The following is a 116,455-nucleotide window of genomic DNA, read 5'->3' on the forward strand; positions in this document are numbered from 1 at the left end:
CCATTCCGACTGCCTGATGCATTTTACACAGTTCAGTTCAGAGTCCAACTCAGTCACTGCTCAGGGTTGCCAAGCTCGCTCTGATTTTCCCTCCCCACACACGCAATCGTCTGACGAGATCCTTCTCGTTCACTGACACTCGGCCTTCCACATAAGCACGTGCCAGGCGTGCAGAGGCCAGGGAATGCAGAGGAATTAACCATTTTTGGAACTCGATTGCTTCCAAGCCGCTTCACACACTCCGGTCACTTTTGGTCATACAGAGTATGTCGTGACGTAGAGAATCTGCCTTTTTAACCTTAAGAAGCTTTCCTCTTACCTGAAATCCAGGTTACGTGGGAAATTTTTTGGCTGAAGCAGCATTAGTCACTGCTCATTAAACAAAGCCGCTACGGGGCTCGGCAGCAGAGCTGCGTTAGTCACCTCACCCCTAAGGGCAGTCTGAACCGAGGGTCATCCCCGGGCACGCTCCTGCAGTGGCAAGCACCAGAGGAGTGGGAAGGCGCCAGGTCGCCGCTCCCCCCTCCCGCTTTCCCCCTCGTCGCCGCTCTCTTCTCCGACACGACCCTGCCCTGTCTAGCGAGAATTTATTCCCCTTTCGTGATCCCAGTCTCACGGTGCTGTGTGCTCCAGCCAGCGGGCAGGAAGAGAAGCCTTTCACTAACTGAATTAAGTTAATTAAGTGTAGACTGCTCTCACTCAGTGTCTCAAGCCAGCCGGATAGCGGTGTTAGGCACACCTCTACGGTACGCCCCGGCCGAGCCGCCGGCAGACCCCTGCGGCGGGATGCCCGCCGGCCGCGGGAGTACGGCTGGCTGACGGATGGAGAAGGCCAGACACCCGCGCTCCTCAGCGCGGTGCCAAGGACAGTGCGAGGGAGCGGCCGGGGCCGCTGGAGGGCAGGGCTGAGGCGGCGGGGAACGGGTGCCAGGCGCGACTCTGCCGGTTCGGGCAACGAGGGCCGCCGGCGGCAAGGCGGCGGGAGCCGGCGGCGTCGCGCTCGGCGGGGGCTGCAGGACAAGCCCTGTGCGAGCTCGCGTGGCGCCCCCAAGCGGCAAGGCTGGGCGCTGCACCGCCCGTTCCCGGCCAGCGGGGCGCACCGGTCGAGCGTGCCGGCAGCGGCAGCAGCTTACCCCGCCCGCCCCTGGCCCTGAGGAAAGTTGTCTGCGGGCTCGGAGCCGCCCGGCCCCCGCCCCCAGCTTCCTGCCCCGCCGCCGCTGATTGGGCAGCCGCGTGCCGAGGAATGCGAGCCACTCTTTAAAGCGGCGTGCGGCGATCCTTCGGCAGTGTCCCGGCAGCGCCGTTACCCGTTCCTGCTCGCCCGCCTTGCCTCCGTCGCCGGGTGCCCGAGGATACTAGCTGCCGGTACCCGGAGGTGCGGGAGGCCGGCGCTGCCACCCGGATCGCTCTCCCCGGATCGCTCTCCCCGGAGGTAAGTGCTGAAGCGGCTCCCGCCGCCCTCGCTCTTCCCTGCGAAGGCAGCAGGGTATTTGTCCCGTCCCGGCTGCCTCCCGCCTCCGGAGAGCCTCGGGAGCAGCCGGTGCGCCCTGCGATAGGCGCCGGTGTCGGGGCAGCACGGTGACCTTCTTCTTGTGGCTGTCCCCAGGCTGTTTAGAGGGAGCCCTGTGCCATGGGGCCAACAGCTGCGCTCTGCTTCCTCCTTCTACTCTGCGGCTCGGAGGCCAAACGTACTGCAGGTAAGACCAGACCCATGCCGGCGCTCAGAGCAGACAGGGAAGGAAAGTGGGGTGGGGGAAAGAAAACACTTCTTGGTGTCTGTGTACGCGGCTGAAATGGTGTTCCGTGGTGAAGAGTGACAAAGCTGTCAATGAACAAAACCTTTTAACCTTAGCATCAGCTGGTTGCGGGTAGGAACCTTTCTCTAGCGTGGAGTTTGTGTAACCTTCAGAAATAGGAATGCAATCTCCAGGAGTGAAGCACATAGCTTGTACCCCTCTGCGCTGGGCAGAGGAAAGGGGGAACTTGATGTAGGAACTGGCTGAAGAAGGGATGAGGCTGTAGATTGCTGTCATGGTGCCATAGAGGGTCTGCTGCTGTGCTTGCCATCGCCCAGCTGGGCTAGGCAAGCGCCTTTTCAAGCCCCAGTGCAGCAACATTGCAGCCTGGGCTTCTGCTGTCACCTCTCCACCAGAGCCTACTGAGGTGCCAGAACAGTTGCTACCTTTGTGTGTCGATCAGCAGGTACTTGGCACTCCTGTGCCGACTGGCTCCTGTACAAGAATTTGCATGAACTGCCACACAGCAGCTCCTGGTGGGACTGCTGTATCGCTGGGGCTATGTCTGTACTCTGATGTGAGGTGCTGTATCTCACACCATATGCACTATGTATGCTAACAGTATGTTAAGCAGTCCTGAGCATCTGCTCTGCTTCTTCTTGTCCCTTGCTCATGTATCTTGTTCTGATCTCTGCAGAGTCCAGGAGCGATGACAACAGCGTCTTTGATTTCTTTGAGCTCATTGGCTTAATTCGGAAGGGAGCTGGGCGCCGGGCACCCGGGGTGCACCTGGTGAAGGGACCGGAATCCTCCAGCCCTGCTTACCGCATTGAAGATGCCAGTCGCATCCCTCCTGTCCCTGACTCAAAGTTCCAAGACTTATTAGATGCCATCCACACTGAGAAGGGCTTCATCCTCCTGGCCACTCTCCGGCAAGCTAAGAAGAGTAGAGGCACACTGCTGTCTGTGGAACAGAAAGATGGCTCTGGTCATGTCTTCAGTCTAGTATCAAATGGCAAGGCAGGCACTCTGGACCTGAGCCTTTCTGGTGATGGCAAGCAGCAGATAGTGTCAGTAGAGGATGCCTTGCTAGCTACAGGACACTGGAAGAATATCACCCTGTTTGTGCAGGAGGACCGAGCTCAGCTCTATGTTGGGTGTGAGAAAATGGAGAATGCTGAACTGGACATCCCCATCCAGAACATCTTCACTAGGGACCTGGCCAGCAGTGCCAGGCTCCGCATTGCCAAAGGGGGAGTCAATGACAACTTCCAGGTAAGGCTTTCACTGATGTTTTGCCTTGTCTTTTCAAACATCTGCCCAGAGGTGTGTTAGCTATTCAACAATCCTAAATAGCTGCAAAGACAGGGAGAAAGGGTTCTGACTGGTTTGTGCTCATCTGATATGGACCACCTCTAAATCTACTAAACTTTAGTATTGGAGTTTGAAGGATGAAGCATTAGATTTGCAGGGGTAGAACTTTCTGCAGGAATAAGAAGGCACTGAAGCTTCCAAACAGGTAGTTGTAGTTTTCATGGCTCAGCTTCTGAATCTTCTTATACGAGATTCAGAAATTCCTGGGGGTTTTCCTTCCTGCCTGGAGAGCTGCCAGATCCTTGTGGTCAAGGATAAGAATGTTAGGAAGCAGGGCTTGTTATCATTAAGGAGAATAAAGCAACGTGTTTCACTTTGCCATCTGTCTGTCATGAAATTACTCCTAATAAACTCATGTGACCATAAGTGCCTCCAAGCTCTCTCCATGCAAGCTGTACTTCTTCACCTTGCAGTTGCTGCAAGTGGTTGTAATTCTTCCTCTGTCCACAGGGACTGCTGCAGAATGTGCGGTTTGTGTTTGGAACAACCCTGGAAACTATCTTGAGGAACAAAGGCTGCTCCAGCTGTAAGTTTGCAATCTTTCAAATCCAGTGACCTATTAAAAATAAGATTCCTCATTGCATTAGAAAGACAAGTTGAAACAGAACTCAGAAATATGCTGATGCGCAAATCCACGTTGCATAAGAAATATGATTATATTTCTGCAGGCAACCTAGTGAATCTGATGGCAGCTGTTTAGCAGGTATTACCCTAGAATGATAAATGCACATGGTAAAAAATGCATATTTTTTTTTGTGTGCATTTGTGTCTCTTAGCCACTAGTGCTATCATTACTTTGGACAACCCTATCAATGGTTCAAGCCCAGCTATCCGCACTAATTACATTGGCCATAAAACAAAGGACATTCAAGCAGTCTGTGGTTTTTCCTGTGACGAGCTAACAAATATGTTTGTGGAACTGCAAGGGCTCCGGTCCATGGTTACAACGCTTCAAGACAGAGTTCGCAAAGTGGTGAGTGTTGGTTAAATTCATGGTACCTTTCGTTAACTGGCACTTAGTGAATGAATTAATCTGTCCTTGGAGAGCCAGGGTAAACAGTAGTAACTTTACTGTGACTTTTGTGCAAAAGGGTGTTTTCTGCATTAACTTCTAAATATCTTCTCTCTGCTTTTCTTCCTGCTTTCTCTCCCTCCCTCTCCAAGACTGAAGAAAATGAACTCATTGCCAAAGTAGTCCAGATCACGCCCGGAGTGTGCATTCATAATGGAATCTTGCACAAAAATAAAGAAGAGTGGACTATTGACAGCTGCACTGAATGTACCTGCCAGGTGAGATTCCTCACATTCATAAATCCTCTGTATATAAATTCATGCATTGGAATTAACAGATATTTCTAAATGACACTCTTTATGAGTGAATCCTGCACGGAAATGGGTATACTGCAGTAGCCAAAGAATTATTCGGTTTATTTCACCCTACTAGATCTCTCGTATAAAAGCAGCTTTCATGCAGTGTTACAACAGCAGTATTTTAGAAAGTTACACATAACATCACTCTGATACAGCTTTTAAATCACTTTTAGTTCCTTAATTTGGGGAATGCCTGTATCCTTTATATAAGTCCATAAGTAAACTAAAAGTCATCATCAGTAGAACACATTCATAGTACTATTAGCTTTGCTCCCTGGAATACTTTAGGGTATTCTGTACTTACTGAACCTCTTGCTGGCTTAATAGGAAAAGACATTCTAGTACTTAGTAAATACTCTGAAACTTAAGAGGTTGTTTTTCTTTATCTAACAAATGCTTCTAGTTGTGTTCTGTTAGCAGTCACAGATTATATGGAGCAGCAGATTTCAGGTTAGCTATTTAAATCCCAGGATTGCCTGGCAATGTACTTATGTTTTGTGTTCCACTACTGTAGAGTGTTGTACAGGTACACCAAAAAGTACAATTTTTGAGTTTCTTTAAACTCTTTGCTTGCTCCCGCTGTGGAGTACCAGTCTACTGAGGAGTGTGTTAACTAGCCTGCTGCTGTTGAGAAACTAAAGCCTGAATATTTGTACATATGCAGTCCAAGGCATCTTGCCAAGTTCTGCGTCTGCTTCTATAGATCTCTACATCATTTGTCTTGTAATCAGAAAATGATACTGTGATTTCTGCATTTGCCTTTTTCCTACCAACCCAGTTACTCAGTGTTAGCTGTAATTGCCTTAGTGTGGTCATTTGCTTGAGGAGATTAAAATAGTAACCATGAGAGAATTCTCCTGACCAAGCTGGTACCTTCTGGGAGCAAAACTACAGGCTGCCCTTTAGCTCTTACTGAGATTGGAGGTGTATGTTCTTACCCGGCCTGTTTGGCTTAAATATCAAAGACGTCTAAGTATAAGTTACAGATTTCATGGCTCTTGAGCAGAGTCCACCAAACTCATTTTATCTTCACTGTATAATCAGCTTAAATTCATATTAACCGAAAAGAAAGTTGGCTTCTCATTTGTGTTTCATTCCCTTGAAGTCTGAGCTTATACTTGAGGTATCACGTGATAGTTTTTACTCTAGCCAGCATCTGGTAGCTAGTCTTGATCAACTTCTGCAAAACCAAAATACTTGTGCTCTTGGTGGACAAATAATGAGTGAGAATGGGAGTGAGATGAAGTTGGACTGAAAATACCTGAGACTACCCTGTTGTATTAGCTCTAAATACAAGGGTCTCTACTTTAGAGGTGCTACTGAGTCTTGAAGTGCTGCAAAAAAGATCTCTGATCACTTAACCAGGCTCCAGACAGCATTTATATTCCACTTATTTCAATTCTCACAATTCATTGTAGAACTCAGCAACTATATGCCGGAAAGTGTCCTGTCCTCTCATGCCTTGTTCCAATGCCACTGTGCCCGACGGGGAGTGCTGCCCTCGATGCTGGCGTAAGTACTTAATGCCTTCACACTTGTATTGCAGTTGGCTTCATCTAGCTAGAGACATGCTGCTCTAAAGTATACCACAACTGGTTATAACCTTGCACCACTGGAGTAAGGCTAACCTGATGCCTCTTTGAGGTTAATCATTAGGTAATGCATGTGAGCACTGAAATGTTTGAGTTCTTGGCCTTTATCTTTTACAAGGAAGGAAGATGCCTGTGGCTTTTCAGGACAGCTGTGTCTCCTTTTTTTGTGAAGAGTGAGAGAAAAGGCTATAGAAAAATATACAGCTGCAGGTTTATTCAGAGCTGTATCTCCTTGCAGCTAGCGACTATGCAGATGATGGGTGGTCTCCTTGGTCTGAATGGACTTCGTGTTCTGTGACCTGTGGGAATGGGATTCAGCAGAGAGGACGATCCTGTGACAGTCTCAATAACCGCTGCGAAGGGTCTTCTGTACAGACTCGGACTTGCCACCTTCAGGAGTGTGATAAGAGATGTAAGTACTTGATCTACTCGCACAGGTAATAAAATGCAGGCTGCTTTTATTGGCTTAATGTTAACAGCAAAGATTCCCATGTAAGCTCTGTCACTAGGAAGGAGCAATGACTTTAAGGACCTAGATAAATTGGGTAAAGGATTCCAGATACCTAATGTAGTAAACAGGTATGTTTGGGCATTGCTCTCAGGGCAAAATTTGAGGCAGTTTAGGTATACGGTTTTTCTAGTGACAAAACAACTTGATCAGTGACAGTGCTGAGGCTATCCAATACCTATGGAGTCTGGTACAGTTCTGGTACTGGCTATGTCAGAGGTGTTGGGCAGCTGAAGTGTGTTCTTCAGAAACTCTATTAATAACAGACATCTCTCTCTTGCAGTTAAACAGGATGGTGGCTGGAGTCACTGGTCCCCATGGTCATCATGTTCTGTCACCTGTGGCACGGGCATCATCACTAGAATTCGTCTGTGTAACTCACCGGTACCACAGCTGAATGGCAAACCTTGTGACGGTGAGGCACGAGAAAACAAACCCTGCCAGAAAGATCCTTGCCCAAGTAAGTGCACCCATGTGGTAACCTTTGGTAGCTTAAATGGTGAACTTCCTGAGTAGTTGCTAGATAGTCTAGCTGTAGTAATATTCTCCTTTTAAACTTGGGGGTGGGCTAGCTAAAACCTCACAGGTTATTTTCAGGTGAAACTGATCTGTTTACATGAGACTGTCTTCTATGGCTTCTCAGTAGAGTCCATTAATTCTGTCACTTATGTCTGAACAATGTCTGAAGTGCTCTCACAACAAAAGTAATAGTCCTTAGTCAGGAAGAAACTAGTTGTACCACTGAATTTAAAGCTATACATGACTTTTAACTTTTCCTTTAGTTAATGGCAACTGGGGACCATGGTCTCCATGGGATGCTTGCACAGTGACATGTGGAGGAGGACTTCAGAAACGTAGCCGTCTCTGCAATAATCCTGAGCCTCAGTATGGTGGGAAGACTTGTGTTGGTGAAGCTAGAGGGACTCAGGTTTGCAACAAACAGGACTGTCCAATTGGTGAGTATTCATTTTCCCAGAAACATCTGAAGGTTGTGTACAATCTTGGAAATACTGATTAAAAACTTTGACATAAGTCTAAAACACAAGTGCTAGAATTCTAAACCAGCATATGAGCCAAATACAGCACTGTAGCAGCATGGCAAATGTCCCTCATTTTAACAATCTCTTACTTGTTTCTCAGATGGGTGTTTGTCTAATCCCTGCTTTGCGGGGACTACATGTACCAGCTCCCCTGATGGTTCCTGGAAGTGTGGTGCCTGTCCTCCTGGTTACCATGGTGATGGTATCCACTGCCAAGATATTGATGAGGTAAGAAGACTAGGGTTTTCCCCTTGAAAGGGAGTGAAAGAAGATGGGAAGAGAGAATAAAATCACAGTGGTTTATAATGTTAACCATTGTTTTCCTCTATTTCAAACTTGTATTTCAGTGCAAAGAGGTTCCTGATGCCTGCTTTGTCTTTAATGGAGTGCACAGGTGTGAGAATACTGAACCTGGTTACAACTGTCTTCCTTGTCCGCCACGTTTCACTGGGACACAGCCATTTGGTCGCAGTGCTGAGGATGCCATGGCTAACAAACAGGTATTGTCAACTTGTTATTCTGGGTTATGAAATCTCAGAAACTTTCTGAACCACAGAAAGCACCTATGCATTTTAGGGAAGAAGGACTTGGCACATCTAATAAAATACCGTCCTATGTGATTCAGAACAGGAGAAGCATTAAGCAGTTTGAGTTCAAAATGAGTTTTAAGTGGCTTAGAGATTTTTATAGTGCTTGGCTCCATTTGAAAATGAATAGGGTTTGAACAAGAAAAAGAATCATTAGTGCTAAGACTGCTACTGGATTTGGGGAGTGGAAGAATGTAATGTATGAGGCCTTTTCCTTCCTGATTGAAGGATCTCTGATCAAAATAAGCATGTACTGTCCATGTTTTATTTGAATCTCTGGGGTAAAAAAAAAGGGATAAAAAGATGTTTCCAGTGGATTTAATTTCTGTGTGGTCTTCTAGGTCTGCAAGCCACGTAATCCATGCACAGACGGAACACATGACTGCAACAAGAATGCCAAATGCAATTACCTCGGCCACTTCAGTGACCCCATGTATCGCTGTGAATGTAAACCAGGCTATGCTGGCAATGGTATAATCTGTGGAGAAGATACTGACTTGGATGGATGGCCAAATGAGAACCTTGTTTGTGTTGCCAATGCCACTTACCACTGTAAAAAAGTATGTTTATCCTGTTTTCCCATCTACTGTTACAACAGCTTGTCTATCTAATAAATGAACAAAACTTACTAGGTTTGAGGTGTGAAGCAAGTCTCTGTCTAGTTCAAGCTATTAAGCTATCTTCTCTGTCAAGAATACTGCTAGGAGACTCATGCTGTTGCTTTAGATGCCCATGCAATATGGGGAAAAAAATGAAGCCTGAGAAAGCTATAAATGTTTGTTATAAATGTTCTAGGAAGATTCTAGCTTAGCCTATGCCTATATCAGCTGTGCTCTGACACATACCTTCAGAGGAAGAAAAGAGGGTAAGATTCTGAAAAGCAGCCAAATCTTTGCTTTAAAAATGGTTTGAACTATGGCCCTCTAAATTTTAGCTAGTCCTTACTGTGAGGATAAGTCTGAGACCGTTACAGTAAGATAACAGTTACTTGACAGAGGCATTATGACTTTGCTGAATGATTAGATATTACCTGCTAAAATCACTGTTGTAATCATGCCAGGAGTAACCTCATCTGTATTCTTCCTCCTTCTAGGATAACTGCCCTAATCTGCCCAACTCCGGGCAGGAAGACTATGATAAGGATGGGATTGGTGATGCCTGTGACAATGATGATGATGACGATGGCATCCCTGATGACCGGGTAAGACAACACAAAAGATGAGCCTTGAGAATGTAGCTTTCCTATTCCCCCTCCTTCTAAGCTGGGGTCTAGATTCTAACCTTATTCTTGAAAGGACCATAGGAAATAGCTGGCATTGACTGTTGATATGTCCGACTACGCAAATGAACTTTCTGCAGCTGGTTAAGCTTTGAAAGTGAATGTACATCTTTTTTTATTTAGTGGGGTTTTTCTGGTGGGTTTTTTTGTGGTGGGGATTTTTCATTATTATTTTATTTTATTGGGGGGGGTTGGTTGGTTTTTGGTTTTTGTTTTTTTTTTAACTTGGCCATTTCTATGCTCAGGGAAGTAATGGTGTGTTTTGAGATAGAAGCATTCCAGATTTAACTGTTTCTCTGCCTTTCATTTCTCCTTTCATATAGCGGTACAAGCATAAGCAGAATCTGGTTAAAGCTTTAATCTGAGTCTCTTTTAACAGCTGACTTTTTTTTCATGCTTTTGCAGGACAACTGTCCATTCATCTACAACCCACAGCAGTATGACTATGATAGGGATGATGTTGGTGACCGCTGTGATAACTGCCCCTACAATCACAACCCTGATCAAACTGACACTGACAACAATGGAGAAGGAGATGCATGTGCAGTGGATATTGATGGAGATGGTAGGTGGTTTCTAAATCACCACTTTAGATGATTTTCTAATCACAGATTGATGAAATGTACTCATTTTCATGTTTCATCTATGAACACATGAAATTTCTCCTCTGGTGGTTTCAGGACATAAGATTACTGAAATAACAGTTATAGTTAACAGAATTTGACTTTGAAATGTACACATTTTGGCACAGTTGAATTCTGGCTCTGCTCTTGCAGACAGTAGGGACAGAAGTGTGTGACAGAGCTAGTGATGAGTTAAGTTTCAAAGCTTTCAAATGCTGCTCACAATGCTTTCAAAAAAATATGAAGAGTGTGATGGTTTTATGCAGTCCTCTGCAGCATGTAGCCATCTGACTTTCATTCATGAGCTCTTCTTCATTTTACAGGGGTCCTTAATGAAATGGACAACTGCCAATACGTCTACAACGTAGATCAGAGGGATACAGACTTGGATGGTGTTGGAGATCAGTGTGATAACTGTCCACTGGAACACAATCCTGACCAGGTAGGGGATTTGCATTATATGAACAGAAGGCTGGCAGTATTAAAAAGATAGTAAGTTATGTATTGTAGAAAATACCTGAACAACTTAAATTTGACGTGTTCCAAATCATTCTTATTAATTTGCTAAATGGTGCATTTATCAAAAAACATGCCTTCACCATTCAAACACTTGCTAGGTATTTCCTGAAAAGTAATTCTAGTGAAGATCTGTGAGACTCTTGCAGGTGCTTGTCTCCTAAATCTCTCTTAGGCCTGTCAGTTGTGGTGATTCTCATAGTGAGGATATGAAATTCCTGGGAACGCTGTATGAAAAATGGGTAGGTAGGAACTACCTGCTTCATAGCCTGAAGAGCTGTTTTCATGTGGACACAAAGTTGCTCTTTAATCTTTGTTTTAAGTTTGAAATGGCTGCATTTCAGAAGTACACCTTTCCTACCAGTAAGTTAAAGGCAGCACAGGTGCTCTTCTCTAAGGAAAAAGCACACTGTAAATTAAAATTCCTCTTCATAAAAGTCTGGGGGGATGCAGCCTCTCACACGATTCGCTGGTTCAAAAACGTCTGAAGCAGTAGATAAAGCCTGTGCCATCCTGTCATTTACAAGGCTGTAGTTTAATAGCTTCAGGGACATATATGGAATGTTTGTAGGGTTAGAGAAGATGTTGCAAATCAGAGGAAAGTGCAGCCTAAAAGCAGAGTTACTTGAAATATTTAAATATATAACATAAAATTTCTTCATCTTGCTTGTTTTACTACTTCCCTTCCTAAGGGTAGAAAGTGCCTGAAGGTCCTTTCAGATAATGTTTCTCCTGACATTTTGAAATCTTAATATGACTCCAGTGGGGTTGGTTTGTTGGTTTGCTTGGCTTTTTTTTTGAACACTTTTCTAATCAAGTTCTAGAAGCAGAAATAGTAGGTTTCAAGCAGCAGAATTAGTAGCTATTCAAACTGTGTGGTATGCCTTCTGTCTACACCAGCACCCAGGTAACTCACCATTGTTGACAAGACTACTAGACTAAACCTTGAGGCAGCCTCAGGGATGACTGGATTGGGTTTGTTGGCTTCTTTTTTTTTTGCTTAGTCATCTTCTGAAATAAGAAGTGACTGGCTAAAATACATGATCAGCATGCACAGCAGTTCATGCAGTCCTTGATCACTAAGGGAATAATTGTCTTGACTGATGAGTCATGGGGCATGAAGAGCATTTTAAGATTTTATGATATGGTATGGAGGCTGTAAAATAAAGACATGGTGGCTATGTTTTACTGTCTTTACTGGCTAGGTACAGAGTAGTCTGACCCTACCTGGTCTTTGGAACCAGGGAGCTGCCAGAGATGGTAGGAGATGAGGTACCCAGTGTTCAGTATGGTAGACTATTGATAGTCATGTGGCAGAAGGGAGAAGAGAATCAGATGACTATGCTGCTTTCTGCTGCTGTGGATTCAAATTAAAACTAGGACAATGCCAAAGCAGCCTGAAAGCAGCTAGCACAGGAAGCTTGAAGTAGGCATGTATTAATCCTAACACCTCACTACACCCATCTTAGTTGTTGCTAAAGCAAGCAGAAATCTCAATTAATTCTAGCTGTTAAGACTCCTATTTCAGCCTTTTTAAAGTGGATTTTTTTGAGTGTATTTTATCTTTTTCCATTCTTAGGAAGATGCTGATTCTGACCTCATAGGTGATCAGTGTGACAACAACCAAGACATAGATGAAGATGGCCATCAAAATAATCTTGATAACTGCCCCTATGTGCCCAATGCCAATCAAGCTGACCATGACAAGGATGGAAAGGGTGATGCCTGTGACCATGATGATGACAATGACGGTATCCCCGATGACAAAGATAACTGCAGATTGGTTGCCAACCCAGATCAAGCTGACTCTGATGGTAAGATGGCCAGTTATCATAGTAACACTTTAAAAGTATCTTCCAATAGTTTTGATGCGTGGGTTTTTGGTTGGTTGGTTTTGGGGGTTTTTTGTTTGTGTGTGGCTTTTGTAACAATTTGGGGGTTTTTTTGTTTTGTTTTTGTTTGTTTCTACACTAGCTAGGGTTGGACAGAACTTGCAAGTAACAAAAAGATAGTGTCTGTATTCTTCTAGTACTCCTCAGGAGTAAGGAGCAGTGTAAAAATGATTACATACCCAAATTATTCCTAAAGCACTACCAGGCTGGAGTGAAAGGGCATTTATACAGCAGCTGTTGTGGCTTCTGTACTGTGGCTGCCAGTAGTACCTGGACAGTCAGAGATCTGCAATTAAGATTACAACTCCAAGTTGTATGATTCGGAAGTGAACAACAATGGTGAATTACTTGTGTCCTGCAGGTGATGGACGTGGAGATGCTTGCAAAGATGACTTTGATCAAGACAGTGTACCAGACATTGATGATATCTGCCCTGAAAATGTGGACATTAGTGAAACTGATTTCCGAAAATTTCAGATGATTCCCCTGGATCCCAAAGGAACATCCCAAAATGATCCAAACTGGGTTGTTCGTCACCAGGGTAAAGAGCTGGTTCAGACAGTCAACTGTGACCCTGGCCTTGCAGTTGGTAAGGGGAAAACTTGTGTTATACACAGACCTTACTTTGGTTTTGGGTTCTGGGTGGGGAGAGGAAGAGAACCTGGGATATTAATGAGTTGTATAAGAATCACAAATGAGTGGCACCTAAAAATTTCTCCTTTAATGCTTCATAGGTTTTGATGAATTCAATGCTGTGGACTTCAGTGGCACCTTCTTCATCAATACAGAAAGGGATGATGATTATGCTGGCTTTGTATTTGGCTACCAATCTAGCAGTCGTTTCTATGTTGTCATGTGGAAGCAGATAACGCAGTCTTACTGGGACTCCACACCAACCAAAGCTCAAGGCTACTCTGGCCTCTCCATCAAAGTTGTGAATTCCACCACTGGTCCAGGAGAACACCTTCGTAATGCTCTGTGGCACACAGGAAACACTCCTGGACAGGTAAAAGTGGCATTTGATAACCTATCCTCTGCACTGTAAGAAAGGCTGTTCTTCCAACAGGGTAGCCACTGTACATGCTGATCGGAACAGCATGGTGGTCTTGGTGCAGACTGATTAACTAAGTATCAGAAATCTTGCAAAATACTGTATAAAATTAACAGGACTGCATGCTGCAGACAGTCTCTTCAGCACAGTGGATCATTGTTTCTGGAACTAGGGAGTAGTTTCCTATTTACATATTTAAAAGTAAATTCAAATGCAGTCAATTTCAAAAGAATGCCTATGTTATCTCAGGTCTCTGGTTAATAAAGAAATATTCTTTCATAGGTGAGAACTTTGTGGCATGACCCTCGTCACATAGGCTGGAAAGACTTCACTGCATACAGATGGCGTCTTAGCCATAGACCAAAGACTGGTTACATCAGGTGAGCATCATCCTTTTATCTGAAGTCATTCTCACAAGGAGAGTAGATGTCTGTAAAGATGAACTTAACAGAAGCTTATCAAAGATGGTTGACCTATTATCTCTTTGTAGGGTTGTAATGTATGAAGGGAAGAAAATCATGGCAGACTCAGGACCAATTTATGATAAAACTTATGCTGGTGGTCGGCTAGGATTATTTGTCTTTTCTCAAGAAATGGTGTTCTTCTCAGATCTTAAATATGAATGCAGAGGTAAGAAAGGCATTGCATTTAAGAGGTCTGTATAAATGGTTCAATAAAAATAAATTGGATCAAAAAATAAGAGCTAAGAGGGAAGGTTCACCCATGATCTTTCATGGGTAAATCTCAAGTAAGTTCTGCAGGCACCTTCCTGAAACTCTTCACAGTTAAAAGTTTAAATGTAAAAAATCTAAATATATTTCTATTGTTATTTTGATGTATCAGAAATCCATGTTGAGCTCCAGATATAAAATACATCTTGAATATCGTTCAAAATGGCTCTAAAATGAATCAGCTCAGCTGATGTTCCAAAGTGAAAATGCAGAATACCAGCTTTAGCAAACAAGAGGGTAGTGTCTGACATGCAAAACACTGATGTACTTAGAAGTAAGCAAAGTAGAAGGTTGTCCATGAACTGCAGGAATGCAATATCGTGGAGGTATATGACTACTTCCAGGTGCTCTAGTCTTCTTAAATTATGACTTTATGTCATGGTTACATGGTTACATAGACTAGATTCTGAAGTTTGTCACGAGAAAGTACCTCAACGCTTTCATAGAATCATAGAATAGTTAGGGCTGGAAAGGACCTTAAGATCATCAAGTTCCAACCCCCCTGCCATGGGCAGGGACACCTCGCTCTAAACCATATCACCCAAGGCCTCATTCAACCTGGCCTTGAACACTGCCAGGGATGGAGCATTCACAACCTCCTTGGGCAACCTATTCCAGTGCCTCACCACCCTGACAGGAAAGAATTTCCTCCTTCTATCCAATCTAAACTTCCCCTGTTTAAGTTTTAACCCGTTTCCCCTTGTCCTATCACTACAGTCCCTAATGAAGAGTCCATCCCCAGCATCCCTACAGGCCCCCTTCAGTTGTCTTTACTAATACATTCTTTACAAATGTCTGCAGGGATGGATGTCTTGGACATAACTGTGCATAATACACAGAAATATTTAAATACTTTAATTTTTTCTTTTTTTTTTTTTTTCACAGATCCATAATCACAAAGTTATTGGATCCAGAGACTATTTAAAAATGCTGGTATTGCACCTTCTGAAATGTTTAGCCTTACGAATCCTGGGACCATTATATTATTCCTTCCTTTCTTCTTTCTGTGTAAATGCGGACTCGAAACACATGACCTGCCTCAAGAGAATGCTTCTGAGAGTATGAAAGTGAGAACATACTTGGTATCTGACCTCTGCTGAAGTGGAAGGAAACAAATGTGTCTTGCAAATGAGAATTGTCTTCACTGAACAAGCACACTTTCAGTAGGAAAGACATTTGTTTGCTGTTTATTACAGTGCAGTGTCACTGCCTCTAACTGGAGGTCCCATGGAGTAGCATTTTGTAAAAAGAACATCCTTGGATGTGCTGTGGACTACTTAAACTGAAGACCTTTCATTGTGTGGGGAAAAGGGATTTTGGGTGGGAGGGAGAACTCCAAGTATTTTTATTCTTTATGGGGGAGAGGAATTTTTGTAATGAGGGCTGCACTGCTTTGGTTTACATCCCTTTAACTTGGAGGAATTATAGTTTTATATGTCGTATCTTTCAGATGAAAATACAGCCTTTCACTCCATTTGTGGTGAGCTAGATCACTGCTCTATTACACAGGACAAAGCAGATATCCTAAAACTGATTCCTGTTGTGGGAGGGGAGAAAAGAGGATAAAAACTGGCACACTGGATCACATCAGCTTTGGGAGAACTGGGATATACAATTAGATTCTTTTTTTTTTTTTCTGATTTAGATGCAGATCTTTCTTACTTTTAAATATTTTCTTTCATATACGGTGCCAAGAAGCACCACCATCTCAGCTAGCACTTTGCTGTCCTTCAGGAAACCAGCAGGTGCTTCACTTTTTATGGTTAAGAAGGCACAAATGTAATAGTAAACTTTCCTTTTCTACATGCTCTAGATGCTTTAAACCCCTCACTTTGGAGGGGAGGGGAAGGAGCCTATAGATAAAATACTGAAATTGTAAAATATTTATTTTTACCTATCCTTGATGTTATAATGACTGAGGGATTATTGATTAAAGCAACAAGAAATGCGTCAAGACTATCCACCTAATCATTGTTACAAGTCGTCATGACTGTTGGATTGTAAATACAGATTATTTATTAACTCTGTTCTATAGGAAACTAGAGAGGGTTTAGATGAGGAAAAAAAAAAACATCTTGTCTGGAGCAGATAGCGCTGATGTATTTGTTACAAAGACCAGTTTTCCTATAAAGGCTTTGAGGCACAGGGAGAAGTGATGAGGTGGGGAATGGGATGTTTGTTTTTCTCAGTCTGAGCTCAGTGCTGGCTTTTCCTTCCTTTATGCAAGGCAGTTGGTAGCCTGGCAGGCAACTGCTGTGCAGGGCTAAAACTGAAGTCCCTTGGGATGATAGCAGTTCTTGTCTCATCCCTAGCGCTAGAGATAAGGGAATGACATTTACAATCTTAGCGGTTATTTAGTGCTGGGAAATGTCTGCAGTGCTTTACCACTGGTCAGTGGGCCTGATACAAAACCAGAATACCCGTCCTGAGGAGATTGCAGAGAGGCACAATGACCACACCCTGTAACCATTCAAACCAGCTGTTCGTGCCACTACACACTCATTCATGTAACTAGTCATGTGTGGCAACAAAAGAAGGAATTCTTCACAGACTAGCCAGAATTTCAGGCGCTCCCTGCAAAAGAGGGAGGGGGCTTGATTTTCCTTAGCAGAAGACTCTTCCCCAACAGAAGGGGCAACATCTTTATACCTATTATATTTCCTTGTCTTTTCAAAAAAAGGAAAATAACAGTGAAAGTTTTACGTACAAATATTACCTCATTGTTGTGTGACTGAGAAAAACCTTTGGATAAAGCAGAGTTCAACTGTCTAACAAACTTTAAAGCTACTGTAGTACTAAAACGTTAATGCTGTACATAGTCAAAATTTCTTTGCAGAAAATGTATTCCCAGTAAGGAAATGGCATTGGAAAAAAAAAAAAGTCAGATACAATTTCTAATGTTGTGTTATATTTTTTCCTGTCATCTTGTATACCATTGCTTGTATTTTTATAAATTATTTTTCTCATTGCCATTGTAATAGTTAATCATGTAATTGTGTAGATAGGCTATTTAAATAATTTATCATGAAATGCTACCTGTAGAGTTAGTATTTCTATTTTTATAAAATGTTTGCACACTGAAGATTTTTTTTTGCTTCCCTCCTCCAGATGTTTTTGCTAGCATAATTTTCTAAGAACATGCTTTTTTGTAAACATTTTTAACCATTTTCCATTTTAAAGTTCTGTAAGTAAGTTGTACAAAAAAGCTTCTTACATCCAAAGAACAATAAACCAAAAAAGGACATTTATATTTACACCTTTGAGCCATAGTTTTATTCATGTTTTGTAGTATCAGTGATTCACCAGAGGTATGTTATTTGTCAAATTTGGCTTCAAAGCATGCTGTCTCTACCCTCTTTACATTAAAAATGATGAGGGGATGCACCTCAGCTTTGACCTGAAGACTTTCCTGCCATTAGGGGGCATGGACAGCTGGCAAATTGGATTCTGAAGGCTTCATTGAAGACTTCTGTAATTGCAGACACAGCAATGCTGCCCATGATTCAGCCACAAGTCAAAATACTCTTTGAGGGATTTCAATCATCTCCAGCCAGGCATATCTCCTATTTCCCTTTCATGGGAAAAGAGGCAGCATGATAGCTGCGTGAAGGGACACATGAATAGCTGTTAACATCTCTTCTAGACTGACTGCTAGTGTGATCAAAAAGCTGATGGCGTAGCACTATGGCAACTTGCTAAAACTAAGAGCAGTTAATAGTAGTTGTTCAGTCTTTACTTGCAGCAGCAGTTTGTCCCATAAGCCTTTCACCAAAGCCAGGTGCTATATTAGAAGTGCTAGACACCCACACAGAAAGTGTATTTAGGGGGTCCTGCAGATATACCAAAAAATCTTTACATCTACTTTTCCTGATGTTGAAGAGCCCTCCTCTATGACATTTTCCCTATTTTTATGTCACTAAACTTTTGAGAATGGCCCCAAATATTTGATTTTATCTTATTAGGAACAAAGAGAAAAAAGACAAAAATCTTGACCTTTTGCTTCCTGCAGTTCTGATCTCAAACTCTCTTCTTGCTTCCCAGGAGCACCAAGACTGAGAAATACAAGCAAAGAACTTTTCCACTTGGAGAAGTCTCTTTGCTGTGCTTGCAGGAAAAATGTGTTACTCTGGATTTAGAAAGCCAATAAGTCATATGAACAGATGTATCCATGTATAGATATATGTAGTTCTGACCCAAAGTTTAAAGTGGCTGATGTGGGAGAAGATCATCTAGGCAGCCGATTCCAACAACCTTGCCTGAGCCCAAGCCAAACTTACTTTCATGGTAATTTGTTGCATGCATTTAAGTAGCTAATATTAGTGTAGTATCTGAATTGGGATGATACATGCCTTAGAATAAAAAAGGCAAGCCATGTGGCTTGTGTTAAGCCATAGGTTAAGTCCACCCACTTGTTTCTTGGGAAGTGCAAACCAGTAAGACAACAAGAGCGAGCTGTAGTTGAGATAATTAGGCCTGTACTTGATGAAAGCAACAACTGTCAAAAACCAAACAGGAAGAGCAGGGAAAATATCCACACTTCACCAGGCAAAAAATCCATAGGTGAAGCCTGTGGGAAATAGGCTGTTCTCAGCTCCCTTCAGACTCATCAGTGGGACACATAAGTGTACCAACTAATACATGCTGCTTCTAGTGTTATTGGGTACTTGGCTAATTTTTTTTTGCATAAATAATCTTTGAGCTTCAAGCTATTGTAGAGTGCAATGTTTTCTTACTATAGTATGGTCTTCTCAGAGTCCATGTAACTACAGTAGCTGAAATTTTCAAGTAGTCACCTGCATCAAAGCTATGTTCAGGAGATGCAGTAGTTTAACCTGCAGATTTCAATAACCTGTAGATTTCAATTTCAATAAATATGGAGATAAAGGGTGAAATAATTGTAGCGAGATCTGCATCTTAATGACAACAGTGCACTTTTTACTGATCTTGTCATGATTTTGTAGTGAAGTCCATAGTATGGTAATTGACTGATTTTTCAACATAAATTAATTTTGGAAAGCATTGCCAAGGTAATAGAAGAGAGCATCTCCCATGTATCCACAAAGGGAGTTCTAGCTGTTACTTCTCAACTTTTCCAAGAGAAAAAGAACAGGTGCCTAAAGTTGTACAAATATTTAAACAGAGTTCTGACAAGAGGAAGAGAAGCCGTTAGAGAAAAGTGTTTGGCAAGAAAAAGTCTTCAAGATAAAATCTTCCACAGGAAATCCATAGATAAGTATCATAGAGAAACTTGGATTTTCAAATTTAGACAAACCCTAGAAAGCCCAGCCATCTTTTTTTGTCTTTAATCTTTCAACTGCTTTCTGCTGCTAGCCTAGGCAATACACACAAGGACTAAACTGGGTGCTGCTTAGATATTGTGCCAGCCTCCCTTGATGACTCCACTCACAAAATGTGTACGGAGAGACCATTTCAATGTTATTGTAAAATCAGAGTAGAATGCCTCTGGAAAAACCCTTCCCACCAAAACTATGCATACCAAATACACTAAAGAAACAATAGGAAAATAATGCCACAGAACAGAGTTTCCATAAGAAAATTGTAAATTTTAAGTGTGGTTGGGGGGAAGTTCCAAATACAAAATAACTGCCTATAAATCAAAACTATTCACGCACTTCAGCACTCTAAAGATTAATACAAACTTGTGAGTATTCTAGTTTGCTGGGGGGTTGTAAAGCATAGTAGATAGGATACCACAGATGCAACTGCAAGCAGTGAACTATTTCACACAGCCTTAAATGACAGGGAGCCTTTTATTCTAACTACTGCACCTGGATTGCAGCCAATCCCCCAGTGAAACGTATAATTGGATAACTGTAGGTTATAGCATTAGTAGCGTTCAAGTGCCTCTATTCTATTTAAAAAGGAAACAGTTTCATGACCTTTAAATCTCACTACAAATAAAAGAGTAATTATTTCTCAATAAATACATGTTGAAAATTATTTAAAAAATCAGTTATTATTTTTCCTTGATTTCAGAAACCTTCCTAATTTAACAACTTTAGAAGTGTCTGCCAAACAACCTTGTCATCTTTGTCTACCCTTCAAACTGTGAGACGCCCAGACATGAGGCTCTTTTTTGGCTGGTGGGATCACTCTTAAAGCCTTAACAGTGTACAGTGCACCTAAAAAGCAAGAGAGAAAGACCTAGGCTAAAGCCTTTCTAAGAGACATAACAAAAGGAAGAGGTGCACTCATACTATTTGCTGACATTTTATCTAGAAAACAGGAGTCTTTAATAAAATTTCAAAATTCTTATCAATACTGAAATTACAGAACTGTAGTGGCAAATAATAGCCTCTCACCTACACTCTCTGATTTGGAGGTAAAATTGCACCCTTTCTAGCACATGAACTACTGGCATTCTTTTTCGTACTTCCAAACTAGTCTTTGCTACTCTGATGACATGTTTAAGCAGTCCTTTCCTCTATGATCTATGCAGCAGTTGATTTCTGCACAGCCTGTTTTCACTCTCTGCTCAGCATGTCCACTGACTCTGCAGGAGTTCTGCTCGGGAAGTGAGGGAAAGCATGCACTGCAGCACTACAGCCCCAGTGGATGCCAGCCGTCGGCTGGCTTTAAAAAGCATTTGGCTGAAAATTTCTGTGGGGCATTTTACCCTTCTCTTTCTCATTTTTTTTAGGATGAAGCTGGAAGTTTTTCACCCCTTGATAGAATTACTTCAATTTAAACTTGAATTCTGAACATATAAGAATAACTTATCTCCTTTTATCACTGTTATCGATAGTCAACAAGCTTTTTTTTTTAATATCAGGATATTTAGTCTATCACTTTCCTTTGAAATGAAAAAGACCCTTAACTGCTCTATATCTGCATAATAACTATAAAGCTGGACTGAAATCCTTCTACCATTACAGTATACTGAAATCAACACTTTTAATCATCTGACTCAAATCTATGTTTTATAGTATCCATTTTATGTGATATGTATTATATTAATACATATAAGTTATATATACTTTTATATATATAAACAGACATGAGGTTCATGAAAATGATTGAATCACCCTTACTTTCTACTTTCAAAGGAAAACATTATAGAGTTTGTAATTTTAAAGGGCAATTCATGCAGCATCAAAACACGCCCCCTAAAGTAAATCAGTATCACAGCTGAGCACTGTCCACCAAGAACACCAGCACTATATGTATACTATTATGGAGTCTCAGTGACAGTGGCAGAATGGTTTGGTCATATATTGCTCAGCAAATAGATGCAAGCACACCAAAATATCCTCTTCATGGGTATGTTGCTTTTATTATTATTAAATTTTTGGAACAAAATTATCTATCATGGGCTGTAAGATAACAAGATAAGGAAGAAAAGGAAGTTAAGATAAGGAGCACAAAAGAGCATTTAAAGTGTGCAAAAGTGCACACTTTAAATTTCTTATTCCTCAAGTTATCCTCAGGATAACTTTAAAAATCAGCCTCCTGTTCTTGCTGTATTTTGGGATGAACGAAGCTAGGGAAGACTGTAAAGAAGCTAGTTATCAGAATCTTTCACGAAATACAACTTACATTGAATAAAGTTATATATTTTGGGAAACCTGGTTCCAAATCCTCAGGCTGCAAGTGAAAATTCGTTTAAATATCTTAATCATCACTGCTGCATTATTCCCCGAGGAGAAGCTGCCGCATTCCAGTGCAGCTGGAATTCAAGTGGCAAGCCGATGGAGGGGTTATTGCAGGTCACAACAGTGAGACACTGAAAAAACAAAGAAAAATCCATGAAACCTCCTGGGCTCAACTTTCATTTTACCCTGACATTGCGGATGCTTCAGCAAATGACCTTGTCATTATATTTTCTATAATATCTCTGTTATTCTGTACCTCATAACAGTAACCATGTTTTACCATATATTTTTATCTATCTCCTACACTTTTGCTTAAAACTGATAATTAAAAGAAGGGATTGAACTTTTATTTCACCTGCAACAACAAGCAAGAAATAAAATCTTCTCACATATCCTGTTATTTTATATAATGGAATACAAAACAAGGACAGATAAATATTAGACCACTAGTTTTTGACAGTCTCTGAGACCCTCTGTGCCTTTGGAATAGCGTTTCATGAGCACTAGGCCCCTGCGGTTTACCGTGCAGGATGCTCGGCACTTTCCAAGACCTGAAGTGAAGTAACAAGAGTTCCCATTGGAATATACCATTTAAGTCAATAATGATTCAAATTTACTGCTTATCCCTGAAATGCCAGATGTGAATAAAGGGTTGTATTCATGGCTCCGGGAATGTTATAAGGCTTAGTCAGTGAACGGTGCTAGAAAAATCTTTCTCATAACAGTGAGATATATAAGAAAAAAAAATTCACCAGGAAAGTAAGAATTAATTAGTGTTTCTCTTCGTATATGTTGTAGATATTTTACATGTAATCTTGAAACAGAAGTTAGTTTTCTTCCAAAACTACCCAAGCACTTGAACACTGTTTTTGAGAAGGACTCTGTAAAACACAGATTACATATGAAAGTTATTGGACTGTGGAAAGTTCACAGTGTAGCCAGTGGACAGTCCTGCAGAAGTATCACACAGGCACACACACAGAAAAGTCTTGAAAAAACTTGTCGGTATTGCTTTGATTATATTTATGGTAAAGAGATTATGACACAGGCTTAAAATGTTTAAGGAAGGTAAGAAATACATCTAGGTGAGATCTGCAAAGCTCCATGGAATGTGCTTACAGCAATTCTGTGCAGAGCAACAGGACTACGAAGAACGCCCAGTATCCAGGGGTGGGTTACTGCTGTTGCAGAACAAGTTAAAATATCAGAAAATGAAACAACATACAGCAGTTGCTTGTTACAAATGTAACATTTCAGTTTTTCTTAATTCAAAGAAAGTAGGTTAGATCTGATCTCTATTACATCCACACAATTAAACTTCCTACAAGAGTGGACATCCGCTCAGACTGGAAACTCTCTGAGATTAAAATCTCAAAATGTTCATTATTTTAAACACTCAATAATTTAAGTTAACCCTATGTTGTAACGCAGCCATTGTATCATTAATGTTCTATCCATTCCTCTTTTCTCATTGAATGTTAAATGGCTGCTAGTAAAATATCAAAGAATTTGTCTTTTCAGTTTGTGTCAAATGAGAGCATGTCAATGGAAAATCTATTGCTATCTTTGCTAGAGTATCTCTTCTGCCTCAAAAAACACCAACCAAACAACCAGCTTAAAAAAGATCCATTTTTTTTTTGTCTTCTTACTCTGACACTACAATGCATGAAACAAAAAACTAACCATCAGCTCAGTAAATAAGTAGAAAAATCAGGAGAAACAGTAGCTAAAGAGTAGACAAGCAGAAACTTGTAGTGCATTTGTATTATAACCTCAAACACAAACCAGCTGTATTACCTTCCCTCCAGCCAGTCATTACTGTAAGTTTTCATAATCCAATAACTGCGAGAGCAATCTTCTGAACTCGTTCACCTTTACCCACACCAAGCCTTCATAAGGGACTGCGACCTGTCATAGCTCAGTTTTATTTCCTAGAGAGTAAGTCTGTTTGCTACATGGTTACACTGCAGGATGAAGAATAGGACACAGCTGAGCAGAGGGGTGTTGATGTTGTGGTCCAGCAGAGGACTTGTGCAAACTTTTACTCTCAATCAAACCAACAACCCAGCAGAAAGCCCCAGGGCAGAAAACTGGGTACATGACCAGGTTCTTCACTGAGTCAGGGCTCAGCAGTCAGATAGGTTCTGAGCTCCAGCAAACTATACTGAGATAACAGAGGCCAGGCTTTGCCTAACTTCATGAAAAAAAAGCAGATTGTATGTAAAGGAAGAAAAATGAAATTACTATATACATTTCACATCCTCTCTAACAAAATCTCATCTCTAGAAACTGAACTTTGCATGTCTTTGTTCATGAAAAATGTAAAATAAGACATGCATTGCTTTGAAAGACTGAGGGAGCTGGGTCTCTATAGTTTGGAGGAGAGGAGATTGAGGGGTGACCTTATTAGTGTATATAAATATATAAAGGGGGAGTGTCACGAGGATGGAGCCAGGCTCTTCTCAGTGGCAAACAATGATAGGACAAGGGGAAATGGGTGCAAACTGGAACACAAGAGGTTCCACTTAAACTTGAGAAGAAACTTCTTCTCAGTGAGGGTGACAGAACACTGGAACAGGCTGCCCAGGGAGGTTGTGGAATCTCCTTCTTTGGAGACATTCAAAACCCGCCTGGACACGTTCCTGTGTAACCTTATCTAGGTGTTCCTGCTCCGGCAGGGGGATTGGACTAGATGATCTTTTGAGGTCCCTTCCAATCTCTAACATACTGTGATACTGTGATACTGTGATGCATGCTAAACGAATGTGTACACACATTTATTTGGTAGAACACTTTTGAGAAATTTAATGAAATGCAAGAATTTATTTTGAAATTAAACTGCAACAACAATTACCTCTTAAGAATAAGCTCACTGAACAGTTTTCAAAGATGATAATTCATTCACTTCAAGTTGTCTGAAATGATACTGTATCAGGATAATATCACTGATGGAGGCTTAACCAGACTTTCAAAAACACAGTTGTGCAAAGAAGTGTCTAGTCACTCTCCCCACATCTTTTCCATCTTCATATCATCTGTAAAAAAAGAAAAGTACATGCTGAACTACTGCAAGCACAATATTATTTGCAAGAGGAAAAAGCAACAACAGTTTGTGATAACTTCTACTTAAAACTTAATACAATCCCCCCCCCAAAAAAAAAAAAGCTGGAAACAATTACCAATTGGCTCATACAACTGAGAAATAATAGCCTTTTCATATCTGTATATGGGTAAGTCTGGTTTCTGTTTATCTAAGTAAACATCACCCATATTGACATGCATATCACCCTGATGTGGATAACTGCTTCTTTCAACAAACAGGAATTACTTATCTCTGATGTAATGAGTTTCCTTCAGATACAGATCCACAGGTATATACATTAACTATATTAATAATTATGCTTGCCTTAAAAAATATAATGTATCACAATAAATCTATATCACAGACTACAGTACCATAATGAGTGCAAAACCAAACTTCTGCTAAATCATTTTCACACACAGTTTTGTCTGCTTACTCAGCAAAGAGTTTAAACCATGTGTAGCAGGCCAGAAAATCAAACTATTTACACATCATGCATATGTGTTTAAATGCCCTTTAGAATTAAGGCCATAACAAAACTCAGCTATGTAAATGTCTTATATAACAAAGCTCAACTAAGTAAATGTCTCTTAAAAATTAAGATAAACCTTACGCTTCTCACAACTTCATCTGCAGATATATTTGCCTTAAATGGGACTCCACTGGGACCTAACGTAATTAGCACATCTAATAATGTCTGAACAACCAGCTTACCTATAGAATATTTTAGGCAGCTTTATAAATTTGATAAATGAATTCCATGGAAAGGTGTTGGCTCTTCTGTTTTATGCTGTATACTTTGCTGTAAGAACTACATTGACAAAAATTGTAAGAATGGGCTGCTGTCTATTTAAATGCTAATTTTAACATACGCTTTAGCATTAGAGCAATATTAGTGGATTACAATAAATCTGAATATAATTAATTTAAATTTAAATTTAAACTTAGCAATAACTTCAAAATATTTAGCACTAATGTAAAAACCACAAGCCTCTGAAGCAGGTTTTATTTTGCACTTCTTTCTAAAGATTACCTTTCATACCATTTTTAAAAATCAGATACTGACACAAAGACTCAAAGACTGATGAGATGATGATATCTGTAATTATATACTTAGTTTTGGTTTTAGGTTTTTAGGAAAAATGAAAAGATTTAGAGACTTGAAAATTCAGAAGAATTATACCATCATCCCTAAAAAAAATATTTTTGGTAAGCAAAATAACTGTAAACTTAAGATGCTTATTAACACTACAGATTTGATGTGTGTATGGCTGAACATTATTCAGCATCTACTGAAAATAGCTAATTGAAATACCCCATTGCATTGCTGTGACACAACACATGATTACGACTCAAAGATATTTAAATTATTACATGATTAACATTAATATATTCACTTTAAAGACTTTTACCATGGGATGTTGTCATGATTTCCCACATGGAAATTTACTTAATAGCTGAAATCTCCTTTCTCTCTTTACAATAAAATTCCCCATAGCTATAAATGGTTACGTATTCCCTTCACTACATCGTGGCTACAGTGCATGGTGTTTTGCTTGATTTATCACATCCCATCTTAAAATTTATTAATAAACAGCAATGGCAGTTGGGTCTAAGTCACACTTTGACTGTGACTTGACTACATCTGCTCAGACTAAAGAAGTACTTTAATTCCTGTGAAGCCAGCAAGTTAAACTTTTTGAGTTGACAAAGAACACTAGCAATGTAGTATGCAGTCAGTTACTCCTGCATGAGACCAGGTTGCCTCGGCAGAGGTGGTTCTCTGTGGTGTTCCCCATCACCACCACTGACACCCCACTCTGCCCTGGGGAAGACCACTTCCCCCTTCCCTTGCTCCGCTCTTCTGATACTTGAATTTACTTGAAGAGCAAAGCTAGCATGTGAAGGTAGCTGAAAACTAACCTACCAGAAAAAAGAAACCTGAGCAACCCCAACCTCTTCTACAGGAATTGTATTTCTATTTTACTTCTATTACAGCATTGGCCTGAATCTCATACTGAGTAACTACAGCAGGTAAGTATGGATACCAAGTTTGTGTGGCAGTGTAAAACCAGCAATAAGCCTTCTTGCTTTCTAGTAAGTGGAACTGCTTTGAAAATATATTAACATTCCCTTCACTGTAGAAAGGTTAAGTGCAAGCAAACAAAGAAACAGTTGTGATCATAATCAAGAAATTATAACATAGTAAAGAGGTAGTAGGATGTCCTTCTAAATTACAGATGAATGTAAAAAAATGTTTCTTCAAATTCAGAATAGATTACCAGATAACAAAGCCCTGTCTTGAAAAGCTGAACAAAATTAATTGATTTCTAGCACAATTAAACTATTTAACCAAAAAAAAACTTCACACTGTCACAACTTTCCTGAGAGAAATGAAAGCTGTAGAGGCACGTGCCTAAAATCTGCTTATTTGAATGGTCTGGTTTTCAGAAAGAGAATTGGTCTTAGGCTAAAAATCTAAATGTAGTTTTAAATTACACTATCACTATATAATTACATTAAGTAAAGGACATAAAAAATAGAGACATTTCCAAAATATTTTTATAATACTAGAGTGATTTTTTTTATTATTATTATTATCCCCCCTCGTTACAGCTGTTTATTTTACTGAACTAAAAGTATTTTATAGAAATTTTGCAGTATTTATTCATTTTGGTATCTTTTATGTGTAATTTTGAACTACTGAAAGCAATTTACTATTTTTAATATAACTAGGTCAAGTTTGTTTCTACACTACCGAGTTTACCTTAGTAAAAACATTCAAGAAATACTTGAATTTATGTGTGAAATGTTATACAAACTACTGGGAGAATATTCGCTTTCCATAGAACAGTGAACATGACCATCTAGTATCAAAAAGATAATCCGTATGTGTTGTCAACACTGTTTTCCAGTTGACAGAATTAATCAACATCAATGTTATATTTCATAAGAGTCCTAGTCCTATAGTCACTTATGTCAGGGCAAGAATTGTATTAATTATTCTGTTATTTTGTGTGTATTACTTTTGGCACAGCTTTATGTTTTGTAAAAGTACGTCCTTGCCCCACCATAATAATCAGTGTGTATTGGTGCATACCTTTGGTGAGAACCTGCTTGGGTTTTTCCATCATAATCAAAAGCCTATTCTAAAGGGTCATTAAGAATCTCACCTCCTTTGGTTTGCAGTGGTATGCAGAGAATGTCAGCCTCTGTGGATGGCTCATTGTTTGTGCTGATGCAATATAATGGTTCATCCAAGAAAGAAGGTTTCTTCAACCTTTTTGTGTTGAATGCTCTTGACATAAAGTAACCTTTAGTAATGCTCTTATCTTCCATCTTCTGTAAACCTTCTAGGTCAGCAGGTTCCTCTGTTTGGGCCAGTGAATCCTTTGATAAGTGTCTATCAACCAGTGCTTTGCTGATATAGCAGCCAGGGATTTCACTCTCTGCATTAACACACAAGCTTTTGTCTTCCAGTCCAGTCTTTTCCTGAGCTGTTAACATCCCTACAATATGGTCTTCAACTAACATTTTGGAAAGAGTAGATGTGGAGTGAAGAGTGGAGTTTTGACTTGTGTAACAAGGGGGACTTAATCCAAAAGAAAGAGATTCCTGAGACTTTGGCATGGTAACGTTGCTTATTGTTCTCTGAGCCTGTATACATTCTTCCAGAAGGGTCTTAAGCTGCTCTTCAGAGAGGCCCATTTGTTCTTCAGTCTGAAAAAAAAAAAAGAGAGGGCAAGAATTTCTTCTTTCAAAATATAATTAATGAAAAGCAGTGCCATAAAACAGTTTGAAAGATACAAAAGCACTGGCAGACCTCTTAAACTGATATAATTTTTTTTCATTTCAAACTGAATTTAAATATGTATTTATATATTTATATAATTTATGTAACAACTTCAGTAGGTTCTAGATAGACTAGGTGCTGAAACTTAGGAAAGAAGTCTGATGTCCACAAGGCGCTGAGAAGGCCTTTGATTTTGCTTAGTCTTCCACTGGATATCGCTTGTCTTAATTACCAAACCATGTACTTTTTCATATAACTTGGTTTCCAGTGTATACAGACACACACACGCTTTAAGATTTTAGATACTGAAAGCAAACCAGCACGTAGCTAAAAGACTTTCAGCTGTTTGGGCAATACAGCTGGGGTCAAAAAAACAGACGATAGGATTGTCACATAGTGACTGAAGTATTCCCTGCCACCCACTGTAAAAATGCAACAAACCGTTGAGCCTTGCTCAGCCATTGACAGAAAGCCCATCAGTTGCTCAGGACCTACGATGTCATGTATGTCCCAAGGCATGTGACAGAAGAAAGCCCCATCTTCTGTACACCAGTTTTACTGCTTTCAAGAAGTTGTCACTCTTTGGACAGCTCACAGATGTATCTCTTCCAGTCAATTTCTCATTCAGACAGTGGTACACTCCCATCATTTTTATCATGCAGGTTTCCTTTACTGGCCATTTTTTTAAATTTGATATTAAAGATAATGGCTAATATTAGCTGATAGTGGTGAAGAATGGCAAAGGATGCCTTGCCTGGAGAGGTTTGCAATGGCCATTACTTATAGCCTGTATAGTCCTTAATGCTCCCTAGTAATAGAGAAGCACAATACTGTCTGACAATTTAAAGACTGCAATGAAAGGTACAAGACATATTTTAGATATTCATAATACATTTGCCTATGAAATATGAGATAAAATATAATTATGTGTATTACAAATGTTACAGACATATTAAATGGGAAAAGATGCTTTCTACAATCAAAACCTCAGTTTTACCAAACATTCAAGAGACAAAAGATCAGCTGACAAGCTGATGAACTCTAAGGCTGCAGTGATTTATGTCAAACAATGATTTATTCACTGTGTAATGACTGTTACACAGACGTGACTTTACATTGTGCTAGAGCATGGAGCTACTATCATTTCAGAAAAAAAAGATCAATATCAGATCTAGCTATTTTTTTTTTACCCCGATCCAATTACATGAGTGATATGACACTATTTCATGTATATGACATGACGAGATTGCAGCCAACTTAGCACAGCATGTATGATTTATGCTTAAAAACTGATTATTCATGTTCATGAATAGGGACAGCTCTCGGTGAGGAAAAAAACAGTATTTCTTTGTAAACTTGCTGTGGCTATTAAAAATTACAAGGTGACACTACAAAGTGAACAAGAAAGACATTTTCGGTTACTTTCAGCCACTATTCTGTACTTACATGCTCAAACATTAAGAATAGCTAAAAACTGTTACTATAGACTGATTACAGTTCAGGCACTAGCTGATGTTCTTAAACTCTGTTTTATAGATTTATTGAACCCACAAGCCTTTTTCTGCACACACTTTTCCTTCCCAAAGACACTCTGAATTCACTTCCTACACATATAAAAGAAGACAACTGCATTAAAGAAAATGAGATGTTTAGGCTTTTAAACAAACAAACCGAAACAAACCAAAGCCATCATCAACTATCATTATATGTAGAGAGCTGTATTTAGATGAAAATTAAATGAGGTAATTATATTGAGATTCAGCTAATATTGGTATCAATCAATGTAGTTTTGATAATATAACTGAAATCAAACCACAGCCTTAAGCACTTATTTAAATAATGAAGAAAACAATATGATCTAATTTTTCTTTTGCTTTTAAATTCCAATCCTAGTGCAGAAAATACAGATCAAAAATCAGTCAGAGAGGGAAAAACAACTCGTAGTAAAACACATGACAAAGTAAAAATGAAACATGGAATTTTTCAAATTTTCACTCTCAATCTGATTTACAAGACCCTGCTGAATTTCTTACATTTCTTGAAGAAGTATTTTAACTTGTGGGACAATGTCTGTCTATAGTCACTCATAGAATGAACTAACTATAAGAAACAAGATGCATTCGCTCAGGCAGAGCACCACAGTAACATAGGACAGACCACTTCTGAAAGCACAGCTGCATCTAGAGCATATCCACAGAGCAGAATATCATGCTACATAAACATAACTAAATTTGTATCACAGAAGATTTTCACATCTGGAAACCCACATGGATTCACACATGGTTTTGAGTGTGTGGTTGTATAATGACATATTTCAAAGCTCTTGGCCAAGATCAGTTAGAGTTAAGTTTATGTTAATGACAGGGCAATTCACTCACAGCAGAAAATAATCCTGCATCTGGAGTAAATGAATGAGTACAAAATGAAAACAGTGAGAAGATCATCTTTGTCCTGCCTTTCTTCTGTCATTTTATTTTCCCCATCCCCATTTATCTGCAGTCTACGTTTTCTTGTCCAAATTTATTTTTTTCTTTTTTTCCTGTCAGGAAAATCATATGGCTCATATTGACAATTAGTCCATATATTACTTTGATTACTACCAGAGAGCTAAGTAGGGAGATTTGGAGCCTAAGGCATACGGAGAGGGAAAGGAGTATAACATCTATAGAGTGAAAAGTTTTGGTAACTTGTGGGCTTGTTTTCCTTTGGAGTGGCAGGCCTGCAGGCAAAGCAGGCAGTGTAAAACATTACTTACTTTTCTTCTTTGTTTATCTCTTCCTCCCTTTGGTTTGTTTTGTAAGACAAGATTGCAAGGATGCAAAGATACGGAAATAGAAATTATTTAACACAGCTCTCAAAAGTTACATTTTAAAATACTAAATGCTCACTGTTCGCAATTTTTTTGTGCCACAGTCATTTTAGGGTTAAGGAAAAATATACAGTAGGGAAGATGACAGCTCTTAAATAGCCATCAGTCATCCACTCAGCAGCAAGAAATCTACATTGAAATGAAAGAAGAAAGGCTGCTGTTGAAATCAGAATACTGAATTTAGGGAAACAGGTAATACCCTAAGGAGAGACACCTCACACCTAAATGAGCATTTGAACTCATGGGATTGCATAATGCAGCAACTGTATGAGGAGTTTGCAAAGTACACTTTTGCACACACCAAAATAAATCTTTTCACAGCTAACTGTACTAGTTTAGAGTCACAAGACTTGGAATCAGTAACACAGTCTTAGGGAGACACTAGATTCTACCTCTCCCAAGCTATCACTGCCCTTACTGTAAATAATTTACAACTCCTATACAGAAAAAAACCCGGCAAGATTGTTCTTTAAAAATACAAGGACATAAAAGTAATGTAAATCAAAATGAAAAAACAGCCCACTAGACAAGGGAAAATGAGCTACCAGGTCTGGTTCCCATTAGAAATTGGAAAACCTTTTAATACTTCTGGCTAATTTTTAATAGGACACTGAGTCCTATTCATTTTCTAGGCTTTTTACCGTTAATGATCCAAAAAACTAATTCCTAGCCAGGAGTTTAGGAGCCTGCTAATGACCTTTACTGTTTATGTGTGGCTAGCTTTCCACACACTTGTGGCCCTTCTCTGACTGAAGATTTCTTGTTCCTTGCTGAATTCCTCAGTGACATGGGTCTATAGAGAAAACCTTACTGCATGTGGTAGGAATGCAAACTTGTAGTACACTGCAGACAGACCTGCTGTGACTACAGGCTTGCAAGTTCAAAGCTTTAGTCTTGTTTTCCACATCTACACAGTAACAGAAATCAACTTAACACTGAAAGGCCTTATCAGATTTTAGCATGGGGAGAAAGCTAATATGTCAGTATTATTTCTATTATAGTAAATAATCATAAAATCACACACAGAAACTGAATAAGCACTAGAAAGCCAAAACTATTTAAGGACTCATGTAGCTGGCATGCCTATAAACACCTATATTTTGGTGCTTAATCTGAAAGTATTACAATCAACACTTCTCAAGATACTTTATTTGCTTGAAACAATTTACTTTGATACTCAAATTTACTTAGATTTTTACTGATGTGTAGGACTACAACAGTCAATTCTAAAGTAACTGATCTCTTCTGGATTAAGACTATTTTAAGTGTATACTAATTTATTGAGACAACATGAGATTTTTTACGTAGCAGCACAGGGAGATTTTGGAAGTTTTATTTTTTTCATGACTTACTAATAGTTTCTCAAACAGCTCTATTCTGCTTTGAAAAGGCAATCCTTGCCATGTATTTCCACACTACTCAACTCAACATGCACTATTAGTTCCAAGGTCTCACCTTTATGCATCACACCAAAGCAACATGAACTTCCCTATGAGAGGTACTATTATGGAACATAATTCATACGCTGCATACAAAAACAGTCACATCATGTTGTTGTGGAAGAGCTTTTTACAATTCCCATAAGTGCTAGCAGCCCAAAGCTCTTTTGTACCACAGAAGTCAGGACTGGTGTCCATAACATTTAAATTGTGGTAATATGTCCTTAGGATACTGTTGTGATACAGTAGACAGCTAAGCAATATACAGTTGCTTGCTCACTGCCCACCCCCCCTGCCCCAGCGGGACAGGAGAAGCAAACAGGAAGACTAAAAGCAGTAAAACTTGTGTAGCTAGATCAAAATTGTTTAATAAGCAAAGGAGAAGGGAAAGAAAATAAAACAAATTACGCAAAGGCAACCACTGACCATCTCCTGTATGTAGACCAATGCCCAGCCAATTCCTCAGGAAAAGATGGGAATTTTAGAGAACCCCTTCTTTTCCCTTTTGATTGCTGTGCATAGTGTTATATGGCATGGAATATCTCTTTGGTTAGTTTGGGTCACCTGCCTCATTGTGCCCCCTCCCAGCCTATTCCTCACTCCTGATCTATTCACTGGGAGGGCAGAGCAAGAAACAGAGAAGGCCCTGACACTACAAATGCTGTTTAGCAACAGCTAAAACATGGGTGTGTTATCACTGTTGCTCTGGTCACAAATACAAAACCATACCAGCTGCTAGGAAGAAAATTAATTCCATCCCAGGCAGACCCAGTACAGAGAACCACACATCCACTTTTACAAGGAAATTCTTTAGTGTTCAGCACATCGTGTTATGGCTTTCAGTGCTTGCTTTTTTGTTTTAAAAACACTACATTATGAGAAAGGGCTTAACAAATCTAGAAGAAAAAAGTTAATCTTTCCTGTGTAAGGCTATTTCAGAATGTAATGAGAGGAAATGTAAGTAGAGTAAATCAAAAAAAAGCTTACCACTCAGAGAGCATGTTTCTGGATAGAGCAATAACATGTATCAATCTGATGGTGTTAAAAATTTAGACTGGAAGCTGAATAACGGATTCCAAAATGAAGAGCTCCTTGTGCTATAATCAAGATTCACCATCTGATGGTCCAGTCCTGTGCTTATACCTAGCTTGGGTATGTTTGGGGACTTCAGCACTATTTCAGGAGACTTAGATCTTTAACAAGAATGGGATTGCTGAACGGTAGGAGAAAATCTCCTGCCATTGCTCTTTTCCACCTTCTATTCTTCTATTTCTTTTCTTCTGTTGGTGACATTTTCCCTTTTCTCATTTGTTTCCACTGTTTCTGCTTCTCTATGGGCAGAATAAAAAGGTCTGGTAGGCAATTTTCTGTAGCTGCTGCTGCTAAGAGCCAGAAAGCAGGAACAACAGAAAAAAAAAAGGGGAGATTTGTGGGACTCTGGTAATATCACTGTCTGAAAAGAAAATTTAGCTTGTAACATCATGAGACACCAGAATCACAACATCAAAGCCATTATCAGCCTCATGGAATCATAAAAACTCCATTTAAAAAAAAAAGTAAATGTAAAAACTGTATACGATTTCAGAAGATAAAATGAACTTCATTAATAAATTGGAAATAAAAACCCTAAAGTTTTTTTCCCCTTTCTCTGAGAAAGATAAATTTTAGACAGAAATCAAAAGGGGACATAAATTTATAAAATTTTGCTGTTATTTAGAGGAGCAAAGTAGGTGAAAATTGTGAAGAAGAGACACGGTAATTGCAATAGCCCATTTCTTTTTTAAGAGCACCTACAGGTTATAAAAAAAAACAACCCAATAACAAACAAGCTCTTGCAGGCAAAACTAATTCAAACACACATATTTTAGTCATTGCAAACAGGCATAACACTTGTTTTTATTTTATCTTTCTCAAAAATATCCACTTAATTGCATGCGGTTTGAACATGCAAATATAATGAAAATTGCTTCGTCAGATATGACACACTGAAAACCAGAAAGAGAAAGCAACTGCTTGACAAACAACAAACAAAGGAAGCTAAAATATCTTTTGCAATCGTTTTCTTTTCATTTGGTACCACAGACACTGAGACACTAAGCTGCATTACTCTCAGCTGCAAAATTTGCATGGCACTACTCTAGGATATAATGAAGCGATTCAGTGACTGTGTGAATTTCTTCTTGGAAGCATACTGAAATAATTTCATACATTTTAAAGATCCAAACCCCTTTATTTCTGAACTGCTACAAGTCGTACTTTTTACCCTTCATTTTCTGAAGCTAACTTCAATTTTAGCTTAATTTCATGGTAGCAGCAGGGCACAAATTTCTAATAAGCAGGAATCAACAAAGAAAGACATTTTATTCAGTATCTTTGATAAAACAAAAGGTAAGAACTACAATTCTGAGTAAAAATACATTAAACTGTGTAATTATATGTGCATAGAGTATATTTTTCTGGGTAAGGCAAAGAGGTACTGACTTGATGTACTGGGCGTATTTAATTGAATATAATCATATCCTAGTAGTCACTAAACAATAAGTCAACCGTTCTTTAGAAAAATAATTAACAAGAATTTTAAAAGCTGCATAAATCATGATGGAAACCCGTCTTTATTTAATACTGAACTGTGATAAAAATGTCTGATTTAAATAACTCTGAATTTAAAAATCCATCTACCCTAAGGTTGTCAACAGATGTTTTGCAAGAATTCAGCTCTCCTGACTTGAGATTAGTTCAATGTTTAGCTCATCTATTGCATTTGTAGCAAGGAAAAAAAAGGCATTTTTCTATATATGAGTCACTACAATTGTTTCTGTCATTTCTAAAATTTTTCTCAACAAATAGATAGCTCCCTAGTTTTACAGCACTTGATTTCATACACTTTCAAGTATTCTGAGGTTAGAAAGCAAGCTGTTTTTAATTGAGCACACTGAATGTGTGAGAAAACATAAGACACAAATTCCTGAGCTGGTATTTATAATCCATCTTTCTGAATAAGATTTTCATTTTCTAGCCTCTCCTGAAGAAGCAGAATTTCTGCAATCTAGGCTATTTAGCATTCAGAAACATTTTCCTAAACATCCCTTTTTGTGTTTTTAACAGTTTGATATCACGCACTTAACAGATTTAATTCCATAGGAATCTCTTCCTTGAATATTATTAAGTTGTGGCTTTAATTTTCAGCAAAGCCAGTAGAGTAGACAAAAATGCCTTGATGTGGTTGCAGCTGTTTTCTGTTACAAAACCCCACTTTTTTTTTTTTTTTTCTGTCACGTTGGCTTATATTTTTCCAAGAAATAGATACAGTGTACCATACGGGTACACTAAGGGTACATAAGTATCTTCTCATAGCAATTTTAAAACTCTAAGTATCTTGAGATTTTAAGAATACTTGCAGGTCTATAATCCATTCAGGGGACAGAAAACATAAATAGCAATAAAAGTAAGGGCATAGAGATTTGTTTCTTCATAATGTAAGAAACGTCACTAAGTGCTAAAACACCAATAAAACTGACAAAATGCCTCCATCAAATAAGAAGGAAAACAGACAAGCTGCAGACACATGATCTACATGACCTATGTAGTTTAGTCTCACTGACATCAAGGACTGGCCCAAGGAGCAATAAGACACAAAGACTCAAAAGTGACTATGAATGAAGGCTTAAAAAAAGAACAAAATAATAGTTTTATGAATTCTAGGAGTTTAGACCATATTCCTGATATTTTTAGGGATATCTTTTAAAGTAATTCTTCTTGATTAGCCCTGTGTATCAATAGCAACAGGCAGCTCTGATTCTGATTCTATATACCGTATATATGCATATGGTAAAACTGACCTGTGATAAATATTTTGGAAACAGAAATATTCTCTCCCAATAGCAGAAGTGTGATATGAAAGAAGTCCTGCTATATGTAGAAGAAAATGCAGAAACCCACAGTGTTCTCTAGTGCAGTAACATAGGTAGTGCAAAATCTCAATTATCCAAGGAAGAAAGCACACAGTTTCTTTTAGAAATGGGGTTTTCTCACAGAGCTTTTGACTCTGCATTAAACAAAGATCATAGTATTCCTTCTTTATTTCACATTCATAACACCTAAATCAAGAGCCTCAGCCAAGTGCTAATAATGCTGACTAGTTCACAAGGTCCTCACACGTGGCAAAGACAGCAGCACCTCAGACTGTAATTCAACCCAGCTAATATCTAAACACAGAAAATTTAGAATTTTGCTTATAAATTACTGTTTTTAAAACTGAAGCCTTTATGACAATACAATTTGCATTCTAAGCAAAAAGAGGATAAATAGGAAGAAGTAGAGATCAACAACAGAAATTTGGTAAATCACACAGGATTAGAAAAAGGTGTATGACTCTTTTTCAGAAACTCATTTCCAAGAAATATGTTGAAGTACAGAATTGTAAAGACACCTAGTTTCAAATAACAAGCGTATCACACTGGCTTAGCTTTCTCTGTCTTGTTACTCTGAGTTTATCCCACAAACTCAACAAAAGAGCATGTACAATATTGCCCTGTATTGGCAAATGCAAGCACTCAAACACAGAGACCCACGACATCTCTCCAAAAATACGTGGTCTAGTAGATCCAAAACTGTAATTTTTTTCTTGTTTTGATCTTTCAATTGTTACAGTTTTAAATAAAGGCTTAGGTTTGTCTCCTTCTTAATAGGAGCAAAGATTCCAGTGGAGTTGTGGCACTAAAAAAATCTAGAGCTTTAACAGTACCAAAATTTACACAACTTACAGGAAAAAAGAGACATTGGCAATAACTTTAATTATGTGGATTGCAAATAAGGAGTCCTACCTCACAACGGCAGGACTAGTAAGTCTCTTGAAGGAAAAAAATCAAGTTCCGGTTTAATTCTCATAAAATATTTCTGACCTTTTTGATTCATGTCATGAATAATTACACTTAACTAAGGAACATACCATCTAAAATCTATGAAATTGTCATTGCCTTTTAAGAGAAAAATTACCATACATGAGTATAGATAAATGCTTAAGGGCAGGGATAATTTTGCCACATCTCTGTCTCTGCTAATGAGAAGTCAGAGAGAGAACTGATACAGAATTTTATTTTCTTTTTGAGTTTGGTGGGCTTGTTGCCACAGGGCAAGTGCAAAGTTTTTATAGGGAACATCAAGTTGCAGCTGTGCTTGTCAATGTGGCATCTTTTTATGGAGTACTAAAAAAACATTTTTAAAACTGAGAATAAATTTTTCATTTCTAAAGAATGGAAGGGTATTCTGAAATCGAATACCTGCCTATGGCTCTTCTATTTCCATTCTAAAGGAAAACCCAACAGCCTTTAGGAAAAACGTGATGAACAATATGCTCCAAAGAAAACATTTTATTTAGGTTCAAGCCTGCCTGCACCCATTCTTGACTAGGGGTGGTGGTGGGTTGGGGGACATGGATCCTTTCAGTAAGTACAAGAACACGAATTAAACCTTGAAACATTCAAATCTACATTACCAGAAAGTTTAAATTTACCACATAATAATAAAGAAACCCTAAGACTGAGATAAAACAAGTGCTAATCTATTTTACTTGATGTTTGACAGTGTTGGAGTTTTTTTAAATAGAAATGCAAAATAATACATTTTTTTCCTCTAACTACAAAGATCCCTTCAGAAAGTCTAACAGACCTTGGTTTTGATCACTTATTAAAACCTTTATAGCTTTTCCTCAGGCTTGTTTTAAACATACAGTAAGTATGCAACAGTATCAATGACCATATTCCTGCTGGCATGCTAATTTTTTTATACTATTATAAAAAAAAATAAAAATCCATGTATTTTATGTCCTTGGAAAACTAGAAACAGCATAAATATTGTAAGACCAGGTAGGAATGCCAACCCCCTTTTTTTTTTTTTTTTCCTGGCGTGATGAGGAAAAATCTCACAGTTACTTTCTGCCACTAAGTTTGTAATAGTTTTTAGCTCTCTAGGCCTTGGAAATGAAAACCCCTTTTAGCATCTTGTGTTGTTCTTTTTTTGGTCACAGATTCTCATGTCCCAGAACAAAATAATCTCAAAAAGTACGTGTTCTAATTGTTGAAGTTCCTTATTGTTATTATCCTGGTTCATGTGCCTACAGGTATCTGTGGCACACAGATAAAAAGTGAGAAAACTTTTACTCACTTTACAAGGACAGTAGGTTGATTTGACTGTGAAAGCTATAAACTTATAGGTACATAACGCAGTGTTGCAGTACATAGGTTTCCTTCCCTCCCACTTACTCATTTCCTGGTAAACCCATGCCTGGTAAATAAGAGATGGCTACATGTCTGTAACTATAAGCAAAGATGGTTTTCAACAGGTCACACAGACACACTGGGTAAGCTCCTGTACTTACTCCTCATGACCAAAGAGAATGCCACAAGCCACATGACAGATGTGCAGGAAACCAGGTAGCCCAAATACTAAGCATAAGCATACCAGCTTTCCAGCACCAGGGACAAAAAAGAATTATGCTCATGTAGAAATCTATGGGCTTTATAGTAAAGACTCAAAATTTTAAATAATTATGCCTTGACGACATCAGAATATTTCAGTGCTTGAATTTTTCACCTGTTTTTGGCAGAACATGCTCATATATAAAATGTATTTTGGAATAATGGCTGTGTAAACACCAATTATAAGAAATTTTGATTTTAGGGAAATTAACACAATTCTAGAAACAATGAACAAATTACCAGAATGTAAAAGGTCCAGTTGCATGTACCTCACAGAAAACTTCATGTTTCACAATTTGAAACATATCATTGCTACAGGAATAGCAAAAATATATTCTTAAATAAAGTTTGGGACAACCACATTTACACTCAATGATGTACATCACTGCACAAAAAATTAAAAAGTCTAATATTCTTCCTAGTAAAAGACATGGAAGTACCAAAAGACTACTTTTTTTCAAAAGAAAGTTATGTGAATTTATCATGCATTTGGAGTCTGTCTTTTGCCAAGAAAGTCAAAGTTCACATGTCACTCATAAGATCTGAAAGATTAATTTACTAAAAGTCTGTGTGATCACATTACAAGGTCAATAGCTTAAACACAAAGCACTGTGCACCCCAGTTGCTTAGAACTTTCTCTACTGCACATTGGAATGTTTTTTGCCCGGTTGGTTTGGTATAATAAAAAGCACCCAAGGTTCACAGCTGTGTTTCTGACGAATTAATGATGACATTGTTGGTTTTAGAAGACACTAAACTCCTCTCAGTTATGTGGAATCACAGCTACTGAATCAGTAGGCAATGACACAGTCAAGTGTTTTGTGTGTTTCTTCCAGGCAGTTAGCAGAAAGCTGCTTATTCATGAGACTAATATTCAGATAGAGAATTCCTGTTGAAACACACTGAGAAAAGATCACATTTTTTGAAACAAAAAGTAGAAGCTATGGGGGCGATGATAAATGTTTGAAAGTCATACATTCTTTAACTAAGCACATTCACTGCTTAGGTTAACATACTCTCTCATTAAGCTTATTACTATTTCAAACTTCTACAGGAGTTTGAGGATAGACTATCAAATTACTCAAATTACTTAAATGTAAGGAGGATCTGATGAAACACAGCTCATTAAGCTAAGACAAGTGTAGATGATGTTCATAGAAAGATATACACCCCTGAAAAAAAAACTTTAGCAGCAGTTTCTAGCATCATTGTACTGAATAAGATGCAGTAAGAGCATACTAGAAGAGATGGGAGTTCTAAGGATATGACCTTTTTAATGGCAATGACAATAATAAAAACATACATAAATATCTAACCTGGTGTTGTTAGATACAAAAATCTATATAAATACCAAGACTGGACACAGCTGTAACCTGGAAGGATGGTGCTATGTAGTAGTACAGCCTCTGTGTTGTGATTGCATCTGTGTTTTCCAGCCTGGCTGGCACAATTTGAGAGCTATATCTAACTGCTAAAATTGTTTTAACTAAGAAAGATGCACCATGGTTCTGAGCCACAAAATGATATTTAATCCTATTCAGAGACATCAGAAATCCATTCCTTCTGGAATTTTAAGACTGAACTGTGGATCCCTCTGGTCTGCCGGGCAGGAGAGACAAGCAACTTGTTCTTGTCTCGTGGAATCTGTTCATACATGTATCCCCTCAGAGTACTAAGCTCCAGGAATTCTTTTAATGCATCTGATGCAGTCTGTGTTTTACTTTATGAATTACTGGAACTGTATTTCTTATATGGGTCATTCGATTGTAATTTTATGTGAAACAGTTTAATATTGGCTAGTGGGAACAATGGGTTTTAAGTCCCCATATTAAAAAGTCAAAGAGAATAACAAGGGGAAGGACATGACACAGCTATTTTTGTATTTTGTCCTCAAGTCACTCTTGTGAAAGGGGATTAAGGCACTTCAGGCTCTCTATTCAGAGCTGGATGTGCTAAGCACTAGGTCATAACATCTTGCACCTTTTCAGACATGGTCTCTTTGGCTTGGCTTTCCTCATAGAGTAGAGCCCCATTTCAATGACAGCCATAAATAGTAACTGCACTGAATCTATTCTACAGCTTATTGAGGATATATGGTTTTCTTTTAGAAGATAACAGATGTAGTTTGAAACAGCAGACTTACAGAGAACTAAATTTAATTCTACTATTGCTAGACAAATGTTTGAACCATCAGCTATATGGAGTAATTAGAAGAGCTTCTCCTTGTTTGAAAGATGTTTTAAATGTACCTAGCTTTACAAAGTTCCTCCAGGTTTTAGATCTTAAGAAGACAAAGGCAACTACTGGACCCCACGCAAAATACCTAAGCTCCAGAAAGGGTAGAAGCCCAGACATGTTTGGGTTTTGGTTTGCTTTGGGGCTTTTTCCACTTATAAATTAGCCTTAGGCTGTTCACAGCTCAGTAAACTGGCTGCTCCGAGTATTATTCTAAACCCACATAATCCTCACTCTGAACTGCATAGAAAGCCCAGGAATTAACACACATTCACTACATACATCTTTAACTGACTTGCCCAAGGTGGGAGGGCAAAGAGTTGGCTGAGCCACTGTACCCACCTTTCTCTCCTGATGTTCTTAGGACCTACTTCGTAGAAATTCACATCTCATTTAAAAAACAAACAAAAAGGCTCACTAACACAAAGGAAACAGTGATTTAAGTCTCCCTTGCACACTTGATTTATATCTAGATTTATATCTTGATTTATGTGGAGCGAGATGAGGGTCTGCAAGTATGTATGCATCTACCCACCACGCACCCTAATGAATTAATTTAATCATTTACTGGCTACAGAAATAGCAAGGTGAGCATAGGAAGAGGCTGCAAATAAAAACAATAAAGAAAAATAAAGTGTTAAGAATAAGTTAGTAACTGAAATGGATGCATATAATGCAAATTCCTATTCTGTAGTGTTAGTTATTCAATTGTATAATTAAAAAAAAAAAACTTGCAGGATTTGACTGTAGGACATGCAGGGAAAATCTGGATCATTGTACCTCCCAAAACCACAAAACAGACCCATATATTCATAAAATAAACCATATAAAAAAGAAAAAAGTCCACCTTTTTTAAAACATCCAGGAATAATAGCAAGACAAAGAATTCTATTAAGTTCTATAATGAGGAACTTCAGATTTCTTTTTTCATGACACAGGAAAAAAGTTCATGCTGAAAACTTTAAAAGGTTACTCTGGGAGAAAAAAAAAAAAAGGAAAAATCAAAAAGGGAGCGGTGGATATTTGTTAATATGAGAAATATAATAAGAAATAAAAGGACAGATTCACTTTTCCAAACGAAGCCTCTCTACTTCTCATGAGCAGTGCATGGTTGAGAACTGTATCAGGAGGGAATCTTCTGGCTTTTAGACAGCCCCAAGCTCCAAGTACTCTACTGCCTATGCAAAAAGAGGGACACTGTAACAAATAGGGGAAAGTCTTGCCCTACTCCAAGCATTTACATCTACAGTATAAACCCATGCCTGTCTGAAGTTAGAGCACTGCATGAAAGGTGTCAACAGATTTTGTGACAAGAACTGTTTGAGAGTCAGAGAACTAATGAACCATCTTATTCAACCTCTTCTCCTAACACAAAAGTGAAGCTGACCCTAAATTTAAAAAACATCTGTGCATATACTGAAGTTGCTGCATATTAAACATGAGGCATTTAACCTGCTAAATTTCAACTGCCACTAAAAGTTCTAAATACAGTTTTTATCATGTATGCAATAAAGACCAAAGATACTGTATGCATAAAACAGTAAATTGTTTACCATCCAATTTCTATTCCTGCTTTTTCTGTTTAGCCATTTATTGCACTTCAGTTTACTTATCTGAAAAAAAAGTACTTTAAGTGACAATTTAAAAAAATTGTCCTAAATTATGTTGTTATTATGTCCTTAAAATGCTCATATTAAAAAAGTGACAAAATTGTTCAACAAGTTTGACTGAAGAGATTTGAGTATTCTTTCTTGCCATCACATAACATGGACAAGCTATGCAAAATTACACATGCCCAGAATATGAATTCAGACCTAGAAATCACTTCACAAAATGTTATGCTTTTATGCATACAAGTGATTAAAAAATTGAGATTACAGAAAAAAAATAGTTTGACAAAAGTAAGCACAAAAGTCAAACAATTAAGAGAAAACTTCATTATGTATTTCTTCTGAAAACAGAAATTAGAATAGTAGGACACCACAAGTGATTAAATTTTACATTATTTGAACATTGAAGCAAATATTTTATTGAAAGCCATATAATGTTAAGATTAGTAAAAAATAACAGAAAGAGAAAAACATACTGATGAACAACAGCTAAAAATAAGAGGTCACATACATCATAAAAATGAAAGAATGTTTAATTCAACTTCCTTAATTATTACTGCTTTCATAAAATATTTCCTATAATTTAGGACCATGTACCTATACTATTATTTTATCTTCACTTACATCACACACAGAAAAATAACATAAGTGAATGGACTACAGCCTATTCACCAGCACACATATTCTAAACTCTGCATAGGCATCGACACAGATTATAATCATGTCTGATTTGTTAGTGCAGTTCAGTGAATCCTTTATATCTATTTAATCATGACTGCTGTATATCCTATGATTGCCAACTATCCACATAGCCCCTACTGCACGAATGTCTGATACCATAAAAGTACAGAACTGTAGTGAAAATCACAGCATTACTAAACACACTAAAACCATTCCTCAAGACGAGTGTCAAAGGTAGCTTTCCGAATGTAATTAGCCTGCATATTTCACAGTACTATCTGAAAAGAAAATTACATTTTGAACATATGAACAATTCATGTGATAGAAAATATCATGAGGTAATGCCATGGCATATTGATATGCTCTTTGCACCTGCATATTTCAGTATTCCTGTTATATAACTACAAGGAGCTTGAGTAGAGCTACAGAAAATATCCAGATGTGAGACTGGCCACCATAGTTTGATCCGCTCATCACGTCCCTTAACATCTACACATAAAAGAATTTCTTGTAAAGCAGTATTAAATACCTACTTATATTTCTCTGCTGGAGAGGATTTTTTCCTTGTTAAACACAAACCTTTAGGGTTCATATACGTATATATATATACACACATACATATATATCCTTTAGCACTTTCACCTAAGGTATTTAAAAAAAAAAGAAAAAAATAAAAGATAAACATATTTAGACAAAATTCCACTCTTACAGTTTTCTGACATGCACCTTATCCCAGGCCTGCCGTAAGTCAACGATTACTATCATTAGACACTACCATGACATAACTGTAGAAACAAGATATGAAGGGTGCTGTTCATATGCATAGTAATCAAAAGCCTCATATTCATGCTTTTAAAACATTTCTTCCCTTTTAATAAACATTAATACTGGGGTTTTCTGTTTTTATTCAGCATGAAAAATCCAAACAATATATTATGCCAAATAAAATAATTCAAAAGTATAAAAACTAGAGAACTACAGAAGTCACTTGTTTCAAATAAGCTAATTTAAGTAGGTATCAAATATTTAGTCAGATTTCTTCAATGATATGAACACATTTTATCAGATGTATTACAGAATCACAGAATTGTATCATAGTCGAGGTTGGAAAGGAGCTCTGGAGATTGCCTAGTCCAAACAGCCTTCTCAAAGCAGAGTCAGCTAGAGTAGGTTGCTCATGGCTGTGTCCAGACAGGTTCTGACTCTTTGAGGATTGAGACTCCACAACCTCTTGGCAACCTGTTCCAGTGTTCAATCACTTCTTAGAATGGGCCAGGTACAGCTACAGGTTGGGCAGAGAAGAGATTCAGAGCAGCCCTAAGAAGAAGGACTTGGGGGTGTTGGTCGATAAGAAACTTAACATGAGCCAACAGTATGCGCTTGCACCTCAGAAAGCCAACCGTATCCTGGGCTGCATCAAAAGGAGCGTGACCAGCAGGTCGAGGAAGGTGACCCTACCCCTCTACTCTGCTCTTGTGAGACCTCACTTGGAGTATTGTGTGCATTTCTGGTGTCCTCAACATAAAAAGGACATGGAACTGTTGGAACAAGTCCAGGGGAGGGCCACAAGGATGATCAGGAGACTGGAGCATCTCCTGTATGAAGACAGGCTGAGAAAGTTGGGGCTTTTCACCCTAGAGAAGAGAAGGCTGCATGGAGACCTCATAGCAGCCTTCCAGTATCTGAAGGGGGCCTATAAGGATGCTGGGGAGGGACTCTTCATTAGGGACTGTAGTGATAGGAGAAGGGGTAACGGGTTCAAACTTAAACAGGGAAGTTTAGACTGGATATAAGGAAGAAGTTCTTTACTGTTAGGGTGGTGAGGCACTGGAATGGGTTGCCCAGGGAAGTTGTGAATGCTTCATCTCTGGCTGTGTTCAAGGCCAGGCTGGACAGAGCCTTGGGTGACATGGTTTAGTGTGAGGTGTCCCTGCCCATGGCAGGGGGTTGGAACTGTATGATCTTAAGGTCCTTTCCAACCCTAGCTATTCTATGATTCTTCGATCTCTTCTATTCTGCAGGAAAAGATCTGAAAATAAAGCTTCTGAAGCATGATTTGTGAGCTAGTTTCCACCAATTGCATTCTGATTCTAGTTAAACTACAATAAACTTGAAATACATACAAAGGAGTGTCTGAAAAAAAAAATCACACAATGCCAGGAATTTAACACTCTTAACCAACACAAGATTTTAAAGATCTTTCTTAAAAAAAAACACCCGCAAACAGTATGTGCCAGCATCAGTAAGAAAAAGGAAGACTCTAGCTCAAATTTCATCTTCTAACACCAAGTTAATTAATTTTCCTTTAACAGTCTTGGTAAATCATCATAACAGTTTAACAACACATTGTTCATTTACATCTTTTTCTGGGCTAATGTTGCTATTTGCTTGAGTACTCCAGGAAAAAAAAATCAAAAAAACCCCAACAAAATTACCAGCCAATTGTTGGCTTACAGAAAAAAGCTAGCAAAACAATGCTTCAAAAAATGCAGACAGACATCTTAAATTCTAAGTACATGAAAGAATGGATGAAATTCATCTGAGTTTTACTTAAATTCTAAGCACATGAAAGAATGGATGAAATTCATCTGAGTTTTACACTGTAATTTGCTGTCAAGTCAAGCATTTACTAAGAACTTTTTAGTATAAAACTGCTCTATGTCAAATACACCAAATGCATATGCAAGTTTAAAATTGTGTCTAGGCTGACATCCAATGGGGTGGCTGCTGTTTGTCTAGCCATACAAAAACTATCTTGAAAACAACTGTTAGGAAAACCACAGCAAAAGAGAATCCAACCTGGGCCAGGTTTCACAGAATTTACTCAGGATCTCCTGAAGAGCATTTGCAGCCCACAGTGAATCTATTCTAATGACAACTCCATTACAAGCACTAGTACCACTGCTGCAGTCATGGAGTCATCTAGAGTTAGAGATAGCACAGAAGAATACAATACTCCTATTCTTAATGTTGCACTAATCCATACAGAAATTGTATTCTGCTTTACCTCCAGCCCTCTCAGAACAGTAAGTCCTCTCCACCAGTCTGATTGCTACCCTCAAATACACTTTTTTTCCCCCCTGCATATGGTTTTTAAGGGCAGCTGATTTACCAAGCACTTACTGGATTTGTGCTAAATATCATGCCTGTACCCACAGTGTACGGGCAAGTGACTTAAGAGCTGCAACCTCTTCCAGTTCAGCATTTCTTTCTTCAACCACAAAGAACAAGCCCCAGACTGCGAGTTAGGAAAAACTCCAGAGGCTTCTAGTATAAGAGTCTAGACATATGACATCTGTGCAGTAAAACTAAATTGATGCTTGTTATATCACATCATGAAGTTGAAGTGAATCATATAGCTCAAAGATTACTTTAAGACTCTTAGCCTTGGCTGAAAGCTCTTAGTTTATTCACAAAACTATAAATTTATACTTAAAGTCGATCAAAGTCATTGCCCCTGTTGCTTTTCGCCCTATCTCCTTTTTAAAAAATAATGCAAAATGAGAGGTTTGACTCACTGATTCTGTGAGTTTTCTTTGACAATGAGAAATTGACAAGATGTGTCTTAGTAAACCAATAATTCTATTTAATGAGTTGGGAAATACTGTTCAGTACCAGGGTGCGGAAATGCTGTTATGTAGCAGGGTTAAATTTTTTTTCCTAAGTGATTCATTAGATAACAATAAGGCGTTCACATTATGAAACCAGGTCTTGGTTTAAGTTAATACTGCAAATCCCGAGATGCAAAGCATTTTTAACTTTTATTGAGGCTTCATGACTGCTCAAGGAATTAAATATATGCATAATGCATTCAAATGCAACAGAATTGGAAATGGAAGAAATGATAAAATACATGAAAGGAAACATTTACTTGGCAATGGTATATATACCGTTAAATTGCTTTACACAGTACATGTTGATGATCTTTTAGTGAAATAATGCTTAATTCTCTTCTTTACTACCTGAGGCTGTTTACACACACTTCACAGATGACTGCTGTCGGATTGCCTTTAGATAATACAGCAGTTTGCATTCAGCATTTTACAGGTACAGACATACTGACAATCTAAGGAAACTAGCCTTTCCATAATGCAGCATATCCACTCCAGATCTTACAATAACTAATTCCTCTGAGGACTGCAGTTTCCCTATTACTACTGTCTGCCATGATGTGCATACATCTAGGCTTCCAGAAATATTTAATTATCCTCATGCCATTTCCAGTGAAACTTTTGACTAATCTCTTTTCAAGCCTGTAGTAGATGGAGGTCACATAAAAATGCTAGCTATTTATCGTTTTCTTAATATCTAATCTGGATTTTTTCTTCCTCAAGTCAAGCACAATTGCTCTTTTGTCTTTTCAGTATGGAAACAATTTCTTTCCTTCCACATTGCCGAAATACACACTTGAAGACTGTTAGCACATCATCCCAAGAGGATCATTCATCTGTCTCACCCCAGTTCTTCCCATACTGATTTCAGTATTTTCTAGGTCTGTGATCTAGGAATCTAGCCATTGTTTGAGGCTCTCTTTTACACTCTTGCCAAACAGTCCACAGCTCTTTTAATAAGGTTTACATAGCAAATGTGGATTCTGAGACCTAATAAACCTGCACAGAGCAGAAATATATCTTAGTTTTTATACACTGCAGTATGACTTTTCAAATTTTTATAACATGATATGACTCATGCAGCTCATGATTTGCTGTAAACCTGAGAAACTTTCCATCTACACGGTTGTTCTCCTTTGTATTTCTGCTGTTATTTCTAATCATAGCACCTTGCTGAACTGCATCTTAACATCTTCAAGACCACTTCTATAAAATTCCCATTTTTTAAAGATATGGACATGACTGTCAACTTCATGCTCTCAGAAATTAATAAGCATGTTGCTCATTTCAATTTCCAGGTCATAAATGAAAATTCAGAATAAACCTGAGACAATAACAAGTCCCTCCAGAGCCACATTTCACTGACATTTTGACAGTGAACCATTAATATTTCTAGCCTGCTTGTGTAAACATATTTGAACCCAACTTCAATTTGTTGTTTCTGTCTAAATCGCTTCTGTCTGCTACCCTGTCACAAGTAGTTCTTTCCTTTGATCCTATTCTTCTTGACAAATCTGTTTGCTGTTAGTTTTTCCTTATTTTTAAAAAATAAGCATTAATTTCACCATTTGCAGTCTCTCAGTAACCACTCATATGGCCATCTTTAATTGTGAGTACTAGTATTTATGAGGTTTCCTCATGCAATAATTTAAGTTTGATGAGGTCCACCAAACAGAATTTTAAACCACCCAGATATGTGCAGAACCTGCCCTGTCTTTTAGTTATGGATAGAAATGCTAGTCCATTGACACTAGACATAGTAAGGCAAGCACTTGTAGGCAATTTTTTAAGTATTACAAACTTTTAAGTACAAATACCTAAAAGAGAACTTTAGCGAATGGTGGAGTTTAGTCCTCCTTTTAGTACAAAGAATTTTTAACATACATGTTGCTTTCCTTGATATATCTTGCTTATTTTAGCTCACATTAGCCTTAGCCTTTTTTAAATTATCTCTCTAAAATGATGTTTTTCTTCTATATTCACCCTTATTACCTTATTAAGGCAACACTATTAGCCCTTTTTATATGTTATCTTCATGTGTTTGAAATCAACAACTGAGTCCCAATCCTCCCTTTGCAATTAGATTACCTTCACTTGTGACCTTTCCATTTTCAAATGAGTTTGAAAGTTATTGGGGGGTGAAAGGGTGGTTGTTTTATAAAAAGCTTCCCTTTCAATCCTTATTCCCTTGAGGTCTTTAGTTCTATTAGTTCTCAGAGTCTGCTTCTTGACATTCACTGTTTCTATTTTGTTTTCTTTGCTAAACACTGTGAGTACCATCATTTCACTGGCACATCAATCAAGTTGCCTTTCACTTACCCATTCCTAGTTGGTTTCTCACTATTTAAAATTATGTCTATAGAAACTTTCCAGAAAGTTGTTTTCTTTACCCTTATTAAAAAAAAAAAAAAAAAAAGAGCCAAAAGGCACTACTATACTATTACTAAAAAAATAATAAGAAAAAAACAACCCCACACCAAAACTCACCAGTGAATGCTTGAAACTTTAAAGTCTATTATACCTTTCTCAACAAATGTCTGGGTAATTAAAAATTTATTCATACCACCAAATTCTAGTTTGTTTTGCTAGGTGCTAACAAAATGGTGCATCCATTTATTCATTTTCTGTGGTGGTCTGCTCATTTTATTTTCCCTTCAGGCTTTACTAGATCATTCAATAACTAGGCTCTTCTAAATTTTCATTAGATGTGCTTTTTCCTTCTGATTCTTTGACCTGTTTTTGAAAAGGCCACACCCTATTATGGTATAATTCCACTCATATGAGTTTTCACTAAATTACATCAATTGTGTCATAGTCCTATATCAAGACTTCCAATTGCATGCTTTATTCAGCATAATTCTTGCAACAGTACATTTATTTAGCATCCATGTACCTATGTATTGCTCCTGCACCCCTCTACTCCAATTCTCAAGATACATATCCACTCTAGTTTCTAGACCAATCCTCAGGTTGCCATTTCCGTTTACCTCTGGCCTTCCATCACTCTTTCTGCCCTTTATTACTTTATGTATAGCATGTGAAACGTCATCCTATGGTCAAAAACTAAAAACACTCTTGGCAATAACGAACTATAGAATAAGCACAGAGCAGGGGGCATCTGATAGCTCTCAAAAGCCTTTCAGCAATACCTCACATTAAGAATACCAGAAAGAAGCAGCTCATTTGCCCGAGAATTATTTTAGGCTGGTGAGTCTCCTAGCTGCCTACAGGATGGAACCATGAACCACCATGGTAGTGCAGATCCAGCATTCTCACAGTGTTTGCCAAGGTGTAATCCCCCTTTCTCAAATGCTGGGTTTTCATCTTCACTTCCTGCCTGGACAGTGTACCTATTCTTACTCTCAACAGATTATTAATTAGAGGTGGAATATAATCTGCCTCCTGACGACATCAGAAATTGCAGTGGCTAGCTTCTCCTGTTAATGCTGGTATTATATACTTTTCCAACCAGCTGGAATCTTTGTTCTTTGAGTGTACTGAACCAGTGAATGTAGTCATGAATATAGTGTAACCTGCCTAACTCTCCTTGTAACTCTCTCACCAATTAGTAGGAATACAGAAGAATAAATCAGAGTTAATATTTTAACAAATGTACCGCTTTGTCATGTTTTAAGATGGCTTAAAATTTGGTCTTTTTTTTTAACTTTTCTTCAAAACATCAGCCATACCTTGACTTCTTCTGCACTAACACTGACATTTGCTTCACATGGATGAGAAAGATACCTAAATGGTCAGAAAGATTAACAGTTGTAGTGATAGTAAATTATACTGGAATTTTTTTCTCAATGGGAGTTAAAGAAGGATATCACAAACCTGAGGATACAATCAGAGGGACTATTCAAATTCAAAGATTTAATAACATTTGACATAAATACCTCAGAGAGGAAACCTTCCATCTGTGTGATCTTGAATATTATAAGCAGAATTAGAACCAGCTCAGAATGTGTACAAGAGAGATCTGATTAACTCCTAGTTCATTACTCAGCTGACTTTCTGAATAAATAATAGACCTTTGTGCTACAGAGACATAGGGAGGTTCTATAATATGACCAGCCTTGTCTAGAATGAGATTTAAAATTGGAAGGGGTTAGTAACTGTGCTAGAGAGATCCCTTGGTACTTTAAGCATACACCTTTTAGATCTACCATCTAGAAAACTAAATTCTAGTTTGAGTAATATTCTTTCTATTTAAATTCTTCCCATAGTTTCCACTGGCAGAGATATTTGCCCTCATTTCCTGCAACAAAGCTGTTGCTATGCTCTATTAAAACAACTGTGCTGTAACCCTGCTAACATCTGTGAAGGGTTATGTTCAGTGGTTCGTTTGTTTTTTTGTTAAACATTGTAAGAGACAGTAAAAGTGATTTAAAAGTGCCAGGCATTAAGCCTAAGCAAAACAGAGGTCAGTAGGGCTTAGAAGTATTATAAATTGGAGGGAGGGGGCAAATCTTTATATATAAAACATGTTGATAAACATGTGAATGCAGAAATGTGAGGAAAGCCATTCCTATCCAACTTGGATCCCATGCTAAGTATGTTTTTTCCTTTATAAAGCCTCAGGCTGACAGTCATCAGCAAGGCAATGACTTGAGTTTAAGTAAGGCAATAGTTGATTATAATTGGAGAAAACATAATACAGGTTTTAAACACCTGTACAATATTTTATTTTTTGAAAAAGCACCTGCAGGGCCTTGCAGCATTCCTCAACAACTACTTATGGACAGACAAAAAGGCAAGCATTCAAACATGACACTTTCTGGTATTTTGCAAAACACAAAACAAAGTACCATGGTGGATTGACACCTTGTAAATCCATGTTACCATAATTTCCGGTGTAGAAATTTACTATAGGAATTATTTCTGGGAGAAAGGCAATAATCTCATGTGAAGTTTCCCCATCTTCCAGTGAACATGCTGAAATGCAGCAATGTATTTCATATGTATACAAGTTTGCCCTCAAACAGGAAGGAAATTTGCCAAAAATTGGAGAAGCAAAAAATCTATAAAGTGGACTAACATGATAGAGACAATGTTCTCAGTGTTTATAAATATATATATAAAAAAATATATATTTTTAAACAGGGAAATATTAAGTAACCTTATGTAGAAAATGTAACAATTATTGTAAATTAACCTGATGTTTAAATTATTTTCATATCAAATTAAACCTCCAAATAAGTAGAAAAAGAAATTAATTTTCATTTCAGAAAAAAGTTGAAGAACATCAAATGTTTCGCTATTCAATTAATTTTAAGACTACCCATTAAATAATACTCAGATAATGTGAACACATTGAGAACTGAATACTCCAAAAGACAAACACAAGACAATTATAGAAGTGATTGTTCAGTTCCTCAGTTGTTATTTAACATATACTCAGAGTCCTAACCTCTTACTTCTGATTTTAGCTTTGTCATATTAGAGGAGTGCTCAGTTTGATTTCACCTAGCTAGCAGAGGTGGTCTGTTAGCCCTTAGTTACTCCTCAGGATATCCAGAAGCATTTTTCTTCTTCACTCTTGTTAAAATTAAAATTATGACCAGGTTACTCAGGGTTTTTGTCCAGTTGGGTCCTGAAAACCTCCATGGTTTGGATGGAACACGGATGGAGATGGAACAACCCCTCTGGGCAACCTGTTCCATTGCCTGACTGATCTCATCATGAAAAACCACTTTCTTTCATCCTGTCCAAATCACATTTCACATTATGCACAGGGTCTCTTGTCCTACCACCACGAAAAGAGTCTGGATTCTCAAAACTGTTGGAAGATTGCTATCAGTAGCCACCTCTCCTCCAGGCTAAACAAGGACAGTTACCTCAGCCTCTCCTTAAAAACCAAGTACTCTAACCCCCAAATTTCTCTCTGTTGGAGCTTAGTGATGTCTTTCCTTAACTGAGGCATTCAGAACTGTATAGATAATCTAGATGTGGTCTAACACTAAGAAGCCTAAACTAAGTAAAATCTAGAGTTTCAAGAAAGTGTCCATTATCCCCTCCCACCCCCAGTTAGTAGCTAAACCATATTTAATTTTCTAAAGTGATGGAATTTTATGCACTAATCAGAGCTTTATATTCAGCTTAAACCAACCCTATTACAATAAAAGAACCTGAAGTAACACGCCTGCTCTGACTGGCTGAATTTCTGCCATTCATGCTTACTATACACCACAATAGCATTAATTGATGTCACAGTAGAGGAATTTTCCTCCCCTGGAGTCACATATTCTAGAGAGGCAAACACTCAGGACAAATACCAAATGTAGTACCCAATTGCAGGTTCATGCCAATAAAGACTGAAGAGAAGCAAGAAAAAATACAGCTGTATTAATAATCACAGTAGTTGTCCAAATTAAAAAGAATATCTCTGTAGTTAATACTTACAATACTTCCCCACAACATGAAGTTAGAAGTGACAATGGACCAAGCCTTTCTCATTGAAGGGAACTTGGGCAGAAATAACAATGTGTGGTGCATTGAGAGCAATAATGTGACAAAAAACAGGGGTTGAAGGATTAAAAATATTTTTAATTTAAACAACAAAAGAATCAGGCAAAGATACTGAAATAATAACTTCACATTATTTTTTGTATTTCTTAAAGTATTATTCAGTGATCCACTGTGCACTATTTAATTCTTATTTCAGTATGAAAAAAAGAATCTCATCAGGGTAGGTATTGTGATGTGGAATTCAACAAAGCATTGTTCACAGACATTGTCTATTCATCTCTGCCACCTGGTTTTGAATCCAGTCTCACTAGTGGCAACTAAAAGCTTTTTGAATTTAAAAGCTTTACAGACTACAAGCTTCAGTGGAGTTTTAACCAACCAGGGATTTGTGATGCATTTTAAAGACACATGGTAAATGGCATGCTTGGATTATCTGAAGTGAGGATTTTAAATTTAAAGAATTGCAGGAAGAGTATTCTACTATTCTCAGATATCTAACAGCAAACTAATTATATAAAATATGTTTGTAATAGACAATTGCTCTGATTAGATATGAATGCTTTTATACTTTGAAGGAATCAGTAATTATAACTTCTATTTTAAAATGTTTCTTTTATTTCAAGCCTTCAGTTAACTCTCTTCCCCTTTTACCACACCCACAAATATGTTGTCAGTTACAATTTCAAATAAATGTAAAGATCTCCAATGTAAATGACAATTAATAAACTTATCCAATTGAATGGCAGTAAGAAATTTTGAGCAGTATTTATAAAAATCATAGTACAAAACAAGTCTTTTCATAAAATAGACTATGATCTTTTATTCCTGATTTATATGTAATCTGGATGCTGATTTGAAGATCAATTCTGAAAAAGAATTATAACTTTTTTTAAAAAAAAAGGTTTGGAAAAGATATTCAGGCCTGCATATTTTGTCTGGATACAGGTTATCAATCTGTTTCCTACTAGGGAAAGAGTACTTCTAAGAAGGTACTGAGAACAGGGAAAGGATTTCCCATTCTTATTCAACCTAAATCTCTGCAACAAGGGGAGAAAAGGAGCGCAAAGGAGTTTCTATACTTTGCTCATGTATTCTTACACTCCCCTATCTTCTCTATAAAGACTAGTTTCTACAATGACTAAAAATCAGAAATTTCTTTCAGGAGACATGGAAGAGAAGCATCCAGGGATCAAGAAGGGAAGCTACATAAGACAAAGGAGACAACAGAAAACATGAGACAGTGCTGCTGATGGAAACATATTGTAAGAAATGAAGGGATGAGTGGGCTGCAGCCATCATAACAGTTTTATAACAACTCAAAAGAGACTGTCACTATTGTGGGGTGACTTTCTCTGTTTCTCCCACAAAGGGATGTCAAAAGAATATGACAGAATAGGCAAAAAGAAATTGATGTGGGAAATACTGAGAGTTCTAACACAACTCAAATTTGAGAAAGAGAGGAAAAAAAAACCCAGTCAAAACCCCACCAATTATTTTCCACTTCACCAAAACAGTTGATTTCCCTCAGAATTGTATCAAGTGCCATGAATCAGACAGAAGTCACAGCCCTGCTACTTTACCACCTAAAAACATCACCTGCAGAAAAAAAAAGGAAAACAAAAGAGGCAACCCTACATTTAAACAAACAAACAAAAAAAAAAAAACAAGCATGCAAAAAACAAGCAGCAAACCCCCAAACATTCAGAAAACAGTAATATTGCTGAATCTTCCCTCTAACAGTGTCATCTACACCAAATGAATGCTTTGAGCCTCTTCTTACTGGTGTGATCTCCCTAAGAAAAATAATATATGACAAATGGATAGAGAGGCATTTGCATCCCCTTTCACTTTGGCAAGATTACAATGCTTTAAACATGACAATGTTATATTTAATAATCAGAGTCAGTAGTATAACTTAAATGACTTCCAATCACAGACTTCTCATAGATATTTCATACCTAGAATGCACATATACAGTACTCCTCCTGGACTTAACTACATTAATTTATTGAGCATGATTTACTGACATGGTAATATACTCATGATTTAAAGACAGAAATAAAGTAGTAAAACAAACTTACTTCCCTGAAATAATCTAAAAAGACAAAACCCAAAATCAAAGGAGGATAAATCAAATGACAAAAAGGAGGCAAACTGCTAACCAATTAAGTACTCACGTTCGATCCTGAGTATAGGGGGTCTAGATGACTCAGTCAGTCCTCATGGAATCGTTGTTACCAATTACACAAACAGGTTTAGTAACAAAGTATTTTAACCCTCTACAATGAGATTTATAAAAACAAATTAGGCAACCAAATTCCAGTGACTTCAATGTGAATTGAAGTCAATGTGAAGTGAATTCAATGTGAATTGCTTTAATTCTCAAAAAAAATCTCCAGCCCCAGAAATCGTATTTCCCTGATTTTAAACAGTGCATACATCTCATTGCTACTTCTTCAGTCATGAAGTGTTTGACTAGACATGTAATTGGCACTAGTTAAACACTGTTCTCCCACTTTTACTCCTGATGTTAGTAATAATTCCAGACATTTTTAAAAGAATTCCCAAAATTATAAAGGATAATAGAAGACAGAGTTTTTATGTACTCAAATGTTCTGAGAAATTTGATACACCATGCGTTGCAGTGTATCATGATCCTGTACTAGCACTTTGTACCCAGAGTTTGCAAGTAAAAAGGGTGTAAATTTGAAAAGTTTTCTCAACTGAAAAAAAATGTGTTTGCTCACCCTATTTCCTGGAGACCTAAGATTTTTCCAACTGACAGATATCATTAACAGATTAGCACTGCGATTTCTACAACCAGACGGCGGTAGAAAAAAAAATGAGTGTGAGTATTCTGTGCTTATCCAAAACCTAAACAACTTCTGAAGATTTCCCTCTAAATTTAAAAAACATCTTAACACACTATGTATTTATATGGTGTACTTCTGAACGTAATCAATATCTCAATTTGTCTGTCTTATTTTTTGTCTCTATTTGTCATTAATATTAAAAATAAAAACCCCAAACCAAGCAAGTGCTCAAAAGTTTTTTGTATAGGACATCAAACTTAAAATCGGGAATCTGCCAACTTAAAAATTCTGTTCAATTAAATATTTTTAATGCTAGTAATATTAAAACTGGTCACATCTCTGCACCTGCCAACCCAAGTATTTTATTTAAGAAGAAAATTAAGAGGTAAATGCATTATAAAAATAATAATGGTTTGCTAAAATTTTCAAATCCAGGGGATGCAGTCATAGAGTTCATATTAATTTTGTTCAAAATCCACTGACTTTGAAAACATGAGCAACTATTAACCACAGGGTAATTGCTGTTTCCCTACAACATATCTGCTTCACACTAAGTAATGGCTTGAAGTTCTTTTAATGCATTATTACATAATAAAGAAGGCTATAAACCAGGAAATAATACCAACAAAATGCTATCAATAAGCAAGATATTGGGGATTTTTCTGGGTAAATATAAACTACCATCTCCTTAAAATAATTCATTAGAAGAGGTTATATAAGCACTGCCTATTTATATTACAGTTAGTGATGCAAGTGTACCTACATTTTTTGGCTTATTGCTGTTTTCATATATACCAGATAATTAAGTCTTGTATTTAAATTTCTTAATAACATAAATCTACATCTTTCAACAAGTTTCATAGCATCTCCAGTTTCTGCTGCCATCATCAAAAGACATTCAGCAGTTTGTTGCAATTTTATTTGCACTATGCACCTAAACCTGGTAAAGACATAGGAAGTACATATGCACGTAACAAACATAAAAAGCGACAAGTATAAAAAAAATCAAAAATACTAATAATATAAGCAATTGAAAGATTTCAGTTTATTACTTTTATTTCTTCTTTTTAGGAGTAACTTTCTCCAAGAGAAGATTAAGCTACATATCTTGAAATTAATCCTCCATCCAGACATACTCCTTACAGCTATGTAGTTTAAGAAATAATATTGAATCTTAGCAGTAAATCACCTTCAATATTTTGCATGCCTTTGGTATTGAATTTTACATCTGCAGTTAGGGAGGGGAAAGAAAAAAAAAGACAACCATCTTGCTATTACTCAGCAGGATACAGATTCCTTTTTGTAAGTGGAATTCCAGACATTCCATCTGTTTCCCATAAAAGTAGAAAAGTAGAAAATAGTCGATCTTAAAGTAGATCAGCAATAGCACATGTAAAAAGTGTAGGTAAAAACACATCCAGCCAAACAGTGTACCTACACTGAAAAAAGTTTTTATTCCTTTATACAAGTTTCATGCAAATGAACCATTGATTAAGCAATGATACAATTTACATATCAGAAGGCTGATATTTCTTGACTAGTAAAGAAATAAAACTTTTTAAAGTCAGATTTATAAAATGGCTGAATAGGACAACTACCAAAACAGAAACAAAGGAATATCTGTCCCTGTTTTCACAGTCTTTTTCACTGTTTTCACTGGCTGTTTTCACAGCCAGCCATCTCAATGGGCTATAGCTACCCTACAATGTCTCATCTGGTCATGCAAAGAACTCTTTTCACATAAGAGTTACGCATCTGATTTCTCATGTATATAGAATGGACACTTTCCTATTGTGAAAGCAAATGTCCACATTACTATGTTAAAAGCAGTAACTATATATGCAAACACTAATTTGCATGAGAAAATCAGTCTCCACACAGCATATGTGCACTATGCAGTTTAGTGATACCATAATGTTTTGAAAGTTTAGCCCTAGCTTCTATTGCCTGAGTAGGCATGACAGTATTATTGTAAGTAAGCAGACATCTAAATATACAGGGATATCCAGAAAGCTCATCTCATGATAATCTACAAATCACACAAAACTCAAGCTTCACACATAGGACCATTAAAATAGTTCTGTCCAGGTTTTAGTGTAACAGGAGCAATCTCATCATTAAGTTACTGTCATAAGGAAAATGCAAAAAATCAAAGTATTCCACTTACAATATGCAACCAGAAAATTGTACTTTTCTCCTAGAAGTACACATTTTTGCTATGTTAGGAAATATCTAAAATGGTCTAAACTTTTTGTTGAATTGTTTTTTTAATTTTCTTCTAGGCATAGGCCACAATAATGAATTATGCTATTTTTCTGCCACTTTCATGATTTTTAGTAATGCAAATAACAGGCCTACTCCTAAATACACACAGGAAAAATATTCAATCAGAAATATTTCTTTGAATTCATGCTACAAGCATGGACCTGGAGCATCAGGCTTTATAATATCAATTGAAGTAGTGAAGACAGAGTGACAAATCCTTAAAATATGAAATAAATAAAACTTTATGTACTTGAACAATCTTAAGCATGTGCACATAATTATGACAAGCAATATCATTCATTTTATAGCTTCACAGTAAATGCAAATGTAGCATGGAAACACCTATGAAACTCAATCTACACCACAGAAGCATCAAATACACCACTACTAGCCACATATTTTAAACAGAGCTATTATGTTTGTTCTGGAGAAGGAAAACAATTGACCACAAAAGTGAGAAAAAAGTTTTGTCTAGAAATATTATTGTATCTTATTATATAATGTCTTTCATATAGGACATGAAAGGGAACTCAATAACATTTCTCTGTAGTAACCACTTTGAAATCAAATATGAATTCTTAACACTTAATCACCTTCACTGTTTAGTCTACTTCTCACACTAACAAAACCCCACTTATAGTATGGTCTTCCATTTTATTAGACTGTTGTGCAAATATATGTCAACAAAACATAGTCATAATTAAAGAATACCAAAAGCTAGGGGTGAACTATTGACATTTGAGACACCAAACTATCATCCTGCTTTCATAAACCATAACGTAAGAGTAACACCTCTGTGACTTGTACACTTTGTTCTCCATTCCACAGAAAATAAGCCTAGGACATTTCCTATTACTTTATTTTTTTATATAAATGGCCCTAATACGTCTGTCAGAATGAAAAGAGAATCATGGTAATTCAAGAGGAAAATTATTTCTAACATCTATATGATAATAGCTTTAATAATTTTGCGACCAAAACTTCCTTTTTTCAAGAAAAGCAGTAACCCAAGCATTAACTTGGAAAAAGGTACAAAACAGATTTTGTATTGAGCTAAATATACCTCATTCATTGTGTTCTGTATTGTAGCACTGTTTCAGCCTAAGTATCATATTTTGGCTAGCTCTTTTTCCTTATTGCTTTGCACAATTGAAGTACTACCTCCATTCAAACAGTACGTATGCCATTTGACTTATCGTAATATTTTATTTTCTTGATTATTTATTATGAGAAGCCATCCAGAGTCAAAGAAGGGCAATGAAGCTGGTGAAGTGTGTGGAGCACAAGTCTTATGAGGAGCAGCTGAGGGAACTGGGGTTGTTTACCACTAAGAAAAGGAGGCACCGGGGAGACCTTATCACTCACTACAGCTACCTGAAAGGAGGTTGTAGCAAGGTGGGTATCAGTCTCTTCTCCCAAGTAGCATGTGATAGAAAAGGTAACAGCCTTAAGTTGCATCAGGGGAGGTTTAGAATGGATATTAGGGAAAAAAAAATCACTGAAAGTGTTGTCAAGGCATTGGAACAGCCTGCCCAAGGAAGCGGTTGGGTCACCATCCCTGGAGGTACTTAAAAGACGTGTAGATGTGGTGCTTAGGGACATGGTTTAGTGGTGAACAAGGCAGTGCTTGGTTAACTGTTGGACTTGATCTTAAAGGTCATTTCTAAGATAATACAGGTGAATATCATATAAATAAAAATGAAACCTTGGTCAAAACCACACTACATAGAAGAACCATTTTTAACTTACTTCAATTTGTTTCAACTCTATGTATCTGATACTTTTGACGTTGAACTAAAATATTAATGATATTTAGATAAATGTTTTGAACAACCTGTACATTAGCAGCTCACTAGGGAAGTCCAAGATACAACACCTCTATTATTTATTTTCTATTATTTCTATTATCACTACTTTTCTATTCCAGAATTGATTGTGAAGACTACTGCACTCAAACATAAAATACCTTCAAAAAGGAATATGATGTTTTCAAGAAAATTAATTTGGTTTGTAATTTTCTTTTTCAGATAGATATTCTGCTTTTCCTCTGTCACAATAACAAAAACATAACAAAGAATAAGGCTCTTGATTATCCATCTTGAACATTTTGATAACATGTTCCAAAATCATAAAGATTACAGCTCATTAAACAATTAGCTAGTCTGCCTGTCAAAATTATTATGCACGTCTCTTTATGTCTAAAACTCTTGGTGTTCAGAAGAAGTAGTGATTCAGAATGACTAACTTACAAAGACTTAAGAAAGCATAAGAAGGCAGCACAGTATGAGGCCATCTCCCCCTCTACCCCCAAGAGATATTCAAGAGGATCTTATTTTAAAATCTATGCCACAGGTAATATATTCCATCTGATCCATTCACGATTTAGACAGGCAATAAATGCTGAAGGAAATTACCACATAAATGACATTCCTTGAAACTAGATGGGTTGGAGAATGAAAGAGTTGTTATTTTATCCAAGCAATAATACTCATCCTGTACTCAAAATATAGAATACCAGTGTTCTGCTCAAAATGAAAGGATAGCTCTCTACTTCTCTACTTTCTAGTTATTTGAAGGTAAATTGGTAAATATCAGTCTAACAGACTTTTTAATGTTACCAATGGCAGTCATAAGCATAGATTATGACTATTTTAATCTTATGACTTTGAAGTGACTCAGATTTTAGCAGGTTCATTAAGCATTTCGAGTACAAACTATGAAACTGCATGAGGTTGGGTTTTGCGGTTTTTATGACTTTGGGGCAACTTTGTGCCCAAGCGCAAACAGATTCACAGAAGACACATGAATGCACATGCAGGATTATGGATTGCTACATTAAGCTAAATGAATTCTACTTTCTTGCATTGTGTACTTGTTTATGTAACATAAATATTTCACTATAGTGATCATTCTTGTAATGATTCAAGCACTTATATCCATGTTATCTGAAACAGATGTAGTGTTTTAGTAGAATATGAAATACCAGATTATTCAGGAAGAAAATCTTCATTACCTCTGGAAAAATGATTCTGTGGTCTTATAATTGATCTTACGCAAGGAATCTCCTCCACTGAATTTATCTGACACCTGCGTAACTCTCTGCTTCTACAGTTAAAACCTTAAGAACACAGCAATATGCATAAGCCACTTTGCTTTCTATACTTCATCATGCTGTGTATCAGTCTGGCAGCACAGAGATCTTTGGGAAGACTTCTTTTTCCTTTACAAAAAGAAACAAAAGGCTGAGAGAACATCAGCTTTCAAAAGCATGATCTCTGTACTAAAACAAACCTAGTTTGTTCTTGTTTTAATTATTGTTTAATTATTTGCAGACTGCATTTTTCTGTGCCAGTGTAATGCTAGTTCACCAAGTTGAAATATGCATGTTAACTACTTTAAAGCATTTTACACAAGGCAGCTATGCAAGAATTATTCAAAGAACAGTTCTGAAATTTCAGACCAAATTAATATTTAAGTTTGATTTTAAGAAGTTTTTTCTCTTTTTTTCTCGCAATAATAAGTAACCCAGAATTTAATATTTTGCAATAAAAGAAACTACCTACAATTTTCAGCTGTGGCTGACAAAGGCTGCTGTGTAGATGAAGCAAACTCATTGCAGGGGGCATTCATTTTACAAAGTTATGTTAATGATTAACAAGCCTGAACTTGAAAAGCTGTCCTATAGACAATGCTTAGCTAGCTTAGCCAGAAAAATTGCTAAAAATCGCTAAATTGAAAATTCAGCTTGCTATACAATAACACCAACAGAACAAGCATTTTCAATCTTGCATATTATTTTATTCTTATATTGTTTTGCTTGCTTCCACCCTCTATTAAAACTTCGACTGAAGACATTAGCAGTTTCATTGTCTTAAGGAGATCAAAGTCATTCCCATTTTCACTCTGTATAGTTTGTTTCCTTTTGTCTACACCACATTTGGTCACATTTAGGAGTGTCGGCTTTAAAGCAACAATTTTTCTGTTTTAGCACAAAATGACTTAGTAAGGCCTAAAGACATGGAGACAACACACAACTTGACTGTTCTCTGTACATACACATAAATAAACTTACTGTATTCCTGTATAAAGTTCTGCTACCCCATAGAAAAAGTGTATATCGACACAATTTAATTTAACCCTAAAGTTTATAGTTAGTGAATTCACACATCACCTGACAGCTTATAGTTTCAAATAAGTTATTACTAGGTAAACCACAGAAACACTTAAAATTGAGAAGAACAAATTTAGTTAGAACGCACTGCTGCACACTGTGTTTAGAAACAAAATGAGGGGAAATCATAATATCCAGTTAAAATTACACATTAAAATCTGTTGTCCTCACAGTGAAATCTGTTTTCAGTTATTTGAATGCTCAGTGGAATTTATAAAAGTAAACAATATTACTGCATATTCAAAACCGACTAAACGTAAGAAAAACTGTAGAGAACCATAGGTGGTAGCATCCTAACTCTACAACTAGCAGCTGAGATTACTATTGCCCTGTTTAGTATGCTTTGTCCACTTGTACATTATGAAATGCAAAGAGAAGCATTGGAAATAACAAAAACAGAATATAAGCAGCCTGACAGTAGAGACAGGAAAAGCAACACCTAAGCTGTTAAGAGCACTTTCCAAATAATAAGGTCTAGGGACTTATTGCAATAGCTACTACAACTGTCTTGGATACCCACGTGAAATAGCGCCACAGTGTCATGTGTAACAAGTATTTTGCTTGTATTTACAAGTATTTTTGGTAAAGCAATGACAAGTAAAGTTGTGAACTGTGGGTGATATAGTTTAGTGCGAGGTGTCCCTGCCCACTGCGGGGGGGTTGGAACTTGATGATCTTAAGGTCCTTTCCAACCCTAACTATTCTATGATTCAATGATTCTATGAATTAATAGCATGTAGGAGTAAAGGATGGTGGTGGAATGCAGAATATTGTTTACCAATACTCAAACACATTTCTCCCCACACAGTATATTATTTCCCATGTTTTTTTTGGTTGTAGTTTGAGTTTGGTTTTTTGTTGGGTTTTGGGTGGGGTTTTTTCTGATCCATGGGATTACAGGGAAGTCAAGTGTGAAAGTACAAGTAAGATTTCGCCTAATAATTTTCTACCTGGCAAAAATCCAGATAATAGGTCAGGTAGTGTAATATAATTAGTAGCTTAGAATTGGTTTGTTTCATGTATTTGCTTGTGAAGCAAGCTTGGTGTATCAGACTTTAACCATAACACATTCCTAATGGTTAACCAAGGTCTTGCCATATTTACAGAACCGGTTCATAGGTTTTATCCACCATTAGCTGTGCTCTCAGGTGATTTCTGCCAAGCACAGAAAATACTTCCATGAAGGTCTTACCAGACCAGATATTCCAAGGATGGTTTCTAAACTAAGCATTTACTGAAAGGTTTGAGTATCACAACCAAGTAGTAACTTCAGCATTAAATTTTAAGACTACTCCATCTCAGCAGATCTCTACGACCACTCATACTCCTCCGTACCCTCTGAATCCTTTAAAGATTCTGTGGGATTACAGCATGTTTTAATTGACTTAACCTCTGAGAAAATTCAAACACAGAAGAGCTCTAATGAATATAACTATATATGAAAAAATAATAACAATGTATAGAGCAGATACACATACAGAATGTAATTAAACATTTTATCTAATATTCTCCTCAGTAAAGACAAAAAAAATGAGAAAAATATAGGATTCTCAAACAGAAAAAGGTATTTAATGCCATATACCATCTGTCTAGTAGATTGGAGGTGCCTTTTCTCCTTGTTTAACGCTCACATAAAGATTACCCTAATACTTAATGATTCAAATATTTAGCAATTCAAAATCAAGCTAGTCAAATAAGAACTTCCTTTTGTATATCACCTGTGCTTCTAAAGGTCGTGGAAGTGTTGCATGAAACTACCTAAATTGTCAGTTAGAAAAATAAGCCAATCAACTGCTGTGCAATGTATATTAGAAAGAAAATAAAAACAAACAATATACAACTGGTAAAAAAAGAAATACCTGACACCAAAGAGGAGTTTAAGCAGGAATAATAAAATTAGTTGAGCTGAAATTAGTCTCACATTTGTTTATTTCTACTACAGTTAAATACAATTCTGATATTTACAGATTATAAATCCTATCATTTCAATGCTGTTTCACTGTTTACATTGCCAGTTCCATGTCAAGAATGTTAATTGAAATCCAAATGCTCTACTTAATCACCAAAACAGGGAAAATGGGTTTAATTCCAAAAATATCTTGAAAATTTAAATTTTAAATTTAATAACTATAAATAATACCTTGAAACTTATCCCTAAGAGCTGAAAAGTATCCAGAATCAAGATCCCTAATTTTACTTTCCATCTCATTAAAAGATGAGAAGTTTTGTCAGGCAGCAAACAGTTTTGCAAATTCACATTTTATCTACAGAGAAACTAGTCTAGTAAAGCAATTAACTTCAGCCTAGCAATGATGGCACAAGCTTGTTCTAGATCTTTCCATTACATTAAATTTAAAAACAGAATTTAAATCAAAATATTGCATTTACATCATCAGCTTTGTCACCAGTACATCGAGACCCTGGCCATGTCTCTTTGCATCCACTACACCTTTCCATAACATATCCAGTTCTCTAAAATACTTTTTACTTCTGCAATGCAATACCAGGAGGGGGTGGGAGTGGGAAGAAATAGAAATAAGGTAATACACTTCTTTTGAGGCTTTTTATTTTCCAATAAAATTTCTCTGATTCTGAGCATCAGTTGCTCACATCATGTTTTCTTTGCCCACTCTTGCAGTTACTTATCACAAGCAGGAATATGTCTGCTTTGTCACTAAGGAATTTCCATTTGTACTCTTGATTTTAAAAATTCCAAAGCTTCCAAAAAGAGAAGAATTAACAGAACACAGAAAAAATGCAAAGCAAAAGAAAACAAATCCACTCATTTCAGCTTACTTTCCTAGACTTTTCATAATAGTTAAATCCCATAAAATACAAAGTAAAGCCTGCTAGATATAAAAGTGCAAAGCTCCCAATTTAAGGACTAGTTACACCTCATTAAAGTAAGGACACATATAATTTGAAGCATTAGAATGTATGCTGAAATATAATTAGTGGCTATGAATCAAACCTGGATGGATTAAACTAATTCCTGGAATGCTATTATGGAGAGTACCTTGCGGAGAAAGAATGATCCTTCTGTTTGCACAGCAACTAAACAGCTTCAATTTACTTTAAAAATTGACTTGAATGGAGATAAAGGCCCGGCATTTCAAAATGTGGCCTTCTAAATATAATCAGCCTGAATTATGCCTGTTTCACACTGTGGTACTTGCAACCTGGTTACAGGCAGCAGGGATAAGGCTGCACTCTGCTTATTTCACTGCTTAATTTATATGGTAATTACCATACCACAGCCAGAATGGAGAGCATCTGCCAAAACTGAAGGCCCAGAATAATAAAACTGACATGTGCAGTGATATTGTTGAAGTGCTGACTAAGAAACTTCTTTTATCTCCTCTTGAAGCTATAAAATGGTATTCGTGTTATTACTAGCAGGGAATTTTAACAGCCTTGCATTGACAGCAATTATGTAACACATGCACAAAACAACAGAGTTTCACATCACTTAATAAATCCTTGAGCTCTCTTAGCTCCCGCTCTCTCACTGGCTGGATTTTATGGTCTGGTAGTTCTATCCGACCTCCAGAACACTAAGGTATACAACCACAAAAGCACTAGAAAATTATTAGAAACAACTGGCTATTCTCCCTGTTAGATCTATTTAATGAAGAGGGCATGATGGATAATCACAGAGGTTAATTAAAAGATTTGCTCACTTACATAAAGAATGTGAATTTGCAGTGCCTTTTTTTTTTTTTGTGCTGATATTATCAATTCACTTTCCAATACTGTGCATTATTTTTTTCACTTTTTCACAATATACTGCACCTGAAACTCCTACCTTCAGTATCAAAGCTTCCTAAACAAATTAGAAACATTCTATTATAAGGGTTTAAAAACCAAACTGACAAATAAGGAACTATGGGTAATTGAAAATTAAAAAATACAAAGAAAAGTTAAAAGGTCATTTCTGTAACAGAACTTTTTAAAAGATCAATTCACATGGCACAAATCCTCTAACCAAACCAAGCAATACTGTTCCACAGAGAATAAACGACATATCAATATTGTTCATACGATAACTTCAAACACCAAGAATTCAGGTTTTTTTACTATTTACAACTGGAAGGACGTTTGAACAGTAGTTGTTTGCACAAATCCATTATGCACCACTTATTTCTCTCCACACTTTATATCTATACTCCTGATCTACCCACACATTACACTCTATGTGCATCATTCATGAAGAGTTTGATTAATATATGCATATTATTTCTAATCTTTCGCCACAAATCCATCCATATTCTCTATATTCTACATAAGACTTTTGTAATTTCTTGAATTCACATAATTCCAGTTTATTTTTATTATATAAGCTCAAGTTAAAGACATGCCTTTGAAAAAATGCTGAGTCCATTACCACATCATACTTGAAAATACTCTTACAAACACAGGACACAAGGCCTTCCTTTGTATAAATACCAAATAGGTCACTGTTCTTTTACTGTTTTATCACTCTAATAATTGTTAGCTGCTTACTGCTATCACCTTGAGTCACTTTCCTCATAACTGCTTTCTAGCTTTGTCTCTAAAAATTTGAGTAAGAAAAACATTTGTCATTATTTACATGGGATTCCATTTCCCCAATTATCTTAAATGAAAAATTAGCACAAGATATTGCGTGAGTGACAGTTCTAGCAGTAAACAACTCTGCTTTCACCGTCATACAGGTATGCCTGTTAAATATATGATAAATCAAAAAATGTTTAGTGTGCTACATTTATATGCAAATCTTCTTATCCTAATATAGGAATCTTTGGGTTTGGGTTCTTTGAGTTTTGTTGATTTTTTTTTAATAGAAACAGCACTAACTGAAAAAGCCTGCACTGGCAAAAGCTTCTTCAAGAAGAAGATTCTATGAATTTGAGAAGGTAATACACACGGTTTCAACAAGAAGGGTGAAGTCCTTTATGCTCCTCCTCACAAACCGGGAGCTTTAGGCTTCCATTACACTTAAGCCAATAGCAGAGGACAGGCACAAAATGTTTGTTTCCTGTAGAATAAAGACTCCCTGCTGTTAGACACCACTTTTCCTTGAGATGCCTTTGAAGGAAAGCTTTGATTTACAGAAAGAAAAGCAGCTAGAAAGAAAAAAGGTCTGCTACAACCACATGTTCATGTTTGTATAAGCAGTTATCCAGTTTCAATCTTCTTTCCCATGAACATCCGAGAAAGTGAAACTATTCAGATTATTTAGTTGAATATTCTTCTTAGCAACAAATATCGTTTAGTGTTCGATACATATATATACACACCACAGTATTATTACACTACTTTACAATAAGGCATTAGAGAACATAAATTCACTCAGAAGACCATCAATAGTGAGGCACAATATATGACCAAAATTAGGTAGTGACAAGATCCCACCTGAAAGGGATGGGGGGTCACATCCTGCTAGAATATTTAAGATGCTTTTGGCATAGGAGCCTGATGTGAATGTCAAAGGGTTTGATGTACTTTACAAGAATATTACCACCCTGCACATCTGCTATGTGGTTTTTGTCCTTTGCTTTTAGAGATGCTGTTTGATTACCCATCCATCCTAGCCTAACAAGTTAAGGTGTCTCAAGAAGAGATTAAAGATCTACCACACAATCTGTACATGCAGACATACATGTATAAGATAAATTTACAGAAAATTTCTATGCTGACACGTATCGCAGACTCTAAATTACACAGCTGTCAAGCCTAAAAAGGAAAGACACACTTGTATGTTACTTATTAAAAGATCAAGATATTAATACCCCACAAAGGATAAACTACACTTAAGCACATGTTGCAGAAGGCTTCTTCCACAGCAGCCCTGTTGTTTTCCTTCTCCCATTTTGAATGAGATATCTGAGGTCAAAGTAAAAACACAGACTTCCACTACAACTCTTGCAGAGAAACAGGCTTTTTTCCTGACTACTTCTGTTTAGTGCATAGAGTGCAAGCAGGCCAACAAAAACAAGGCTTCCTTCCTACAGAGATTAAAGTGTTAACTGGCAGCAAGGAATAAGGAGCTCCTAAATTTGCCAACAGAGATGTGTAACAACAAATGAACACTTTCTCCTTGCTTCAAAAGGACATGCACGCTTCAATGATGAAAATCTTATGCTGTGGACACCTGTACTAACCAGAGAAATTGTTAGTTATTTTAATACCACTGCAGCTATAAATCATAGTCATTGCATTGAAATGTGATGCTAGGTTGTGTACAGAAACAGTGAGAGAACGGAGAAAAGAAAATCCCAACAAACCTGTAAGATTATCCACACAAAAGCCACATACATGGAGGTAGTCAAGTATCAAAACACCACTGAAACTCCATTGACCAATATTCTTGACATTCTTAAACTAGAAATATGATCCTCATCAATTCACTAAAAAGTGTTCTGAAAAGGCTTTAGACATGAGGGAAGCAGAGCAATATGCTATTTTTTGAAAATGCAACTAGGTGATGAAGGGCACTGTCCTGCTTTGAAGGCACATATTTATCTCAACAATGAACTGAAGATGACAGCTTGAAAGGGGAGTTAAGAAGGGATGAAAAACGGACTTGCAAGTGGATACATGTAACCTAGTTTAGACACGATTGTGGGAGAGGTCAGGAGGCAAATAAACTGATCAGGTGCTAAAAAATGCACAGTGTTATATTTGTTGAGGTCAGAGAGTTCACAGGGTGTGATAAAGTATATACTGAAGGAGTAATATAAGCGTAGAAGCATATTAATTTTCATGAATTCTGTTATCATCTAAGTCAAAATATACTTCCTATAAGGATCTGTTCAATGGTGTCAAATGTCATTTACGAAAAAAGCCAATTAAGAAAGTGCAGTTACAATGACATTCAAATCATGTTAGAGACACAAGATGGAAGGAGATTGACCAATGACTTTAAAAAACACTATATGAATTTAGAGATAGGTGGATAGTCAAAGATAGTTTATTATTTTAAGATAAACCACCATAATATATTGGAGAAAAAAGGATGAGAACGCTCAACTCTGCAGAAGAAAATGAGATCATATGCAAGATATTGGGAAAGAGAACGGGAACAACTACTACAGTGGTTAGAAAAATACACACACAAACAAAAAAAAAGACAAAAGGTTTCCTTTGTTCAAAATCATCAGAGACAAGTACAAGAGGGGAGAAGCTTCTCAATTTTCTCCTACACATTCTGGGGCAAATGACTGGCAGTCATCATCTTAACTGGAAACTGCATTCTGGGAGAAGGCGGATAGGTACATTGAATTGTCAGAGAATTCATTATGTTTAAAATGGGTCTCACTGCAGGTATCACATTCTAGCAAATGACTTCTCATACACAGTATCAATGCACAATTAATTCTTGAGATGCAAGTTAGCAATGTTTCTTACCATCATACGGATGTAGTGCAGTTTAACTGGCTCCAGCATATATGCAAATATCATCTTAATAATTTTTATATAAACTAGAAGCATCATTAAAACTTTAACTGATTCATATTTTAATATAATTTAGTACAAAAAATTAACAGTTATACAAAATTTATATTAAGTCTTACTACAGTTTTTAGTTTTCAAGTTATTTATTATAAATACTTATAGCAGCTATTTCATTCTTGTCCACAGTCCTGTGAAAAGCAATCAACAGGAAATATATTTTAATCATATGAGAGCAATATTTAAACTATCAATCTGCTATTTATCTTATTTCTCTCCTTATGTGTGTAGTAGCTTAAAAGATTCTAAATAGCTTCTTAAAAAGAAAATAAGGTTTTCACACTAATATTTTCTCCCAGGTAGAAACGATACCCATTTCATTCTGAAACACCTTTGTACAATCACATAATGAGAACAAATTCTTGTAGAACTTGAATAAACAAGATCTGCTTGAAGCTTGGTAACAGTTTGGCAAGTGAATTTAGGAACTTGTCAATATCTTCTGAAGGAAAAAAGTGGTACACCTCAACCTTATTTAGATGAGTTGTCCTTTTTCGCTCTATTTGGTGCAATTAAATATGTGTTACAAAAATGTTTAATTAAACAAGTTCTACCATTATGGAAATATAAACATATGCTTATTCAGAAACAGACCACTACATGATATTGCGTGAATTGATATAAAGATATTTGCTATTTATATGTTACCACACAGCATATCAGAAGAACCTAGAAAGACTAACAGTGAACAAAATCAAAAAATATGGCTATGTTCCTGTGTTCAGAAGTATTAGTAATTAATTTCTGCAGACACTGTAATTTAAAACTATGCTAAATGTTCAAATATTACCCTCTAAATATATAGTAGGATTTTATTTTGCCCTTTTCTTCTCTTTAAAGGGAAAAAAGAACTGTAGCAGAAGTCAAGAACAAATTCTTCTCCTTTTCTGAAAGTTGCCCAATAGAGACTCAGGATCAGGTGCATTGAATTCAGTCGGTTTCAAGGGAAAAGCTGTTAGTTTGTTGCTGTATAACAACAAATCCCCTCATTATTCTGATGTAGGGTAAACCATGAAATGGTTGCAAGACTTCCTGCAGCACTAATAAATAATGAATTTAATCCTGATTGGTTCTTCCCCCACAGACAGACATTATTCTGTATCAAGAAGAAACATGCCTTTTGCTCCTGCAGGTAATCAAAGTTCTTGACAGCATCAATATATTTACTATTTTAGTTCTGCATCATCCACAGCAATTGGTCACCTTCCTGCAAATTTCAGATATTCAGATAACGGAATATGTGTATTTTCGTATTATTTGATATTTAAAAAGATCTCAATAATTGACAATCACATACTGCATTTGGCAGCTACATCGCATAAACTTCTGAAAAAATAATTCCTAGAGATGTATGGACATTTGAAGATCAATTTAAGACTAGGCAAACTAGATTTAGCTTGTGTTTTAAAAGTACTTAGTGCAAGTAAGCAGACTTTTTTTTTAAAGTAGATATCAGTGACTCAGTTGTGCTAAGAGATAACGCTATTTATACATATGTATACATACAATCAAATGTGTACATGTTCAATGTGTGTTTTCAATATATTTTATATATATATATTTATACATTTAACCAAAACGCCAAAAGAGGCACTTGTGACTAGGCAGGAAAAATTAGTTTCCAGTGTAAGACATTTGAAATAGACAAACATATCTAGCAAAGGTGAAACTATCTTACTTAACAGCTTGCTTTGATGTGCTTTTGAACCTACTGTCTGCCACGAAGCAATACAACACATCATCAAGCATGCAACTGGATTATCACAAATGGTCAACTAGTAGAAGCCACAATTGAAAAATAACTACGTTTACCATACTTTCTATACAAAATTCTTTTCATTAATGCTCAGCAACACGCATTTGGCAGCTCAACTTTTTTTTTTTTTTTGAAGCAGCAGTTAACAATGCAATTCACAAAACAAAGATAAGCTCAATGGTTTCCAGGAAACTGAAAGATGAAAGAATGTGCAGAGAGTCAGCCATGGCTTCAAGTGAAGAACAAGTGAACTAAGGTCAAGCTAAAACCTAAAAGAAATTCAGCAAGAGCCCAGAAACCATGGTACAGACACATTTCAGTTGGACTGAAATTTCACAATGTGTTTCAACAATGCATACAATACGTTCTTTGGTATATTAATTCACTGCAGACAATTTTTACACCCCTAAACCCCCCTCTGCCCTTCTCCCCCCCCCCAGAAAAAAAAAAAGGGGGCGGGGGGGGATTCAGATTCTAAAGCCCTTAGATCCATTACTTCAAGCATAATATTTAGCAACTTTCTTGGGTTTATATCAATTTTAAAGTATGTTAGAGTCTTCCCTTCCAGCCTTGTTTTGTGTGCTTAGCCCCAGACTTAGCTGAAACCATGAAGCCTTACAGCATATATAAGGTAAAGTGTAGTGCAAGAACCCATAAATTTTACAATTTCAAAAGCCAGCACCTACTAAGTAGCCTGCTCCAGAAGTATGATTAATGTATTCTTCCTGCTTAGAGAGAAGGTCAGAGTAAAGCTGACATTATACAAATCCATTCCAAAAAATCATTTAGCAGAAGAAATACAACATTCTATTGTTCAAAAAATAATTATTAATAAAGTTACCTTTGTACCTACTGCAAGTTACTCCCTAACACACAGAGCTAAATTCTTAGTTAAACTATCCATAGTTTCCATCCAGGAAACAAAACCAAGCAAACAAATGAAACAACAGAAAGAAAATATTTCATCACAGGATTTTTTTTTAAATATATTTTTAAAATAAGTCTACACTGAGACATTAAACTTGTAAAATATTTAATTTTAAAATTATAAAGCCCATTATAACCATGCATTCAGAAATAACATTCCTAACTCCTGACAAATCCTCCTCTACTCACAGCAAAGAGTTTATTTCCAATTTTACATAGTGAATTACAGTGGTCTAGGAAAAAGTAAAGGAGAAATTTAGATGCAATGTGAATTTTAAAATCCTTAATTTTAAATAGAGAATTTAAGTAACTAAGCTAGAAAAATAACTGAACATGAAAAGCTGTAAAACTGGAATCTTGCCAAAACCAAGAGGCAATCTCTTACAACTTGTATTTTATATCACAGAAATTACATTTTCACCAGTAATAACAGCCCCTAAAAGCATGCCAGGGCTTTCTTCCTCTTTACATCCAGTGAACAGTGCCACCTATTGAATAAGGGAGAGTATTTCCAGAAATCATCACATTATTCAGGAAGCATGGAATATGCATCCTCCCCCTTCAACCCAAGCCTTCAGTTTTTTATCACAGTTGCCTGACAGAAAGCAGTTTTGCTGCTAACATTGTTACAGAATTGATGGCCAAAATATTACTTTGTTATATAAACAAGGCACCCAATCCACAGTGCATGTCTTTTCATTTTTAGACATCCCCACACCAAATAAGAAAAACTTTATTCAATTATGTAGGTCACACACATGTATAAGAAAGGAGATACCATACTGTTTTGTCTGAACTTCTCTAGTAATTACTGTATTTTCCAGAAATAAAATTAGAGGGTATCAAGGCAAAAAAAAACCAAAACAAAACAAAACAACAAAATAAACAAAAACAAAACAAAACAACTTAAAACCAACCAACCAACCAAAAAAAAAAAAAAGTGGTATTTTCTGAAGGCTATTCTTTGTTCACGCAAAAGAAGTGCATGTTTTCTGTATATTTTACTCTACTGTTAGAAGGAAAAGCCTACTTTCATTCAGAGTTGAATACTTCATTATTTACACTGGCAACCAAAGTATCTCACAGAGAACCTAATAAACAAATATCTCACCTCTATATGCTGTGATCTCTGAGTCATGCTACAGAGCAGCAGCTGTTAAGAAGACAGTATGTTCCCCGGAAGAAGCCTTACCAGGTGCTGCATAGCACACAGCAATGCTAGTTTGGCCATTTAGAGTTCTAAATATTCACAGTCTAGCCAAGGAAAAACTGTGTGTTATGTTGCAAGAGTAATGTAATACCAAACAATACTGCTATAATGCAAGTGAGACTTGGAACTGACCCATTTATATACAAAATATTTGAATGAGTCAGCAGCCCACTGCATTTCCCAGGCCTGCTACAGACTATCATACAGTTCCCAGACGCACTTCCTCAGATTGTGTTTGCCTCATTGACAAGATCAGTAGCGACAAAAAGTGATATAAAGGTCAATGACTACAATATGCAGGCTTATTTTATCTGTTTACCCATTAACCCATTCAATACATTGAAGTCACACAGAATTCCTATATTTATTTTACTCCTATCTTTTAAGTGCTTAGTATAATAAAGCACTGTATTAAAATGAATTTCTAAGATTGTTTTAGTACTGCAAACAGGTATGAGCTAAATATGCCTTATTGTAGTCACACACACACATGAACAGCCTCTAAAGCAAGCACTGTCCCCTTGTCTGAAACCTTTTTACCCGTACTCCATAAATACTCCATAACAGCTGTGCATTTCCAGCACTGCCAGCATAAATGTTACATAAGTAGACAGTGGCTGAAGTTTTCACAACTGCAGCAGCAGTGTTATCTGTAATTGAGATTATGCTACTGCAGTTATGCTGCTATCTGAACCACAAAGCTTTTGATTTGCACTGGAGATGCCCGTTTCAGGGCAATAAAAGAGAACAGGAACACTATTTGTCCTAACATTGATTACTGCAGAAGGTAAACATACTCCTAAATAAAGACATTCACAAGCCAAAGGTAGACTACATGGCTTTTTGGTCTGGCATAACAAACTCATGATGACCACTAGATGGACCGATCGGTGGATAAAGAACTGGCTACACGCAGAGTTGTGGTCAATGGCTCAATATCCAGCTGGAGACCAGTAATGAGGGATGTCCCTCAGGGATCAGTGTTGGGACCAGTCTTGTTTAACAATCTTGTCGGTGACATGGACAGCAGAATTCAGTGAGCCCTCAGCAAGTTTGCTGATGACACCAAGCTGTGTGGTTCAGTTGATACAATAGAGGGAAGGAACGACATCCAGAGGGACCTTAACACGCTTGTGAGGTGGGCTTGATGCCAACCTTATGAAATTTAACCATGACAAGTGCAAGGTCCTACACCTGGGTCAGAGCAATCCCAGGCACAGGTTGGGCAGAGAAGAGATTTGGCGCAGCCCTGTGGAGAAGGACTTGGGGATGTTGGTTGATGAGAAAATGAACACGAGCCAGTAGCGTGCACTCGCAGCCCAGAAAGCCAACCGTATCCTGGGCGCATCAAAAGGAGTGTGACCAGCAGGTAAAGGAGGTGATCCTGCCCCTCTACTCTTGTGAGACCTCACTTGGAGTATTGTGTGCAGTTCTGGTGTTCTCAGCATAAAAAGGACATGGAACTGTTGGAACAAGTCCAGAGGAGGGCCACGAGGAGGATCAGGGGGCTGGAGCATCTCCTGTATGAAGACAGGCTGAGAAAGTTGGGGCTTTTCAGCCTAGAGAAGAGAAGGCTGCATGGAGACCTCATAGCAGCCTTCCAGTATCTGAAGGGGGCCTATAAGGATGCTGGGGAGGGACTCTTCATTAGGGACTGTAGTGATAGGAGAAGGGGTAACGGGTTCAAACTTAAACAGGGGAAGTTTCGATTGGATATAAGGAAGAAGTTCTTTACTGTAAGGGTGGTGAGGCACTGGAACAAGTTGCCCAAAGAAGTGGTAAATGCTCCATCCTTGGCAGTGTTTAAGGCCAGGCTGTACAGAGCCTTGGGTGATGTGGTTTAGTGTGAGGCATCCCTGCCCGTGGCAGGGTGGCTGGAAGTAGATGACCTTAAGGTCATTTCCAGCCCTAACTATTCTGATTCTATGATTTCTTTTCTGTGCTCTTAAGAGGATCTGTGAGAGATCCAACATAAAAATGAATACCAACATTGGCTTTCAGGCCCATCAAATGACAACTGTATCATCTTAGGACTCTCCTTCCAAATTCATCTGTTTTTTTAATGTTTTATATATTTTCTCTCCTGCATACACTGCTTTGTAGCTCTTTCAGCACATACCAAACTGCATGTTTACAACGTATATGTAAAAAACAGTAAAGTTTTCTGAAGTCCTTGAGGTTCACCTGTCAAAAGTTTTTAGTTAAATTTCCTTATCACAACATGAGAGCAATGTAATAAATTATACTCACTGAGAGAGAAAATAATAGAATATCACTTGAGAGAGGTACATCTGTTTTGTTTTGTCACTACTGGCTCTGTGACTTAGAAATGAACATAATTTCTGCCTACTAGGTTAACAGTAGGATGCTCTTGGATTTGAAATTGTCTTTCCCCTACCCACTTTCACTGAAGTTGTAATAAGGATGAGATGTGACATACTTCTTCTAAAATGGTAATGATTTTTACTACTATTTCACTTCCATGCTCCTATTTTAAAGGCCCTTGCACCTATGAAATTCATGTATAAAATTAAATGTAAGTTACAAAAATACACGAAATCAATTTAGCCAAACTAAATCACACAATAACTTAGTGTATACAACATTACCACCGGATCAGCTCCTTCAAAAAACTCCGAGTTATGTAAGCCATTTTAAAAAAACCCACCAACCTTTTAGGATGTATTTATTTATAATTGTTTATGCTATCCCCCTCTGGAGAGAAGAGAGGATCATTTTCTTCACTTTGAAAAACACTATGTTAATGAGAAACATGCATTACAACTGAAAAATGTGTTTCCCAGGTTGGCAAAAATTGAGACTTTGCTTCCCCAGGGATTCCTCCCCAGGGAAGGCTACAGAATTCAGTTGTATTTTAAGACACACGCAATTATAGACTCCAAACTTTTCAAACTGAGGGGGAAAAAATACAACAAAAATAGAAAACTTACATGATTTCTCTTTACGGATTTCAGCTGAAGATCTATTTCTTTCAGACGATTTTGTTGATCACGTTGTTCCTTGTTGTCTCGCAGAACCTTTTCACCTGGAACTGCTTCTAGGCTTCTGTTTGCACAAACCAGAGACTCCTGACAAGAAGTGGCAGAAATCAGACATATGACTTTATATTCCTTCAAATCCAAGTAAGTGTTCTTTTCATTCCTATTAGGAAAACATTCAAATGTTTAGAATAACGTGTCAATTTCAAATTTAGCAAATGCATAATGTTATTATGCATGTTTTTAAATGGAATAGCTAAATAACAGGCTGGACTTATTTAAACAAAAAGTGTTCTTCCCCTTCACATTTTAAGAGGAATTTCTTGATGCTTAAATTCAGCAACAATAAAAATGCACTGAGAATAAGGGAGACTGAATGAGGGGTTCAAAACTTGTTCCTATTAAACATACAGGGATCAGAATGAGGCCAGAAGGGAAAGGAAGAACTGAAGTCTCGGTAGGTTTTGTTTACTAGATATCATGATAAATAAGAAAGAATCCTCTTGCTGCAGGTTGGCGTTAGATGCACAACCATTATTAAAGATTTCGGTTACACATTGTCAGATCCTTCAGGAGCTTTGGATAGGATTCCAAAGTTTCTTTCAGTCCTGAATGCATTCATTACATTTAATTTAAATTATTAAGAAAGACAAGTATTGGCAAAACAGAAAAGTTATGTTGTAATTGAGAAACACTAGGGCATTGTCTTGCAAACCAAACATCCTATAGAAGAACCAAAGGAATCCAAATAATGGCAGAGGATTAAAAAAAAAAAAAAAATCAAAAAACCCACCCCAAACCATTAGTCAATTCAACCCAAAGGAACATGAGCAACCATTTAATGAAAACATATTCTATTCATTCTTATTTTTAGAAGCAGCTCAAGCAATCTTAATAAACACACACAAGGGAAAGAATTTCAAGTAGCATGTCTAAGAGAAACAACCTTTGCAATTTAACGCTCAACAGAAAATTTCCCAACTACATTATATAAAAAAAAGCAAGCACCTGTAAACAACTTTTTCTAAACATCAAACCAATCCATGAGTTCTGACTTTTAAACCAAACTAGCAGTTGCCTGAAAATAGACTTATTTTAACACAGTACAAATCTTTGGATATATACAATCAGCAATAGTTGGCAGTACCATAGTGCCAGTAAATTTTCCTGTAACAGAGATATGAACAGCACCATCTGTTAATGACTAGACTCTCCCCAAACTGGGCTGAAGTTTAGTGTGGGATGCCTAAAGCCAAATTCTTGATATTGAGTGTCTAAATGTAGGCTTCTAAATACAAAGAGAGAGGGTTTTAATTAAATATGATACCCAATGGCAAGAAATCTGCATGACTGACATCTGTACAGAACATAAAAAAACCAAAGGACTTAAATTTGTTTATTAATACACGAAAGAAGGATATGATCTTTACATCTACAATACGAATAGAGCTAGCAGGGCAGCTCAAACTATAACTGAAGCTCCTTCTAATATGAGGAAATGGTTTTATATGGCTTTGTTCTCCCAGCGATTTTAATACAAATGAAATTGTTCGTAGAAAGGTGGGAAGGAAGATGATGGCATCATATTCCTTTTTCTTCTTTTTTTTTTTTTTTTTGTTTTTTTGGGGTTTTTTAAGTTATAGCTGTTTCTGCAATTACATTTCTAAATTTACTATTTTGATCTTTGTATATATAGATATATTACCATGTGAGCAGCTAGTGCTCAGCATGGATCAGAGCTGTAGTTCTGATTTATTTTAAAAATCAATGTTATAAATACACCTATAAGAATATGCTGCAGCTCGTGGTACTGAGAAGCCACTAAATGCTATACTATACTTCCCAGTATTTTCTTCTGGGGCTTGTATGCATGGACTACTGGTTGGGATTTTTTGTATGAACTGAGCCTTCAAAGCACAGCTCAAACTTCAAACAGCATCTCTGAAAATGATGTTGCTGCAGTACCAGCTGGATTCAAAAGGTGACAGTGAGAGGAGTTAAAAAGAGTTACTACTTTTCGCATACATTTTTTTAAAAAAGCTGTATGCAGATCTCTGCCTTTCAAATACTTTCAGGCATACATTGTTTCATTTTGCAGACAGCTCAGCTACTGCCAGCACTTACGAGCAACACCTTCAAACTTTGGGAAAACTGTGTATCCTGACTTATTCTTTCTTTTATTATAGTACCATTTTAAGCCTGGTTGCTTCTCTGGTAAGACATTATTGTTCTGTCAAAGAAAACTCTTAACTGGGATAAACACAATGACTTTATTCTCCATAAACTTCTCTTGAATATTGATTTCTGCCATATCACCTAAAGAATTCCTATCAGTGTGCTGGATAAAACCTGGACTGTAAGCATTTACAAGAAATCAGAAGTAAAAAGTATTTGTCTCGACATTTCTCCAACATCAATATCCACAACAGCCATAATTCTAGTTAGATGATAAGGTAAGAAATAAAAATAAAAATTCTTATTTATTCTCTCTCTTTCCTCTCTGATCAGAATGGTTTTGCACACTTCAAATACATTCCTTTTTACTCCTTTTTTCTAAACTCTGTGTAAGTCAATCTTTGCATAGAAGCCATTCTACACTTCTGAACATTCTGGTAACCAGTTTTCTATTTTTTTTTTTTTGTACTCCTTATGACATCCAGGGAGGACAACTGCACAATGGTCCAGCTATATGGTGCACTACAGACGCATACAGCAGCACACTGATATTTTCTGTTTCATTCTGTATTCCTTTCATAATTGTTCCTAATTATCTATTTGACATCTGATCACTACAAAGCATTAAGTTGCTGCTTTCATGGAAGTAGTTCTTACAGTCTCATTTCTCTCAGGCATGGATAGTAATGGATCAGAACTCACAACATATCACAGTATCACAGTATCACAGTATGTTAGGGATTGGAAGGGACCTCAAAAGATCATCTAGTCCAATCCCCCTGCCAGAGCAGGAACACCTAGATAAGGTTACACAGGAACGTGTCCAGGCGGGTTTTGAATGTCTCCAAAGAAGGAGATTCCACAACCTCCCTGGGCAGCCTGTTCCAGTGTTGAGCAAAGTTGAAACTTTTCCCCACTTACTATTTTTTTAATAGTTTTCTCAAGATGCCAGAAATAAACATAGGAAGTATTATATCACAAAAAAAAAAAAAAAAAAAACAACCTTATTCTCAGCATTTCAGATTCTTCAAAACATTTTATGTTTCAATTATACGGCATGTGTACATAGGGGAACTCAGTTTGAGATTAAAGATCTAAGTATCCTAAAGATAAAGTAGAAAATAAAACTGTTACACAAGGGAATACATAAGTACTTAGCAACAGCCAAAGCTGTAACAATTCTAGTGCAAAACAGAAATATCCAGTATTTGAAATGGCTACACTTATTTGTTGCACTCCCTTTTTTCCAAAATTCTAATGTCTGTTCTACAGACATTATTAATTCTATATATATGTCTATTGCATAGACATTTATAATTCTATAAAAACAAAATCCCAGCTAATGAAAGGTATTAGTGTCATACAATCTTCTTGAGCCACAAAAACGCCTAATCAGCCTATTAACCTGCTTCTAACCATGCCCTGAAATAGATATCTATCAAAACCATCTTTTTGCTGAAGTACTAGCACAGGGTATAGACCACCAAAGAGTTCATTAATTGAAAAATTAGTTTTAATTATACTCGTCCAAATATCTTCAGAATTTTTATTATTTTGAGTATTTATTTAGTTTTAAACTATCAACTGTAGTCTACTGCTATAACTGAAAAATGAACACTTTTCTGATAAAAGAAACCAAATCAAGTATGAAAGAACTCATAAGGGTAATACACAACATTAGTCATCTTCACAGACAATCAAACAGATAGATATTATGTTTTTCTAAACACCATCTCCATTTCTTTTTATTTTCAGGTAGTTTTCCAGCTTTTCAAGCTGGTAACTTGACTCATCACACACAATCTTACATCTCATATTGTTCATCCTACCATTTTCCTGTCTCTTCCAGGATTACATTCAACTTCATATTTTTAGGAAGGAACAAATTAAACAAGACAGAAGCATTTTTAAATATGTAATTAAGTTGGCACCAGAACAAAGAAATGCTTCAAAAAAGAAATGCAGGTCTGGTGAGAAGCATTTCCATGTAAAAGAGAACATTAATCATGGAAAAGCATTCTGAATTCATCTGAGCTCATTGCACAAAAAGACAAATCTGTATGCTTCTCTGTAACAGCTCAGTGATGGTACTGCAGGATAATTAAAACCAGTTGTTAAAGATTTCAGAGTCAGATTTCCTATACCCTGCCAAAGTATGTATCAGTGGCAAAAGTAGCTCTCCATTGAGCCAGTGGTGTTTGTGTTTTGAAAGTTGTACCTAATGCAATTCTTGGCTGAAAAAAGAAGGAAAAAAAAAGTACCACTTTATGATATGCAACTTTAACCTAATTTTATTTTAATTATGTCTAAAGCTCTAAATTAAAATCCAAGCAAATTATGTACATACTAACAATTGTTCCAAATGCTCCTCATCACTAATACATGATATCCTACTCAGACGAAACCCACATCTCATGGAAATCAGAAATAATTTCACCACTAATTTTTTGAAGAAAGATTAATGTCACTGAAATCAGTCTCTGATTGGAACTGAAAGTCATGTTCCAAATTAGACTGGTGTCCTCCAACAACTAGACTCATTCTAAATAAATTCTGTATGCTCCAGATTATTTTTTTTTTTTTCAAGCTTGGCACCTTAATTTGAAAAATGAAACATAAAAAAAAAAAAAAAAGCTCCTAACAAAGAAATATTGCAGAGCATTCTAATTTGCATTCCATAGCATCTGTGCCAACATCTTTATCTAGCAATTAAGTTTACAGAATTTACCTCACTTATAGGAGAAGCAGCAATAAAATATAAACTGAAACCCTGAATAAAAGAAATTAACAGAAACCTTCCTGAGACTTCAGTAATATCAGATTATCGCTATCAGTTTTGAATACCACAGATCCCCAGTCTCACGAGGATTTTTATCTCTCACAGCATTTAGAGAGTATGTGCGAGGATGAACAAATAGGGTAATTCCTGCCTATTTAATTTGCTGTTACTAAATGTGTCCCAATTCTAACTGGTTTTACAGAGAATAACAGCCTTGCAGTGCTGATAGCTAGTTTACTTCCTCATTTAGTTGCTATCATCAGCTGAAGAAGCAATTGAAAATTTTGTCATTGAACACTTGAAATCAAACACAACAAGGGGCAGACAACCAGAACTCTTACTGCTTTTGTATTGCATGTGACATTCACATTAACATATGACAAAGCAAGATCTTCTTCTGGCAAAAATATCATTCAATTAAATTTCTTCAGACCTATTCTGGGTAGGGAGCAGTTGCTTTTGATCGGGTTCCAAAGACATCCAGTACAAAGAAATCTGGTATTACTCTGTGACCCACCTATTATTTGAAATCAGAACTGATGTCTCAAGAATACAAAGTTTTGTTAAAAGCAGTTCATTAAAACTTCCCATTTATAACAGTATTAGGGAATATTGATAGTGATAAACACCACTGTCCTAAGAAGACCACAAGCAGCAACAAACTGTCATTTTTCATGCCTTTTGCCAGGAAGCTCTCTATAAACTCAAAGTAGCCACTAATTTTTCAGCTACTGTTGCTTCCTGCTTTTTTAAAAAAGCAATTATTAATTTAATTTGAAACAGAAGGTGTGGGGAATAAACTCGCATAAATAAATTCAGAACTTGACTTGTTATTGCTGTGTATGAAGAGTGACATTTTACCTACCAAAACAAAAATAACCATAACCAAGAACACAGGACTAATAGAACTAAAGGCGAGACCTGGCAGGAACCTTCCACAGTAAGCAGTCAAGTGATAAGGTGATAAGGTGCACTGAACGTCTCAGACCCAACCCTGCATGCAGGCGGTTCAGGACATTGGTTGCTTGAGATTGACTCAGGAGATGACAGTCTTGTTTGGAAACATCGTGAAGGACTACCCTTTTTTCCAACCAGATTTGCCCATCCCACATTGCCCTTTTAGTCGTCATCGCACTTGTAGTAAGCATGGGTAAAGCCCTTCCCAAATCCTCGTTCGCAAAGCCAGGCCATCAATCAATCAAGCAGCCAAGTGCCTGAACGTTAAGACAACTATTTTCCCCTCCACTTACCATTAAAAAAAAAAATAAAAAATAAAAAGATTTAAAAAAAGCAGCTTAAATTCTAGGTAAATATAAACAAATCCATTCATGTCACAGTGCCAGATGCAGATTGCTCTGACCAAATCAGGCTTCAGGACGATCTCAAAATTTACTTGCCTGAAGTCTGGATCCCAGTGAAACTAAGGCAACCCTCTCCTCTGCTGAGGAGAGCAGCTCTGGACATGCAGAGAAATGGAAATTAAAGCACCTACAGGATTTTGTAGTCAACTAGGTAGGCACCTGACAACCAAGACACTTCTGGAAGTGGATAGCTGCAGAGTCAGAAGGTTTGCTTTTGGATTTTGTTTTGTTGCGTTTTTTTTAATTAGTTTTGCATTTATACAGTTAGTGTCCTTGTAAACCCAGTTTTAAATAACTAAAGCCTTTTACTCACTTCACCTTACATTTTGCCTGTTTGGTTCTCTCTCTGAATTTATAAAACCACCTTTAAATACTCCTGTTATTTGGTAGCTTTTATTAAAACGACTCATATGCTTATCTGAACAAAACAAACAAAAATGAAAAAGCAAAGACAAATGGAATCCTGTGTTTTCCAGAACTACAGTGTCTGAGAGCCTTTTATGTCCTGCAAAACAAAGTTGAAGGGCAGCTGCTTGTAACTAATGAAGGGTAATTTATGCAATTGATTCTCTTTTCAGTTGTTAAGTTTAGTATTATTAAACAAGGTAATGCATTATTCTTCAGTAAGCATACACATAAATTCCATTCAAATACTTCTGAGCTTTTACCTGAAAAGGAAGCAACAGCCACTTGCACAAACATTCCCAGAGTATTCATTATCATAGGCAGTCGAACTAACTTCAAGCAAGCAATCATTGGCAAGCTCAGGTCCATGAACCTGAAGTTACTTTGTGACAACAGCATTTGCGTGATTACCAACTCTAGGGAGTCACTATTTCACACATTAAATCCCAGTTCAGCATGATTGGCATCAAAATGTGACTTCTCTGGAACTGTTAGAGCAACAGAAAACACTGCTACAGGTAAAACAAAACCTGAAGGTCACAGAGAAGTCAATAAAAAAAAATGACATTAAAAAAGTGTCTTTATTAAAATTAAAAAAAAAAAAAACAACAGGTATTTTAGCCATTCAAAGAGATATATCCCTTATACACTTGCAACCGAAAACACGGTTTTGACAACATACTCTGTTTACAGAGCCTCTGATATACCTGTTCTGGTTATAAACTGTAAATTTTACAGAAGTAAATGAGATTTATGCAAATTAGTGCAAAATAGGAATTATAGTATTTTATTATATGCTCCATTATAACAATACCAGGGCAGAGGATAAATTGGAGTTTTCTATGTACAGAATTCAAACAATCATTTCCCAAGGCTAAGATCCCAAAGGTTCTTACTACTGCTGGTAATGGAAAAAGACAAAGGTCATTACAAATAAGGGAAACAAATTTCAACACATTTTCTAGTCTTTAATATTATCAGCAATTGCTTCATCTTTCAGATCATAAGTTAAGAAGCACATTTGGAACCCTGAGGTAAGAAGAAACCTAATTCTAATTCCCAAAGATTAATTATCATGGGTAACATGTCACCATGCTGACAAAATCACTGAGGCCCTTGTATAGGTAAAACCACCTGAGTTACCAATTCCTGCATATGAACTGTTTTCTTGAAAGTGTGGACTCAGCAAATGTAAAAAAAAAAAAAAAAAAAAGAGAGTCTTCGAATTACATACCAACTAAAAATACTAACATATCATTTTTTGGTATGATTTCTATAGGCAAAGATTTCACTTCATTCTTTCACACTTATTTTGACAACAAATAGAAGACACTAAAGAAAAATGCAAAAAATACAAATACAGACACATGCTATATTTTCACTTACATCAGATCTCAACACACACTTCAAACAAGAAATCTGAAATTCTGTAATATACCTGATAACTCTGGCTTGGAAGTTTTGACTGAGAGCTGGAAATAGCTGAAAAATCCCTATGAGATAATAGCGCTTGAAGTTTAATGTCTATCTCCTTTAGGTGATGAAGTTCCATCAGGTCAGGTATATACCCTTCTCCGGGTTCTTGCCAGCCACATACATCCTCCTATCGAAAGATACAGAAAACATTTAATCATCATTCCCAAAGACCTGAAAGGCGGTTACACATCAAGTGTATTTATTTTTCAAATCAACCATACTAAGAATAAAACATAAGTTTTCATCCATTTTAGTATATAGCTGAAACCTACCAAATATTCATGTACTTAGCACTCAAAAGCAGATATAGGCAGAACAATTAGAGCCATACATTTTCTCACCTTTAGATATAACCAAGCAGCAAATTAAAATGGACTTAAAAAATTAAATATATTTAATTTTTAGAAAGCATATGCATTTACATGCATCGCCCAAATGTAATAGCAAAACAGATTTCTGCTGTTTAGGTTTACACAAGCTTATTTACTTATTTCTGTGAAAGTCCAAAGCCTACATCTTCACTAAATAGCCACTCTAAAAGCCCTGAAATAAAACTGCTTAAAACCAAATGTTTTCCCTCCATGACAGCTGGCCACAAAGCAATTAGACAGCTCCCAATTTCCCCATCTGTTCTTCTGAAGGTTATATGACTCCCTTGATCAAGTTCTTGCACAGTCAAGAAAAGCATTTGGACAGTGAACCCCTTTTTCTGAAGGACACACCTCACTTTATAGCCTCTTAGCCAAGTTAGTTGAACCTTTAAAATAGTCTCACATCATGTCATTCCTATCATAGCTCCCTTCCATGGATGCAAACTCTTCCCTTGTTGCAGTTTCTGTATTTGTTAAACATAGAAGTCTCAGCTGCTCTTTGAAGGAATAATTGCTTGACATGGTCTAACTTGCATATAGATCATGTTGTCCACTGCTGCACAGCAAGCATCACTGTCTGATGCCCACATAAAAATCAACTTAGGAGTGCTGTGCTTCTTTGCAAAATAGTGCACAGGACAGAGATGAAGACAAAAGCATCTGGCAGATGTGGTTCCACCAGTCCTAAGATAGAAAACACAAAGAACATGCTGCTATAAGCTCACAATTGGAGCTAATATTGGAGAAGCACAGCCCTCAAACTGCACCAGGACTGGCTTCAACATCATTCTGGATTACTTTTGTTACACCTTGCATCTCAGCACTCCTTGTCTGCACACTTATTCTTGAAACACCATATTACAACTTAAATCCAAGGAACTGTACAGAGTTGACCATACAGCCAGCTTGAGACATCAACTATTTTTTGCTTCTGAAGAAGACAAATCCAAGTCAAAACCAGGCTTGGAATGAAACTGCAGACATTGATGCCACGGCAGAAACCACCTGGAGCCAAATCTCAAAATGAGGGTGTGAGATCCAATGCAAAACTTGCAGTGTATCACCAAAGAAGAAAATAGGCCATCCACAGGAAAGCAAAGGCACTGCTCTGAGGTGAGTAGCTACCACCTTTCTAGAGCCCCAGTATGTTATCACAAGAAACAGTGGGAGAGACAAAAACCAGAGAGTTATTTTACTCTTTGTGATTTACATGGCTTTTTCCTCTTGATCACAGTTAACAGCTGACTAACAAATATGTATATGTGCTCCTAGTACAGACAGTTGCATATTATGAATAAGCTTGGCCCTCTTAACTCAAACAAATGAGCTCATGTTCATGAACAGGTGCAGGCTCCCCACAGCAACCTGGCATTCCAGTCTCATACTCAGGGAAGCAAGTCTGCACAACCATCATTCAGTGGGAAGGACATTAGCGGATTATGTCTCTGTCCTGAGCACAAAGGAACACCAGGTAAGACCTTAGAAGGGGCAAGCAGGGATGCACGATAGTACTGCTGGCTTTGTTTTCCTAACAGAAGAGGGCCACCTTCCCCTAAGACTTCAAATTCTGTCTTGCAAAGGATTCATGTCCACCACTCCTTTACACCTTTCAGATTAGTCCTCTGGCTATTCAAGCAGTAGTGTCCACAGACAAGGAGGAAATACCAGTTTCCAATTATGATACCACTACTATGAGGTCATCTCTGGTTCATCCCCATTATCGTAAAGTGTATTAGTTATGAAAAGAAAAAAAGAATACCCCAACACCTGTCACAAGTTATCTCCATGCCAAGTAAAACTTAAAAGATAATTAAAAAGAAGACAGAGTCATCTCTTCCATGAAACAAAGTCAGTTCTTCTAATGCTTTCTCATACAAATATGACAACACAAGTAGTAAGCCTAACTGGAAATGACCTGACTCCAGAAGAGCCATGCAGAAATATCTCTAGAAGCTTTCCTGCTTTGTTGAAGCATCTGTTCAGGTGAGACAGTGACCATCATAGGTAACCAATGTGGTACTACACTGATGTCATGCTAACCACCCCTAATCTGACATTGAAGGGCACAGTGCAAACACACTGAAATGACTCTACAGGAGTCAGTCAAGCTGCAGCTGGGCTCAACTAGGTACAGCTCACTGTTTGCATCCCATGCCATCATATCCTAGTGCTCCAGGTAACCAAATTACTCTAGTAGTCACTTTACTCCAGAGTTAAATGGACTCAACACACTCTCTTCTGTATTTGCAAGATAGCTTTGCTTGGAAAATAAGCTGCTGTCCTGCCAATGTTTCCTGTGTTTTAACTCAGAACAATACTTTTATAGCAGCACAGTCAGTGCTTATTACTGTGGAACATCTGAAACAAATTATACCCCTGCAGCTTTGAAAATTAGATTAGCATGAATACATACTTCTAAAGTATTTTAAATACTCATAAAACACTTTATTTAAAAAGTGAGAAATACTGCTTGGATATTTGACATATTTAGTAGTCCAAGTCAAATTAAGTTGATTTAACCTGATCCACATTACGCTATACAGAGGAATTCATACAGCATAGCCAGATCTGCCTTGATTGATAACCTCCAAAACACTATTTTAGCCAGTGTGGTTGCATCAGTTTTTTAAAAGTTAGTAAGAAGTAAGATGAAAGTAGCCATCAGCTGGACAGTTACCTGGACCTGCTTGAAGCAGTCTAGATTACTCATTACCTGATAATTTCCTCATGATCTTTGTTATAGAGCAGCCACAGGAAATGCCTCACCCATAATAAAATTCAAATGTGAGACACAACAAATTCATCTCCAGACTAGACACGTTTAAGTAACTAAACCTTTCTTTTATTGTACTTTGGTTTTAGATTTAGGAGCTGTTTTCTTTGAAGAGATGATCTAGTACAGACGACTAACTCACAAATTACCTTTCCCATTCTTGTCCATTGGTCAAGAAGATAGAGCAACACACATCCTGTGATCTATTTAATACCCGATATAAATAGTAAAACCTCTACAGTTTTATGTCCTCACACTGAAACACGTCCTTGATGAGGAAAAAACAGCCACAACACTCTCCCTATGGTTTCTTCCTATTAGACTGGATGAAGTACTGTTACAGCTGAACAGTCTGTCACCCTTACTCAGGGTTCTAATGCCAATCCTGCTGCAAGCAGATTTAACAGAATACCTTGAATCTTTTCAAAATGCACAGACAAAAAATTAACTAAATTATGATCCAGTGCGCTTTAACTTCATTCTTCTAATATGCAACAAATTCAGAAGTAAAATAAAAATCAACTTTCCTAACCAGTAGGTCAACATTAGGCCAAAGAGCCTTCCACTGTATTGTTTTGAGTGCTAAACTATGTCAGATAAACCAAATACCTATGCAACATCATTAACTGATGAATATTTTACACACATAAGTAAGTCAATCTGCAATCTCAGCATTCATGTCCAAAAATAATTAAGTTTTCTATGTAAAGTAAGGGAACAAATATCAGGCCAACAGGAAGACTGGTATAATTTTACAGATGTTTTTCATCTCATGAGCATAAGCACTTAGCATGGCTGATAGTTTTAAAACTTTATATACCAATGATCAGCAAAGGTTATGTTTCTGCGCTTCTACATTATCTTACTGTGAATGAAAAGTTACTGTTAAAATACTGCACATTATATAATCTTAGTCATTTGACCACCAAGTTTTCCTGATTTCTACAGACTCCTTAACTTTATTTGACCCACAAAGCTCTGAAAATGACAAAACACAGTGTATATTTACTAGTTCCCCTGGAGTAAAGGGAAAAGTTTTGGATTACAAAGTGAATGAGTTTCAACCTAGAAATCACACTTAAGTTGAGTAAATTACAGATTTGTTTAATGTTGTGAACCACGGGCAAGTTAGTTCTCGATTTCCATTCAGATGAAAAAAATCCTGAGCTCATATCCTAAACCCATGTCTGAAACGGTAATTTATGAAGGTGGATTTTAGACACATTTTAAGGAACAGTAACGTAGAGCATCACCTCTTTGATGTCTTCATCACCTTATTAAAAAATAGATTAAAATAAAATACAGGAAGAGACAATTTAAAAAAATAAATTGCATTTGCTTTTGTTTCTTTCTTTCACACCTAAGCTGTTATTTAACCTACTGAAAAATAATTTACTGCAGATCACTTTAGCTATATAAATTAAACTGAAACTGGGCTTTGGATATACTTTGTTCATTCTACACAGAGTTCACATCTTTTCTCTTAGGTATTGTGATTCAGTGTATGCTTTTAAATTCTGTGGAAAAGCTCATAATATTACTATAGACTTAATGTTCATTTAAATGTAAAACAAATTAGAAAGGTTACCCAATTTCTTTACACAAGCATTTTCCCCAATATTTCTTCTTGTTTATTAAAATGCAGGTTTCTTGAAGTGTTATATCAAGCTTACATAGTCAGAGGATGTTAATTCTATGAAAACACATAACTTTAACATATTTAATACTATATTGCTGAAAAGTACTGTAAGTTCCTAGTATGATTCATTTTTCTACCCAAATTTTATCTTCCCATCCTGACAGCCTTATGATTACTTCTGTGAAACAGCCCCAAAACACTCCTTCACTGTGACATTCCCCTCTAAGTAGTATCTGATAAAGGGCATCTTCTAGTAACTACAAGATCAAAAGACTATATGATGTCTTCACATCACTGGGAAACATTTTGAGGCACAGACTCTCCTAGAAGAAGTAACAATCAACTCTTTTACCGTGAAGAGTTCTTCTGAAATAGTTGCTGACCCCTTTACCTGAAACTACAGCACTAGCCACTCAGATTGATAGGCCATAACTTCACATTTTATGCAGAGAAAATAGGTCATCTTTTTCACAAAGTGTCCTTCTGAGGCTCCTTCCACCCATGTCGAACTTTCAGGTTCTGTTGCTTTTCTGAGGCTAGGCATGTCCAGGTGCTAGTAAAATTAACAAAGCAGCCAATGAAAAATCATTCTTGAAGACAAAAGAGCAATTGGATTTCTCCAGCTTTTGTCTCGTATCTCAGTGATTTACTTCATGGTAGGACTAATACCAAGTCAAATTTAGAATTACCATAAAAATAAGCCAAATAAAGCAGGACAGTACAAATTGCCATACCTCAGGACCTTGCAATTCGGTTCCATCTTCTGTATCTTTCAGTAGTTCAATTAGCCTTTTTCTTTCTTCTTCAAGCATGAAACGGTTTTCTGAATCCTTTGCTAGCTGAAATATTTAAAAAAAACCCACAAAGAAACAAAAAAAAAACCCCAAAATTTAGAAGTCCATTAGCTCACACAGCACTAAAACAAAGTGTTTAAACTCTCTGAAATTAACATCCAAATCGTGCTTATTCCCATAATAAAAATTATCACTCTGACAGAAAAATCTAGATGCCTACATAAAAACTGATAATCTTATAGTAGTTTTTGACATAGGAGCGGGGTGGATATTTTTTACTAGATGAAAAATTATCACAGCTACTAGAACTTCATAGGAAGAAAAAAAAAGCACAAAAATCAAGGCATCTGTTTTCTGACAGAAAGAAGTCTTCTGTAAATAACAGTCCCATGCAGGCTATACAACAGCAACTTGCATACCTATTCCTTATCTATGCTTAAGAACATCCTCCTTTAACTTAATAGCAAATGCACTTAACAAAAGTCTTAGGAAATATTTGCCCTCAAAACTAGCTATGCCCAGACACAAACAGAACAATTCCGTTTCCGATACTCTTTAGCATATACATAGGAGCAGTATTATCCCCATCAACATAAGCATCCAAGATGAGAACTACCTTATAGAATACTCTGCCATAAGCAACACTTTTTAACAGGAAAATTTTTTCATTTATGCCTAATTAGCTTTTACTGTTCCTGACTCAAAATAAAAACAAAAATCCACAAAAACAAAAAAACGGTTCCAGAAGTATTTACATAATATTTTTAGTTAACACTTAACAAAATGTTAATGATTTTATGTGTTAATGCTTACCTCTATGTTCTTTTTAATGAAATCCTTATTATTTTTATTGTTGATATGCATTTTTTCTGGTTCATTAAGAAATTCATTTATTTCTAATTCACTTGGATAATCTGAAGTTTGAGGAAGAAAAGTTGCTGTGTTATAATTCCTTCTCTGATTCAGTAAGAGCTGTAATAACAGCAATCCCATTAAAACTTTAACAAAGTGGATAGATAAACTTTTTATATACTGTTTTCATTGTTTATATGAACAATATTGCTAACTTAAAACATAATTATTGTCAAAATCCAATCTTATTTTAAGCTTTTATTATATGAGACCATTCAATGTTGCCAAAAATACTTTGGATTTCAAACCTCAAAAATGTTAAACATGGTGGCTTTAAAAGCCACAGCATTCTTTCAAACCCTATCATTGTTTTAGTTCTATCATCCGTATGAAACCAGACAATAATTTTTTTGAAAACCACAGAAATATTTGGAGACATATCAAGTACATTTTTAAAAATAAAACAGCTGAAGAACAGATGATATAGTTGATATTATAATACAGCTTATAAAACAAAGTTTGTTTAAAAATAAACTTGTTATAGACCTGTAAAGTTATTACAGCCACGATACTCTGACAACATCATATGTATTGCTCTTTCCAACAACAGGGTTTTATCCATCACAAAAATTAGAACGCATTCTGTTTTTCAGAGACCAGTTTTAAAACAGCAATTCCTTTACAGACAGCAAGTATTTATCACATTAAATAACCAGTCTAAGCAAATATAACCAAATTCCATGTCTCAAAAACTGCTTCAGAAGTAGGCATGATACATTTTGCTCTTCTGGGAAGTCGAGATTTGAGAAAGGGGTGTGCTATTTGCCTACAAAAACCCAAAATTAATGTTTGATAATAGAAGATAGGCTATAGAAATTTACATGGAAGTAACTCTTGTTCAGAGTGAATAGACTGCAAGCAAACTCCCAAAGGTATGAAATAAATTCCCTGCATCCTTTTTACACACTACGGACACAATGGGTTTCAGAAGCCACTGCTGTTCTGAATACTGGTAATGAAGCCTGTTATTGCTAATCAAGGACACTCTATCACAACTAGGAAATTGTGAAGGTGGAAGCTAAGAGACAAGATTCATTTTAAGGGAGGAATGAAGACACATGGTACGAAGACAGAGATATCAAAAGCACAGCCCTGATACAACCCAGTGTGAAAAAAAACATTTAATAACACAAAGGTAAAAGTCACATAATAGTAGACTAAGTGATAAAATTTTAAGAGGGCTACAGTCCATGTTTAAAAATTGAAACGTGCAGTCACATTTGAAAAAGTGCAAAGATCCTGTTGCCATCAATGGTTCAACCTTCAGGAAGATGCCCTTGTCGTATTAGCCAGTAATCAGGAAGACAGGTTCCTTCTGTTTACATAGAATGGTAGATGACAAAGAAATAAACAATTGCAGCTGACAGAATGGCAGCTGAAGCTATTCTTCTTATGTCACAACACATGTGAGAAGTTACTCAACCATACAAAATTGAATTTCAAATATGGAAAGAACAGAGGCAGAGAAGCACAATTCCATTTTGAATTGTTGGACACATTACTCTGCTACCAGAATCTGAAAGCTATACAGGACACTTAAAAAGTGAATCCTAGAAGAACCAGCACAGATGTCTGATTTTTGCCAGAAAGTCATGCATTCATTCATGGCTTGACTTCGCGAACGAAGATTTGGGAAGGGCTTTTACCCACGCTTACTACAAGCGTGCTGATGACTAAGAAGGCCAATGTGGGATAGGCAAATCCAGCTACAAAAGGCATAGCAGAAGGTCTCCTTGGGTGGAACAGGTGGGGCACGATTCTTCCTGCGTTGTCTTTTCTCCTCGAGACTAGTTCTTCATGAACTCTCAAAGGAGTCAGCGGCATTATGTATGGTGTGCCTCCAAGTCTCCCGATTGGAGGCCAAGGTGGACCACTGATGGTAGTCAATATGGCCAAGGCTAAGGTATTGTTTCAGGGAGTCCTTATATCTCTTCTTTGGGGCACCTCTCTTGCGGCTACCGGTGGCAAGTTCACCATAAAACACGATCTTGGGGAGGCGGTGATCCTTCATTCTAGAGATGTGCCCTGCCCAGCGCAGCTGCAATTTCAGCAATATGGCCTCAATGCTGGTGACCCCTGCCCGTTCGAGGACAGTGACATTAGACACATAGTCAGTCCAATGGATGTTTAGAAGCAGCGCTGATGAAAGCGTTCCAGGAGTCACAGGTGAGGACGGTAAATGACCCATGATTCAGACCCATATAAAAGAGTAGACAATACAATGGCTCTGTAGACACTGACCTTTGTACATTTCTTCAGGTGTTTATTACACCAGACTCTTTTATGGAGTTTTCCAAAGGCTCTATATGCCTTTGCTATTCTGTTGTCTATCTCTTTGTCGATCGTGGCATCTGAGGAAATGATGCTTCCCAGATAGCTGAACTGCTGAACTGTCTTAAGCTCTGACTCGCCGATGGTAATATGGGGATGGAGATAATCTTCTTGTGGTGCAGGCTGGTAGAGGACTACTGTCTTCTTCAAGCTGACTTCCAGCCCAAAAAACCTCGGCTGCCTCCGCGAAGCAAGATGTTAAACGCTGCAGAGCTGCTTCTGTGTGGGCAACAAGGGCAGCATCATCAGCAAAAAGCAGTTCACGGACAAGATGGTTTAGGGTCTTAGTGTGGGCCTTCAGTCGCCTTAGATTGAATAGGCTACCACCGGTACGATATCGAATATAAATGCCGTCTTGTTCGTCGAGGTCTGCTGTAACCCTTTGGAGCATCATGCTGAAGAAGACTGTGAATAGAGTCGGTGCGAGAACGCAACCTTGTTTCACACCATTGGTTATTGGGAAAGGCTCAGAGAGTGCATCACCATACCTGACTTGGCCTTGCTGATCCTCATGTAACAGAATAATCATTTTGAGGAACTTGGGGGGACAACCTAATCGTTCTAAGATCAGCCACAAGCCTTTCCTGCTCACAGTGTCATAAGCTTTGGTGAGGTCAACGAAAGTTACGTATAACCCCTTATTCTGTTCTCTACACTTTTCTTGCAATTGTCTGAGAACAAATACCATGTCTGTGGTACTTCTATTAGCCCTGAAACCACACTGACTTTCAGGTAGAAGTTCTTCTGCGATAGCAGGTACTAGTCTGTTCAATAGTATTCTTGCAAGAATTTTACCAGCAATGGAGAGCAGAGTTATACCACGATGGCTTGAGCAGTCTGACTTCGCACCTTTTTTCTTATACAGAGTGACGATGATTGCATCATGAAAGTCTGACGGTATTTTGCCTTGTTCCCAACAGCACACAACTAACTCATGGAATTTAGCGCGAAGTGCTTGGCCTCCGTACTTCCATATTTCAGGCGGGATTCCATCAACGCCAGCTGCCTTGCCAGTTTTCACCTGCTGTATGGCCTTAAGAGTCTCTCCCATGGTAGGGGCTAAATCCAATTCGTTTTTCACCAGATGTTGCAGAATGTGCTGGATTCCTTTGCCTTGGACTACACGAGTAGCACTAAAGAGGGTTTGAAAATGTTCAGACCAACGATTCAGGATGGAGATTTTATCTGTAAGAAGCGTTTGGCCATCTGCGCTAAGTAAGGGGCTTTGAACCTGGAATGTGGGTCCATACACTGCCTTCAGAGCCTCATAGAATCCTCTGTGGTCAACCAGCACAGATGTCTGATTTTTGCCAGAAAGTACCTAATCTATAAAAGCAATGCAGCCTCTACAATCATCTGTGTAATAAAATATGAAATTAGTTTTGTTTGAAGATTTAGGTTTGTCAAAACATCTAGAGAATTTCTCCTGGAAACAAAACAAAACAAAACAAAACAAAACAAACAAAAAAAAAAACAGAACAGTTAAAACTGTATACAGCACCACTCTTAATTTGTAGATAGTTTCTTGAATATAAGCCTATAATGAAAGATACTGTACCTTAGCATAACAGCAAAGACAAGTTTTTAAAGAATTTCCACGAAGAACCAATGATACACTGTATATTGAGTCACAGAATCCTAGAAAAGTAGAACAATTAGGGGTGGAAAGGACCTTAAGATCCTCTAGCTCCATCCCCCCTGACATGGGCAGGGACACCTCACATTAAACCATGTCATCCAAGGCTTTATCCAACCTGGTCTTGAACACCGCCAGGGATGAAGCATTCACAACTTCCCTGGGCAACCCATTCCAGTGCCTCACCACCCTTACAGTAAAGAACTTCCTCCTTATATCCAATCGAAACTTCCCCTGTTTAAGTTTTAACCCCTTACCCCTTGTCCTATCACTACAGTTCGTAATGAAGAGTGCCTCCCCAGCATCCCTATATGCCCCCTTCAGATACTGGAAGGCTGCTATGAGGTCTCCAAGCAGCCTTCTCTTCTCCAGGCTGAACAGCCCCAACTTTCTCAGCCGATCTTCATACAGGAAGTGCTCCAGCCCCCTGATCATCCTCCTCATGGCCCTCCTCTGGACTTGTTCCAACAGTTCCATGTCCTTTTTATGCTGAGGACACCAGAACTGTACACAATACTCCAGGTGAGGTCTCACAAGAGCAGAGTAGAGGGGCAGGGTCACCTCCTTTGACCTGCTTGTCACGCTCCTTTTGATGCAGCCCAGGATACGGTTGGCTTTCTGGTCTGAAAGGGCAGACTCAAGCTGGCTCATGTTAAGTTTCTCATCGACCAACACCCCCAAGTCCTTCTCCCCAGGGCTGCTCTGAATCTCTTCTCTGCCCAGCCTGTAGCTGTGCCTGTGATTGCTCCAACCCAGGTGTAGGACCTTGCATTTGGTGTGGTTAAACTTCATCAGCCCACCTCACAAGTGTGTCAAGGTCCCTCTGGATGGCATTCAACCAAACCACACAGCTTGGTGTCATTGGCAAACTTGCTGAGGGCTCATTCAATCCCAATGTCTATGTTGCCAACAAAGATATTGAACAAGCCTGGTCCCAACACCCATCCCTGAGGGATACCACTTGTTACTGGTCTCCAGCTGGACATTGAGCCATTGACCACAACTCTTTGTGTGCAGCCATCCAGCCAGTTCTTTATCCACCAAGTGGTCCATCCATCAAATTGATGTCTCTCTGATTTAGAGACAAGAATGTCGTGTGGGACAGTGTTGAACACTTTGCACAAGTCCAAGTAGATGACGTCAACTGCTCTTATCTTGCCCATCAGCTCCGTATTCTCATAATAGAAAGCCACCAAATTGGTCAGGCAGGATTTCCCCTTAGTGAAGCCATGCTGGCTGTCACCAAGCACCGTGTTGATTTTCATTTGCCTTAACATGCCTTCCAGGAGAATCTGTTCCAAGATTTTGCCAGGCACAGAGGTGAGACTGACTGGTCTGTAGTTCCCTGGATCATCCATTTTCCCCCTCTTGAAAATGGGGGTTATATTTCCCTTTTTACAGTCATTGGGAACTTCACCTGACTGCCATGAGTTTTCAAATGTGATGGACAGTGGCTTAGCAACTTAATTCACCAGCCTCTTCAGGACCTGCAGATGGATTTCATCAGGTCCCATGGACTTTTGTATGTTCAGGTTCTTAAGATGGTCTCGAACCAGATCCTCTCCTACAGTGGGCCCAAGGTCTTCATTCTCACAGTCCCCGAGTCTGCCTTCCAAGACTTGGGTGGTGTGGTCAGAGCATTTGCCAGTGAAGACTGAGGCAAAGAAGTCATTAAGAACCTCAGCCTTCTCCAAATCCAGGGTAGCCAGTTCTCCTGAGAGCTTCCAGAGAGGGCCCACGTTGTCCCTACTCTGTCTTTTATTTGCAATGTAACTATAGAATCCCTTCCTGTTATCTTTCACATCTCTAGCCAAGTTTAATTCTAACTGGGCCTTAGCTTTCCTAACCTGGTTTCTAGCTTCCCAGACAACATCCCTGTATTCATCCCAGGCCGCCTGTCCTTGTTTCCACCAGTTACATACCTCATCATTTTGCAATGAAAGAAAAAGTTTCATAAACCTGGATTTAAAAATTTTTCTTTGCATGTTGAGCAAACTATTTTAGATAAAGTCACAAGCAAAATTATTCTATCATTTAAAAAAATAAAAAAAAAAAAAAAGAACTGTCACCAGTCCACTTAGCAACCTTGCTTTTTCTGATTTTATTGGCCTAGTCACAAAGGACAAGTCCTCATTACCCACCCATAGAATCATAGAATAGTTAAGGGTGGAAAGGATGCTAAGATCATCTAGTTCCAACCCCCCTGCCATGGGCAGGGACACGTCACACTAAACCATATCACCCAAGGCTTTATCCAACCTGGCCTTGAACACCGCCAGGGCTAGAGCATTCATAACCTCCCTGGGCAACCTATTCCAGGGCCTCACCACCCTTACAGTAAAGAACTTCCTCCTTATATCCAATCGAAACTTCTCCCATTTAAGTTTGAACCCATTAGGTATTTTCCTGTCACTAGAGTCCCTAATGAATAGTCCATCCCCAGCATTCCCTATAGGCCCCCATTCAGATACTGGAAGGCTGCTATGAGGTCTCCATGCAGCCTTCTCCAGGTTGAAAAGCCCCAACTTTCTCAGCCTATCTTCATACAGGAGGTGCTCCAGTCCCCTGATCATCCTCCTCGTGGCCCTCCTGTGGACTTGTTCCAACAGTTCCATGTCCTTTTTATGTTGAGGACACCAGAACTGCACACAACACTCCAAGTCAGGTCTCACAAGAGCAGAGTAGAGGGGCACATGTTTTTTTGCCACAAATAAACTATATAATTAATAAAGGTTACCCTGATTACACTGGGGTTTATGGCTATCATAATCTTCTGGATTAATTTGTGTGTGAAATACTGAAGTAAGTCTTTCTTCTTCCTTGGCACAGGAGGGACCTGCAAGGAATTTTTTCAGTAAAATTTAAATTGTATTTAAAGAAGATCTGTTTTCATGTACAGTATAAGACCTCACATATGAAAGTTAAAGAAATTTACTTGGATAAATTACATAGCCACCATATTTCTCAAGAAATAAAGAAGGAGAAGAAAATGTAAGGTGTCTCTCACGAATAATTACACTGCTTCCTCTGTCTGGTTTGGGGTTTTTTAAACTACTGCTCACCGAGGACAAAAATGTACATTATAGAAGATACAGCCCAAGGCCCTAAAGTTCAAAAGCCTCTGCAGACACCATGTGGCAAGTCATCTAGAATTCGGAATGAGAATAAAGTATCCAGGCTTTCACAGCTGATGTCTGCCTGTGAATGAATTGTTAGACTTAGTCAAGGGTATAGTCTAGGAAAAAAAAAAAACAACCACCTGTTCAAACATCCTAGCATGCAAGAGTTGTTTCACTTACTCAAAGAAAAAATTCAATCATGATATTGACATATTAACTGGAAGTGTAAAATAGAGCATTAGCTTGGAGTCTATACACTTAGCACTTACAGCGAAGGACTTATTGCAAAGAAACATATATTTCACATATGGAAAGAAAAACCAACATCCTGTATTAACAGAGCTTAATGGACTCAACCAAAAGTATGATTTTGTTCCACAGAGCACAGGGAAATAAATTTAAGGCTATGTAATTAACTCCTGATTTCATTTTCTGCCATGAGTGTGTCAGAGGGGTTTTTGCATCTGAGGGGCTCAGATTTTGTACCTGGAACTTGTGTTTGATTTCACAGCCACATTAAAAGCTATAATTAAACAGCTCCCCTATTTATTTTATTTAATAGGGTTCTTTATCAAATTCAAGCTCTGAAAGCCAAAACAGATAAATTGCATTCCATTTCAGTATCAGCCAAAGCAGCTACCTGGGCATTCATTTAAATAAATAAATAAATAAACAAACAAGACTTGAAAAGTAAGGCACCAGCATGTCACAGAAAATTCAAGATAAAGATCAAGCTGGAGTATAAATATAAATCTGAACTGTGCAGAGTTTCCTCAGTAGAGTACACTGGAACCCATATGATGCACATGATCTCTACAGCAAGGAGTTACCTTTGAAATAACAGGGGAATTGGAGCATGGAGTTCATTAACAACCATATAGTCTTGCTTGCCTACTGTTTTTTACTATATCCTGACACCTACTGGAGACTCTTTCAATATCTCTCATATCAAATTCTGTGTTCTTCCCTAACAGCCCAAACTCTAGTGTAAAAATAAAAGCAGGTTACCTTATAATAATAAGCTTTGCTGGTGTTTTACCCACAAATCGCTACCCTTATTATGCACATATTTCCAACATTCAAGCTGAGATTTTTGCTCAACAATAATCATTTAGATCTCAAATACCTGTTCTCTCCCCAAAAAGTAAAAAAGACAGGATACACCACAATTCTGTTTCCTTTCAGCAAGAAACCCTTTCAATCAAGGTATACAGGTGCAGGACAGAATGTAAAATGTATGTACAACTGACACACCTCTGAGAGCTACACCACCAAGACAGAGTATTCAAAATGCAATTTTTCCTAAACCCACTCGAGTAATTTTGACATGGTATGCTCTTGACAAGTTGAATCTGATTTTGTTTCCCCTGCCCAATCAACACATTGTGAACAGAATGCCTACAGTTTGTTCCAGTGTCTCCCTCAGTAAAAGTCCAGACACAGAAAGAAAAAGGACATTTTAAAATAACCAATATTTTCTTTTTTCAGGTCCCTGTGAGCAGGCACATCCTCTTCGCATTCTTGGAAAAAAATACTGATACTTCAGAATGTGCTTCAACCACTTGCTTCAGAACTCCAACAGAAACTGTGTCCTTCTGATTCAGTAGAAAAAAAAAGATGCCTAAATAATTTCTTAACTTATCTTTCCATACTCTACCTACAGTTTTACATTATTGGTATTCACTACAATTTGTTATATATCACATTCCACATTTCTGTTTTATTAACTATTTGTTTACTTTTTCTAGTAAAGAACTCAATCCTTCATTAGTCCCTTGTCTACTTTTAATGCAGCTACAGAACTTGGCAGTTTAAATGCTACTTGAGATGGAAGTGATTTTTACTAAAAGACTAAAATGCAAAAGTTCCTTCTTAGCAGTGTGTTCACTTCCACTTTGAATATTTGTTTGTTTATTATCACACCATAATAAAGCTCAGAAATTATCTTAACAGACTTCCTGGTCTTTCCTCCTTGAGAATATTCTCCTATTATATCTTTAGCATATCTTCACTTTTTGAAACTGCCACCTATCCTAATTTTTTTCCCTTGAATTTTCAGAAAAAAAGCCAATTAAAAAAAAAAATCCAAGATCAAGCTTCATATGTAGTTTCCATTAAAAAAACAACCCTGATGTTGAAGTACAACATCTACATTTGTGATAATGCAAAAATTATTTCATTTAAGTTTTCATATATTCCCTTGATGTACTCTTACATGCAAATATTATTTTATTGTAAAGGTTTGAAAGCCTTATAGTATCAAAAAATATTAATCAAAATATGGGATAATTATAACAGGATATATTCTTCTCCTTCTTACTTACCAGCTGTATCCTGCCATGGCGAGATCAAAGCTAAAAAAAATTTTGTGTTTTCTATCTCTTCATGGCTTTCAGTGGATCTGATAGACTATTCAAAAGAAATAAAGAAATAAAACATAAATTTACAGATACATGCATATATTGACAAAAAAAAATACTTGAAGGCAAAATACACTGTCAGGTCTAATGAACTTAAGACCCTATTAAAAATCCCTTGTTCTATGGCAACATTTACAGACTATTTTATTTATTTCTTAAGACTATCAGCCTCTCACAGCATCTCATGAAGTTATGATAAAGGCACGGTAGAATTTTAAAGCCTAACATGTTGTCTTGTATATGGAGATACATTTTATAATACAAAAGTTCTGTAATTTATACATGGCTTTGAATCCAAACCCATTGAAATTATGAGATGCAGTCAAACCAACTGCAATTATGTCTCTTTTGCAACTGACATTTGCATTCATGTAAATTATACAAAACTTAACCACAGACGAAATACTCGTATGTTTCAAGGCTTCAACTGACATCTAACTGCTAGAGAGCAGGATAGGAATAATGTGAAGTAATTTATGCTGTATGGTTCTTACACCTTCCTCAGAGGGCATCTCTTTTGTTCAGTAACAGACAATACTGAAATAGATGGGCCTAAGAAAAATCATACTGGAGGGACATAAACACTTTTAAGCCTCGGTTCACAAACATTACACACTACCATACCTGCAACAAGCAAGCTCAAGCGTAAAACTGTACTAGCAAACCACGCCTAGACAGCTGCATATTTGGCTTCTGGTCTTACCAGTTTTTAATGACCATGGCCTTCTTTCAAAGCCTGTTGGCAATATATATTAAAACCTATTCAAAGTTACTTTTTAAGATGTATTTCTTCACTTTACACATACAACCGTGAGTTATTTAATAAAATAATGTCTATGAAACATAATTGTTAGACACTACTTTAAGATGCAAAACTATCTTACTTCGTATTAAGTACAAATTATTTACAAAATAATCAGAACATTCTAACCTGAAGCTCTTCCCAGAGCTTTGCCCTCATTTCTTTGCCTTGTTTTTTAATTGCTCTCTCCTTAAAATGTTTTTTTGCCAGTATTGTGTCAAGTTTATTCATTTTCTTTATAGCTGCTTGAATCTGAGGATCTACATCTGTTTCTTCAGAATATTCCAAGTTGGAAGGGTTTGCTGTAGAATGCATTTTAAATTAATTTTAGCTCGAAGCATTTCAATTAAAAAAAAAAAAAGCAGAAAAAAAATGCAGTTCAAGTTGTTTGATTTCAACCATAGACATGAGTAAAAATACTCTCAAGCACATATGTCATGCTTGTTTCTAAACCTGTTTATAGCATGGAAAATATAGAAGTCTTTGTAACAGAACACTGAATCGCACTCTGAACTCTAGCAGCTGGGTATAGGGGGAACAGAGACAGAGCCCCCTGCATTTTGAGCAAGTGATTTGATTCAAATTTATAATAGAAGAGTGATATCTCCACAGTATCAGCAAAAACCACAAGAAAAAAAAAAAGCTTAAAAATAAAAAATAATTTCCTCAGCCTAAGTAGAATACACGATGAACTGTCATTCACTAAAATGAATAATTCTGGAGTTAAAAGAGATTCTGTAATATCTCTACTTTTAAATGTTATTGAAGTTTCAGTCTTGAGTTATATCTCAGCTAAACCAGATTCTGATACTGGTTCTAGAAAACAGGTTTTTCGAAAAACAGAAATAGTGAAATATTATGGATGGAAACTGCAATTATTTGATTAAAATAGATTTTTGTACTATCTCATTTTTTCTTAAACATGCAGATTACAATTTCTTATCACTTTTAGCTTTTCCCCTTCATATAGCATTCTCATGCTCTGCCCTCTTTCCTGGTTAAGCTTAGCTTCCATAGCAAGAATAAAGGAAACAACTGTAGTGCTGTCCCTGTCCCACAAAGTTTTGGAGTCCTTCAATGCCCTTTATTTTTCTAATCTTTTGAGGTCAAATGCTTTACACACCCATTCATCCCAAGCCTTTACTGTAATGCACTGGTCTACTTTATGCCATAAAAGGAGATGAGTGACACAGCAAGGGAGAGCTATAAGTGCTTAACTGAGCTCCAGGAAAGCCCCAAGGGCAGAAGCTGAAAAAAGAGCATTTATTTCAAGTGGCCAGAACCGAGCAAATGGATTTGACCTGAAAGTCCTGAGTGAAGCTTTGAAGTTGAGCTCTATCCCGTTTCTTTTTTGAAGAAATTAATACTATGCTAGATTACCAGCACTACTGCACTACATAGAATCACCCCTGGATTCTGCCTTATTAGATTGACTGAAACAATGTAAAACTCAAATACTACCATATCATTAAAGAAAGTGAATATCCTTTAATAAAATAATCTTTAAATAAAGTATTCATCCAACACCTCTTGAATATCACAAGGTACATACATTTTCAATTTGTTATATTTCTTTATAACTACAGAATATACACACAAATACACCATGGTCCCAAACTCTGAGAAGGATTAACAAGTGGAAGGGGGGCAGAAGTTTTATTGCACAGTTCACTTTATAAACCTGAAAAGTAGTACCTGCTCTTGCATTACTTAGTTTTCCTTGGGAAGGTTCACAGAATTTTAAAGTCTGTATTTCAGTGCAGTCGCCTCCAGAATCTGAGTTAGAGATACATCCTAAAAACATATGAAAAAGCCTTTCACCAAAAAAAAAAATACAATTGAAACAATGTTTAAAGATACTTTTTGAAATGTTAACAATAAAGACACCAAAATATTTTTTGCAATCCACAAAGCCTCTGTATGGATTACTGTTTAAAAAATTATAACTACTAGCGTACTAGCACTCAAACACAGGAACAGGAATCAAGGGATTTATTTTGACTGCAATTCTGCCATGAAATCTTATCTAACCTTGAAGAAGGTATCCAAACTTTTGCTTCACATACTGACCTTTTCTATTTTTAAAGAGGCAGAAGCTCTAGAAAGTTAATTTATTACAACTTATAGAATCGTAATAAAGAAAGCAATCTGAAGCATTTCTAAAACTGCCTTCATCAAAATTAGATACTGCATATTTGTATGTAAAGTATGTTATTAGTATTAGCATTGTTCAGTTATTAAACACTATAAATTACAACCATAATTTCCAGGTTTTTGGACTGGTGGACCATTATTAGGATACAAAATTTCTAACAAGTTATCATGATCTGTGTGAAAAGTTTGATAAAAACGCCTTACTGAACACATCTCCTACCATGGTTCCATAGGACACATGCAGATGGGTTCTCCTGGGTGCATATCACAGCTTAGATGCCACAAGACATATGTTGTGGTAGTAATGGCAGTAATAACACATTTATTTCAAAGATGTATTCAATATAGTGAAGAGAAATGAAGGTATGAATTTTCACACCTCCTTCTCTTCTAGGATTTTATCAATTTGCACCCTCTTTTCCCACCACCAATAGAATTTTACCCAAACTACACAAACATTATATTTGGTCTAGCCACAACACAAGAAAGTGAAAGTCATTCCACACCTGACAGCTTCTTGCGATTCCGTATACATTTCTGAAGAAAGACAGTTGTACTCTCCATCGTGGTTTGCCAATCTATTCTTAATTCCTTGACATCAGATTTCTCTCTGTTATCACCTTTGTTTTCCTCTGGACAGCAGTGTTCTAAACTGCCTCTTTGATGACTACCAGGCAAACTGACAGGTGAATCAACCTATGAAATCCAAATTAATTGTTATCACAAAACTAAAAATATTCTGGGGGGAGAAAAATATAATCACAATAATCACATACTATTACAAAGGCTAACAACAATTCTATATAACACTGCACTGACTACTAGTCAGGCTGAGGAAATTATTTTTAAGCTTATTTTTTCTGTGATTTTTGCTGATTCTATACATCACTGTTTTTAAGTACTTCTTAAATGAAACAACCATTTTCAGATACAACACAGAATTCTGTTTCCTAGATATCACATTGATTCTCAATCTCATCATTCCGCAGAATGCAAGATTTGGGGTTGCCAGACTAGGAAAAGATTTCAAAGGTTTATGCCATTTCTGCTGCAGCACAGGCTAGAGTCAACCAATTAACAGCTTGTGTGTACAACAGCCTTGTTCATTCCCTGACACTGTGGGTCCACTGCACCATGTAGTAGCATTCCAAACTTTCCTCATAGTTTTTTATAGTCTTTGAAGGGCTGAAAAGGTTATGCTTATTTTATGTCTCAAGCAACAGAAATTTTCATGCAATTGCATAGGTCTAAATTTGGATTAAGAGTTACCTGATGTTAACTTAATACCCAATAGTGAACCTATAAAAAAATATTTTAATACTTCTGTGAAGCATCCCATTCTACAGACAGGTGAACAGAGGGACAATACAATTGGACTAATCTTAACTATAACAATCCAAATCTGTAACTCCCAAGACCCACTTCCTACATCCCAACAACCTTATCCAATACCCCATTCCCAAAATTAAGTTAATCCCCAATATTAGTTTTTTCAGAGGACAGATGGTTTCTGTTAAATCCCTGGAGCTTACATACTTCTTGAAACATGATGAATTTTTTTTTATTTGATTCAAACATATCCTGTTAGCACTTTATAAACAAAAATTCAACTTGTGAAGATTGCTCACAATTTCTTTTAATAGTAAATATAATTTTTATCCATCTTAAATTTAAAAGGACAAATGGGATGGAAGCGAAACACAATTTCATGGCTCACGCATCAACAGCCTGTAGCTATGTATCTATGCATTATTGACAGATTTTCTTTAAGACAGTATTTAATAATCTGCTTAAACATAAAGAGGAAGACAAACCAGTTTTCCAGGTTGTACTGCTGAATAGCCCTTTTTGTGGTGAACACAAAAGTAACACAGGTTTTGAAAAATGAAATTAAACATCATTCCATGTATGCACAAAGAGCAGCCCACATTCATGAGCTTTCACATAACCCCTTAGCACGCCTGCAGAGCCCAGGACTTTATATGAAGCGAAAAAGGCAGAATCTTACTCCTTTGGCATTCTAGTAAGAATTAGATACAGGGTTTCTAACCTAATGAAGGTGAAAAGAATTACCTTAGGCAAATGTGGCTCTGCTGTTGGTAACTCCATAGATGTTTTAAAGATCTACAATTAGGATAAGCTCTTGAGCTAGATGCAGGCCTTGGTATTTTATCCAAGCTTCCCCTCTTAATATCCACTGAGACCTAAAATTGGAAAGAAAAAAACCCACCACCTTTCAAACTATCAGTTTTATAATAAAGCAACACAAACACAGCAGTATTTCAGATGCAGATTACACAAGTTTCAAATCCTTTCTATCGATTCAATGTTCGGAGTATAGACTAGCTTGCTACTATACACTTATTAATATATGTACAAATATACATTTATATTATCAAGCGCCAACCAAAGTATTCAAATGTGCATACTGTCATAGAACTTTAAATAGCTAAAATCTTAAAAGTAGTCTCACAACAAAGGAAACCTCCTGGCTCTTTTTATTGTTATTTTCTTAAAAACATGGGACTAGAAAAATTTGCATCAAGAAAAGAATGAGAATATTTTAAAGACACCCTGAACATATCAAATAAAGCAACAAAAAGCCTTTTATATTCAGCACTTCTAAACAGTGGGAGTTCCCAAATCCAAATGATCACATTCCCTGTTTCAATTAAAATTTGAGTTTAAACAATAGAAAAGCATGGTTCTCTGCAAAAAAAAAAAAAAAAAAAGTGTGAATTTACAGAAATTAGGTATCTGAGTATCTGGTATTTTTCAGAAGGCCCAAATGAATACAACTTATTATTGCAGTGCAAGAAAAAGTACAAACTGACTCATGTACACACACCAGATCAAATAACGGTTTGGGCTGAAAGGGATCTTAAAAAACATCTAGTTCCAACCCTCCTGCCATGCACAGGGACACCTTCTACTAGACCAGGTTGCTCAAAGCCCCATCCAACTCGGCCTTGAACACTGCCGAGGATGGGGCAGCCACAGTTCCTCTGAACAACCTGTGCAGTGCTCCACCACCCTCACCAGGAAGAACTTATTTCTTACATCTAACCTAAATCTAACCTAAATCTCCCCTCTGACTGCCTGAAGCCATTCCCCCGTGTCCTGTTACTACATGTCCTTGTAAAACATCCCTCTCCAGCTTTCTTATAAGCCCCTTTTAGGTACTGGAAGGCTGCTCTAAAGTCTCCATACAGCCTTCTCTTCTCCAGGCTGAACAACCCTAACTCTCTCACCCTGTTTTCACAAGAGAGGTACTCCAGCCCTCATAGTACCTTCGTGGCCTTCCCATGCATAACAAAGTATAAAGAAATGGGCAGAGAAGAAAAAGAGTCAGTTCACGTCAACTTACAGATCCCAGGCTTAGTCTGTGGAACAGGCTGATTCCGGAACAAAAACCAACCAACCAAACAAGCCCATACAAACAACCGTACACAACACACAGTTATCTTACTGGAAGTTACCACGTACCGCAGGCAGATAGGTAGGTAGGTAGGTAGATAGGCAGATAGGCAGGCAGGCAGGCAGCCCTTTCCTGCGCTTCCAAAAGGAGCCCCGGGCGCTGCTTCTTTGGGCGTGCTGCCCGACAGAGCCGCAGCTCCGGCCACCCTGCCTGAGGCAGGTTGAGCCCTCCTCCCCCGGAGGGGCTGACACAGGACCGCGTTATGCTCCGGCACCACCGTGTCCGTCCCACCTCTACCGCGGGAGGGCGGCAGCGCGGGGCCGGACGAGCTGGCACGACTGCTATCGCCGGCACCGTTCCCATGACAACCCACGCAAAGGCCTCTCGCGATAATTACAGGGTTCCGCCTTGGGGCGGTACCATCGTCTGGACAGGAGTCATGGTGGACGAGTTGGTCTTAGCGTATTCTCAGGGAGGCAGCTATAATCGAGCTCTTACTTGTTGACAAAGTCTGAGCCACCAAGATAACCCCACTGAAGCCTCCTCTCTCCGTCCCTATACGGATAAATGCTACACGGAGAGAGTCATTTTCCTCCCTCCTCCCCCACAGATGGTTGGGCTGTGCCGGGTCTGTTGCCGGGGGGCGGGAACGCGGCGCCGCTGATGGGGTGTCTGAGTCTGTGCGGCGGGATCGGGCCGAGCAGCGCCAAGGGTTTCCGAGCCCGGCTAAGACTGTCACTGGGGCTCAGGGCGGCGGCGGGCGCCTGCTGGCAGGTTTCGGTGTGTTGGCGCAGGGGCCCTCGGCTGCCTGGACCCGGGTCGCGAGTAAGGGGTAAGGAGTCTTGAAAGATGGGTCGCGTTTAGTAGGTGCGCGCTGTCAGCAAAGTGGCATGGCAGGTACATAGCTGAAGTCTTGGCTTTTCCTAAACCTCGCTGAAACGGTGGGTCCCCGGCAGTTGGGCAGTTTGTAGCGGGTGTCTTTGGGAGTCCGCGTTGAAACCTGCTAGCCGGGGTATCGTAGATGTGAGTTGCAGCCATTTTAATTACAGCATAATTTTCATAGCCTCTCTCATTCCAGCTTCAGTAAAAAAAAAAAAAAATAAACAATTTTTGAAGTGTTTCATCCTACAGAATGTTACTGCATCGAGCCTTTTGAACAATGTATCTGTGCTGTGAAATACCACTGTTTCTTTTGATACTCTGTCTACTGCATAAATTGTCATGACTTGTGAACAAGGGTAGCTGAATGACTTTTAAATAAAGTCGTTAAAACTTAAACCAGATACTATTGTCACCATTTTTTTTACCTGAATACCTTCCTAATCCCATCCCTTTTATTTCTTTTCTACATTTAAATAGGATGTGAGGAGCATCCTTTGAGCAACCTGATCTAGTGGGAAATGTCCCTTCCCATGGTAGCAGGGTTGGAACAAGATGATTTTAAGGTTTTTTCCAACCCAAACCATTCTATAATTCTGTGATTAATTCCTGTGCTTCTGATTTGTAAAAAACTGCAGAGATAGTTACCAGCCGCTACAACTTCCTTTGGTACCCATATATGTTAAAATCGAGTTTTCACTGGTGGCAGAAATTTACAAGAAACAGTTTGAAGATACAAACTGCATCTTGTTCAGTCAAGGTTTTGATTGGCATATCTTTCTGCCAAAAATAGATCTTGCTTTCTTGGGGACACAGTTTTGCTGACTGCAGTAGAGTTTTTATTGATGCTTGCAATGTATGGCATCTTACTGTCACATTCTGGGAAGTTCCAGTAAAGGAGTAACAGTTTTTCCTGGTATTTAGTGGAGTAAGGATGCAATGTGGTTTAAAGTTAAGAGCTGAAGACAAATACAGAAAATATGCTTATGAACCAGTGTACTTTAGCCTCCTTTCCAAGTATGCCAAGTTAAAGGTATGTTAGAATTTTAACCTATCTCCTGTGATTCCTAACACAACACCATAGCGGTGTTTGGAATACGTGGTGCTTTCTGGACAGTGCAGATCATGATTTGAAGCTGTCCTGGGTTCAGCAGTAGCAGTCATTTTTCTCCTTAGTAGCTGGTGCAGTGCTGTGATTTTGACTTTCGGCCTGGGAACAACGCTGATAACACCGATGGTTTTAGTTGTTGCCCAGTAATGTTTACTCCGATCAAGGACTTTCTGAGTCTCATGCTCTGCCAGGGAGGAGGGGAAGCCAGGAGGAAGCAGAGACAGGACACCTGACCCAAACTAGCCAAAGAGGTATTCCACAGCACGTCATGGCCAGTATATAAGCTGGGGGCAGTTACCTGGAAGGGGTAGATCACTGCTGGGGTCAGGCTGAGTGGAAGATGGCGGTGGTGTTGGCGGCCGCCCTGCGGGCCCGGGCCTGGTGCGGACCGCACAGGTGCTGCTGCTGGCCTGGCCCACACGGAGGGCCCTGTGGCCGCCGCCGGGGGGGCTGAGTGGTGACAGCGGGGGGGGGGCTGCGGGAGCTGCTGGGCCCGGCCTTGGAGCGCGGACCCCGAGCGGTGCTGCTGGTGCTGGAGGACAGGCGTGGAGGGGACGTCGAGGTGCGCTTCTAGGCCGAGGGCTGGGGAGCTCGCGGCTCCTTCACGCGGGCCGATGTCCATCGCCAGGTCGCCGTCGTGTTTCGGACGCCAGCGTTCCTGGGTCCCAGCGTCCGGCAGCCCAGGAGCACGCATGTGGAACTGTGGTGCCCGTTCGGCTGGCGGCGCGGCGTGGCCGTGGATTTCTGCTGCCTGCCCCGTCAGGAGGACCTGCAGTGCGTTGAGGAGAAGCACAAGCGCACCCGGGATACTTTCTGCTCCATCGTGCAGTGCAGCCCAATGCCCGGTGAGGGACACGGGGGGGCAGTTGGGGGTACTGGAGCCACAAGGGTGTATTTGGGGTCCCTGGGGGTATTTGGGGTCTCGAGGGTGTTACTGAGGTTTTAGGGGGGTATTGGCTGTTTCACGGACACCCCCTTGTCGTGGGGAAAAAACTCACGTGCCCTTGCGAAGTTGGGAGCTACGCTGGTGGTGGCTTATGCTTCCGGTAGGGTTTCCCATGCCAGTCAAGGTCTCAAATGAAGGGTCAGACAAAGTGTGTTCATGGGCAGGATGGGCTCACTAGCCCTCAGGCAACCATCCTAGGAGAAGGACAACTCCAATTTTAAACCCGGGCAGATGGAGCTCGTACAGCCCTGTAAGGCCATCCATCTAAGTGAAGGATACTCTAATCAAGCCTATGACCCGAGGACTTTGCTGTCACCATCCAAGCTCGCTAGGCCCTGGCAGATAAACCTCAGGTGTAAAGGGTGAGGCCAGTTCTGCGCACGCTGTGCCTCACCTAAAATAAATCCACTGCGCAGGCCCGAAGGGTTTACCCACACTTTCAAAGCCCTGTAGCGACAGGCGAGGGACGAAACGGCAGGTGATAAGGTGCACTGGAAGTTGCAGACCCAACCCTGCATGCAGGTGGTTCAGGACATTGGTCGCTCGAGACTGACCCAGGAGATGACTGTCTTGTTCGGCAGCATCCTGAATGACCAAGCAGCCTTTTTCAAGGACAGCACTGCTTGCTTCATATGGAGAGAGGCCTAGAAAAGGTGGCCTAACCAAAGCTTATCTTCCCCTTCACCTGGTTGGCTAGCCACGGCCAACGGGCATCTTCTATTGCGGTCAATTAAAGACAGAGACAAAGGCATACACCTGCCTCCAAAGGTGTGTCCAGATTGACACTCGCATGTTGGAACATCAGAACTATGCTTGATACAGTGAACAGTGGGCATCCTGAGCGCCGTTCTGCGCTAATTGCCCATGAATTCTCACGACTTAATGTCGATATCGCTGCTCTCAGTGAAGTTCGTCTTCATGAGGAAGGTAGCCTCAAAGAACACGGTGCTGGCTATACACTGTACTGGTCAGGCAAACCCAAAACTGGAAGTCATCTTTCTGGAGTCGGCTTCATGATTAAAAACTCCATAGCCTCCAAACTTGAAAATTTGCCGATAGGTCATTCCGACCGTATTATCTCCTTACGTCTTCCACTACACAATAAGCAACATGTTGTTCTTTTCAGCATATATGCTCCAACTCTGCAAGCCAACCCTGCAGAAAAATTCTACTCTGACCTGCGTCACCTCACTCAAAAGGTTCCTATAGAAGATAAGATTATAATCCTTGGTGATTTCAACGCCCGAGTAGGAAAGAACTTTGAAGCCTGGAAAGGGCTACTAGGCAAGCACGGTGTTGGCAGCTGCAATGATAACAGCCACCTCTTACTAGAGTTCTGTGCAGAGCAACAGCTTCTCATCACCAACACTATCTTCCAGCAGAAAGACAGCTGGAAGACAACCTGGATGCACCCTCAATCTAAACATTGGCATCTCATTGATTATGTTTTAGTGCGCCAGAGAAATATTCGTGATGTCTGCCAGACCAGAGTGATGCCTAGTGCAGAATGCCAAACAGACCACCGCCTTGTGCGTTGCAAACTCAATTTCCACCTCAAGCCCAAACCTAAGAGGGGTGGCATTCCGAGGAGGAGGCTCAATGTTAATAATCTCCAAATAGCTGCAGTGAGGGACAGCTTTCAGGCTAACCTTCAAACGAGGCTTGAAGACCAACTTACAGATTCTTCTCCCGAAGCGCTTTGGCAACATATTAAAAACAGCATCCTGCAGTCCTCCGTAGAATCCATTGGGTTCTCCTCCAAGAAGAACAAAGACTGGTTTGACAATAGCAACCAGGAGGTCCAGGAATTTCTGACAAAAAAGAGACTTGCTTATCAAGCACACCTCGCTCAGCCACTCTGCCATGTAAGAAAAGCAGCCTTGCATGTAGCAGTCTTGCATGTAGCAAACTCCAACAGAAACTCAGAGACATCCAGAACAAGTGGTGGCTCAACCTAGCAGAAAAGATTCAATTATGCGCAGATTTGGGTGACCACAGAGGATTCTATGAGGCTCTGAAGGCAGTGTACAGACCCACATTTCAGGTTCAAAACCCCCTACTTAGCGCAGATGGCCAAACGCTTCTTACAGATAAATTCTCCATCTTGAATCGTTGGTCTGAACATTTTCAAACCCTCTTTAGTGCTAATCGTGTAGTCCAAGGGGAAGGAATACAGCACATTCTGCAGCATCCGGTGAAAAATGAATTGGATTTAGCCCCTACCATGGGAGAGACTCTTAAGGCCATACAGCAGGTGAAAACTGGCAAGGCACCTGGGGTTGATGGAGTTCCACCTGAAATATGGAAGCATGGAGGCCAAGCACTTCATGCTAAATTCCATGAGTTAGTTGTGTGCTGTTGGGAACAAGGTAAATTACCATCAGACTTTCATGATGCAATCATCGTCACTCTGTATAAGAAAAAAGGTGTCAAGTCAGACTGCTCAAGCCATCGTGGTATAACTCTGCTCTCCATTGCTGGTAAAATTCTTGCAAGAATACTATTGAACAGACTAGTACCTGCTATCACAGAAGAACTTCTACCTGAAAGTCAGTGTGGCTTCAGGGCTAATAGAAGTACCACAGACATGGTATTTGTTCTCAGACAATTGCAAGAAAAGTGTAGAGAACAGAACGTGGGGCTCTATGTAACTTTCGTTGACCTCACCAAAGCTTTTGACACTGTGAGCAGGAAAGGCCTGTGGATGATCTTGGAACGATTAGGTTGTCCCCCCAAGTTCCTCAAAATGATCATTCTGTTACATGAGGACCAGCAAGGCCAAGTCAGGTATGGCGATGCACTCTCTGAGCCTTTCCCAATAACCAATGGTGTGAAACAAGGTTGTGTTCTCGCACCGACTCTATTCACAATTTTCTTCAGCATGATGCTCCAAAGGGCTACGGCAGACCTTGATGAACAAGACGACATTTATATTCGATATCGTACCGATGGTAGCCTATTCAATCTAAGGTGACTGAAGGCCCACACTAAGACCCTAAATCATCTTGTCCGTGAACTGCTTTTTGCTGATGATGCCACCCTTGTTGCTCACACAGAAGCAGCTCTGCAGCGTTTAACATCTTGCTTTGCAGAGGCAGCCGAGGTTTTTGGGCTGGAAGTCAGCTTGAAGAAGACAGTAGTCCTCTACCAGCCTGCACCGCAAGAAGATCATCGCCATCCCCATATTACCATCGGTGAGTCAGAGCTTAAGACAGTTCAGCAGTTCAGCTATCTGAGAAGCATCATTTCCTCACATGCCACTGTCAACAAAGAGATAGACAACAGAATAGCAAAGCCATATAGAGCCTTCGGAAAACTTCATAAAAGAGTCTGGTGTAACAAACACCTGAAGAAAAGTACAAAGATCGGTGTTTATAGAGCCATTGTATTGTCTACTCTTTTATATGGGTCTGAATCATGGGTCATCTACTGTCATCACCTGCGACTCCTGGAACGCTTTCATCAGCGCTGCCTCCATACAATTCTAAACATCCATTGGACTGACTATGTGTCTAATGTCACTGTCCTCGAACAAGCAGGAGTCACCAGTATTGAGGCCATATTGCTGAAATTGCAGCTGCGCTGGGCAGGGCACGTCTCTAGGATGAAGGATCACCGCCTCCCCAAGATCGTGTTTTATGGTGAACTTGCCACCGGTAGCCACAAGAGAGGTGCCACAAAGAAGAGATATAAGGACTCCTTGAAACAATATCTTAGCCTTGGCCAAATCAACTATCATCAGTGGTCCACCTTGGCCTCCAATCGGGAGACTCGGAGGCACACCATACATAATGCTGTTGACTCCTTTGAGAGTTTACGAAGAACTAGCCTCAAGGAGAAAAGACAACGCAGAAAGAATCGCGCCCCACCTGTACCACCCAAGGAGACCTTCTGCTGTGCCTTTTGGAACCGGATTTGCCTATCCCACATTGGCCTTCTTAGCCATCAGAGCGCCTGTAGTAAGCGTGGGCAAAGCCCTTCCTAAATCTTCGTTCGCGAAGTCAAGTCATGATTACTACTGGTGGTAGCAGCAGTGGTTTCTGTTATACCTTAGTTACTGGACTGTTCTTATCTCAACCCATGGGACATACATTCTTTCGACTTTCCTCCCCATCCCTCCAGGAGCAGGGGGAGGAAAGGCAGGGAGTGAGCAAGTGGCTGCATGCTTCTGGGCTGCCGGCTGGGCTTAAACCACGACAGTTCTTTGTGGGATACTATACACTCAAAAACACCTTGGTCTCAGTGGGCCACGTAGTCCCTGAATCTTTCTCTAGCCATGGCCCATTCTGTGCTGCAGGAAGGTGCACAGTGCTTTGTCAATGGAGGTGCTGCACAGGCAGGAGATATTTGATGCTACTGCTGAACCCAGGACAGAAGCAAAACCAGAAGACTGAATGTTTTACATCCACATACACATTGAGTATCCAGTGACAATAAGAAAGCAGTAGAATGGACAATACAGAACCAACTAAACTAAAATCTGGCTTTTGATGCATTAGGTATGATATTGGCTACGAATAATGAGGTATGGAAAGTAGCTAGGTATAACTACCCCAACATTTATTTATTTCTGCTGTAGAGTGTATATGCCTAGCAGCTGTCAAGAGTTTGACTTGCTACCCATGTTAGACTGCCTAGCACCTCAGAAGGGCTTATGACTGCAGAGGGACTAGCTCTGCCATTTGGAAACAAACTGATGTGGAACTCCTTTGGAATTGGTGTAGGAATAGGCTACTTACTGCTGCTTGCCCACATGGAATCAGGAAATGTTTTCAACGAGGCTGTCACACCCAAGAGTTAATAATAACAGCTTTTCAGCAGGGATATTTCAAAACATAGTTGTTTTTATGTGCCTTAGAAGACCCAGAGAGGAGAAGGTTCATAGAGTTCATCTCAAATCCTGCAAATTGGGCCATTAGTCTTTACGTCCAGTAAGAGGACTGAGGTTTGTAAACCTCATTAAATATTACAGGATCTCCAATTGTTTACAGTTGTGTTTATAATGAAGTTTGAAGTAGAAAAGCAGAACAAAGGTTGTGATTTCCCCTTTTGCTTTTGTGGGAATAAATCAGTTTTGTTCCAGAATAAACTAGATACTTCTCTTAAGTATGATGATTTAAAAAGGAAAAAAAGTGTAATTGA

At 38.0% G+C, this 116,455-nt stretch overlaps 2 protein-coding genes across 2 annotated transcripts; one reads left to right on the plus strand and one right to left on the minus strand.

The window, feature by feature from the left end:
- Positions 1-1,411: 1,411 nt before the first annotated feature.
- On the plus strand, positions 1,412-17,554 carry THBS1 (thrombospondin 1). Its single transcript, XM_061342506.1, has 22 exons — positions 1,412-1,432; positions 1,607-1,697; positions 2,434-3,011; positions 3,561-3,636; positions 3,887-4,083; positions 4,275-4,400; positions 5,900-5,993; positions 6,312-6,485; positions 6,865-7,041; positions 7,364-7,537; positions 7,722-7,849; positions 7,969-8,121; positions 8,550-8,768; positions 9,302-9,409; positions 9,893-10,052; positions 10,434-10,552; positions 12,206-12,440; positions 12,880-13,107; positions 13,253-13,524; positions 13,852-13,949; positions 14,060-14,199; positions 15,186-17,554. Exons 2-22 carry the CDS (start codon positions 1,631-1,633, stop codon positions 15,191-15,193), a joined length of 3,531 nt encoding a protein of 1,176 aa, XP_061198490.1. The 5' UTR covers positions 1,412-1,432; positions 1,607-1,630; the 3' UTR covers positions 15,194-17,554.
- A 7,162-nt stretch (positions 17,555-24,716) lies between these two features.
- Positions 24,717-107,164, minus strand: FSIP1 (fibrous sheath interacting protein 1). The gene is made up of 12 exons (XM_061380214.1): positions 107,033-107,164; positions 105,466-105,655; positions 104,501-104,599; positions 102,935-103,107; positions 101,908-101,992; positions 99,202-99,300; positions 92,399-92,499; positions 91,526-91,630; positions 85,971-86,135; positions 77,765-77,902; positions 28,169-28,715; positions 24,717-24,948 (listed from the first exon to the last, which is right to left on the minus strand). The coding sequence occupies exons 1-12, from the start codon at positions 107,066-107,068 to the stop codon at positions 24,914-24,916; spliced, it is 1,773 nt and encodes a 590-aa protein (XP_061236198.1). The 5' UTR covers positions 107,069-107,164; the 3' UTR covers positions 24,717-24,913.
- Between the last annotated feature and the right edge of the window lie 9,291 nt (positions 107,165-116,455).

This window comes from Neopsephotus bourkii, unplaced genomic scaffold (assembly GCF_033783945.1).
Source record: "Neopsephotus bourkii isolate Nb327-2 ecotype Australia unplaced genomic scaffold, CSIRO-AGI_Nbou_v1 NB_1792, whole genome shotgun sequence".
Classification (NCBI taxonomy): Eukaryota; Metazoa; Chordata; class Aves; order Psittaciformes; family Psittacidae; genus Neopsephotus; species Neopsephotus bourkii.

Excerpts from the sequence above, each read along its gene's own strand:
- FSIP1 (XM_061380214.1), bottom strand. The coding sequence starts at position 107,068 with ATGGAGTTACCAACAGCAGAGCCACATTTGCCTAAG. Across the intron at positions 92,500-99,201 it reads TAAACCCCAGTGTAATCAGG|ATTATCCAAGTGAATTAGAA; the intron begins GTAACCTTTATT and ends CTCAAACTTCAG. Across the intron at positions 24,949-28,168 it reads ACCACTGCAAACCAAAGGAG|ATGATATGAAGATGGAAAAG; the intron begins GTGAGATTCTTA and ends CTTTTTTTACAG.
- THBS1 (XM_061342506.1), top strand. The coding sequence starts at position 1,631 with ATGGGGCCAACAGCTGCGCTCTGCTTCCTCCTTCTACTCTGCGGCTCG. Across the intron at positions 7,538-7,721 it reads CAAACAGGACTGTCCAATTG|ATGGGTGTTTGTCTAATCCC; the intron begins GTGAGTATTCAT and ends CTTGTTTCTCAG. Across the intron at positions 12,441-12,879 it reads AGATCAAGCTGACTCTGATG|GTGATGGACGTGGAGATGCT; the intron begins GTAAGATGGCCA and ends TGTGTCCTGCAG.